The 113,030-nt window shown below is 31.9% G+C and overlaps 1 protein-coding gene across 1 annotated transcript; it reads left to right on the top strand.

Annotated features, from left to right (window-relative positions):
- The first annotated feature begins 1,039 nt into the window (after positions 1–1,039).
- LOC100870834 (U-scoloptoxin(05)-Sm1a) lies at positions 1,040–102,788 on the top strand. The gene is made up of 4 exons (XM_003695927.4): positions 1,040–1,629; positions 60,780–60,910; positions 92,592–92,649; positions 97,052–102,788. Exons 1-4 carry the CDS (start codon positions 1,569–1,571, stop codon positions 97,177–97,179), a joined length of 378 nt encoding a protein of 125 aa, XP_003695975.1. The 5' UTR covers positions 1,040–1,568; the 3' UTR covers positions 97,180–102,788.
- The last annotated feature ends 10,242 nt before the right edge of the window (positions 102,789–113,030 follow it).

Raw genomic sequence — 113,030 nt, 5'->3', positions numbered from 1 at the left:
AAAATGTTCAGAGTCAGAGATCGTGTCGCGCGATTGTAATTTTAATTAAAATTTAAGAACGTGAAAGATTTGAATGTTTTAGAATTTTTAAAATAGAAAAATTTAATAATAGTGGATGAATTAAATTTAATAAAATTTAGGATTTTTAATTATTTTTACGAAAATAATGATAATAACGATGACTATGCATGGAAAAATATTTAAACTTATATAAATTATGCGGTGTAATTGAAATTTTGATTAAAATTCGAACAAAATAAGATTTGCAAATTTATATTTTTACGTGTAATGATACTAGATTTTTTATTACAACTAATATACTATATTATGTATGTAAATTATTAATTTATTCTGCTTTTGTTTCGAATTAAAATATCGCGATAAATATAATTTATACATCTAATAAATAATTTTTAATAATCTTTAGTAACGACCAAAATAAATTATTCGAATCTAAATAAAAAATTCTTGTAAATAAAGAATCATTTATTTACAAACTTCATATCGTATTATATATATATATATTTAAACATTTAATACTTTTACAATAGACATGGATAATGTAGAATATTATATAATGGCATAAATTAATATATATCAGAATACAGCATTGTAAAATAACAATCATAGTTTAAAATTCTTTTACGATAATACGCATATAGGGAACATGGTGTGATATCCTATACAGATTGTTTCAAAAACTTATTATTACTAGAATTGATCGTTCCGAGGTGTACTCGTGTATAATTAAAAAATTTTTCTTGCAGCGAGCTTGCGTTTCACGTCGAAGTGAAACTCTTCCCCGAAAGATCAAAAATACGCAAAATGGTGGATCAACCAGGAGCTGGCTTCGAGGAAGGGCATCGAAGGGGAACAGGCCGAATTTCGTAGCGAGCGTACGCCAAGCTACGAACTGTACACACACACATGTACTTTGGAAAATCGGGGGGGCACACAGGTACGGGAAGATAAGCGCGCGCGACGACGCGGCGTGACGCGGCGCGGCGCGTCGCCACTGCTGCAGCGTAACGTAGAAAGTCAGTTGGACGGCGGCGCCGCACCAGTCGTACGCGTAGGGACGCGCCTTTTCGTGGTCCAGCGATCAAATATCGGCCGCTCGTGATTTCGTGCGCCCCTTTAGTGCCTCCCTTCGAACTCGAACTCGAACGTTGGAGGAATTCGATTAATTTTAAATCTCGTAGACGAGAGAAATCGAATGAGATAATTTGAGAAAAAGAGCGGAAGACGAGGAAAGATAAAAGAGGACTTTGAAAGAGAGAGAGAGAGAGAGAGTGGAGGATCGTCGCGTCTCGATCTTCTCGATCGTGATATCTCTTCTTTATTGTGAGGAGGGAGGATAATCGTAATCGTGATCGAGGACGAATCGAGGATAGAAGGAAGGTTGGGAAAGGGACGGAAGTCGGTGGATCAAGTGCCTTTTTCTTTCTGTTTCGCGGGGATACCGTTGGTCCCGCCCCTCTGGGCGGCTCCTGGCATCCGGAAGTATCCTCGGCCCGAATACTGACGGACCTGTCCTCGCAGTACGAGCTCCCATCGCCGCAACCAGGATGTTTTTGTCCTCGAGAGCTTTCCCGCCGATTCTCTTCGCGGCGCTCTTCCTCTGCATCGGTGAGTGGATTACGTCGTTCGACCCGTAACTCGTGAAATCGGAAGTCGCGTTATCTGAGAAACGAAATTGAGTGAAATTTATATGGTGAAATATACGGTTCGGTTAATTTACGTGTGATACATTTTATATTGTATTTTAATTTTTTTTTCTAACAGAGAATTTTTTTTTTTCTTTTCTTCGTCGACAGATATTTCGAAACTTTTATTTGCCTCAATTTCACGACGATAACACGATTTTTTCTCGAGAATAATCGAGGAGATTTATGGAGAAAGGAATTCGGTGAACTGGATAAATTGCTTTGGAAGTTTTTTAATTCTAGTTAAGTATGATAAAGTGTTATAATTTATCGAAAAATGGGTAGAAATCTCCTTCTCTGTTGAAAAAAAAAAAAAAAGCTTATAAATTACGAATATTTTGTAGCATTCTTATCGACGTATTCGTACATTTATGCATTAGTACAAGTTGAAAAGTTATTTTCTATCTTTTGTATTTATTATTTTATAAAATATCGGATTTTTAAAAAAGGAAGAAAATGCGTTAACATTATAATTTTCAATATTATTCTCTTCAAATTTTAAGGAGCATTTCAACGATAGAAAAATCATGAACATTCATTAATAATTGAAAATGAATGGAAGAAGTTATATAAGATTAAATAATGAAACTTATATTCTACGTTTAAAAACTTGATTTAAAATGATCTTCGGAGACAACAGATTTTCCGATAATGCACTTTTGAAGATTCATTTTATTGTATGAAGTTGTATATAGTTTTACTTGTACTGAAATAATAAACGTAAAAATACGTGAGCAAAAATGTTAATATTTGTAATTTCTTTTTTTTTCAATTTCATATCAAAATTGAGCTTTCTTTATAGAAGAAAGAAATCTTTAAAATCTTCTTCTTCTCGACATCAAATCGTCGTATATATATAAAATACGTATATTATATCATATAGTATTTTAACATATTCAAAATACATTCAAATTTCCAATTTATCCAATTCACCGATCTTTGTTTCGTCCACACAATTTGTTTGCAATATAATAAATAAAATATAACGTTGGACGAGTATTTTATGTTGCACGTGAATCAAGTGAAAGAATCATCATGTACTGTGCGCGTATATTCCGCGCGAAAGAGGGTTAATTCTGTAAGTACAGTGTGAAAGTTTTGCTACAAGTATCTTTCATTTCAGATCGATAATTTACAAATTTTAATTTGAAAATAAATATTTTATATTTTTCATATGCGCAGGGAAAGTATTTAAACATTATCTTACAACTTTTAATGAAAATTTGTAGGGTATGTACAGTTTATACACGGAGTAATTTTTGCCGATGAAAAATTTCTTTGAAAAGATGAAATCAACTTTCAAAGTTTCAGCACCCTTTCATGTTTTAAATACAATTTTGTGTGGCGATTTTTTTTTTTTTTACGACAGAGCGATGGAAATTCCGTAATCTAAAATTTTGCTCTATTTCTATTCGCTGTTACAAAATTATGTTTAAAAAAACGAAAAACGTACTGAAACGAACTTCGATTTCACCTCTCTTAAAGTGATATTTTCGGTGTGAGGAAAAATTTACTTCGTATACAATCCATCATTCTATACATTCGTAAATTTATTCATTAAGATTTCATTCAAAAAATAAAAATACTTCCACGAATGTTTCATGACAGTTACGTATATAAATACACGTTTCTTCCATTTAATCCCAACGTATAATAATCGAAAATTAAGAAAATTGTTACATGTATCTGTTGATAGAGTGTAAAATATAAAAAGGAAAAATTTATTGTTAAATATCAAATGTGATATTCGAAGAACTTCTCGGCAATAATTCGATATCAGGGCTGTTCGAAATAATTAGAGGATCGACCTCACGAGGAGAATGACCAATATTTTGATACCCACTTCCGACATGGAAAGTAAATAATGGTTGGGAACCGCGTGCGTTAAATATGCACTCCTTTCATCCCCCCTGTTTGCTTGTCTTTCGAAATCTTGCGGAATCTCGTTAATTATTTCAACTAACGTCATTATCATTATCATCAAGCCTCTGCTTAAAACTGTACTTAAGGTTTTACGGAAAAAGAAAAAATTGTCATCTTGAATATTCGCGAAACCGTGGAGATGGAACGAAGATTCTTCTCGAATGAAAATAAATTCGTAAGTAAATCCACTTGCAAATAAAATTGGTAGAAATTGTACCACGTATCTTTTTACTTATGGAATAAGTTTCATTCGAGAACCTCTTAATCAGAGGTTTCAGAGGTTTCGATATATTCAAGATGGTGATCCTTGTTAGATGAGTTTTTGTTTAAATTTTCGTTCGATCATTTTAGAAAAGCTTAATGGAAAAATGTTATAGGATAGGAGAAAGTAAGAGAGGTTTGGTATTTTTATACAAATTGTAAGAAGCCAAAGAAAAATTCTCGAAAAGTTTTCCTCTTTCATTTTTGTATATTCGTTTTAATAATAATATTTAAAAAAATTAAAGTATTTTTTGGTTGGTTAAGATATATATATTCTCAAATTTCTTTGTTCGAATTTCCAGAGTTCAAATTTTCAACATTTTTAATTCTCAAATTTTCAATTTTTTCAGCTTTCGAACTTAATTTATCCGTGAAAAGAGGATACTTTAGACAAAGATTATTCTATATTCTATATTCTATATTGTTGCAGGCAAACATTTTTGAACATATGCCAAATAATTTAAAATAAATTTTCTTGCAATAATGTTTTCTTGAAAAAATTGTTACAGAGGTGGTTACATTTGAAACTAGAGGAGAGGAGAAATTTTACATCTGACATAAAAGAGCAAAAATCAAATCCTCTTCTAGCTTTTTTCATTTCTAAAAAGTCAATAATAAAAATTTCGAAACTATATTTAAAGATTCAATTCATATAATCTCATTTATTTACGATAATTTAATCCACAACTCATCAAACATCACCCAATCAAGAACGTGATATATTTCTCTTCATGCCGATTGAATTTTTAAAATCCATCATGTTCCATTATTTATTTTTAGATTTAATTATAGAGTCGATTGTATTCGAAACTAAACAAAATTGCCTTCTATTTTTTATGTAGATTTTAATTTTAATACATACAAATTCTTCACACATTGTTTTATAAAAAAATTCATCAAATTTGAAAATTCTAATTCTAATTAGAAACAAATATTTAAATTAAAACTATATATATATACAATATAAACGATTGTAAAATTGATCGTAAGATTTAATCATACAGTTCGAAAGAAAAAAATAATTGTCTTAATTATAATTTTATTAATATTAGAAAACGAAAATGATTCTTGTCCATATTTCATATGGATAATTATAATACCAATTTCGTAGGCACGAGTCACAATAATCGCTCTCCCCCAAAAATTAATATTCAACGTTATTCGAAAATTCAAATATTCAATATCAATTCACCTATTCGCGCTAATTTAATCCATCATTCGTCAAACATCATCCGGTTATGTATCGACCGTCGATAACAATCGCCGAGAACGCGATATATTCCTCCCTATCCTTTATTAACTTTTCGAAATCCATCACACTCCATTAATTATTTCCATCGTTCTATCGCCGTCATTAAACGGCTCGATTATCCACTTTCCACGAAATCTGGTCAATCCATTCCTCTCGCATTTTTCTCTCAACCATGTTCTTCTTTCTCGATCGAGAATCGACCGATACGATGCGATCGCGCTTGTTACCTACCGTGCAGGATAATTCGTCACGAGAGATGGTTCCAGGTGTCGCGACGAAACGCGTCGCATCTCGTTTCCTAATGAATGGCATTATTATTCCGTGGCGAAGTTTACGCTTTAATCGAGTTGGCCGCGCGGCGACTGAATAGGGGCGGGGTCTAACCGAATTTTCGGCTGTCCCACATTGCAAAATAGTGGCGGGGGGTGATCGGCGGGGGAGGGGTGAACCAGGAAGGAATTAGGCGAACGATCGAGCCTGGTATCTCGTCGAACAGACGTTTCTGGGTTGTGCAGGGTGGGAAAAAAGAAGAGGGGGTGAAAGTGAGTTACGTGTTTACTTTGCGAGATGAAAATTGAAATGGCACATTTTTGCGGTTTTTTTTTTTTTTTTTTGTAAATGGAAAAGTTGAAGTTTTGTGAAAATATCAATATAACTGCTAACTAGGTTATTTAACTTGTTTCGATTACGCGTAGAATTTGCGTCGAATGAAATAATTCATTCAGTTTTACTTAATAACATCTTTATTCTTTTTTTTGCGAATATTAATAGCATTTCTTTAAAAAAAATATAGTCGAAAGTATCGACAAAATCATCTTTAGTGATTTGAATGAAATAGTTTCTATAGTTATAAGATTTGGTCAGAACAATATCATGATTACTTACATGCTCTTATAGCAATTAAACTAGTCAAAGTTTTTTTCTAAAAATTGTTCCTACGATTTGTATTTCGATCTAATATTATTAATAAATTATTCGTTTCTAACAACTAAAATATTATGCTTTAGACAATTTATTCTAAAGTATGATTCTTTGAACGAAATGATCTTCACGCAAAAAATAATCAATCTTCGATTTTAAATCATTTCTTCCATTCCATACGCGCATTTATCTATTAAATTTATCTTATAAAATTTTCTTCACATTAGTTTAAACAAATCGTTTAGAGTCGAATAAAATATTTGATGTTAAAAAATTTAATAATTATGTTGACACAATTTAAGGGAGCGATTTTCATAGTGGTATCGTTAAATTTGTGAAGAGAGATTATATTATATATGGTGTTGGTTCGAGATGCTATGATGAAACACCACTTTTGGTACTTTATGTTCGAGCATAAGAGTAAAGGTTCCTCGTTGATTGTTGTTGCGGTTATTAACAATAGTTACAACCTCTCTTAAGAGGGTTATAACTCTGTGACTATTAAGAGGGTAGAATTTGATAACTACAAGGATAGAATTTGTTATTTAGTAATGGATTTTCATTCTAGTAAATTAAATTCAAAGTAGTGAAAGAAAAAAAGGAAAATAAATTCCTCGCTTGTTTCAAAAGAAAATTCGCATTTTTACGAGTATTTATATATTTAATGCTCCAATTTCTTTTCGTTAAGAAATATAATTTTGACTTTTGAATTCAAAGATTAACAAGAAAAATTGGAGCAAAAATATGTATGAATATATTTTTCGTTAAAAATGATTGAAAAGTTCACTTTGCGTACTGCTTTCACAAAATGTTTGTATCATCAACGAAATCGAATTTAATTTCAAATTTCTATTCAACTACAATTGTTTATCGAATTAGGGTAATGAAAAATCACCAGACTTTCAAAAGTTCCATCATTTTGTTAAAAAACATCGAAAGATAATCGCATTAATTCGGGATATTTAAAAATTCTATTTATTATACCAAATAAAAATCAAAAATACCTTCAATAAAATAAATCATCAGAGATATCATCCTTTCTGCATCCATTAATTATCAATAATCTCGAATCATTGATCAGGGATTAATGGAACCTCTAGAAATAATTCATAAAATTACGTTACCAAATATATCGTAAATTTCATTCGTTATCGATTCGTAAAAATATTTCCATAAAATAAATTATCCAAAAATTCCACCAAACGTATTATTATTGTCTCATGACTAATTATAGAATATTCTAGCTAGCACATCGCTTTCATAATTTCACGGAACACTTACAACAAGTTCGTGGAACATCAATGTTTTCCAATAAAGTGAGCAACTAGGTTAAAAAAATCGAACCTAATTCCAAATTATTCGAACAACAAGTATCCCAATGATAATTTACGAAATTGTAGTACATAATATTTACGAATCCTATAATAATAAATTAATAAATAACTCCTCCTTTACCTTCATATTTTAATAATATTTACGATAACAAATTTAACATCGATAAAAATATTTTCTTCATCTCAGACAACAACAACAATTTACAAAATTACAGTGTTGGAATAATCAGAAATTCTATTCATTTAAATTCTGTTCGAATTATAAATATATTCCAACAATAATTTACAAATAATTACAATATAATATTTAGAAAAATTTAATTCAATATAACCATTTGATATATAAACGATAAAAATATCTCATCCACACACCGATAAAATAAATCATCCTAGATATCCACCCTTCTGCATCCATTACCAATAATCCTAAACCATCCCATCCACTTCACCAAACACACCGCTATCTCATATCCAGCCCTCGAATGCCAGATAGATTCTTGCCCTTTCAGCATTCCCCCGCGCGAAACGGCAGCCAGCACGCTCAGCATCCCCGCCCCCTTCCCCGGAAGTCGAGTGATCTGGCTGCGCGACACGGGGCGCAAGTGGTTTCCCTTTTTGTTCCAGACTTCTTCTGTGGACTGACCCCTCACAATGCGACGCTTTAACGCCAACTCCGTTTCCCTTCCGACTCCGAGCCAATCAGGTAAATGGAAGTCTCGATGAAAGGCGAAAGGTTTTTTTTTTTTTCTTTTCTTCCACCCACGCACTTCCATTCCGCGGATATCTGATAATAAGGACGCGAATATTGGAAATATTTGGGCGAATCTAATGATTAGTCATTTTCTTTCTCAAATTTTAATGCTTACCTTGAAGAAGGTAAAGGTAAAACGGCACCATTGTTTTCGAACAATTTTTTGATCGACGATCGGTTTCATTTGTACGAAAAATTTGTTTCTACCAACATTTTCGAGCATTTTCCACCACGTCAATCGTTCGCATAAATACGATGGATGGACAAATATTATCGCATCCACTCGTAAAGGTTGGGCGAAAATAAAGTATGAAACAATCATTTGGACGATCGAAATTGCAATTACGTTGTGTAGAATGAAGTTATGTGTTCAATCTTATACGAAGCCTTATATATCAATTTAAATTATTAAAAAGAAGAAACATCAAACTAATAATATATAATTGTAAGAAACTTCTTCATCAATGGAGTAAAATCAAGTGTTTGTTTTGTTGCAAAACAATGTTATTACTTTTTTTTTTTTTTTTTAACTTTTAAGCACATTTTCGAGCTCATTACCAGTGAGAATGGGGTTAATCGACAGGAGTTGATCCTACACCGCATGCCGACACTTTACCCAGGAATTTCTCTATTCAGAGGATAATAAAGCGATATGGGCCCGTAAATATAACCGGGTTGGTGGCGCATCCTCTCTTATCACTTTGTCACTCGTGTCAAGGTAGATTTTGGTGGAAAAGATGCGGCGATCTAAAGCGATCTTTTTATCGTTTCTACTGAACGATATGAATAACTTTTGTTCGATGGATGGGATTCTTTTCCGAGCTGTAGAATGCGTTTCTTCTTTGTGTTGATAGGAAGTGAATAGAATCTGGGACTATTCTTGTGTAGAAGTGGCTCGAAATCGAATATACATCAAGTATATACAGGAATTCTCGTTTTTCCTTTATTTTTTCCAAGTGATTCTGAATCTTTCGGGAAATTAAAAATTTCCAATATTATCAAGTAAGTAGGTGGAGTGTGTAGGTGTAGGAATTTACATTATAGTAATAAAAAATAATTATTTAATTTCATTATACAATTCGAAAGAAATGAAATTTATTTTTCGTCTGTCTCTTATTTGAGAATGAACAATTTTGGACGAAGAGATTTTTAGCAAAGTAAAAATATCATTTATCGTTTATCTTTATATTTATCAAAGGATAAACTGGTTTTATTGCCTGAAGATTCTTCAGATTCAAATTTAAGGAACGTATTGTCCTAAAATTATCATATAAAATAAAAATAATATTATCTCTTCCATTTCTTTCACTTAACTTTGTAAGTTAATAAAAATGTAAAATATACCAAAGTTTTTAGAGAAATGGTAATTGTATTTGTCTACATTTCCAAATTCTTTTTGCGTAATACTATGGTTTTTATTTTAATAAAATGGAGTGTCTTTATGGCTGGTAATTTGTTACCAAAAAAAAGAAAAAAAAAACATTGAAAGAAGGAGAAAAGCTGGACCAAAAGGAACACGAAGAACGTGTATGTCGAGGGTCTAGTATCTCACTGTGAAGATATTCTTAACGTTTTCATCATTGTACATATAAAACTGGAAAGAGGTCTAAATAACATTAAGTACTCTCAATTTAATCTTTTCTATGAAAGCTTTTATAGTATCAAAGGATTTCATGCAACGAGTTGTCTCGGAATCACAAAGGATTCTGATATCATGGAAAAATCATTAGAATTTTCATCCTTTTTCCTTTTCGTCAGATAAAAACAAACGAGATGATTCAAAGATTTCAATCTGACCAACAATTCGAGAATAATTTATCAAAGTATTAAGAATGATATCTCAAAATTCACTGACTAAATGAAGAACGTGTAAAAAATATTCTTTTTAATCATAAATTATAGTAAAATAAAAAACCAAACAACAAGAATATACTTATCGATCTAATAGAAATATACAAATTGATAACAAACTGCAATCACGAATTAAAAGATCTCGAAAGATTTTCGACTCATCCATAAATTACAATAAAATAAAATTCAAAGAATCATATCGTTATGGTCTTTCAAATATTGCTTGCACCTTTCTACTCCTACAGGTATATTTCATCAGATTACCGAGTATCTCACAAGATTGGATGGTACTTTTAAATTCCGGACTCAAAGATGTTATAACACGTATGACTACCCTGGGTATAATATTTTTAAATCTCTGTTACTATGCCAATCCTTGGAAAGGATGAAAACATGCATAGAATTGAGATAATACAGTGGGTCACGAAAATATTTGAACGATCAAATATAAAAATGTTTACGAAAAAAAAAAATATATAACGATTATATACATTTTAGAGTCAATTTATGAGAGGATCGTTAATTATTATGTAAATTGTGTATTTAAGTTGCAAACTTAAATTGTTTACAATATTATGAATAAGCCTCGATCGATATTTTTGCGTGCGATCAACTTTTTTGTTTGCTTTGTCGACCCTTCAAAACTATCGAATATAATAAAACGTTATAATAAAACGCGGTTATTTTTAATTGTGAAATGGATGAAATGGAGTCTTAAAATTTCAACGTTTCTCTTTTTATTTTTTTCTTAAATATAAATTTAAGAAAGGCAAAAATATAAATATAAAAGAAATATAAAAAATATAAAGGAAATTATAAAATATTTAGATTTCATTGTAATAAAATTGTTCTTGTTCTAATCTTTCCAGACAAAATCGTTACTTAAAATATAGAAGAATATAAATAGTATAATCTATTTATATTCTACGCATGCTTTACAAATTTTTATTAAATTCAGAATTTTTAGGTTAGGTTTCTTTTACTTGTAATGTTCAAATACTTTCACTTAAATGGAATAATAATTCTTCAATAATTTTAATGAAAGGATTCGAAAGAGAGGTGCAAAATGTTTTAAGAGAGAGTGTGATAGGGAAAATTTGGTTGTTTCTTAAAAATTTCTCCGAAAAGCGGAAGATCATCGATCTTATCCCGACCTAGTTCCTTTTGCTACAAATCTCCCGTTGCTCCTACTGTTGTTTCAATCCCTTTCTCGAACATGTGCACTCGACAATGTTACATTTCACGTGAAATAGAGAAGTTCCGAAAAAATCGTTTTTGCGACAGATGCTTCTATTTATTTCTCTTATTGTTCCATTATATTACACTATATTTAGTGAGTTTTTTGTAACGTTGCAATACATTTTAGAAATTAAATTATTTATGCTTAAGTTAGGTTAGGTTTAAATTCTTTAGATTCATATAATTCATACAGTAATCTTTCATAAATACAATATCTTAAATCGTCTATTTAGTTTGTTTTCTTTTTCGGAAATGTATTTGAAATCTGATACACGATTTGAGAAATTGAACATTTATTAAAGAGATGTCGAAAGGATATAAATAATAATGAGATTTATATAAGAAAAAATTTTTTGGATAAGTGAAAGGATTTAAATTAATTAATTACTAAAATTATATTTACGAATTATTATTAAAATTATTAAAATCCTTCAATGATAAAAAGACATTCATTCTTATTTCATTAAATATTAAGATGGAAAAGCGGACAAAAATATTTACTTCAACAAGACCTTTGAACTACTATATCGAAAAGTTTATTTGCAAAAATACTGTATCGTGCTTCAAAAAAAAAAAAAAAATTTATTCTCCCGGTTCTATCGGTTTGTATATCATCGGATCGTCGATAGAGCAATCGCATGATCTGAGCGGATGTTGATGCGTTCGTTCGCTCGTGTTTCCTGCGGTTTCCTGTTCCCCAATCCATTGTTTCGATCTCGTTGCTCGTGATAATCTGCGCCTATTATTTCGTTCGAATTCGTGGCTGTTATCAGCTGTCGTCGAGCGAAGAGACTTCGATTCGTAAATCTCTGTGTCGATCATCGATGCTTGTTTCTTCAGAAAAGTTTGGTGGCACGAAGTGGTCGTATCGTATCTTTAGAATTTGTCGTATGGAATATTATTATTTTTTGGATATTATTCCAAAAAAGGGGGGAGCGTATCGTTTATTAGTTTTGCGAAGAAATTTATTATCGTGAAAGGGTCGCGAAAAAGATTTCTTGTATTGCGCGAGGATCTGTTGTATCGGTGGGGTATTGGAATTTCTTTTTTTAGGATATTAGTTGGGAAAAAGTGGAGCGTATTATTTATTCCTCCTTTTTTCTTTTCACGAAATTATTGTATGGAAGACTTTTGCGAAGAAGTTTGTTACGTGAAAGGGTGGAAAAGGGCTTCTTATATACGAGGATCCGTTGTATGATCAAGGATATTGGAATATTATTTGAAAGGAAAGGAGAATGTGATTATTTTTCTTGAAAATTTTCATGCGAAAGAAATTTATTGTATGAAAGGATGGAAAATTTGAACTTTTTATATTGTAATAAGATATTCATTTATACCGGGAATTTTTTTCCTTAACATTTTGTGCGAGCAAAATTATTATATGAAGAGATGAAAAAATTTGGAGCTTCTTATTTAGAGCGTAATCATATAATAATTAATAATGCATTTTTAAACTTTTTCTTTTTATAAAAAGTATAGAAGAAATTTTCTTAAATAAACTTGACCAGATTGAGATTGAAACCAGATAAGAAATTGTTCCCAAAAATTCATTAAAAAAAAAAAAAGAAAAGAAAAAGTAATAATTATATAAAAGTTTCTCAACAACGATCAGGTCAATCGTTATAAGAATTTTGCGCGTTTTTCTCACTTCATCTCTGGGGATTGAATGCGTCATTCATCGTTTTAGGTGTATCGTTTTATTAGAGGATCGAGCAATCTTCATTTCCGTGGTGTAATAAAGCTACGGTATAGGAGAAGTTGAGGCCGTCGAGTGCGGTAAAGTTTCTCGAGTGCTCTAAGGCGTAGGCACGAAGAAAAGAAACTTGAAGCGTGAGCCATCCTGGCCCCAGTGTTCGTAGCCTTAATTTTTAATGGCGTGTGTTCAGTTTAATGGGGACGCGTGTGTGCGTTCATTTCACGTGACACGGACACTTCGTGAAAAGGACGAGGTGCATTGGAAGAAAGTTGGAAAAAATTATCAACGAAGAATTTTTCTTTATATATATATATTTGTAATTTTAGAATATATTTTATTATACATATTTTATGTTTTCGTGATCTGTATGACTTTTTTCACGTGTTAATATTAAGATCGAAACATGAAAACAGTGTTTTGTGCCATGTTTGATTTTCATGTATTAGATGGATTTTACGAAATTAAAGTTGAAACTTATTTCCAAGATTATTTAAAAAAAATTTATCTTAAAATCTTAAAGAGAAATTATAAGTAGAACTATAAATTGTTCATACTGCAAAATTAAATTAATTTAAGAAGATTTTTTTTGCGATGGACTATATAATTGGAATCGTTATTTTATACAATATCTTTATTTTATTTTAATATTCTTATCATCTTCCAACATTTTTTCGTGATCTACGATAATAAAAATAGGTGGTTAGACGCGAGGTAAGTTTAAAAAATTCGTACAAATTAACAGCCTCCATTTCGTTTAATTCGTCTTGAAATATTCATTTATTTCGATAATATAGCGAACAGTCTGAGACACCTATCTACCAAAGGTGGCCTAGCTAATGAATTCAACCGGTAGATCACGAAGAAAATCTCTTGCTACGGCTGTCCCGTTATCATACTACCCGTATCAAGATCTCCCCTTAAGGGGATTAGAAGATTCCAACCGTTTAATCCGGGCAAATCTGACGCACAGCTGTCCAACGATCCCGTTTCACGACGAATTTCCTTGTACCGTGTTCGTAATAAAGCTGGCCATTAACGGACATTCGTTCGAACCTATACGATAAAATTTGTATTGTCTTAATGAGATCGTTCTGAGTACTATTCTCGATCAATTTCTATTCAATTTCCTAATAATACGATCTTACGAGTGAGATTACGATCATTGTTGGAGCAATCTAAGGTTTGGTTTGATTGGTTGATTGAACTAGATCTAGTAACATATGACCAGGAGAGAGGAACTAGATGTTGAGTTATAGGGAATATTGTAGAGCAAGAGGAGAGCATTTAAGAGAGATAAATGGATTTGAAGATTCGAAAATAGAAAGGAAATTTAGTGAATTAAAATATTATGGATTTAATATTGTAAGATGTTGTGAATTTCGATATAAATGACGAAGAATCTATGATTAGTGGATCTAATAAAAAGAGTAGAATAAAAGAATAAAACATTTAAGAAGTTAAATGTATCGTTTAATTGAAAAAATAGTAACATATAAGTAACTAAATCTAGTAATATATAGCGGATAGAAAGAATTAAATGCAAAGTGGAAAAAATAAGGATGGAGATATCGAGGAAAAAAATCAAAGAATAAAAAAATCATGATTTATACATAGCATTAAATTCGGATATATGGTAATATATATGGATTTTAGTGGAATTTATGTGAAAGATGTTTTTTTTTTTTTTTTTCATTGAAGGGATGAAGACAGACAATTTTAAAATTGAATGTTTTCCTGAATATTTTAGAGAGGAAATTTAGAGTTATTATGTTATATTTAATATAAAATGAAATTAAACGTGGATTTTTGAAAAAAATCAATATTTTCAGTATAAAACTTTAAATTTAAATCTAAAATACCTCAGATATATTAATTTTAAATTTAAAAATATACGAAACTAAATTTATTAGAAAAGTTGGTTCAATTCCCAGTTCTAGAATAAGTTCACGTAGAAACCCTAAATTTAAAAATAGAAAGAAGTTGCTGTAGAAACACTTTATTCGAAAGAACTTAAATCTTCTGTAATAGCTTGAAGATGATATATTTCAATCACGATATATAAAGAAAGATATCTGTCAAAATTAAATAAGTTTTTAACTAAAGTTTTTCGTATGTTTATAAAAATTCTATAGTCAAAAAAAGAAAACAGAGATATAGAAATAATTAACACTATTATCCGCACAAAATTTCTTCGTATGAATTATCACAACTTTTTGCACACTCGATAGATAAATTCAGGACACAAGTCACAAGAGCAATTCGTGGAAACGTATTTATACCCCCACGGGTCTAATTTCTTCTTCGACCCGCACTTGTTAACCTCTCCAGTTATCTTGAAGGGTGAAGATAAAAGTTTTAAGAGGGCTATTTATACTTTGAAACTATTAGTCATATTGTTAATCACGTCGCATATTTATTTTTTGCAATTATAAATCGACAGATTTATTAGAGTTTGTTGTCAATTTATCATTATTAAAATTAAATTATATATTCTAAAAACTATATTCGTATCATTATTATAATGTACGAATGTTAAAACGAAAATAAAAATTTAAAAGTCTTTGACAAGCATTTGCCAAAGAAAAAAGATATTAAAGTCACACTATTTCAAATATCTAAAAATCTTCAAGGACCACCAGAATGAGAGATAGTGTATGATGGAAATAATGAGAATGATAAAAGTGATGGAACTCATATGTCAAAATGAACCAAATAAACACGCATACATGTATCGAGAAAACAAGCTAATTTCAATTCTAGGATGTCAAAAATATTGAATCTAGTTTTTAAATCTTTCGAGTTTAAGTTTGATCATGGTTGACCTATTCTACTTATTCAACCATGCTTTATTCTATCTGACTGATTATATTTGACTTGTGCTACTTACCAACCTACAACTCTATCATTGACTCATCCTCCTTGCTATAACTCATCTATTTCTCACTATCTATACTTACTTGATCGTAACTGACACAACAATTATTGTTTCACGCAAATTATTCGAGAGTTGATTCTGAATTGATAAGATCTATTTCTAGGCGATATTTGATTTTTCCTTTATTTTCCTTAAGATGTGAAAACGCTCGAGGAAGATTGAAATACGTGCAAAATCTCGAGGTCGAGAAAAAAATGGCGCGCTGAGAAAAATTTCGACGGATTAGCCTGGATCATCCAGACACCGTGTCCAAGCAAATCCTGACGAATCGAAGCTAGGACGAGACGTATTGCGGTGATTTACGCGGAGATACGGGAGCAGAGGAACGCACGAGGATGTCACGTGGCCGAGGCGGAAAACTAGGTCGCACTCGAGAGATCGAAACTTTCCTCCTCTTTCCGCGTGGCAAAGTTTTCGTGCCGTCGATACTTTTTCGTCCGGCCGAAACACGCCCATTTTTCTCGCTTTAATAAACGAAACTTTAATGGCCGCCTCCCCGAGAATAGGCGAACACTTTCGAACAAATCAAGATTTTTCGATTTAATTTTCGACTCTCTCTGAAGTCAGCCAATTCGATTGACTTAATTGGTACTGGTTTAAACTTTTCTTCTTGAATTGACAATTAAATCCACTGAGTTAATAATTTTTTAAATGTGGATGCGTTTTTTAACAATCCGCAGATATTTACACAGATTCTATTTAAATTCATTCGAACAACGAATACCGAAACTTTCCCGAAAGGAAAAAATCCTCCACCTTATCCGATTTACCCGAGATACGTTTCTCTCGCGACAAAGGCCGCATCCCTTCCCCCCGCGAGATTTCGTGAATCGAACGATCGACGGTTGTCTCTCCGTACGAAATCCGTAGGATCGTGAGATTTGGCGCACGTGCACGGACTTTTGATCTCTGGTTGAAATGCTTTTCCGCACCGCTGGCCGAGGATCGATCCCCGCCAACCAAACATACGAATTCCTCGAGTGGAACGAAGAAACTGCTGTCACTTTTACGAGACCGCCCTTTTACGAGGGCATAAATAGGAGAAATCTCGTCTCTAACGCTCTCCCCTTCACGCCTCCCTTTTATCACCGGAATTTGCCCGTATTCCACACGCGGCAACGTGTGCTAGAGGAGACACTTTGTTTTCTATATATCGTGTATGTACGTTTCTTGTACGATTCTTTCGATAAATGGCACGATGAGATTGCGCGCTGTTTACGTTCGAAGCAATATTGAGAATAGTGAATTAAAAGAGGATAGAGGGTAAATTCTAAAATAATGTTCGAGTATTTTTCGAGATTTTTTTTTTTAGTGAAAGAAACATATAACATTTATCATAAAAATTTTAAATTAGTACAAGGATTGATTGTTCAATTTCTTTAATATCTCTTAAATTTTTCTTAGTTAGTTAGTTTATTTATATAGATAATTTAATATATCTCGTTAAGCTGTTGCAAAAGTTTCTTCGATAATTTTATTATTGACAAAATTTTAATACAACTCGTAGGATTTCATCTGCTTGGAAAGCATCTTATTAACTCTCTACAAATATGATTAATCAAACGATCATCCTTCCCTCGATCCAAAGATTTTTAACCTCGTTATTCCCCTCATTGAAACATCGACCATCACCAGAATAACCGCACGATACGCGTGCAAATTCAGTGAATGGCCGAGGAAGATCTCGGAAGACTCGTCGAAATCCTGCTCCACCCGAAACCCAAGCGGCCTTTTTCAGCCCGAGGAAGCTTGAAAAGGTGTACCTCTCTCAATTTCGGCACAAGCGACGCCGTCCAATTACGTTTTCCTCGAGAAACGTTTCAACGAGAATCTTCGATCCTCCTCCCCCTCAAATCTCTTTGCACCCTCGCGAAACCTTCCGATCCGTCGTCTCTCCCCTCTTTTTCCCTTCCCCCTTTTTTTTCCAGCGATCATCTCGACGAATGGATTCACGGTTCGAAACGACGACGAGGAGCATTTTTAAAGCAGGCTCAATTTCACGCGAGCCTCCTCGTTTCTTTCGGCGGAGGAGGATGCGAACGATTTCAGGATGCGCGAATTCTTTCCTTCCTCGAGGATGGATGGATCGTAATTTCGCGGAGAGGAACGAGGAATGGGAGGAGTGTCAGGGGTGTTTGATGTTTTCCACCGACGAGCAATCCCTGTATGGAATGATTTTGCTTGATCCTCTTTTTTCTTTTTTGAAACGGACGAAGATTTAGAAGATTTATCGATATCCCTTTTAATTTTTAAACTTGGTATTAAGAAAGCAATTACAAGAAAAGCAATAATTTGTTAATTAATATATATCGTCTTGCAATATTAAGTAAATTAATCACAATTAAGTAAAATAAATTCGTTTCAATAATAGAATCTGATCAATTTTCGATAACTCGGCTCACTTGATAAATAATCGTCCAATCGACGTTTTGTATTTCTGATTCAGAACCTTCTAAGCTCTCCCTCCCCCCCTCCCTCCCCCACGAATACGTTAACACTCCCACCATTTCGAAAACGATATTACACGTTTTATCACGTCCGACAACGTGCCGTCCGCGATTCATTAACCGTGCATTAACCACGGGAATCGAAAATCGTCGAAACGAGATTGGGCCACGGAGCCAACAGATGGCGACAGATGGGATACTGCTCGTTATCTATGCGTTATCTCTGGCGTCGTTAAATGCTCGTTACATCACGAGGCGCGCGTGAAAATTAAACGTGGAAATTAGTTTCAACTTATTGAGTCACGTTCGACCCGCCACGAGAACAATCTTTTCGTCGATAATCGAATTTCATCTCTCGAAGAAAACATTACTGGTGGAAAACAGAAACTGGTGCCAGAAAGAGATGCTACGTGATTTAATGCCTCCCATCTGCAAGGTTAATTTATTCGCCCGATTCAATTCGATCAGATCTTCTGCCCGGGAGAGAAGAAATTTCGCAAACAAATTTATCATCGGCCACCAGGCTTCTTTCGCGAGGGATAGGCGGCCTCGTGGAACCTTTCCAAGTGTATCGAAGTGTCGTTTCAACTGTTGTTGGTCTCCTGCCATTAATTTACCTCGACCCGTGTTTACGCCTGTTTTTTTCTGGATTATTGTCTTTCTTTAGGAAGCAAGATGGAACGAGTTTCGAGTCGATGAGGATGCCTGACAATTTTTCACTCTCGTCGTATAAAAATAATTATCCAAGCAGAAAGAAATCTGCCGATTTTTCCATAATTCATTTAAGAATTTCAATAAAGCTTCGTGATACATATATATATATATTCCGCGCATAAATCAAACTTACGAAATTAATCCTCCCTTACATCCTTTATCAACCACTTGTCGATCATTTCTCTCGCATCAAACGAGCGTGAGCTCGTATCTTTGCGGCTGAATACACGAGACGAGGAATCGATCAATGAAATTCGATCGTAACACTGTTAACCTGGAAATTGGCGAATTTATTCCGAAAATATTCCTACGTTACGTGAGCTCGAACTTAAGAAAAGTTCTCGAGGTTGCCCCTCTGTTCTTTTCCATGATTGATCGCCGCGAGGGATCACGCAAAGGTGGTGCCCCTTCTGGGAGTATGTTAAACGCAGCCATGGTGGAGTGTGTCGAGATCATTTTCAGACAAGTGGAATAAACCACACGCTGGCCAGGCCGGTGTAGAATGGATCGATCATTTCCAGGCACAAGTAGAACAAGAAACCTGTTGCTAAACAAGTAGAGGCTGCACGCAGACGTGGCGATTGACAGACGTGACAATGCAATGATTGGAACAAGTTGGTTTATTATGATTGACGCATCATCATCGGTTCAACAAGTTTAATTAGTTATTATTGCTTAAATATTATTCAATAGTCACAAAAATGAAACGTGTTAATAATGAACAGGTTGGTTATTGATGGACAAATACGAGTTTAATAAGTTATTGTTAAATATTTAGAATAAAACAAGTTTGTCAAGGAGTCAGAAAAATGAAACGTGTTAATAGTGACCGGACGAGTGCAAGTTAAAATTGATCTACAACAAGTGGAACAGATGATTGGATCAAAACACAAAGTATAATAAATCATTGAAAAAATGACTAGACTTTTACATTGTCTCGAAATTACATTAGGAATGAAGGTTGAGGGAAAATTTCTCGACGAAATTTCGAGAGATTATATCGTCGTTATTTTTTCTTTTCCCCTGTCAACCGTGCTTCGAATCTTTCATCCCTTGTCGAAAAATGAAACGCGAAATAATGGCCGATATCGGATACGAGACGCTTCTTCTGATACGCCTCCTTCAATGAAGCTTTGTTAAAGTTTGTTTCTGATAACAATAGATTCGCCAATAATTATTATATATTTCTTCTTTCGCGAAGAATTCCAAGTTAAAATTATACCAAATTATACTACTTCATGTTACATCGATGGAATATAGAATTGTTGTAGATATTAGTGTTTGTACAAACGCTATATGAATATCTCAATTCTCATCATTCATAATTATCATCCAACATCGAAGAGAGAGAGAGAGAGAGAGAGAGAAATTTCCAAAGTCAACAACGATTTATTCCTCGATCTGATCTAATATCCTCTTTTGTTTCCCGCTTAAACATTCGAGGAGTATCTTTCCCCCGATTGGAATAACTTCATCGGATAACGAAGTTACTTGATACCATGGATCTTTCCTCGAAAATTATTCTGCAAAATTTACCTTCGCCTTTTAAAATTATCGTTCGTATTCGATCGAACCCCCGCTTTCTCGACCTTATTTCCTTCGTATTATACCCCGCTCGCGTGAGTCATGCGATCGTTTCAAGTCGACGGCCATCGTCGACGAGGAAATGGTGGCTGCTGATGGATTTTAACTCGGCGTCGATTAATAACGAATTGGTCGGTGCATGATGAACGTGACGGGGGATGAATATTTATGGCGCGAGAAATGGATCAATTAGAGAATCGGTTGAAATAATTTCTTTCTTTTTTGTTTTTGTTTCGTTTGGATCCATGAAAATGAAAATCTTTGAGCTGTTCAGTGAAAATTTAATTTTCGACTTGTTTTACTTATTCACGATATTCAAGATATATGTAGAAAGTTAAAAATTCTATTACTGTAAACGTTCAATCGTTCTGATCTGTTCTACTCGTTTTCTCTGCTCTGTTCGAAAAAAATATATTTACATTATGCAACGAATATATTTACTAAATAGACAAGTTTTGAAAACGTTTTAAAAATATAGACGAAGATTATCTAAAAATATGCAAATATTCACAAAAATATTTCTAGAGATAGAAAAACTGGTTCAAAGAAGAATTATAATTAAATGCTTAAAGGTGGATATTAAGCATTAATCTCAGTGCATCCACGCACCACGAACAAAATTTTATGAACAATTTTACTAACAATCGATGTGATAATTTAATTAACTCGACAACAATTAATATAACTTTGCATTGAACATTTCATTAATAACGATATTTTAAAAGTTTTCATCACGAAACTCCTTTTCCCTTTCTCGACTTTTCCACGCGAGAATCTCGAGCAGTTTCGATTTCTATGAATCGTCGATACACGAGAAGAAAAAATATAGCGTGAATATTCACATCGATTCTCCATCCTTCGAGAGAATGTGTTAGGAGGATCGAGAGAAAGAAAAAATAAAAAAAGAAATTTGGTCGGAGAGAGTCGATAGTATTTTTTTCTTTTTTTCTTTTTAAGCGAAGATTCATCCTGAAACGATGTTTTCTTCCACGATGTTTTTATTTTTCGAGTAGATGGCGCGAGCGAACGGGAGATAAGCGTTTAAAAGAGCGCCATTCGAGATAAGGGATTCTTTCACGGTATTCCTATTCCCCCTCGCATGGAAATTTCACGGATCCTTTTGTGCACTCGTCTCTCCTTTCGAAAAACAGGCGTTAAAAATCTTGAAATAACGCCGAGAGGCTACGAAGCTGTCTGACATGAACGAACCACTTGGAGGGAGAAGTTCGATTTTCCAAAGGAAAATTCTGATATCGCGAAAAAAAGGAGAATGATATACGAAATCGTGTTTTTAAAATTATTTCAAGAGACTTTTCTATTTCGATCTTTGAAATAAAAATGATTTCGAATTTCTTCCCTTCTCGAATATTTTCTCTACCATCTTTCGAAGAAAATTATACCCGCAAATTTTAAAATATTACGTTAAGAATTTTTAATGTTTTAAACATTTTATATCCCTTTCTATTTAAAAAAAAACACTTGACAAAAATTTAACAATTATCTTGTAAATTTTATTTTTTTTTCCCCAATAACCAAATAATTTCCTATTAAACATTTCGTATCGTAATTATTATATTATAGTTAAACGATAAGCCACGTAGTATAGATGAACCATATGCCAGTCAAGTGGAATATCATTAATCAAGTGGAATAGCTAATCCAAGAGAGACAAATGGAATAAGTTAATTATAATCGGACAAGTAAAATTGATTAATCATATCCAGACCAGGCTGGATCGTAATGAGACAAGTGGAATAAGTCTATTTTAATTAAATAGACAGAGCAGGACAGCTGTTTATCCAATATCGAGTAACCAATATTTAACGAACCAAATGATAAGAGTAGAATATATCCAGTTACGGTAGACAAGTGAAATAAGACAGTTATGTATACACGAGTGATATAAATCGGTCATGGTCAGACAATCGCTAAAATTTTTTCCCCTCGAAAAAATTCTTACGAAACTCGAAATGTAGGTCGACTTTCGTTTGACGTCATCACTATCGATACCTGTATATATTACATTAGCTCATCATATTTAGAGAGAGAGAAAACTAGCCTCGAAATAGCTTCTAATACGAGTACAATGGTCTCGTAATAAATTATTACACGTTCGCGTACACATGGTTCGTTGTTGAAGGATGCGTCATGGTCTGGCTATGGAAGATCGCTTCCTTTATAAATAGCGTCTGTAGAAATGTTCCAAGAAATTTTGACCATTAATTTTCCCCCAGTTGGCTATTGTGGCACGCGGGGAGGAAGGAGGGGAGAATATTAATAATATTTGCCATTTCTGAGAAGGATGAAGCGAGAGTGGATGGGAAGTGAGATAAATAGATACGTATTTAATTTAGTAATTGGAATTATTTACGAGGTAAAAATGTAGATATCGTAGATAGGATTTAGGAAGACATCCACCTCTTCGCCAGACTTCGACTTGAAAAATGGTTGACGGAAACAGACTCGTTTCCTGGAAATTTTGGGGTGAAATTTTAGCTGACTATATTTTAAAGAAATGTGTGTCAAAAAATTATTTATACAAAGAATTAAACTAAATATTTAATGATAAATCTTAATAAATTATATAATTTATTTAGATATTAATTTAAGTATTAAATGAGGATATATTATAGTTTATTTCAATATTTTACATATTTTGTATATAAAATTTAGATTATTAATTATTTCAATACCTAATAATTTAAATTAAATAATTTTTATCCATTTGTTGATATCACTTTTAAAATTCCTTATTAATTTCAATCACACCCTGAAACAATATAATAATATAACTCAGCCTTTCTTCTTTTTTTAATCTTCCATATTTCCAAAAAAAGAAAAAAAATACGAAGAACATCCCCCCATTTTCCACGTCCACGTCACATTACCTCGAGCCGCAAAATTCCATCCACGATACCTTTATTCCTTTACACGTTCACCCCTCCCATCCGTTTCTTTTCGGCGAGAAAGCGGTCATCGTGGTCCGATTCTAACGAAGGGCGCGGAACGGGAGGGTTGATTTCCAGTTGGCTCGCGTGGGTGAGCTTGCAAGCTCACATCATTAGAGTCTTTGTGCGCGAGAGGACGTTTTCAGCTCGTTTCACAGCCTCTCAAACTCCGGCCTCCGCGATTTCTTTTTTTTCCTTCTCGCGCCGCCATTGATACACACAGTCGGGGAAAATCATTAAGCGAAAACACCGGTTCTCGTCTTTTTTTTTTAATTTCTCCCCCCTCCCCCTTTTCCACATTTTCCACGATTGATTGGCACGATTGATTAACTCTTTGGATCTTGAGAATTTAATATCGTGCTTTCTTTTTTTTTTTTATGGAGAGAAATGGAAGAAATCTTTGCTGGATTACTTGGTAATTGGATTTTATAATAAAGGGATGCGATTTTTCATTTTATTATCCCTAGGAATGATACTTTCGTAGTTGATACTTATTATCTAGTTTTATATTTACTTGTTATATTTCTTTTTTTTTTTTTTTTTGGAAAGAGAAGATAACAAACGTTCAACTTTTATCTTTCGTATATGAATAAATTCTTTTATTTTTGCCGAACATTTATAGATGAGTGTATCGTGAAACTTTCACGAAGTGCACGATGCTTGTTCGATTAATTAAATGATCGTGTTATAGCAACCATTCTTCCACAAACATTGGTATTCCCCAATTCGAGTTTTCGCAATACTAATAAAAGGTATTTTTGCGGTTAAATATGCAAACTAAAGTTCCAGTTACGAAAGTTGTCCATTTGTATCACTCCTCCTTTCAGAAACGTAAATTACGAATAAATTCTAAGTTTTCACAATTGGGGAGGGGAAGAATATTATCTGCGAAACCTCAGTTAATAATTATAACGAAAGGTGGCTACAATTCAAATACCTTCTGGCAAAACTAACGTGGAATCGGGTTAAAGTTGGGTCAAGCTTCGACAGTAGAATAGAATCGCGTGGAATCAGACCGAGGGAAGTGGAATAGCTACACGATTCGTCGGCCGTAGAATAGTTCTTGATCAAATATTCAGTGTTGGAGGGTTATTTAGCCGACTGGCGACAGTGTATCGTCTGTGGTTAGATACGTGGATGGAAGGGAGCGAAATTGTTCGAACATCAATTTCGTTCCCTTACACTACTGTATTCAGAAGAGAGAAATTTTAACGCACGACTTATTTTCCTTTCCACCACAGAATCCATTAAAATTCCAATAATCGTAATAACTTCGCGTTTCCTTCAGATCACTCGCCTCTTCAATATTTAAATCTTTACATCTAAATTTCACGTTTTTTTTATAATACTCTTCTTATACATTCCTCGATATTCAAAACCTAAACTTTCACATTTCCTTGATTAATTATGTTCGAATGGAACACGATTCTTCAACTGGAAAACGGGAAAATTTCAAAAGGCCCCGTTTTAAACGACACTCTTATCCTTCATCAGATTCTGCCTAATACAACACACTTTTTTTTTTTCACCAACTTCGGTTTCCTGACCGTTCGATTGTCGTGATTTATTCCATTCCAAAGGCAAAGGGATCTGCAATTCAAAGGCTGGACCTCGGTTAGACGGGAGTGGAAGGCTTCATTAACGATTCCGTCGACTTCTTTTCTTCAGATCCTGGTCCGGTTGTTTTGTCAGGACGGAAATTAAACGGCCGAGCTCCTCTTTAATCCTCCCCCAACAATTTGGATTTCCTCTCGCGGACCATATCAGAGCCCGTAAATTATCGGGGCTAATCCTTCGATGAAAAAGTTTTCTGGACCAAGCGATCTTCGTCTTCTCGAAAAGTCATTTTTCTCTCCCCCTCATTTTTCCTCTATTGTTGCTATACTATTCTGTATTATATTATATTGCTATACTGTACTATAGTATAGTATAGTAGTATAGTCGAGTATATATAGCGATATTGATAATATTGAATTGTCAGTTTTATAAGTGAAATATCGAGATTTCAATTTTATAAATGTTTTTCATAAGGATTCAAATGAGACATTCAAATTCGTTTTTCTTAAAATCGTAATTTTATTGTTTATTGTGATGTACAATTTTTTTTTTCTGTAATAAAGTAATCGATTCAAATCTTGGAAGAAATATCTTGGAAGAAAATTTTAAATTTAAAAATTTTAATTTCTTAATAAAAGGTAAAAATCATAGTGTCTTATATATATGAAGCGACTCTTTTATCGTCGAGAAATTTCTTTGAAAAGGAGAATTTTTTTTTGAAGTGAAATTTTGAATATTTTGTTAATTTAAAATTTTCCTCTGTTCCGTATTAAAAAGTTATGTTTGAAAAAAAAAAAAGCTGAAACTTTCAGTGCTCATCACAACCATTATGATCCAGATAATTATAAAGTTTGATTAAAAATATAAAATTTGTTCAAAACAAAAAACAACTTTTTCATTTATGGTGCAATTTTTCCTTAATTTAATAATCAAATTTAAAGCTTCTTGTTTCATTATATGTTTTTCCATCGCAAGAAGAAACAAAATATCCTCGATTAACTCGATAATTCTTAATTTTCATTAACTTTCCGCCCGAAAATTCGTTCGAAAATAACTAAAAATTAAGGATCGAAGCGATTAAACTCTTAATTTCGTCTCAATCGCGAGTCTCGCTCGATAAAAAAAGCAGCAGGCGTCCCAATTCCCATCGAAAATGGCCACTTAAGCACTTCAACGCCCCTATTTGTTCCCGATCCATAAAACGAGCGAGTTTAGAAGACTGATTAATCAGTCTGAACGCCGAAAACAATGGAAATTTCGATAACTAATATAACTCGGTTGGGGATAAATCTTCCGGGGCCAGAAAAACTGGCGCCAGATCCTTTTCGCCAGATTCGAACCTTCTCAGCCGTGAAATGAGCGTAACTTAATGGACTACGGTCGAGAAAGTTGGTGGTTGCGTCTCTCTAATGATTACTTCCAGTTAACTCGAAAGTGTGAAGAGAAAAAGCGAAAGAGAGAGAGAGAGAGAGAGAGAGAGAGAGAGAGAGAGAGAGAAGAAAATTATTCAAGTTACCGAGACGACGATGCTGCTGACGAAATTAAAAATGGTGGAGAAGTTTGGGAACAACGTCTGCACTGCAGCTAATATTTTATGCGTTAATTGAATTGTTTTGCAAAGCTTGGAGATTTTCTGGAAAAGGTTTCGTTCAAGGTAATGGTGCGTTTTACAATTAGTATGATTTTTGGGTATTTGTTTTTGTTGAGAAAACTTTTTAATTGGGAAGATTATTTTTTGTAGTATTTTGTGTATAGCTACAAGTTTATAATTAATATATATTTGTTTATTTACTATATTTTACATTCATTGTTATTATTATTGAAAATTCCATTTGTACCGACTATTGGTACAATAATTATTGAAAAAACTTATTAAATCTATATCCAAAGATATCAGAAAATCAATAAATCAAATATAACATCGATATTAAATAAACAATCCATGATTTTTTAATGAATCCAAAATACAAAATAAATAATCCAATGATGAAATTATTATAATTATTATAAATAAATACAAATAAATACAAAAATAATCAACAAAAATTTTCACGTCCAAGATATTTATAAGAATCCATCCTGCCTAGATTTATCCTGTTTCGAGGCATGCATAGAGACACGACTTTTTCAGTATACCAAGAAAGAAAAAAGAATCGGCTATATCACGTATTCCATTTCTTAGAACGTGACAATGGCCGCAGGCATCCCTCGTCCATACGATTCCTTTCGTTTCGAGTCTTACGCGCTTTTGTCCTCTTTTCCATCCCTCCTTCCCTCCCTTCTTTCTCGAAGCATGGTCGTTAATTAACCTTATCCCCCTCCCTCCCTCGATATCCCTGCGAATTTTCGCATTCTCGTGATTGAATCGTCCCCGGAAAAAAATAATCAGCCTCAGGCCTAAGCTGCTGCGCATCCGTTTCGTTCAGTTTGCTTCTCTCGTCTTCGAGGACGATCCCTCTTAAGATGCATGTGTTGGAAAGAATGCTGACTCAGATGAATCGAGATTCCTTTTTTTTTTTTAAATAATCGATTCGTAACTAATATTTTTGGAAAAGATTTTATTCGAATTATTCGAATTATTGAAACATAGGATAATTTGCAAATATTTGCAAATTTTAATATTTTCAATGATTCTTTCCTTATCTTATCTTGGAAAAATATCTAAAAATGATATTTTAATAAACGTCCATGTTTTGAAAATTATATAATTTTTTTAATATACAGAAGTATTTGTTAATCTTATGTTAATCTCTAAAAGTTAGTATAAATATATATGGAGCATTATGGATTAGATAATTTTTTTAGTAGAATATTACTTCAAGGAGATAAAATCAAACGTTTAAAATTTATTAAATATTTTCTATTAAATATTTTTGAATATAACTTTATAGTGATGGAGCAAAATCTTGTTATTATACTCTTCATATATGTTTTTAATAAAATCAGAATGTTTGGTTGAGATTTTCTTGTGACATAGAAAATATTTTTGCGCATATCATGTGTGAAAAGTATATTATATTTTCCAATTTTCAATTTATTATTTATAAATATGTGACATAGCATAAAAATACCTTTCATTTGTCAATTCTGACAACAATTTCACTATTTAATCGTTACAAACGTTGAAAAGAAAGAATATGGGAAAAATTCGTGTTCACGATTCCGGGAATGAAATTTAATTCCAGAATCGATCACAATTTCGAATCCATTCCACGTGCAAGATACGCCCCCCTTATATACGCGAACAAACGAAGTTTTTAATTGTAATTCGAAAACGACTGGAGGAAAGGGACGAGGCACGCCAGAAAAGCAATTAATTACAATGATTGCATTGGCGTACGAAAACGGCGAAACGAAAAGAAACTAAAACCTCATCTTCCTTCCTCAAACAATTTCACACAGGAAGGAAACGTGCTCGTTGACGATGAAAAAAAAAAATAAATAAAAATTCATCCTCGCCCTTCGAATTAACGAAAATCCGTGAAACATTGAAAAAACGAGGATGCGGATCAAACGACACGTGAAATACGGCCATTTTTCGTGGAATATTTCTCTTTCTCTCCCTCTCTCGTAAATATCCGTGGCCAACGACAAACGCGCCTGATAAAATTCATTCCCTGGAGGAAAAGCGATATTATCGATCGAGCTATCGCTCCTGATTCCTGGTATAGCAATTGTTATTTTTACAGATTTTGAAATGAAATATCGAATAGAATTGTATCGATGCAAATTATCACGTGTGGCTATTATCATTATCGATGTATACATATGTGATGTGAGATTAAAGATTTCAATAAGGAACAATCAATTATGAAAAGAAAGTGATCAATTTAACAAATTATTTTGTGATTTTAAGAAAGGTTAGGAATTTTAGAAATTTTCAATTTCAGAGATTAGTTGAGAAATTTAAGAATATTTATATTTTATTCTATGCATATTATATGTATATTTTATATTTTAACGTATGATAATTTTTAATTTAATAAACTCTATTTCCTCAATATTTTTATCGAACCTTACAAATCATCTCGTATTTATTGTTAAAAAAAATATATTTTATATATATAATTATAGGAAATTCTATCTCCATCTCGCTTCTTTCCACGCAAACTTTAATAGTCTCGATAATTTAATAACTAAGCATCAACCAGTATTTCCTATTTCTTTTTGGCCTTTAAAATCAACCCTTAAAAAATTCATTTTTATCCATATTTTTATAAAATCCAACAAGTTCGAAAAATATAAAAAGAATGCTTCTTATAACGTTTTAAACATTTCGACAAGATCGATACTCGATTCGTTCGATTTCCTTCTCCTCGAATTTTCAGTAACAGGAAGAGGTGTTATTACGTTCCTCGAGATCCAGTCTCTTTGGGAGAGGGGTCGGTCGCATTGTTAAGCAAACTACCGGCACTCGAGCAGCGTGTATTACGTGCTCAAACGCTCGTGGAAAAAGTGTGTAAACCCTTTCGAGAAATGGAGCAACGAGCTGAGACAGAGGTTAGAGGGCGTTAAGATCCGTGTCGCCTCTTACCCCCACGGCCCTCTGGCGTTCTCCTCCTGAAAACGAGTGAGTTCTCCTCGTTCTACTTAACCTTTCGCTTCGACGTTACACGATCCTTTCGATTGTTATCCTGGATCACTCGATCGATTTTGATTGAAATTGATGGAGAAATTTTTGTGATGATCCATAACGAAAGGCTTTGATCCGAATAGAATTTTGAGAGGTTACGTGGTGATCAGTGATTTTTGTTATATAACAAAAATTTTTATAACAATATGCAATGATTTATAGGAAATTTTTGATGATTAGGTAAGTTAGCTAATTAATTACAGATTGGAAATAATTAAGAAATTGAATGAGTAGAGGTTAGCTCATCTTCTTGCAATGGAATTTTCATAATGATATATAATTTCTTTTAATTGATACATGATGAGTAGAAAATTGATCTTTAATTTATTAATTATTAGCAGCATATATAAACATTATAAAATATGTAATTACACATAAAATTTAAATAATTATTGAATAAATTTGAAAAAGAAGATAACAAATACTCGAATCTGAAGTTTATTATCAATTTCGTGTCATTCATAGTTTAATCCAATTTCCTGGACAACAAAGAGGCAGAGACCGAGTCAATCGTTCTTCCAATGGAGGAGGCTGGCCGAGTTCCCAGCTCTGTGCCCACTAATCCCATTCGTCCATTGCAAGTTGGCCCTTTTGTCCGGTGAAAATTAGCGAAGTTACACCGGCCGAATGGCGGAGATAAAGTTTATCCACATGGTTCGCGGGCGAACTCCGAGGCCCATCAAAATTTCACGAATCCCCGGACAAAGCGTTCCTTTTCCCACGGTTTTACAGCCCTATAAAATTTCACCCTTCCGCCATTTTATACGCCATTTCTCGTGACCTCGAGTGATCCTCCATTTGAATGAAAAGAGAGACACGTTATGGTCGATATCAATTCGATGAGACATCAAAAAAAAAAAAAAAAAAAAAAGAAATGGATGGTTTTATAGTCGAGAGATTGTCCTTTTGTTTACACGTGATATATTAGTTCCCCTTAAAATTGCGTTTACACGTATTTTTCTCCTTTAATTTATAATTTCTGACAGCATATCATAAAATTTAATAGTCGAAGTTAAGAATAAAAGTTATTTCGATAAGTTACCGTTCAAAAACATTGAATAATAAGAAATAATCGCGGCTAAAGATTATATGAAGATCTATACTATAATAACTACGAGTAAATATAATTATTTGAAACGATTCAAAAAAATTTTTAACTAGTTACTCTTCAATTAATTAATATTCAACTCTAGCAGCAGCAAACGGAAGAGAAAGAAAAATATTGCCAATCTTTGCACGGCCACCCTATAAAAATTCCAAAAATCGATCTTTTGGATTTTTCTCCCGAAGACAGGATATCAGGAACCATCCCTTTCTTCATCCACGAGGAGAATGTCAAAAGAGCCGACAGTGGTGACCCAGCTGCTCGTAATTATCGGGGCAAAACGCTCAGGGTCGCGATTCGCGCGTTTTTGTTTCGCGCGCCGCCGGAAATACACGTAAAAGCGGGACGCCGGTGGATTAGCCGAAAAGGAAAAGGACACGTGGTGGACGGAGAAAAGCTGGAATTGGGCTTTTGAAGAGTCTTGCGAGAGCCAGCCAGTTTTGCTCTTGACACTCGGCTGAAATATTAGAGTGCGAGCATGTCCGATTCAGATTAGCGCTGGCCCGTCCGACTTCCGCGCTCCGTGAATTTCTACTTGTGAACCCCGGTTCCCCGAGGGACAGGGGTCTACATACCTTCCTCTCTTTGGACTTTTGAAACTTGACGATTCTTTTTTCCTTTCCCTTGTACTTTTTTTTTTTTTTTTTTTTAAAGGAATTTTTTTATAAATGAAATTCTTTCGTCGAGACGAATGTCTTCTATTCTCGGTCGGTTTTTTTTTTGGTGGATCGAAAGAAGTGCGAGGTTGACGAAGAGATTTTTATTATTTTTTTTTTAGAATCTTGATGAATTGAAATCTTTTTCTTATTATTTTTTTTTTTTGGAAGAACCATCGCGTTATAAAATTTTTCTTTCGAAGTCTATGTAATTTTAATCTAGAATTCTTGTATCGAAATTTATCTTTTATCTATCTACGTAATTGTTTGATGAGCTGAATATTGAATATTGAATATTGAATATATCACGTTGAAAAGAATATAGATTCGATAAAGCAATTTTTATTAAAGTTTCTCGTAGTTTTATTAGAATGGAAATCTTTTTTTCTTTTTTGTTAAAATTGTTGAAGTCTGTTTTTATGATTTTTTTTTTTTTTTTTTAGAGAGGATTAAATTGGATATTAAAAAGGATGTAGATTCGATTTCTTCTAATTTTTTAAAATTCTAGAATTTCTTTTAAATTTACAAGAATCGAAATTTTCTTTCTCTATTTTCTTTTTCTTCTTTTTCTTTCTTTTCTTTTACGAGTTTGATTTTCTTTATTTTTATAAAAATTCTCAAAATTCCTCTTTTAGGAATTTTACAATTTTTCTTTTTTTCTTAAACTTTTCAAAGAATTGAATTTAATTAGTATTCTTCTGTTCAAATTTTTCTTATATTTTTCTTTAATGAGCATCGAAAAAAATAAGAATTTTTATTATATAATCTCCCTTAATTTTATGGGGATTGAACTTAGATTGGAGTTTTATGAAATTCGAAGAAAAAAATTAGAAGATTGTTCTTTCATCGTAAATCAGAGGGGCGATAAAAATGGTTTTCCGGTTTTGACAATTCCTTCGCTCCTGCTCGATGAAGAATTAGAGGATGATGTGAAAAGTCTGTCGAATTTCGCCATGTCCTCCATTTTTTAATCGAGTCCATCGATCGACGTTCACGCTCCAAAAAATTATTCGGTCATGAGTCAAGAGACAAACGTTACAGGAAGGATTTCCTTCAAGATTGATCAATCTTTCTCTGATGGTGTAAAAGAGATCGATGGATTTTGATTGAACGTTCTTTTCCATGCGTTGCAAGTTAAGAAAAGAAAAAAATAAAGGAAAATTAATTATACAGATTATAATTAACGTTTGGAAATTATTAAATTGGTGTATAAGAAATTTAAAATAATATGAATTGTTATTTGTACGTGAATTTAATAATAGAATAATAATTTCAGGAAAAAAAAATGTTTTCATCGATATAAAATAAATATTCTAGATAATACTGGTTTCTAAAAGAAACATTAGTTAAATAATAATTTTATATTGGAAAAATAAACTACTTAATATGGTCAGACGTAATAAAAGATCATTGTTTCTCAACGAATAAAAATAAAATTAAGTAGTATAATTTCAGTAAAAACAGGGAATCAATGCACAAATAAATAAAATAATATTATAGTTTTTAAATATTTCTTAATTCCAACAATAAACAAATCGAACAATAATTTGTAATCAAAAGATATTTTTACATACACGAGAATTAATTACTTAATAAATGTGAATAAAATTATTTTATTTATAGTAATATTATAATTTCAGTGGAAACAAAAGATGATTGACCGAACGACGATAATAAAGAATCGCCACGATATAAGATAACACTTCTAGTGAAATATTTCTCAATTCCTGATCAAAACGACAATTTGTAACCAAAAGAGAATAATATTTTTCCATCGTGTCCGAGTTCAATATTCCGCAGGGAAGTTTCAGGCGCCGTGGAGAATATTTAAAGCCCTCTTGTTTCTGCATGGAAAACAATGGGGCGCAGCTAACAGAGCGAGAGACAGTAGAGGGTAACGTGACTTCTTTTCTTATCTCTTCTTTCGTCTCTTTTGTGCTCGTTGTCCGGAATAAGGACAGCCAGATTAGACGGGGTACAAGTACTAGTGGAGTAGGCTGGCTATAAGTCAGACATTAGGTTAAAAACTGATACTTTTTCTTTTAGGCGCACGATAGATCGTTTCGATTAATCCTTTTCTTAATTTCTTAGAATATTTAATAATTCTTTTTTCATTCTTACATCATTCTGAATTATAATATTTTAAATATTAACAACAATTCTTCCTACGATTATTGTAAATTTCATGATAATATTTGGACTTAAGTCTTATTATCAGTCATTGATAATTAATGCGTGATATGCTTTTAGAGATAAATTTGATAATCAATGTTTTAATAGATGTTATATTAAAATTGTATAAATTATTATTTTTACCTATTATATGAAGATTTGAAACAAATTTTCTATTTTATAGAAATATTGAAATTCTTAAGTTTTTAATTACAAGAAATGCTTTCAAGCAATTTCAAATATTCTACTCTATTAAGCACAGATAATGTGAAAATTATTTTAACTGTGTGTTAAATTCTTGCTTCCGACGTTCTCAGAGCATTAAGATACTAGCAGAATCAACGTGGATTGGTACAATTCTCTAGGTTCTGCTTATGAAATTTTGAAGCAGTTCTGAGACTGACAACTAACGTTTCCCAACGTTGAACACATCTTCTAATTAAATTTAATGTAACAAAATAGGAATATTTCTGGAAATGTAATTTCTTTTTTTTTTATTCGTCTCTTATTTGATAATCAATTTCCTTTCATCATTCTAAATCGAGTAATACTATTAATAATACTATTAATAAGAATTTTAAATAAGAAACTTGTTTTATATTATTAGCTATTGTTATTTCAATGAAAAATTTTCTCTTGAAATGAGGGTGGATATTATTATTTTATTTTCAGAAAAAAAGTATTGAAAACATTTAATTTTCAAAGAAAAAAATTTTCCTTATCAGTGGTTCAACAAGTTAAATTATCCTAAGGTTCCAATTTACCAATGAAAATCGTATTTTCGTAGTCCAATATTCGAGCATGGATGACAGGGTTGCTCATCGATTCGAGATGTTTAACGTTCAAAGAGTCCTATTGAAGTTTCACAAAGCTCATACTTGACAACTTCTGTAGTGTGTCTGTGACACGAATCGAGAACATCAATTGCAATACTTTGATTCGAGTTAGTTGATCGAGTAGAATTTCTATCTTCCACCCCAATTTTTGGCCATTTATCGATTTACGATGATTTACGATGACTTTATCAGACTCCACTTCGTTGAGTTAATCTGACAAAAATTGTGTCTGATTGCACGTCGAGTATCACTACTATATTTCCACGAAAAGAATCCAGAAAAATATTTATTTATTTCTTGAGTTCTTGATTTCTTATTTACAATTTTTCAATTTTTATGATATATTCAAAATTTCATGTATTTTTTTATCTTTCAAGTTAAAAAGATTCTAACTTCTCTCTTTAGGAGATTTTAATTAAGATTAATTTAACAAGTTCAAAGAAAAGGAAATATAATTTTAGACAAGTCAGAAATATATTGATGAAAAGAAAATTTAATTATTATTATTTTGATAAGACATTACAAATGAATGGATAAAATTCTAATAAAATTCAACGTTTTCTTACATAACTATTATAATCACAGAATTGTCCAAAATCTCCAAAATCCAATTCTAAAAAGAACACACATCAGCCACTATATTAATATAATTAAAACAACGCACCCTGTATTAAATTAAGATTGAAAAATGCAAAAATTGCAGATTTCCATAATATACAAAAGAAAAGAAAAAAAAAAATAAAGAAATATCGCAAGAAGAGTGCATCGACACGAGGATTGTCCCTCGACAACAAACGTTTGGACAGTCATCAGGACAATATTGCTTCCGCGCGACAATGGAAGAAGCCATTGACATTCTTGGCCCCATTGTTTCTAGGCGAACAAGTGGCCGTGTATATCTGGCTGTCTCGCTAGAAGTTACTTACCAGGTAGAATAGATCACCAGAGGGGGAGAGAAAGTGAGAAGAGGAGAGGAGAGAAAGAGAGAGAGAGAGAGACAGGTAGACGTCTAGCACGTTTTCATTGTCGCTACCTAGGGGAACAATGGTGAATGCTTGTCACCGAGGACTGTGGCTGTTGCATCCCTGGGTAACGACGACCGTGTCGCAGGGAAACGAATGCCCCAATGCCCCTCGTCCAAGCAACTTGTAAACGAGTGATTACGCGTGTTCTTGTCGCGATGATATATCTAATGCTATTGTCTGATGACCGGACACTTGATTGTCTCATGTTTATGGTTCAGGTTGATGATGGTCTGTCAGGAGTTTGGAGAGGACTTAAAGATGGTATCGTGGCTGAGTGAATGGGAAATTTGTGGCGGGAAATAGGATTGGTGGATGGCTGATATATTCTATTGCATCTTTATACTCTATCTTTTCATATGTGTATACCAAAATTTAATATTTTCTTCTAATCTCACTTTTCAATTTTTCTAATAATACAATTCTAAACATATAACTGTTGATATCAAATGTATCAAATGTATTTTTTGAAGAAAAACTTCAAGTTCTATCCTAAATAAAAAAATACGATCCGAAAAAGATCGAGAGACGATGGAACCACGTTCTTTTTACAATTCAATATGGCGACATCTCTCGGAAGTAGACTAATTGCACCGGATTTTCGAGAAAAGTAAAACGTAGCCTCTTGCGCGCCTTTTTCGCCTCGATCCATCAGTTACGTCGCATCCTCAGCGGCGTTATTCTTGTCTCAGGGACGTGACCAGTTTTCTCGAGACCCCGTCCATCCGGTAAGAGGCTGAAGAACGATGGTGTCTGTCAGCTCTCGAGGAACGATGGTAAATAAATTCCTGTCCAAATTAATTACTTTGCTCGCAATAACGTCTGACAACGATACGATTGGTGTAAATCCTCGTTCTGAACGTGGTTATTGATTTTTCCTTTTATTTTTATCCCACGGTGTGAAATTTTTTCTTTTTTCGGAATTGACAGGTATTCGTCATGGTTGAAGTTTGATTGCTGCGCTCTCGCATCAATGGAAGGATTTTTTTTTTGTGACTTTTATCGAGCAACGGGAGATCGATGGTCGTGGAAGTGGCAGTTTTATAACTTGTTTAGAGTTTTGATAAAACAGCAACAATTTCTTTCTCTTCTTTTATTTTCTTTCGTTGTACATCCGTTAACTCATTAATCTTTTTCTCATTGAATGAAATCCGCTTGTTTTTTCTTCGGCCATTAATGTTCCATTGATTCGAATTTTAAATTCATATATAATTTTTTTGAACAGTGACATTACACGAATATAAAACTTCTCTTCAACTGTTCAAATGTTAATCAATATGTTTTATTAATATCGAGCATTTTAATTTGTTTTCTTCCTAAAAATTTTTCGATTTCGACAAGAAATAACGAAGAAAAAATATTCTCACTTTTTCCATTAAGAATCAAAGTTACCCTTCACAGGTTTTCACTAAGGAAGAAAGAGAGAAATAAAAATATCGTATTTAAAAAACTCCATTCCCATTCGAGGAATTATTTGATTAAAAAAAATTTATTTGATTAAAAAAATAAACGAATAAAAGAAAATAGAAAATAGAACGAATGAAGAAAAGTTAATCAATAAGAGACAAAGTATCCTGTTTGCAAAAATTCCTTTTTTTAAAGAAAAAAGGAATTTTAATCCTGAAATGACTACCGTATTTTCCACAGCCAAATGCCCAACCCATTTATCCCATCGCGCAAAAAGGAAAACGTGGCTAAAACGAGAGTTCAAAACAATCAATATCTCATCAATAACCGAACCGAACCATTCGTTTCAAAATATTAAAAACCCACGATAAAACGATTTCAAAAAAAAAAAAAAAAACATAACCTCCTCCATGCCATTTTCAATTGTCCTTCTCCAACCAATAATGATTAATCGGGAGGAGATTAATATAAATTGTCCTTTGTTAATTACATTCACGAATAAAAGAATGGATGGAGGACTTCCATGGTGGTGGTTCCACAGAGACCGTCATCATTGCACTTTGCGGATTGCCAGCAGAGATCATCCAGGCAAAAAAGGAAAAGCAGACGGTCTGTCAACTCTTCCAGTCATTTTTCATTAACTCGGGTGGGGATCGCCACCTCCACGGAGAGGAGACGCTGTCTCTGAGAGGGTTTTTTTTTTCAAATTTTTTTATCGAGACTGTTTTCACCGTCGGAGTCGAGATTCTGGAAAATGGAGAGGAATCGCTTCAAATGTGTTTCATAATGATCCTCGTTCCGCGTCAGGATCTGGAAAAGTGGGTTTTTTATTCGCGAGGAGATTTTTGAAATTTATTTTGAGGGAGGGAAGCGTTTTTAAAGAGTTTTTAATTCTTAGAATTTTTTTTGTTTTTGTATTTGTTTTTGTTTTTGCCGAGTTTGGGCGCAATGGAAAATGGTTAGTGGAGAAATTTTTTTTTTTAAGTTTGTTGCGAGCAAGGAAATTGGGAATGCTCTTCATAATACGAGGTGAAAGTTCGTAATTTGTTAAATTGTTCAGTCCGATTTTTGATTTTGATTATTAAAAATCGATACTGAAAGATTTTTTTCAATATTTGCGGGCAAATTAGTGGCCCGTGAAAGTGATAGATGAACAGCATCTGAGAAAATATAATTTCGTGGAATCCAATTTTTAATTTTTGATTTTGATTTTGACGAAGCCAAAATATTCTTCTATTACATTTGCATGATTTATATTTTCGATTCCATGGTAAACTATTTCATAAACAACTCAATTTTCTTTCGTCCTAAAGCGAGACAGCAATAGAATACTAAAATCAAAAAATTTTATAATTTTGCTTATTTTGCAGAGATTGAAGGAAAAATTTGATCAATTGTTTAGATTGAAAGATTAAAATCGTTTTAACTATATTGTATATTAATACATATATTTGAATCATTTCAATATTAAAATATTTATAATACATTTTAAATTCAAAATTTGACAAAAATATCAAAATAAATCTTAAAAATTTTAAAATTGCAATTACATTTTGTAAGTATAAATTTATATACACACATGTCGAATTTAATTTCACGATTAATTTACAATAAATCAGATATGGATTATAATTGGTATTGAAACTTAATCATATCCAGTTAACATCAATTATCAAGACGCGCAGTGATTAAACGGGACAGGGCATCATGTCCAAAGACAAATTGCACCTGTCGAGTTCATTTTTCAATCGTCAGTATTCCGGCTGAACGTTCCTGATTCGATACGAAACAGGATTCATCAGTGGAGGGAAATGCAATTAGCATCGTTCAAGTCCAAATTTTGCGAAGAATCCACAAGATATTCAATCTTGAAGCTTATCTTTCCACGCTCATATCGTGGCTCGTTTATCACGGTAATATCTAATTGATCATCTAATCAAGCGAAAAAGCAATCTCTATCAACACTGCTCATTTATCATAGGTCACAATCTCTGATTAACCTTTTGCTCTTGGGTGATGCCGTTGTGTAAATTTATGCTTGCAATTTAGACGAGATGAAATCTAATTTTGTTGCTAATCTTGATTTGACGCGTTGGTTTAATAATGTACGAGATTGAACACCTTTTATTTGAGATAAACAAATTAAGATAAGATTAAGACAATTAAAAAAATAAAATATTTCACAAATTATAAATTATAAAGAAAGAATGAAATTTATTCAACTTACTTTAACTAAAAGATATTTCAAAATATTTAAATTCCAATATATTAGTAAGATTATTATGAGCAATGTTTTTTCGGATATAGTAATTCCAATTCAATGGATGAAAGATCGTTAGAAGTCGTGGAATCTTGCTATTTAAAACGCCTTTTCATTTAGAAAACTTAATTTTTAATCACTCACTTTACAACTCTATTAATACTCTATTAAAATTAGGAAAAGTTTAAATTGCTACAGTTCCGAAGATAATGATACTTAACCAATCAATGAAGGATCATTAGAAGCGTGGAATATTGCTCTTTGAAACGCTTTTTCATTTGCTTCGATACGACTTCCGGTTCTCGAGATATCGCCGTGTAAAGAAAACTTAATTTTTAAACCCTCACTTTATAACTCTATTAATACTCTATTAAAATTAGGAAAAGTTTAAATTGCTACAGTTCCGAAGATAATGATATTTAACCAATCAATGAAGGATCATTAGAAGCGTGGAATCTTGCTCTTTAAAACGCCTTTTCATTTACTTCGATACGACTTCCGGTTCCCAAGATATCGTCGCGTAAAGAAAAGAGGGATTTTTAATCGTTTCTCATCTCCGTCCTTGTCATTTACTCGGACCTCTCGCTCGCATTTCGTCTCACCGACTTATTTTAAACTCCAAACAAGCGACAGACGCGATTCCTAGAAATCTCGTACACATTTCTAGGAAAAAATATAGGTCACTAGGTTGCCCATCGTTGGCCTATTTACAATTTTCATCATTATCTTAAGCTGTATATGGGTTCTTTGAGTCATTGTACATCTCGGCAATCGATCGAGATATACGGGATGAAACAAAAACTGATTTCGATGGCATAGTTTTCTCTATTTTTTAAACGAGTTTCGATGAAAAAATTTTTACACGTGAAGAGTGTCGATAAGAGCATAATTTAATTTTACATAATAACGTAACATTAATTGAACATTCCAACTATTCATCCATGATTTTTCCAAATACTTTACGAAATGTAGCATCATATTATAAAATTGGTATTATATCATTATTTTACCGATCGTCTCTGATCAAAATGACCGCGTTTAGAAAAAGAAGAGCACGTAGATAGAAAGCTACAAAGCTACATAGTTATCGAAGCAAATATTCACGCGTGTCTCTGTTGATCTCGAACCTCTAACTGACACAGTTCACCAGAAGATTAATCGGTCCCGGGGAGGCTTAACGAGGAGTCAAACTTTGAAGCTTTTGCACGTCGATCCAAAAGAAGATGGCGGCAAGGGAGGCTTGGAGAGGCCTGCGGCTGCAGCAGAGATTAAATCGTACCCACGGTAAAGAGCTAATCTGTCCGTCTCTCTGCCCTTTTCTCGTGCGACCCCCTGCGGCTCGTCCTCTTTCCAACGTTTTCCAACCCTCCTCTTCTTTTTCCTCCCCCCTCCCTTTTTTTTTATACCCATCACCTTTTTCTCTCTCTCCTTCTTCGCGGCGGTCCTCGTCCCTCCAAAGGATTTCGTCGATTCGCGGAAATGGAAACGTCCAGAATGGACGTCCAACCTCGTCTCTTTCCCCTCCCCCCTCTCTCCCCCCTCCTTCCCTTCGTTTTTTTTAGAGGGCAGGCGTTGTAACACAAGGGTGAAATGGAAATGGTCGGTAATAAAAGGACGTGGTACAGGATAGGATACCTCCTTCGTTTGGCTACTGATCAAACGGTCCGATTTTAAATTTTTCTTCTTCTCCTTTTCTTCTTTGTCCCTCCTTTGGTACGGTTTTTCTTTTCTTTTTTTTTTTTTCTTCATTCGATGGATATCCAGCGGTTTTTGCAGATTGAATGGGAAGATGGATTTCAATCGTCTCGTTTCCCTTGATCTTTTTTTTCAAGGGATTGGATTGTTTCAGTGGGTTGCTTTGATTTCGATTCAATTCAATTCTTGTACTCGTGCGTGGAATTTTTAAATTTTTGTTCGGGGATCGATTTGTGAGCCATGTGTGAGCCATTTCGATGGTAGTTTCTTTTGTCTTTTTTTTGAAATTTAAACGTCATGTTGTAGATTTTTGCGAATCAATACAGAAATTTGAAAATTGTTTTCATGAAAAAAATTTGTGTATATTGTGCGACATGTTGTGATTTATTCGAAATTATTTAAACAAATTATTATCGCATCAAAATATGTATATATATATATATATATTTTCATATTAATGTTTCAATATAATTAATTACAATTTATATTCACGTTAATAATTTTATGCACTTTTTGCTTTATTTAATTAAGAATAATTTATTTATCCGATGAATCGTATAAAATTTTCAATATTTCAGAAAATTGCGTGAATTATTAGTGAATAATCTTGGAAAATAACTTTTTCTTTTTCTTCAATGTTAATAATAATTTTACACAGTCATCCAATTACATTAACATTTTTTTTTAGAATAATTAATTCTGATTCTTAATACTGGATTTTTTTAGCAATTAAAAATTATTTCGTCTATTTCGTTCTCTCAAAAGTAACAATTTTTCATTATTTTCATTCTCGAATTATATAGATTAGAATCTATATGATAAAATTTGTAAAAATTTCGAGATTAATTTCAATTTCAAAAAAATCTTTCAGAATTAAAAAAAAATTCTTAAATTAAAATAATTTAGATGGCAATTTTCATTCATTCGTTCCAAACTTTCGCAGTCTGACGAACAAATCCAACTGAAGGGAAGCTTTAATCAATGAGAATTTGCCCATCCAGAAAGACATTCAACATCGTCTAGGATTACTCTTTCACCTTCTCCACTTCGTTAATTAATTAACTCCTCCCCCAGCTTGGATTCCAATCGACGATTTCCAACTGTATCACGCGTGTCCTTCCATCATCGTATGTTATATTTATCTTTCTCTCGTTGCAGTTTTCTTTGCTCGCAAAGATGAAATGTCAATATTTCATCCCCACGAAAAGACTCGTAACACGTAAGAATTTCTTCAACCCCCAACTCTGAGAGCAAGTGTCAAGAATTTCATTATTTCCACTGGCTGTTGTATTACGACAAGAGAGTTTGTTTTCTCGTGGAATTATTAAAATGTGTTGGAAAAGTTTACGAATGTTTTAGGGGTGATAATTTTGTTTCAAAGATTTTCTATTTTATCCTGTATTTTTAGAATAATAGAGATTTTTCTTTAGAGAAAATGTTTTTTTTTCTATCTCAATGTAGTCTCTTTTATTTTCGTTTCAGGGTAACGAACATTTTAATTATTCATGAATTTTGCTTTATTCTTGCTTTAGATTAATGGATTTCTTTTTTTAAAAAGATTTGTATTTGTAATAATTTTTGAATTTTCAGAACAGTGGATGCTCTTTTTTTAGTTAATGTCTTTATTTTTACAAAATTGAACAATGCGAAATCTATTTTACAATTTAGAAATTTTCTGGTATTTTATCAGTCATTTTTTTGACAATTTGAAAATTTCAAATGAAATTTTATTTTGGTGAACACTTATTCACGAATTTTATTACATTTCATCGTATTGTTATCCTTTGTTATTATTTGCTTCAATGGATTCTTTTTAACAATTTTTTAATCTCGATTTATCTTATATACGTTCTTTAACACTCGTTTATAACTTGGAAATTTTTTGATTTAATTCTTCTATTATCAAACTTTTCTTTATAATAGTGTCTACTTAATGTAACCGTCGAATGAATACGTGCATTCATGAAACAGAAGTTCTCTCGAAAATAAAACGAAATTCCACTCCTCGTTCTTCTACTTACCCGTATGCAAAGGAATCTCTGCTAAGCACCCCATGACGAGAACAAATTGCCTCCCGTAAACTCCAACCCAGATTCACAACGCCTGTATAGACAAGGGAGGTCCATTTGCATTCTAAGGATCACTTGCTTTATCCTTCGAATTGTCAACGTTTCGTTTAAATTAACAAACTATAGGCAATAATTTTACTCTCGTTTAATTGTTATTGTGTCCGCGAATAATAAAGTGTCATACATGTAGTATCGCAATTGTAAAAAATAATAAGAACAAAGAAGTAGTAAGAATCGATTTTTTCGATAAATAAAAATTATAATAGCGAAACAATAGTTTCGATATTGTAATATATAATTTTTCGATACAAAAATCTTAAATCTTTGAAATTGATGTGTTCGATTAAATGGAACTATATAGACAATACGAAAGAAAAAAGTTTAACAATTCACAAAATTGATTAATTTGAAAAAAAAAAAGAAAAGATCCTTGAAAAATTAAAAATTCATCAACGAGCACGCTTAATGAAACGAACTATTCGAAATTTTTCGATTGATTTATTTTTCCTTTCGTCGTACAATCTCCTCTCCCCGACCAAACCTATCCTCGAAGGGAAGAAAAACGATTTCTTCTCTCGATTCAAGACTCTCCAGTTGGAATCAAACCGCCGCATGGCACGTGAGCCGAAACTCGAAGATCTCGCGTAATCAAGTCTCACAGCGCTCGTCGCCGGACCACCGGATTTATTAGATTCATTCTATCCAATAGCAAATTTAAATTGCTCCTCCATGCACCAATTTTTCTACTCACCTCCAGATCCTTTAGATCGTTTTAGCCGTGAATATCGAATTAAAATTGAAATTCTACGAAAAATTACATACTTTTTACCAAATTTAAAGCCTCCCACGTATTACAATTATTCCAGACAATTTTAACTTTGACACGAGCAACTCTTTTATTCCTCCCAACGATACGATTAAATGATTCACTAACTCAATGTATCTTTACAAACATACAACACGCTTTTACCCTTCCCTCGATCCACATTCGAAATCTCCAAAACCGAACCCCTTTCTCTTCCCCCCCCCCCTCCCCCCAAATCCTGGAACGAACCCTTTCGAAACGAAACTTTCCCAACACGAAAATCCCAAACTTCGTCCCAACTCCAACCCCTCGCCCGGCTCTCGATTAGGCCGATGAAAAATAACCAGCAACCCTCCTCGCTCCTCGTTGGCGGAGACAAAAACGTCGTCGTGGTTCGGGCGCGGGGGCGGCGACACGGGGAGAAAGAGAGGAGAGGAGAGGAGTTGGCCGAGCGAGGGGAGGATTTCGAGGCCTCGGCTGGGTTGGGCAAACTGACCCAGATAGGGTGAATAGTGAATGCACCCTCCCTGCGCGGCAGCCCCCGCTTTGCGGAAAATATCTCCTCCCCGCCAGAGAGTGTGCCACCAGCCCCTCCACCAGCCGAGTGGACAATGCGATTTCGAAATATGAATCGGTGCGCGGGGGGAGGGAGGGATGGCCAACCTGTGTTTACAACGCTGTGCTTCGAGGGAAGGGGAGGGGGAAAGTTTCTCTTATTTTATCCTCCTCCTCCTCCTCCTTTTTTTTTTTTTTTTTTTTTTTTCGCGTTCTCGTTGTAATTCTTCGCGGCTGAGATTTTTGTTTCTCTCTTTTTTTTCCCCCCTACCACCGAGATGATCGAACGAAACTATCTTGGGGACGAAGAAACCTCTTCGTTTTCATCATATATCGTTATTGATCGCATTTGGATCGCGCGTGGCGTTTTTGTTATTATTTTGTTTTAATAATATCGATTTCGTTTCTTCTCTCTTTTTTTTCTTTCTTTTTCAAGCTTTGGAAATGTATTTGGAATCGGGGGAATTTCTGATTTCTGTATTTTATGTAATGGATAATATATGATTGTTGTTACTTACTGTATTATTATTCATTCGTTTGTTCAGAGTTTTTTTTTTTTTTTGGTGAAATTTTTAAGTTTTAGTGCAATTATTATCTTGGGGACGAAGAAAAGGAAGGAACGTAATATTATTAATAAAAAAAAATCCGATGAAAGTCTTCTTTTTGTCCTCCATTCACCCAAAGACGAAAAAAAAAAAAAAAAGAAAAAAGAAGGAATTCGAACGAGGAGATTACCCAGAGTTCCAACATCCACTTTAATACCTTTCCATATAACTTTCGCTCAAAGGAACACTCCTGCAAAACTCCAGCCATCGTCTGCTTTTTCCAAACTTCATCTCGACCGTTTGTGTTTTCTCCCGCAAACGATAAGCTTTCGTTAACGACGACGAAATTTTGCGGAATTTCCAGCAGTTCGATCGACGAAGGGCATGGAAAAGGTGGAAGCTCGCGGAGAAGGACGATATTTTACGAATTCATTGAACGGAGAAATTGGATTTATCTTTACGAATAACGAGGAAGAAGGAAACGAGAAGTTTTAATTATTTCATGGATATCGACACTTCCTCTGATCGCAGCCACGTTTAATTCTCTTGATATTTTTTCAAGAAAGAGAAATTGTGTTGTGAAATACGTTCGTTTTTCAAGATTCAATCATTGTCTGGTGAATCAAATTTAACAACTCGATTTGAGACTTGTTTCGCGAGACGGAATTGTTATTCGAATTTTATCTTTGTTTTATTCTATTCATGGTAGATTCTTTTTCTATTTTTTGATCAAATTTGTATTTTCTTCCTCTTCTTTTGCGATTGGAGAGAAGGAATTCGAAATCTATATACATAATAATGGCTACAACAAATAGTTACTATTGCATTTATTATTATAATTAGATTCATGTAGTTGTACTTTTATGTAATTATAGAAACTACGATATAAAAGTGATGAATAAAATTGTGTGTACATATATATTTCTTACAGTCGCTGTATGTATGAAAATTATAGTTCAATTATGTAATATTTTAAAGAAAGAAAGCTGCGTGTACCAATTAATTTAACATTAAAACTGCATTTTTTAATAATTATTATAACGAGAGAATAATTAAATGAATTATTTCAAGAAATATGTTCCTTTTTTTACACGAATTTTTGAAAATCAGTTCTTTAATGCAACAAACATTGTAAATAGCGAAAGGAATAAAAATAGGAGCGATTTTAATAGAGGAAATTTGTTTCAAGTTGGCTATGGTTATAGTTTGGTAAATTGTGAACATACTTTACTCTTGGAAAAGAGGACGATCGCAAGCAATTTAAAATTCAATGAATGGAATTGAATTAAGTGGAGTTGCTTAAAATGCTCAAAGAAACGAGTCTTTGGAACAATTTTTGCAACGGAGGAAAGCTTAAAAATGTTATTTAATAATCGAAGCAAACTTATTATACTCCAAACTCGATTTTAATCTCAACTTTCTGCATAAACTCTTTCCCCAACGTATCTCCACTTTACTTGTTGTACTCATAGACAATTTATTTATTTGTCTATGCAATTTGAAAAAAAATTCGTACATCTTTATTTTGTTCCAATTGTTATATATAATCTTATATAATTATTATTCTATTATATTACCACCAAATACTTACTATATAAGATTACAACGTTATATATATTCAATGATGGACAAATTCAATAGTTGAGGCTAATCGATCAAACTTATTTCAATAATTACTTTATTCGAAATTTTTAATTAGTTACTTTTCCAACTTGGCTATATTCCCATCTTTTCGATTTATTAAATTTTCATTTATATCTCTCTGCTTATCATTGATCACAATTACTGTCGAATTCCAGAAACAAAGCAAAACACAAAGGAAACCTGTGCAAATTTTTAAATTATTCCACAGCTGATATTCCACCATGATTTTTCCAAAGCATCCACTCCACGGTGGAGAAGAAGCTTCATCTTCGAGAGTTAATTTCAGTTAGCCACCGAGAAGGAGGAGGAGTTTACGTTTATTCAAATTACTCCCGCTGAAACACACCGTGGCTCACTCATCCCCATCGAAACGAATTGTTATTTTGTTAAGCTGGATAAGGTGGGGAAGGGGAGGGAGGGAGCTCGATTATTTCGACTCGATGGATTTCAATGTTTGTGCTTTCCCGCCCAGCTTAACGAGATTATTAACATCCGGTTTCTCCGCGCGGAGGACGCGGAGAATTCCTCGCGAAATTTGGCGAATCTCCGAGTTTAACAGTTTGCTGCTTTTGGACAGTCTGCCCGTCTTGTTAGCTTAGATTAGGTGGCGCTCGGTGTTAAGGTAAACGTGATTTTTGATTCACGTTTATCATTTTGGGTTGCCACCAGGAGGGGGGAGGGGAGAGAAATTTGTTTGGGTTGGACAAAAGTTTGGTGAAATTGGATTGTGCAATTAGAAAAGTTTGGACTTGTTTCGAGGTATTGTTTCGATTTGTGGAGGACTATCTTTAATTATTCGGGTTGATCTTTGATGGTTTGTAATTTTTATTCAATGTTACTTATATATATATCCAATAGATATATTTTATAAAGTATTCGCTTTATTCTGATATTTTTCATTCTATACGCTATTTTCCTTTTCATATTTATTTCATTTCTTATGTTCACTTCATTGCACATCTATTTCCGCATAAGATATCCCAATAATTCTTGATCTCTATTACATTATAGATTAGATTGAAACTTTTTCCACAAATTTTTATCACTCACAAGAAGAAAAATTCTCAGGACAGATAACCACATCCTACCCCAATTTCCTGTATTGCCACTTTCATTTACATCCTCCACCCTACAATCGTCGAATTTCCATCATCTCCAAATGTATCAACGTCCTTTTGCTCGTAGAATCCAGAGTGGACGGATTCCATTCTTAGATACCTTCGTTCTCTCTCTCTCTCTCTACGTTGCAACGCATAGCATCGCGTCATAGCAATGGCCACTATGCATGGATGCTATGTGACCCCACGAGGGGGGGGGATGCGCTCGCGTGCAATGCACCATCCTCCCCCCTCCTGGAATTTCTCCCTGTAATTTGAAGAAATAATAATATTGTCGGTGGATTGGAAGAGCCGAAAGTGTTTCTGGATTCGTTGGTATTAATTTAGAAAGGAGAGACAGTTGCAATTACGTTCGTAATGAAGATATGGTATTTATAATCTGTCAGATGGTTTGTGGTGTCAAAAAGATTTGATTTATCTGTATAAATATAAAATTATACTGATCTCGTATGTTATTTCAAATATTCTAGCGATGTATTCTAATGATTATCTTCGGATAAAACAGCTATAATAATGCTGTGTTAATTAAAATATTCGAATTGTTTACGAAGAATATGTGAAATATCTCTTTCAGATGGATATTATTCCCAGAAACGTAGAAAACTTCGATACGTTCAGAGCAGTAGCAGTTTAATGAACGTAATAAATGTCTTTGAAGTTGTTCCAAAAGGATATGAGAGATACAATATATGCTGGAGGTACTTTGATGAAAGTAATAAGTGTCCTTGGATTTTCTCATCAAGAAGAAGAGAGCGTGTATAAAATAATTCAGCGTGTAATTCGAAATATAAAATTGTTATTAAACTTGTTAAAAGTAATATATCCCATTATTACTTACCACACAAAAATTTATCGATAAAAAGAGATTTCACTTCGAATTTTATTCCAAAAATCTGACGTTTCGATTTATTATCAATTGTTGTGCTTTATGAACTATTCTCGTTGACTGGTATAGCAATAAATATCGCAGTTGGGACGGATATTGCACGTTCCAGGCGGCTTGCAGTGGCAGTAGGTAAGGAATGGATGTGGTCAGACAGCGACCAACGAAGAACAGGGCTGGCGGATGGGCCACGGTCCAAGCGTGGCAGTGGGTACAGTCCATTCATGGTCAGACGGCGATTTTCGTGGCTAGGCCTATCTGTTGTTAGGCAACTGATAAGTGGAGGGTCTGAGATTAGATAAGGGGAGATGCATGGTTGTGCATTCGTGGCATAATATTAGGGTCAGCTTTTGGTATACTGAATTGCACATTTGAATTGTTAATACACGTTTTGACGATTAATAAGATCTCAGAAATTTTCAAATTCAATAATATTATAATAATTTTTAAAATCAGTGACTTTAATTGCAACAATTCTCCAAAAGAATCAATTTTACATTTATTTCATAGAATCTCTGTAAAATTAAACCTTGTATTAATCAATATTAATTTGCAAATATAATTTCTAGTAACATCTTGGTCGTATTATTTTACTCGATAATCAAATACACGATCTTTCTGAGAAACTTGGAATTGAAGGTTGAAAAGAGACCGCCAAAAGGGAATAGCACATCAGACGTCACTTTCATGCACGACTTGCAAAGTCAAGCTTCCCATTTCCATGTAGAAATAGAACAGTGTCAAGAGTCGTCCATTCCTCCTTCCATTTCTTTCTTTCATCCTCCCAAAGATGTTCAAACGAGATACAACAAGGGACTGTATAGGCGCTGTTCGATGCGCCACGTCGTGGCTAAAGATAGACAATTAGCCGGCTAAGCATTAGAGCACTCGTTCCACGAGGATGCTCAAGTCGGAATGCGGCTCGTGAATGAAGAAGAGCAGCGAAATAACACAAGTCTGTCCACAGGCAGACGTCCGTGACTAATCTGGATCTGGGGCCATACTAGCCCTCGCCTCAGGGATTGCTAACCACTTTGCAGCCCTTCGTTCCCCTTAACATTTGGTATTCGTCCACGGGCATTTAATATCGTGTCAAGGATTGAATTTTGAGACGATCGAGTGGTTTTTTCGAGAAGATTTCACGTATTAGATTGGACGTGACATTCAAGATTTGTAGGAAAATTGATAAACGGTCTTTGGAATGATAGGTTTGATGCGGTTTGCGTTAGTTTGTTAACATAAAAAGCGTTTTCGAGGATTTCGTGAAGATGTGACCTTACATTTGCTTGATTACATCCTTTTGAAAAGTTTGGAGAAGTTTGATAATCTTTTAGGACAGGTTTGATTTGGTTTGTGCAAAGAAAAATTATTTGGACTTTTTGTGGAAACGTAAAATTGTATCACTTTAACTTTGTATTGTAGAAAAATTGATAGTGATTCTTAGAATAGGTTTGATATCGTTTGTGTTGATTTGTTTGGAAATGATTTTTGAAGTATAGAAAAGTAGCGAATGCTGAGTAGATGATAAGTTTGATTTGTAGTAATTTGAATCATTGGATCTCTTAGAATGGGTTTGATTAGGTTTGCGTTAGTTCGTACAACTGCAAATAAGTTTTGTGAAAATATGAAGTAGAAAAATTGATAGTGATTTTTGAAATAGTTCAAAGGTTCTTTTGATAGATAATAAATAGATGATAAATACTTGATGATAAATTTTAAGTACTAATCTTAGATTTGTCGATTCGTTTTGTAAAATAATTATGATTACAAATTTCTTCAATTTGGGGATAAATTAATTAGGTTTAAAATTTATTAAGTTTCTAAGGATGAAAGATAGAGATAGAGAACTTTTGCACGTTCAATTATGTGAAAGTTCTAATGATTTTCTCTCCTCACTCTTAAGGATTATTCTTCTTCTTTCTAGAAAAGGTTCATTTATCCGAGTGTTTAATTAACCAAGCTTCAGTGGAGCCAGTTTATCATTCAAGAAAGGTGATGTTCGTCGAACTACTTGAGCATCCGGTCTGCCTTTCAATGTTGAAACTTTTAATTGTAATCGTCGTTAGATCGATCAATTTTCGAACAAGTTAACGGATTACACAAACTAGGATGCGATAAAACTCGAATCAAAGACTTTGGCTTTCTGTCTTTTCTAAGAGAATCTTTAATGAAGAGTTTCCTTTACGTCTTATTCTTTCGTTAACCTTTGCGATAGAATAATTAAGATGGAAGATAATCGTTCGAAAACTTATTCCGATAGTAAATTCTCAAAGATAACTTTATACTACTTTACTTTACTTATAATAACTTTTATAACGTTTCTAACAAAAAAAAAAAATACTTTCATGGCTTTTTATTCGAATTTAAGTAACTTTCTAGTAACTTTTAATTTCTAGTAACTTCCATTGAAACCATTGAAACCTCCTCGATATAAGTTCGTTAACGATTCGTTTGAAGAATAATTAAACGTAAGAGGGAAGAAAATCGTTAATTTGATAAAGAGAAGAGAAGAAGAAGAAGAAGAAAACGTAAGATTTGTTCAATTTTTCTGCAATCTTATAAAAGAATTGTTCGTTTCATGAGTTATTATTTGTCTTAAAAGAAAAAGTCTTTTAAAATATACAATTTTTTTTTTTTTTTACTCGCATATTTAATTATTTCTCTCAGACAGATTATTAAGAAACTTTTATCCAGACGGGTGTCAAGGCGTATAAGAACCGTATTTTTTTCTTGGCCAACTTCGAAGAATGTTTTGTTCCAAGGCAATTAAGACGACAAGACTACCTGAAACTTATCGAAGGATGAGAAGAAGTTTTGATAGACTTCTAAATGAACTATATTTCGCTATTACCTATTAGTTAATAGTTTTTAAACGTTTCAATTTCTCCTTTTTGAGAATTAAATTCGAACTATTATTATTGGTTATAAATTTTCGAAAATTGCCGAATTCGATGTTTATTTGAAATAAAATAATAAATTTTACTCGACACAAGTTTATATCGTTTTTTACTATTTTTACTATTATTATTATTATCATTCGATCGAACAATGAAATTGCTTCGAAAAATTATTTTCTTCCTATAAAAACTTTAAAAACGCGCATCGTGTTTAATATTTTACGATAATGAAATACTTAAATGTTGGAAATGTAAAAATCTCGTTATTACTCCTCTTACCGCGCCATGATGAAATTGACTTTTCAAGAGATTTTTCTTTTCTCTCTCACCCCCAATCTTATTAAAATATTTATTATTACATCTGAATAAATTTTAACTCATATTAATATTTTTCCAACTAATTAAACCAATTTGCTCAAGCCCCATAACATTGTCTTCCTACATTATTCATTAATTAGTCTCGAGCTCAAGGTATTGGCTCAAGATACACGTCGTGTCACGTTAAAATGATCATCGAACGATTTATCGTTCAACTTATCGTTATATATCTACGTTGCATTGCTTAACAGAGCTTATTATCAAATGTTATACCGAGAATCAGATCAATGTACAAGTACTTAACAAGACAAGTACTTAACAAGTTGCAATATTGATTTACAATGAAAGATCGAAGCATTGGCCGATAAGATTTCGAGAAAAACTCGAAAAAATTCGAAATGGGACGCGACCCCTTTTCTAGGGGAGGACGAATTTGCAAGCCGATCTTCCGCTATATCTCTGACCGGCCGACGAGTAATGGGTTTCCTACGTTTACGAGTTCGCATAAGTTTCTCTATTTCCCCTCCTCGTCCCGCCTAGCAGGTCGAGAAAGTTATTCAGCCGGCCGAGACATTCGCCCAGACTTATTTCGAAGTTTCGGGAACCTTCCCTTCTTTCGAATTCGCGAATTTTTGGCGGACGAAGGAGAGAAAGAGGTCGCTTTATAGTTGGCGAAAGATTGCGGAGAGATTTTCCTCGGTTCAGGGGATTTTACGCGGAAATTGGCGAGAAACTGTGAAATTTGAAAATGTAATATTGAGATATCGTTGAATATTGTTGAAACAGGGGATTGTATATGGAGATTTGGAAATAATTTTCATTCATTCTTGGGAAGAGGCGATACGAAAGTTGTTGAAATAAGAATTTAGACGATTTGTTGGAAATTTGAGAATAACACGTTGATTTTTTACACAGAAAAATACGTAAAAGTTTGTTGAAATATATTTATTGCACAGAGATGTGAATTAGAGAAAATGATTTTTAATTGATCTTTAGAGAAGAACAATATTTAAAACTATTGAAATAACGAAATAATTTGTTAGAAAATTGTACAAAAGTGTGAAACCTGTGTGGAAAGAAAATGTGTTATCTTTGAAATATTTTGTCTTGAACAAAATTTAATATTCAAATTAACAATTTCTCGTTAAAAAGAAAGTTTCTGAATTATTTTTTAATTAATTAATTGTTGCACAAGACATTTATTTCAAATTTCACTTCACGTTATCTCCTCATTACAAAAGAACACCAAAAAAAAAAAAAAAAAAAAGAAAAAAACAGCGAGAACTAATTTCCAATTAAAATTTTAATCGAATGCAAATAAAAAACCGAGTCAGCCTTAGAATTATATAACTCAAACTATCCGTTCCCAACCATCCGGTGGTTAACCAAATTCAGAAAACTTTCCCGACCGAGAGAAACTTCCTCCTTGCCGGATCTTCGCACACGAATTTGGAAAACAAGATGCGAAATCTTCAAAGGGGGATCTCGCCGATATCTCGCCTTTCGAATCCTCGCCTTGGACTCCTCGAGGGTTTCCAACGACGATATCTCTTCATTAGAACGGCAGCTTGACAGCTTTGCGCCAGGAATTCCCTCACGAGAAGCCTGAAGAATTTCGGTAACCGCGAATTCCTGCCCGCAGAATCCGAGTTACAGCTGGCTGGAACGCTGCTGCGTTTTCGAAGCAAGCGGTTCAATGGAGAGGAGGAGGGGCGAGGAGGAGATATATATATATATATAACTCGAGGCATCCACTTCGAGACGAGTTTCGACACTGTGGAATTTCCTCTTCCGCTTCGTTCGATCGCCAATCCCAGGCGATTCTTGGAAAGAGAGAAATAACTGTGTAAACAGGGGTGTCAGGGTGCTTTGACTATCAAATTTGACGAGCAAAATTTGGTATTCCGTATCTAAAGATTACTATTCCATTTTATTCCCTATTTTTGTGTGAAGCTTGTAATTTCTCTTTTAATCCCTTGTGTGAGAAATTGAATACATTAGATGAGTAGTATATGTATATATAACAAGTAGTATATTGAATAGAATAGGAAAATTGGTTTACAAAAGATAAATGGAATAAGACAGTCGTGTACGATTTTTTCCCTACTTTTACGTTACAATACGAGCAATTTTTTCCTCCTTTAAATTTACTTTTCTGAACTTTTATGCGTCCATTTGTATTCCATCCACAATCGTGCAAGATATTGTGCTGTGCTTGGAAATGTAAAAGAAAAATTGGAGGGAGGAAAAAAATCTATCTGTTGGACATTTGGGTCGGGGACAATTTTGCAAGAGGCAAAAACTTCCAGTCGTTTCGCTGTCACGTTTGCCTTCTCTCAAGTATTTCAGCGACGTAAGCTGCTTGTCGTCTAAGTTGGCAACCTCAAATTACTCGCAAACTGTTTCTTCCCACGAGCAAAACTTGGGAAAGTTGTATTTCAATAGGAGGATCAATTTTATCATATCGAATATAAATTATTTAATAATCCATAAAATTGTCGGGTTTCACACGAACAAAATAATAATTCAAAAGTTCGTATCGAGGGTATATCTTTATTGTTATTATTATTGTATGATTAGTTCTTAAGTAAACAAGGATAGACAATGTCCAAAGGAGGAAACTTTGCTTTTGAGAGTTACCAAATCCTGTATCAGATGTATCGGTTTCCAAGTCCGAGAACTGTTCGAAACTAGTTTCCACCTCGCCCTTTGGAGACATCTAGATTTATGACGTGGAATCTGTTTAGAGTAAACGAAAATTTGGGTCGGTGAAAGATTCGTTCCAGATACTTGGACAATTATTATTTATAATATAATGTAAATGTACATTAATTTTCTTCTCGTATAACGAATAAATTTTATTTCAAGTAAATAAGTTAATTACAAAAAATAAATTAATCATTTTTAAACACGAATATGTTAGATTAAATATATATATATCGTAATATTAAAAATCATAAAATATAAAATAATTTGTAAATTATCGTATATTCTTGCAAAATGGCCGACTTTAAAAGCATTGAAAAATGGAAGAAAATTAAATTAATGGAAGAGGCAACTCTTAAATAATAATTATTGCAATGTTAATTTCAAATTTGAAACTAGTGAACTGGAATATCGTACTTCATATGGTCATCTAAAATTAAAAAAAAAAACAATTTATTCCGTTAAATGAACAAATAATTTTCCAATCGTTGTTTCATTCATTTGAAAATTCATTTCCTTCGCAACAAAACCTGATACTTCGTCAAATCGGCCATGTTTGTTGCCCCCGATAAAAATGAAAATTCTCCCTGTTTGTTTCGAAAAATATTGCTTGTAAATTTCCAACAGACGCACCACTATATCTTGTTCCTCCTCTCTGCCGTTTGATTTATCTCCCTCCCTCTCAATTCTCTTTCTTTTTTTCTCTCTCTCTCTCTCTCTCTTCCTTTTTTTCCTTTTTTACCCTTGGTTTGTTTTCGCGCGCATTTTTAACGATAACCTCGATGAAGCGGCGTTCTCGTTCATTTCCTGTCACCGTAAATTCTTGCACCTCTGATACCACTCACCCCCTCCCAACCATGCCATTATTTGTTTCCACGAAGCGTACGTCATTGTGTCATATTTTCCATGAGGATTTCTGTGTCTGGAACGACACCGATGTCGAATCGGTTTCGTTTCCTCGACTTTGATATCTCATTGGATTTATATTTTGATCTATATGGAGAGACGAGTTGAGTTTGTAGAATTTGATCTCACGAAGATTTTAATTAGTTAAATGGAACATTAATTGTTATTCTTTCTTATTGTTTTATTGATACAAGATGTTTGAAATTTTAGAAAATTCGTTCGATCATTTCGAAAATCATTGATATAATTTTCGTATAATTGAGACTCGGTCAAATTTAACTTAATTATATACGAAATTTCGCATTTTATTGTATGGACACGATTACGAGTGATTACTTTCTATTATTGCACCGGTCTTGCGCGTTCGATTTAAGTTTAAACGATTTACGGGCGCCGTAAACGTCATCTATATCACTGCGACTTCCATTATTGCAACATCATCGAACAAGTAGAGATACGTGGATTTAAATTAAATGGATTATTTAGAAAATATACATTTGATTACAGGCAACGTGTTTCGAAAGATTTCTATATTTAAGATACATATATATGGCGTGCATTTTAATTGTTACATCACATATAAAAATAAAGGTGAGATTTTTATATGTATAGATTGATTAGTTGAAAATAAGCATAAATAAAATAAATTTTTTATATATCATGTTTAAATTTCTTTATATTTGTTAAACACTCATACAATTATTTCAAACACTGTTTCTATTTTTTAATTACATTTAAATTCTCAGAAAATAACAGATTAATCAATTATATTTCTAATCATTTGGAACAAAATTATTTTACAAGTGTTATTGTATATTATTCTCTGTTGATGAAATTACACAGCATTTCTATTTTGCTCAATAAATTGGGAAACAGATGAATTTAATGATTAAAATTAAATTTTTCATCGGTTAAGTGGTATAAGTCAATATTTCGATAGATTTCAATATTTAATAATTTTATACATATTTTATGTGTTTAAACATTTTTCGTAATCTATAAAAAAAAACCACAAGAAACAATAATAGCTTTAAACCAATGAATTTACGCGATCAAAACAGTTTATTTTGTTAACTGCGAGTAGTACAGGTCAATAACTAGTCAGGCGTGAAATTCGAGAAATCGATACTAAAGCCTAATCGATATCGTAACTTCATCAAAGGATTCAAGTAGCCAATAGCATAATTGTGCAGAATCTGGTAATCAGTACTTTGTTCGAATTTCCATGCAAGTAGTTTGAAACAATAGTTAGTCGGCCCTTCCTCGAAACATACCTGCAATTATAACTGCAGATTTCACTCGTTAATAATTTAATTGCCATTTATGCTGTACAACTTTTGCTGAACGATTTCTATTATTCTTCCTTATATTTTGTTTATGGAACGTTTATAACATCCATTGAATTTTGGAGAAAATTTTGGAAAATATTTTTTCTCTGAGTTTTAAAAAACAATTGAATTATTTGAAATTTTTTTCTTACTCATTTAAGATAAAAGATGGAAGTTTGAATCCAGATTTTCTTAAGAATTTTGTTTAACTCTCTTTAAAATCTTTAAATGAATAGATTCATATTTTTAAATTTCACAATGCTATATCTAATTATTAATGCAAAAGTAAAATTTATATAGATAAATACAAATATTTTAATTCTACAATGACAATTTACTGTTTGGAAATAAAATATAACACATAATAAAAAATTAAAAATTTTGTCTTAAAAATTTCTACATTTACAAAATACTTATTTTAAAAAAACTATTTAAAAAAAAAAGTCTAAAATTCATTTAGATTCATTCACTATATTTTTAATAACCATTAATATTTCAAACTTAATCTATTTACACAATCTAGAATAAAACACGATAAAAACGCATAAGAAGAAGACAAAAATCCAAAGGATAAAAGTGGAGTGACTAGAAATAGTAAAAGAAAAAAAATAAAAAATAAAAAACAGATTTTTTCCAGTATTCTCAGGAAGCTATTGTGTATACAAAAAATCACGAGAGAAAGAGAGCCGTGAAATCGGAATCTCTGGTCCGTTTTCGCGTCTGCAATGTTTTCCAATTTCCAATAAAATATTTTTCCTCGTCCACACCGGTGTATCCTTCTGCTCGGCTTTCTATATAAGAGCCAACTTTTCCAATTTCCCGCGAATCGCCGGCTATTCGGAATTCGATGTACACACAAGCATCTACTCCTCCACTGGAATTCGGGTGAAACGAATATATGGCGGAAGACAAATCGTTGCTGGCTTCCCTCTTTAAGTAAGTCTCTCGTATATAAATGGTGGAAGTGAAATTTTTCTTTTTACGATGATATTTTATATTTATAGTGAGATTTTAATTAGAATTTGGATTTTTTTGAATCGAATTTTCGAGGTGATGAAATTTGAAGGGAAAGAATTTATTGTTTTGACTCTGTGAGTTTTTAATTTTTAGATATTTTTTATGATCGTTTTGTTTGGAAAAAAACGATCTTCGTTCCTCCATTTTAATATTACAAAACTATAATTTAATATCGTAGAATATTATATATTTTTAATTTTTATACTAATACATGTATAATATCAATCTTTTAATTTTTATTCTTAATCGATTTGTTGATCAATGAAACATTTTTGTATTAATATAATACAATATATAATGTTAATCTCCTAATTTAAAATAACTTTTTATTTTTCTATCCAATCTTGAATATTCTTTATCGTTTTTTAATCCAATCCAGAATTTATTAAATGTCAAAATCACGTATTTCCTTTTGTCCAAAGTGAAATTGCGTTACAAGTTTAATTCGACCATCACCAACGCTTTTAACTTAACCGGAAGTTCCGAAGATTGCCGCCTACACCTTCGCTTCAATTCGACGATTTTAATTCTGACTTCGTCGCGAACTCCTGCCCTCTGTGGAAAATGAACACACTAATTACCACGAAACCGGCACAGTCTAGTAAATTATTTCACTAGGGACCTGAACGACGCTTGAACATATTAAGTTTGTGCATTTAACTTTTAAGCATTATCTTCTTCTGAATACCAAAGATTCTGCTCCAGTAAGTCGGGTTTCTCTCTTTAAATATCTTTTATCTACATAACAATCCTAATAACTTAAATAATCACTTTCATAATTAAAATTCTTTTCAATTATTTTTTTCAAACGAATTGAAAAATTCTTAATGTATTTTTAATAATTTAATAATTATGTTAATATTTCGTATTAAATACTAATGTTCCTGAAATCTTCAAGAAAGTAGTAAATATACTTATCTCTTTCTTTAAGAAAAAATTGATTATTGAAAAATGATCTTGCGTTCCAAATGCTCTTAAAACAAAATGAAAACACTATGCTCATGAAATCGAAAAAAAAAAAAAAAAATTTTAAAAATGTACTTGATTACACTAAAAATTGCATAATTTATAAACTACGTTCAATCACAATTAATATCAACATTATAATTAACAATTGTCGTACGAAAATTATCCGTGTTTAATTTAATGAAACTTTTTTCTCTAATTAAACATAAAAAATTAATATAATTTAACTTGCTACATTATCTCAATCTCACATTATTTTCAATTAAGATAGAATTACGTGGAACGGAAACTTTTGGCAATCATTATTATAGTCAGGTATAGCCTCTTTTAGGTTAGAATCGAGAGAAACTCTCCACGAATACGTTTCCGGAAGTTTCGAAGGAAACGATAGAAACTTTCGAAATCCGCTTCCTCGGTTTATATTGTTTCACGGTTGTGTATCGTGTTCCTTTGGACCAGGATAAGAACGCCTTTCCGGTGTGGAATTTCCGCCGTGTCGAACCCGTGTCGAGGTTATTCGAAAATTTGTATGGAGAGTAATTTTTAACGAGCTTTAAATTATTCTTGTGGGAAATATGTCTTCTCTTTTTTGTTTCTTGTAACTATTTATTATGTTTATTCTTTGTATATTTATTTGTTTAAATTTTTAAAAGTTTTTTTTTTAGGTTATGTTCTCTTGAATATTTATTTCTTTTATTACCTTTTTCATAATCTTGTATTTGCTTTGATTTAGATTTTTAAGAGTAAGTTTATATTGTATTCTTGAAATTTGTTGTTGAATGTTTCAGATTATTATTGTTTTTTTTATATATAAGTTTTGTATTTTAATTATTCAAAGATGTCAGTTTAAATTCCACTGCAATTTAACTTCTTTCTATCTTTTCTTTTAAATTTCAACATTTCAAATCCAATGATTTTTCAAAAATTCCATCCCTTATTTTTATAATAAATTCGTAATAAAAAATTTTCAAGAATCAATGTAAAATTTCTTCTTTTTTTTTTTTTACAGATTTTCGAAAAATTTCGACGAATCGATGCAAAGATTTTTTCCCACAACTCTATTTACGGTAAAATTTCTCTCATCAATAAACCAAAAATTTCGGATCGATGTTGTTTGCAAAGGTTTCTCTTTTCTCCCTTCTTTTTTTTTTTTTACTCGAATTTACCGATTTGCATAGCGTTGAAATTCTGTTGGAAGTGTCGCTGCCTCTCGGCGTTTCAAAGTTCAAAGCCGAGGCATCTTGGAAAGTTGGCGGTCCCCCCTCCCTTCGACTTCAAAGCGGAAACGAGTCGGTAATTTCTACTTTGGCAAGCAATTTTCCGTGGGCTAAATTACCTGGCCGTTTAAAGGTGCGATACACTCGATTTATCTCTGATCGAGCCGAGATTTCGCTTCGTTTATTGCTTTGACTCTCTTTGTCGTTTATGGTAATTAAAAGATTGCTCGTTGATACATATTATTTTACTTTTTAATGATTATCTATCTATGATTACCGGAATTGATATTGTTATTTTAATTTCGATTTCGATTCCGAGATGTATGATGTATAATTTATTGAATTTTTCAATAAATTCATTTATTGATTTATAAATTAATTTATAAAATTTGTATGATTTGATAAATTAATTTTGCGATTGAATAAGTAGAGAAAAGATTATGTAGAAAATATTATAAATTTATATTCTGAATTAAATATATTATACAGTAGTTTTTTTTTTTTATCGAAATTATCACTTTTAACGAATTAATCATATTTCATTGAATTTATAATTTCTAACAAATTATTTTCCACTAAATTCTGTTACTAAATACAGAGATTAAGATTTAGATATTTAGATCACGTTGTGTATTTCTTTTTGTTTTTTTTTTTTTGAAGATAATTTATATTATCTCGACAATAAATCTTTCATCCATTTTTCAATTTACATTGTAATTATCCCTTATAATATATTCATAATTTTCACCACAACAAAATGATGATTTATCTTCCTATCGGCGGGGCGATTCGATCCGATTCTCCTCCTCCTGAATTTTTCATCAGAGATTTTATTTAGCATCGTTAATTTTTTATTCCATTGTTTGATCACACATTGACCCATATCTCGTGTTGTTCCAGGACTGGCACACGGTATCAGATGTTACAAATGCGGGCAGTACAACGAGGGAGTCGGCAGCATCACGCCGTGCATCAATTACACCGCTCACATGCATCTGAAGGAATGTCCACCCTCGGCCGAATGGTGCATCGTAAGTAAACACATATATTTTACGTTTTGCCAAAATGATGCAACATTTGATAATACGCGAAATTATGTAAAAATTCAATTCGGTTGAATCGATGCATTACGTAGCTTGGAAACAATATTTCCTTGATATATATATTTTGAGATATAATTTAATTCTTACAAATAATATATGTAGGTTACTTCTGCATCCTCACTGACAAATTATTACAATTATCCAAATTGACGAGTAATTGCGTTATGAAGAATGGATTTAATAATATAATACAGTAATATAATAGGGAATATGTGATGGAAAATTTGAGTGATCATCACGAGTGAAATTACTTGATAAACTATAATAATCTAATGGATTAATAACTACTAATTACAACTTTAATATTGATCCTACTCCGCTATTTAATATTCGTGAAAAAAAAGTTTGAAATTAAAAAAATATACAAATAATAAGACAAAAATAAGAATAAATAATATCTCCATATTTATAAGAGAAGAAGTTCAAGTATAATCCCATAAATATCCAACGAACGAGAAATAGAATAATAAATCCAATACAATTTTCAAAAATATTTGCAAAGTTTTGCAAATACACCGTTCGAATCACCGTTCCAATCCCGTTCGTTCAAATTGCACAAATTTATTCTCCCTTTCGCAACAATCTGTTCGTCCCCAAGGAAAAAAAAAAAAAAAAAAGAGGAGCGCAAACCATTTGAATCGATTGAATCCAACCGGAAGTGGCATCAGATCGAAGCATCCGGTTGGCGAGGCTAACTTGCTGGCTAACAATCTGCTTGCTAAAACCAACATCCATCCAAATAATGCAATAATGATTTTGGAAGGGTGTCAAACGATCCAACGGCGCCGCCACTTCGACCAAGCCCCCCTTTTTTCCATTCCCTCCCCTCCCCCTCCCCCTTTTTTCCTTCCTTTGGATTCCAGTGTTTCCAGTTCGACGAGCTTCAGGATCGAAAGGTTTTGAAGGAACAAGGCGACTTGTTCTTTATTCCATTCGTGTTTCAGGGAGCACGTTTGATGGCTCCTCCTCCCTCCTCTTCCTATCGCGGTGAAGTATCGTTTTCAGGATTTTGTCCGCGTTTCCACAGCCTCGACACTCGAGTGAAGGAGAATACTCTCGCGTGCTATTCGGGTATCAGATATTGCTTGAGAGATTCCTCCAAACTTTTGGATAGCCGTTCGGAGCAAATTTGTGTGTTGTGCATTACAGTGGAGATCGATCTCGTACGATTTTTAGTTCTTTCACGATTGTTGATTCTAATTTCCTTAAAAGTAATAATTGTAAAACATAATTAAAATAATTGGATACATATGAAAAAAGTGGGAGGGAAGGAAGAATGATTTTAAATTTAAGAATGTTCTCGCGAATTGGAAATACGAAAACTGAAATATTAAAATATATTATAAGTTCAAATTTTCGAATGGAAAATAAAATTTTGGCGAATCCAATTTTCAAAATTTCCCCACTTCATTTTATAATCTTTATTTAAAGAATTTTATAATAGATACTTCATCTTGATTTCTTGATCGATCTCGTACGATTTTTAGTTCTTTCTAGATTGTTGATTCTAATTTCTTTAAAAGTAATAATTGTAAAAAATAATTAAAATAATTGGATACATATGAAAAAAGTAGGAGAAGGGAAAGAATGATTTTAAATTTAAGAATGTTCTCGCGAATTGAAAACTAAAACATTAAAATATATTACGTTCAAATTTTCGAATCATAAAATTTTGGCGAATCAAATTTTCAAAATTTCCCCACTTTATTTTATAACAGATATTTCATCCTGATTTCTTCCAAATGATAGGAACCACATAGAAATTAAATATCATTAATAACAAATGCATTGAACATCATGAAATTTACCCGAACATTCTCAAACTCTCAAAAGATACGAGAGTATCAAGCCCAAGATAGGTTCAATATCTTCTCCCAAAATTTCGGGAAACTCTCCAAAACTTTCTCAACCTCGTTCCCCCTTTCCCAAACTCGATCCTTTCGGAAAAATTTCGGTGAAACTCCAACATCCAATTAGCCGGATGTTGAGCGGTCGGAAATGTAAATCGGGAAGTCGACATCTCTTCCTTTCTCACTTTTCTCACTTTTCGATTTCGATTGGAAAAATCGAGGGTGGAAAATGTTGGATCGAGGTGGTGCTTCCGGTTTGGCTGATAATCGATTCCCTCGATCAAACGAGATCCGGGAGCGGGATGCTTGAAACTGTGTGTACACCTCCTCTCGTTCGAGGGATGAATGAAAATGGCGGATAAGTGGCTGCGTAGAATGGATTTGAGGCGCGAAAGGGGCGAAGAGAGGTGACAAATTGAAAATTGAGTTGTTCAGAAGATGGTAGACGATGATGGATATTTCTTTCTGGTGTATTTTATGGAAGAGGATGGAGTCGAATGATGGATCGATTGGGGGAAATTTTTTTTTGGGAGGAGGGGGATATTCATGCATGCACGTAAAATTTGTAACTTGAGAGCGTTGGTGGATAAAATTGTGTACAGAATGCGTGCAATTCAATTGAATTTTTCTCGTTATTTCTCATTTTTGTATTTTTCATAACAATATATATATATATTTTCTTTTTTGCGATTATTGTATATGAAAAAATTTATTATTTTTCAAATTCCTCGGTCGAGAAACTGCACGATATCTTCCCCCCCCCCCCAGGAGAAAAATTCTTCCAAAGGGGGGATTACTTAATGAACGAGATATTAGAGTTATTGAGATTTTTTAAAGAATTTTATTTTGAAATCGAAACTAGGTGGAATTAGAAGTAAGAGGCTCGAAGAAACTTTCAATAAACTGGGGGAGGGGAGGGAGTATTGTTTGACGGAAACTGGAGCAGTGTGCAAAGTCTCGGATCGTGATCGTTTAATTGCGGATAATCGTCGTTGTTTCCAAGTCGCGGTTCTGTTTCGTGTTTTTCCCATGGAATGGAGTGTCTCGAGACTTCGTGCAAAGTGCAGCAAGAACTTTTGTTTCGTGGGACTTTCCCCTCTTTTTTACGATATTGGAGATCATTTCAACCTTCTTCTTCTTCCAGCAGAAAATTATAACTCTCGAAGGGAAATTATATTGTCGAGTGTTTGGCATTTATCCATTTGCTTTTACTTTTTTTTTTCAAATGCTTTTATTAGTTAATGTAATTTGTGTAATGTATTTCTAAAAACAAATAAAATTTGGGTTAGGTTTTCAAAAGTGAAACAATAATAATTCTAGAACAAAATTAATTATTGGGTTATTTAAATTACATTTAAAGGAGTTCAATGTAAAACATTTATTAATACTTTTTTTTTTTTAATATTAATTGTGTTTATTCGTGAAAAACTGGATGTGAATATTGTTATATATTGTTTTTAAATTAACTTTTTTAAACGAGTCTTGATAATAAGATCTAGGAGAGAGGAATTCTTAAATATAATATAAAGAATTATTGATATTTCTTTTTACCATAATTTTTATAATTTATATTATTTTAATATCATTGTTTCATCACCATTATTAATCAATATAATTTCTAATCAGATTTCCTTTTAATAAGAACAATTCGAAGTAATTTTAATTTCTTTTCACATGTAATATTCTCAATTATTGAAGCTTCATTTTTCTTTTTTCTTATTTGCATTTTCTCTTTTCCCATTCGAATTATTATATTTACATACATAATATTATATTTTATCCCTTTTTATAAGTTGATGTTAATTACCTTTGAATTTACAATATTGCGTAAAGGAGATAGAAAATTGTAAAAAACATTCTCACCGTGTCAAATAATTTTTCCCTCAAAATCCACTGCAATCTTCAAAGATTTCTAATCACGGCCAATAATCATTCTACTCGTCTCATTCAATTCCAAAATTTTAATCGAAACAAACTATTTTCAAAAAATTATCCAAATCAAGGAAAGAGAAAGATCATGCTCATTCGATTAATTTCAATTTCACGGCAGTCGAGGAAACAGTTAATTAACCATAATTTCTCGGCACAATTAAAACAAATGGCAAACGATCTACTCGCCTTAGATAGCAAAGGCTTTGAATTTTCAACTCGGATCGGTTTGCCTGGAACCTGGATATTGATAACGTGAGAAAATAGTGATCCCTATATTCGCCCCATTTCTCGCTCCTGCGAGCTTTCTATTATTCCATTTCGGTTTACCAAACGAGCTTTCGCCCCCTCCTCCCCCTCCTATCATCCCACGGAGACCGGCCACAGGAGGGGAAGGATTTCGGGGCGAGAGAACGAGGAGGGGTGGGCTTCGAAGCCTGGGCAATTCGGTTAACCGGACAAAAGGTTGGGAAAATACTAGTAGAGGTTCGATCGTGATGTTGATTAGATGAACGAAGAATTGTATAAGTTTTAGTTTTTGACGAAATTGCTTTTTTCCCTAATCTTTCGTTTTATTTTTTAGGATAAATTTGTTTTTTTAAGCTTCTTTTTTAATCACGAGAATGAAAGTGGATGGTAAGAATAGTTTAAGTTTGAGTGATTTTGGAATTGTGGAATTTTTGTATAAATTGGAAAGATGATAGATTATACGTTTATTATTTCAAAATTCAATAAATTTCAAAATTATTTTTCAAAATTTGAAAATTAGGATCTTTCATTAAGGATTCGTTTTTACTTCGAAAGCTTGGAACATTCCAAATTTTCCGAAACTTTTTCAAATTTTATTTCACAATTCCAAAATTGGAATATTTATATTTTAAAATTACTTTTCGATTAAAAAGATTCTCAAAATTGAAATCTTCCATATTAATTCGCAAATTCTACGATCCAAAATCCAATCCACAATTTCGCTAAAATAACAACTAAATAATGGGCTAGCGATGGATCTAAACGTACCACGAGTAGGCTCGATCGAAAAACAAGATTCGAATTCTTAATAAATATCAAAAAACAAGATATTTTCAAGTAACACGGCAGGTACGAAGAAACAAAATCCTGAATTGCACTGTCCAATCCTCCAATACCCATCCAATGGAAATTCCTATTGATTCGATCCACCCAATACGACAATTAATCGATGCACAATCGAATCTCGTAATCTGTTTATCGTACTCCCGCACGTGTCCCCTCATCCTATCCTTGCGACGTAGAACTTCGAGGATAGGATCCTAGGTGAATTAACACATGGGTCATCCAGCTTGTATCCGCTCCTCGACTCCAATTCTCACTCGCACTCGCTTCCGGCTAGATCAGCGTATCCGTGACTGCATTATCATACCTGCTGTCCCTACTAATGGACCACCGTCGGCTATTCTGACGTGCCCTTCAAATTATGCTGCGACACGAACGTGCGTTCGTCGCTTGTTAATTAACATCTCGCCGCACTGTCCATTGTGAATGAATTCTAAGATGGAGGAGGATGGAATCGGAGGAGGGCGTTATAAATTAGATTTTAACACTTTCAGAACGCCGTTTTTGTTGTTTTTCAATCGTTGGACTGGCTATTGTTTCTCGATTTGAATTGATTGGTGAAGGATTGGATAGGGATGAGGATAGTTGAGTATATGATTTTTATATAATCGACCAGTGATGGGTTTAAGTGTATCGCGAGCAGGCTTGAACATTGGTGAACAGGATTCGAGTTTTTTAAAAAAAGAAAAATGGAGAGAATAATAGTGTAATATAATATATAATTCGAAACAAAATTTAATCACGACTGGTTCATCTCAAGAACAAATTTTCTATATTTTCCCACGAAATATACAAGGAAAATGAAAATTGATAGCAACAATTTCTACGAGAAGATCGAATTTTAGCTTGATTATAATTACTAAAAAAATTCATTGGAACGAGAAACATTGGAATTAATAATTTAACGAGATGCAGAGAGAAAAGGATTGAATCGAACGAAAAAAATTGACAGCAATAATTTCCACGATGAGAAGTACGAATTCTGCCATTCGTAAAAATTTCATCGGCCAACTGTTCCCGGAATGAAGCCACTACTTGTGTCGACAATGTTGTCGGAATCGATCTCAATTGAGATCTGCTCTCCCGTAACCAATATGTGTGCCCCATAAATATTCCAAATGGTCAGACTCGATTGAATCACGGCCGAAACTGGAATCTGGCATGAAATATTTCAAGATCCATCCCCAGTTCCTTGCGAAATCTTGTTCGATGGAATTGTTCCGTTGAATAGTGAAGGGTTGGAGGGGAAGAGAAAAAATGGAGAAATCTCGTTCGATCTTATATTTTGTTTTGAATTATTAATTAGAAGTAACGTTCAAGAAATTTACTTTTGTACGAATAATTTAACAAAATCTTTTCAAACATATACTTGAAAATCTAAATATATATATATATAACGTCAAAATTAAAATAATTAAAAGCATATTTCAATTCGAATATTTCTTAATCATTTTATTTTACATAATCCATAAAATTATTAAAGAATTCACAAAAAGATAATACTAGAAAGTTGAAATAACTTTTCAATTTACAACATTTTTAATTAATAATAACTCATTAGAATAATAAAAATATCTTTATAGTAACAAGAACAGAATATCTTTTCGAAATCATCTACCCTTTCGATCACATCTCTTTTTCTCCCTTTCGGCCGAAACTCGTATCCTCGCATCTGCATAGAGATCGAATCACGCGATACGTTTGTCATTTCCGTCGAAGCTTGCTATTCTTTGAAACACATCCATGGAATGGCTTGGAGGGTTGACTTCCGGCTATCGAGGAACGAGGTCTTCGTTGTCGATCGGCCAGCTGCCATAGTACTTCGGTATTCCAACGTCTACAGGAATTTCTGGAATGAATTATCCAGGTCTATGGAGCCTGGAATCTTGTCCCCCTATTTCACTTAACCTCGCCTCTCCTCGTGATCACGTATAGGCCTCTCTGGCTTTCGAAGATTAGGGCTGGATTTATCCGAGAACACCTGAAATAATTTTGGGGAGAAGTCAGAATCATTTGTGAATTAATTCAATAATTAATTAATGTAAATGTAATATTCTTGAGATAATTTGAAGAACCATATTTTTATCCGAAACAGATTAATCCCAAGCTTCGTTAACAGCTTCGATAATTTTTCCAATCGTAGGACGAAATCGGGGTGAAAAAAGGGTAGTAGAAACGAGGAATAAAGTCGACGTAAACAGGAGGAAAGCATTGGAGGAATAATATATTTTTAATTACCATTTCCATCCCGAACGAAATAATTACCCTTTTCGGGGGCAGAGAGACATTTCAGTTAAACCGCGATTCATCAGCCAAAAAAAAAAAAAAAAAAAGGAAACGCCCTTTATGGCTGTACGATAACGCGATAGAAATAACGGTTTCCGCTCGACTTCCGCCCACGATGAGCACGTAGCCCCCGGGGACTTGGAACGGATCGGATAAAGAGCGAATTTCTTTCTTTCATTTTGAATCCATAGTTGTTAAATTGTTGTTGTTGAATTCTGTTTTCGAGGGATGTTGGAAAATTCGTCCAACTATCAATATACGGTCGAGAAAGAAGAAAAATTTAAACGGTCACCTCTGTCGTTAATTATCTTGCGTATCGTGGAAAATTATTTCTCTGAATGAAAACCGTTTGATAAATTATATTCCCTCGAAGGATGGATGTTAAAGCGGAGGAAGGAATTGGGGGCCAATGAAGCGTCAGTTGGGGATAGTTTTAATTCACAGCAGGGAAGAGATTGTAGAGGGGGCGTGTAATAGCACGCGTTCGATTACTAATCCGTCCGCACGAGCGGCTTCTTCTTCCCTTCCTCTTGGAAAAGGAGGAAATCAAAGCCAAAAACTTCGTTAACGCATCGAGTGGTTTAATGGTATTGGCGTTGGATTGGTGAAAATAAATCAGCTCGATCTGCGTCGATTTCTTGCGTCTCGTTCATTTTTTCGCGTAAATATCGATGTACAAAGTATTATTCGAGTGTTAAAATATTAAAAATATTGATATAGTTTTCAATAATTGTGAACAGTTATATTGTTATGTTATAAAATGAAAATTTTTAATATCTGAAATATCTTTTCAACTTGAATTTTCGATTCATAAATGAAAATTGTTATCTACATCTTGCATAATAAAATATTTCGAATCACTCCTTAAGAAAGAAAGAAAAAAATAATTATCCGAAATTAAACAAATAACAACGCAATCGTGTTTTCTGAAATGGAGTCGTTTTATATTTTATAGGATGGTATCGTTGAAACATCTTCAGCAACGTAGCAATTTGTCACAAAAATCCTGTGAATTATTCGAACATCTCCAAGAATATTTCGAGCATCAATTAAACCCGTTTAAAACTGGTGACGAGTTATGGAGTGGTTTAACGGGTTTCACGGGTCACCGGTGACCCAAGACGGCCATTAGAGGCGAACCTTTTATTAGAATTATAAATAAACTCGGTGAAAAAAAAAAAAAAATGAAATTTGATAACGTATCGATTTTCTTTTAATCGATACTTTAATCCAAGTGAAACGGATTAAATTTAATAATGTTTTTATTAAATAAATTTTTAATAAAAAAAAAAAAATAAAAAAAAAAAACGTGAGATAAATTTAAGAATTTAATATCGAAATATTAAATTCTATTTGCTCGTTATTATATCGATGTAAATTGAAACGAGAAGAGGTATCTCTTGTTCTCGTGCAAAATATTTATCTAAATTATAATATAATAAATGGTAAAAATATACATTTGTAATTGAAAATACAGAGATAAATTACGATTTATTAACAATTTCATTATCGATATTTTTATATCATTACTCTAACCTTAATTAAAAAATTAAAAGTAATTATATCATTCGGATTTTATAGAAAATCCATATCCATTGTCGTAATCTACAGTATATCAGAATATGAGAGTATATTTTATTACTTTGATGATATTTTTTCCTTCCATCGATATTTTATCTAAAAAATGAAATAAAGTTGAAATGGGTATTTGTTTCAAAGGATAACGTCGATCATGTTGTTGTGTTAAAAATTAATGGACGGGCAGGGAGGTAACAACAATTGGAATTTCGACACTGATTCAACGTGATCTAATTCTCGATGCGACGATCGTATGAGTAACCGTAGCCTGGATTCACGTGTCGCAGACACTGACCAGCTTTTATCCGGTCGAACAACGTGGAGGGACACGATATATCACGTAACCGAGGATCGATAGCAACGTTCTCGACGGTAACGATGAAAAGCATCACACGTCATCCGCTTTTTACCTAGTTCGTCCTCGATGGTGATGAAATGAAAAACGAGGGTAAATAGTGTTACGATGAAATGCGGCGATCTGCTGGTGCACTTATTACTCGTAAACAACCATCGAAAATTGACAATTTGATTCTAAACGGGTTATCGATATAATTTTCGATTTATTATTTTCATTCGCTATCAATTATCGTGTTTTTTTTATTTAAAACAAAAATTATTAGAATTGAAAAAAAAAAAAAGTAGTGAAACGTTTCAGTGGAAAATTCTATGTATAGGTGAAGGTTTTTTTATAGTTTCGATTTTCAAATTAAACGTGAGTTAATAGATTTGATTAACATCTTTTAATTTTTAAAAATAAATCAGATAAAATAAATGAAAGAAGTTTGTGGGTAGTCGAGAAAATAAAGTAAAAGGATGTAATCAAAGATTAAAAGTTTGTATATATATATATTTTTTAAATGAAAGAACGAATATCGTGGGTGTTAAATGGCATAGTTGGTAAAAGGCATGCCTTTATTTTAATAATAATCCTAAAGGGCACGAATCCCACAAAGGAAAATATGATTTTTTTCTCCTTTTTAACATCGTTAAATATTGTAGAAACTTGTATTTCGGAAGGAAGTAAGAAAAATCGTTTATAAAAATGGTAGTTTCCAAGTAAGAAAATGTAAAAATATATTGGAAAAAAGTGTTGTTGTTATGCGATAGTTTAGGGAAAAATGGAAAACTTTTAAAAGGGGGGGAAAAAAAAGAAAAAAATATTCAGTAAAATATACCACAAAGTTTTAAAAAAAAAATTTCTATGGAAATATAAAGATATATTATAAAAAAATAACAAATTGAATTTAAAAAAGAATAGAATTAATTAAAAAAATATTCGCAATAAAGAAATATTAAAAGTAAGAGGAAAAGAATGATTCGAAACAAAAAATCCTTTCTGAAAGAAATTGTAAAAAAAATTGTAAAAAATTCTGAAAAATATCACGTAAAAAGAAAAAAAACAAATATATAAATATTGAAGAGAAAGAGAAAGAAAAAAAATAGATCTGACAACACAAAATACAAATATCAACAGAAATGTTACGAAAGGTGTAGAAAAATATGACGTATTTCCACGTTCAAACAAAATGCAAGGAAAGGCGAAAAAAAAAAAGAAACTTCGAAATAAAAAATATACGTCAAAAAGAAAATATCGAAAAATACTATAATTATACATCAAACGTGAACACTATGAAATACTATAAAATAGTAACTCGGAATACAATTCCATCTAGTAAATAAATCCTAATTAAAAGCCATGATCGATTCCAAAACGATACAATTTTCCTCGAATAAAAAATCGATTGTACTTTTCTCCTCTATCAAAATTTAAATCAGAACAAAGTTGATACTCAATTGAACTTTCGAAACGCGAAAAACGAAGATTAGAGAGTGGAATATTACTATTTATACACGCGAGATGGCACGAGGAGAACGTTTAATCAACGTGTTCGATTGCTTTCTTGGGCGGTACAGCTGCTCTGCGGTGGTACCGCAATCTCTGCCTATCCTAAATTAAACTAGCTGTTCAGGTCACCATCGTAGAAGCTCATGTATCATATTTACGAATATTCACGATACTTTTTATACAATACTACTTTTTATAATGCTACATTGTTATATAAATTTATATAAAGTTATCAACAAATTAATAAAAACAGAAAAATGAATAACAATAGCTATATATTGAAAATAATAATCATATTGCACATATAATAATTGTACATCTTAAAAAATATTTTTAAAAATTAAAAAAAGGTATCTTCAAATTATTCAAAAATTTTTAAATAATGGGTTTGTCTTATTTTGTATGCACTCGTTAAACATTTATTTAATCAACAGTAAATTGAACAATACCTTTTCAGAAGTTATATTCCGCGACAATGACTTATAGTCGGCTTGAAAATCGGAGAGGAAACCGACTACCGTTTCCATTTGAGAAACGTTGGAGTTCTGATGCTTCAGAAATTGCCATTCCGGCAACGAATCGAGTAAATAAATAACAAAAAGAATGTGTGTGTGGAAGAAGGGGACAAGATGCGCGTGCTGGAAGGTTCTTTCTGCTTCGTGAAGCTTGTTTTTGCTCGTGGGTGGTGCTTCTTGATTAATGTTTCCGTTGGACTCGGTGGAATCCCGATAATATTTATGAGAAGATGATTTTATTACGAATATTCTTATACTTACGTATAGTATTTTTTTTATGATTGAAAGAAATGAAAAAATTTTTCGAATTTTTCAAATTTTGTTGTGTGTTTTTTTTTTTTTTAAATTTAATCAATGTTCAAAATTGCATAATTTTCCACAAAAGTTTTTGCAAATAATAAACAAGAAAATTGGAAAGAGGGAAAAACCAAAGTAATTAAGGTTTAATCTTTTTGTTTTCGTTCCATCAATTTTCACGTAATTTTGCCAAAGTTAGTTAGAATTTCAAAGTTTGGCAATTTCATTATTTCGTTCAGACGATCAGTATAATATTTTCGTGAAGAATTATAGTAATTATAAGACGAATTGAATTGTATAAAATGCAGGAAAAGGATTAAACTTGAATCATGTTACTTCTATTTCTAATATATTCTCACTTTTCCTTTTTAATCAATACAATTATTTGTTAAAATACATCATCTATCATCAATTTTTTAGATATCAAATATTGTGAGAAATAATTTTCAATAAGAGAAAATGGATTCAATATTTTTTGAATTCTTCAAATATCAAATAAATTTAAACATCCAGTTTCTTCCTTTATCTACATTTTTCCATTTTATCCAAACTTGATCTCGAAACTAAATTCGTGTAACGAATTATTTTCACCTTTGCATTCTTTCTGTCATCGATACCTGTTTTCATCTATTATGATGCATCTTTTTATTTTTTTTTACCTAACCACTTTGTTAAGTATCCTTAACTCCCTCATACATCCAAAAGATTAAAGTTTTACTAGCTCGTTTTTCCATCAACTTATAACGATGTTTGAAAAACATCGTAGCCAACATGGCGGAAAGGTCAACGAGGTTCGCATCGATATTTCAATGCCCCTCCACGTTCCTTATTCCACCCTGCTTTAAAGAATTAATCTTTCCACCTGGAGAGCAAGAAAATAAGAAGGAGTAGGGTTCCTTGATTCTTCGCACGTTCCATGCGGATGGCCCATCCTGAAGGTTAAAACATCGCCATAATCAGGTGGAAATCGATATTTAAGATCTGTAGAACAGAAACGTGTTCAAATATTTAATGTAACTTTGAAATTCCACTTCTCGCTCCCACTTCCGCCTTTCGTGTTTCCATTCCCATTCCGATCCAATTCTGTATTTTTTGCAAGTTTATTTCTTTCTCTATAATGTTGGAAATTTTTGAAATTTTGTACTCTTGCAATTTTCCTTTTTTACTTTATGGCGAGAAGGTTGGTAAAACTTGGTATTGCTCTAATTCTCTTTCTTTCTTTATTTTTGTTTTTTTTAACGATACGATAACGTTGCCTCTTGCATTTTCTTCTTTTTTGTTTGGGATATGAGGATTGTTAAAATTTTATACTCTTGCAATTTTCTTTTTTTTAGGTTATGAAGCTTATTATGAATTTTGTGTTCTTGGAATTTTTCTTTTTGGTTTATGGATGTAAGATTTTTTTATACGTGGAAGTGATAAGAGATTTTAGTAAAATGGGGAATTATATTGGAAATTTAAATTGGAGATTTGAATTGGAAAACAGAGGATTACTTTTTAAAAAGGAACAAGAGAATACATAGGAAAATACATAGGAAGAAAACGGAAAACATATCTGTTGAATGAATTATTCATATAAAATTCTTCACAAGTGGATGACATATCATACATTCGAATTGAAAATTAAGGAAAAAGTAAAAATTATTATATTATTCACTCATTTCCATTTTTGAGTATTAGAAAAATAGAATAATAATAATAATAATAATATATTATTTAGAAACCAGAAATAATGAGATCTATTTTGATATTTCACGAAAAATTAGAATAAAATTAAAAACACGCTTCTCCTTATATGTAAAATTAGTAAAACGAATATTTAAAAATTTAATTCGTTTATTCAAATTTTAATTATCCACACAAAAATCGAAGAAAACTCTATGCAAATAAAAAAGAAAAATTTCAAGGAATCAAGCAAAATCCACAGAATATTTTATGCAATCGCGGGTTAAATGCATATACACGTTCAGAAGAATGACAATAAATTTTATACGACTTTGTGAAATCGCCGATGCAACCGTTCACAATTCAATCCTGCTTCTTTCATCGTTTCATCCGCGGAAACGAAGAAAAATGTTGTAATTTCTCGTTGATTAAAGAGTCGAGTGAAGCATCACGTGTGATTGGAACCAATGGTAATTTTAGACCGATCCACGAGAATTTTATTCGACTCTGAATTGGGTTTCAATGGTGTAATTTAAGGGTATTGTTGAGATTTTTTCTTTTTCTTTGCTTTCTCTTCGACGAATTCTTCTTTCTTTAATTTTTTTTTTTTTTTTTTTTTTTTTTTACCAGAAACGGGAAGGAAAAGAATGATTGCGAAATATTGTGTGTTCCAGAGCGAGAAATTGAGAAATTGAGTTATAGTTGAGAGAATATGGATTTACGAAGAGATGTTAAGTTGAATGGATCTATGATAAAGGAATTGGGTTCATATTATTATGCTATACTTTTTTGTTATATTTTATTATTTAATTCTTCTTTGAATTCTTTTCATCGTTTATTTATTAAATATGATACTATTGACAAAATTAACAATTTCAAGGCTATTTTTTCACAGTGATTAATTCAAAGTACTAAAAATTAAAATTTTTCACAAAAGAAAAAATTAAAACTATCAAATTTGTTGAAATAATCAAAGTGTCATTCTTTGTTTTTGTAATTATTAAAGGAATGCAGACACTTTTATTTTTGCTTGAATTATGAAACAGATCTCTATTTAAGTTTCATTTTTCTAATTGTATTCATAAAAATGTTAATTTGCATAAACATTCTCATTTTTCTTATTCATACTGTTTCATATTTCTTATTCTTCCTTCAAATTTTCAAGTAAGAAAAAAAAAAAAAGTCTTTTAACAATTTATCAAACAGGATGAAATAATTTTTGTCATTAATGGTAAAATTAAATATTTTCATTTCAAATGATTTTTTTCAACCTAATCTATCTTATCAAATATAAGAATTAAAAAACTTTTTTTTTAATTTTAATCCAATCCATGAAAAAATAAAAAATAATTATTACCATCAGAATAGAATTAAACATTTGTATTCCAAGCGATCAAACAGCTCCTCCTTTTGATCCAAATTTCTATCTCTAACTAGAAGCTAATTTTGCGAGAAGCTTTTGAAAAGCGTCTGATTACGAGGGGAACCAGGTGGCGAACCGTAAAAAGGGAAAGCTTAGAAACTGTTTGTGGCCATTTTACAGAGAGGGAATCGTAAACTTCTCGCAGTTTCGACCGGAAGCTTATATAGTGTGAGTCGAACCCACGCTCGAAATGGCAGGCTGTGAAAAGCTTGCATGGCTTTCGTGAGAAAAGCCTCTACTTCACTTGTGAAGGCTCATGGAAGTGTGTATAAGCTGCCGTGATGTATCATTCATTTTTTTTTTTTTTCTACTGTTCAATTACAAAATTTCTGTTTCTATTAAGAAATATTTCTTAAATTGCTTAAATATAATTGGATTAGATTTTTTTCAAACTTTTAAATATCTTGTTTATAAACGTGATTATGATTTTTACCTTATATTTAAATATAATTCATATAAAATTTTATTAATATATCATTATCCAATAAATATATATTTTTATAATAAAAGATAAGAAGAGTTTGAAAATAAATTTGAACGATTATATCAATCAAGAATTATAAAATCTAAAAATAGCCCAAGAATATTTCCTTTTAATTTATTATGTTAATTTAAAGTACATTCAATTATACAAAACCATCAAAGAACTTAATCGAATTGGACAAGACATATTGGCTGAACGTAAATAATATCTGATTCATCACCCGGTGGATCAGAGTTCGAATCCCCATCAATCTGCCGAGTAATTTTTTTCTCGTTTTCATGGAAGAAAAATCTCGATACCAAGTTTTTCCAACCATTTATCTCACGTGACGTTAAAAATCCAATGAAACAAATACATGGATACAATTGAACATCGAATGACACTCAACAATATGTTACCAGACCAAAGAGGCAAAATAAATATGTATTTTCGAATCGATGACAAATCTCATTAATCATCTTTCCAATAGCTGGATATAACTCTTGGAAAAACGAGAAGAGAAAAGGAGAGAAAAATAAATGGAAAACTTTGGTGTGATGTGTGAAAAGTCGTGCGAAAAGTGGTTGGTTGATAGTTGATGTTGGAAAAGAGAGAGAGAGAGAAAGAGAGAACGAGAGAGAGAATGAGAGGAGAAATGGATGAAAAAAAAACGGTGTATCAAAGCGGCTCGCGATTTTCCGGTCGCGGGTCTTTCCACGTTCCATTTCCCGCGTTTTAATGCATAAAACATTTGGGCCGAGCGCGATACGCGTCGCCTCAACGCGATCCGTTTGGAAACGGTGGAAAACAAAGAGGGGAAACGCCGAGTATGCGAGAGAGGGAGGGAAAAGGACAGGGATATTCTCTTCCTCGAACCTTATCGTTCCGCTGGGACAATTTTCGCGTACTCTTCTCGTTTTCTCCAGCTTTGTTCCGCAGTTTCTCTTAGTTTTCAACGGATTTAACGAATGCTAACGAGCGAGTGTGCACCAAGGTGTACCGGCCATGGAATCACTTAGGTTTATTATTACTTTTTCAGTATCTTTTTCTCTGTTTTTAATGCAACAATTTTATTTATATTATTTTTTTATTATTTATTACAAGAATGTAAAGTTTGGACAATGAAGAAATATTTTATTATATTCTTGACTTTATAAGTTTTTGACTTTTCAGATCGAGTATCGAAAAATGATATTGTTATGTATGTGATTTTTAAAATTTTATTTAGCATAATTTAACACTGAAATTGACACAGTGATGCATCTTTCATGAATTAACTAATTAACAAATTATGTCGTTAAAAATAGCAATAATTCTATTTTATGGAATTTTCTGTAGAGTATAATGAGTATAACATATTGAACAATTTTATCAATTTTTAAATTTGAAATGTTCAAATTTCAGTTCTATTAGTCTTAATAAAAAAATATTCCTGAACAAAATTGTATTTAGAAGATAATGAAAATTTGAAATATATCCTGTTGATACCCTCGATAAAGCAGAAATTGTGAATTTATAACCTCTTGCAATCTCTTTTGATCTCCTTTCTACATGTAATAAGAAGAGCCGATTCAATGGAATACCTTTGGAAAATAAGGATAATCTTACTCCAATTTCAGTCGATTCTCTTTGATTTGCAAACATCGTGTCCTCGATAATAATATTTCAATCGATATCTCTCTTATCTGATTTGAAATTATTCGATTTCTGACTTGAAATTTTTTTTTTACAATTTATTTAATCCAATAATTATTAATAATTTCATTGCATGATTTTAATCCATAGTAGATTCATATATTTCCTCGTTCTTTTCATTTTATAATCTTTTTATAATTCATTTTCACTTATCAATGAAAACTTTTTTTATTTATCGAATTAGAATAAATATTATTTAAATTTGAAATCAATGAAAAATATCAACTTATTTTTATAGGAGAGATATATCTATTTCCATTATGATTTTTTCAGTTTTTATATTTGAATTGAATTTTTTTGAAAACTTTTCTTCTAAAATTTTACAAATTTGATGTATAAAATTTACTCTACGGATTTTGATAGCCTTTTTTTTCTTATCTTGCGATGAATTGTTAAAGATGAAATCTTAACTAGAAAAATATTAGTCTCGAATAATCATTCTATCATAATAATATCTTAGAAATATATTACTTCAATTGCGAAGAATTGATAATCCTCGACAAAATATTTTTTACACGACGTGGAATAAATTGGATATTCGACGAAGAATTTTTTTGACGTGGGATATATTAGAAAATAACACGTTTACTTGGAAATATATCATCGTCGTTGGACCACAACAAATTGATATTTCTTCTGGAAGGGACACGATATTCGAGATGCCAGATCCCTTTTTGCGTCTCGAATTTCTCTACAATATCGAAAAAACTCTTAAGTATTATATTTCGTAGCTTCTAAATTGTAGTGTACACTTGGGAATTAACACGACGAAAGAAGAGTTGATTTTTTTTTTCCAATTATTCTAGAATGAAAAATGATATTCGTAGGAATAAAATGGAGTTTTGTTTGTTTTTCCTTTCAATTTTTACAATTCAGTATTTGGAAATCTTTCCTAATTTATTATTAATTTATATCTTTGTTAATTTGAACTAATAATTGTATCACAAACAATTGCAAATGATCATTGAAAATTGTGTTTAAAATTTATACAGCCGGCCGTGTTATTTAATTACAATTCAATTCGAAAAGCAATTTTTCAAAAATGTCAAAAAAATTCGTGAATATTCTTCTTTGATTCTTATTTTCTTTATATTATTCTTTCCAATAACGCTTATTTAATTTTAAATTAAATTACATTACTTGCCTTTGCACGCTAACAATTCCAAATTTCACCAGTATTCGAGGCAATCGAATTATATTTTCAAAACTTTGGCAAATTCATTTTGCGCTCCTCATTTGCCATCGAAACGAGGCTCGATCGATCAGCCCCACTTGGACTCCACTTATTTTCGATGCTCGTCGATGCTCTACACGATAGAAACTCGATTATCCGAAGTTTGACCGACCTGATGATCGACTGTCCGGAGACCTAAGCGAGAATCCTTGTACCGGATAGATACAGAGATCGACTTCATTTAAAGCTTTCGGATCATCGAAAATTGTCTCTTATCGGCCTCCGTATAATCCGACTTATCCGACTTGGCTTCTCCCTAGTTTATACCCTACGCTATTCTCTATGAAAGTAAACGTGTATAAACACAAGGATGTTTATTGGAGAATTTCCTTCCAGGTCGTGGAAGTAGGTAACTATTAGAAAAGTGGTTGAAAGAAGTGATTTATGATTTATGCTTGTTAAAATTATTTTTATGAAGAATAAGAGTGTCTTTCTCTTACAAATTTTGCAGTTTAATTTTTTTTTTTTGTAAAAAAATATTACCAGTTGTATTACAAAATGTTGTAAAAGTAAAAATGGAATGAAGTTTAAAACTTCAGGAACATTCTTATATTGATTTTGGCAAAATTATTTGTCGAATTATAAAAATACTACTTTTAAAGGTAAATTATTAAAATATTTATTTAAATATCATTTAAATATCCTATCTTAATTATCAAATAACTTGATAAATTTCTTTTTTATGATCAAATTTTATAGTTGCATCAAAAAAATTTATAATCACATCACATCATCTTTTTTCGTCGGTATAATATTTTTCACTGAAAGAATTAATATATTCCACGTGTATAATATTAAACGAAAAATAAAAATGCAAATGGCCTATAAATCCAATTTGCAGGGAGTAGAATTTCATTTACGATTTACGTATGACAAGAGTCTCAAGAGAGAACGTTCCTTCATCGAGTTATAAAACTCTTTTATAACGAAATAATAAGAAAATATTCGATCGTAAAACGTTACGTTTTTACGCAACGCAACTGTCGAGAATAGAAATGCGAGAAGAAGTTCGAGCTCAAGAAGCGCCATCCTTCACGCATATTGGCCACTTCCGGCCGCGTTCCCAAGTCAAAAAGCGACCCGAAGAATCACTTTTACGACGACTTTCGCGTTAATGTTTCTCCTCGTTTCCCCCCCATTTGGTCCACACCTAAGCCTCGAATCACCGGTTGAGGCGGAGAGGAAATCTCTGCCAGTCGATTTCCTCGGGGAATTTCCCGTTTTACACGCGAAAAACCTGCTTTACGACCGCGAGAAATTTCAATCCGCTTCTCCCTCTATTCTTCACCGTCCACTTTCCTCGTGGAAAAATACTATTTAACTTGGAAAACTGTTCGAGAATGTGACTTCTTTTATATTTCCTATGAAACTCCCGATTCGAAAAGAGTTAAAGATATATTCGTGTATTTGTGCATTTCTCATAGTTTTAAATGTGAAAAAAAAAAAAAAAAATAAAAATATATATTACAAAAAAATCTTGAAAAATTACAATATTTTGAATCAAAAATGTGTGAGAAATATTATTTTATCCATTTTGCTCCACATATTATTTACACACGTGAAATGAATTAATATATTATTTCATATATTGTACTATTATTCTATGTTTAAATATACATATAGCATTTTTTCCCCCCAACTCTAATATTTCACTCTTTGCTCCACTTTTTGTTGCGCTTACTGGGTCAATTAAAGCGAACGAAAAAATTGTAAAAATTTGACTTCGAGAGATACAAGAGCGACGCTTCAAAGTGAAATGAGCTCGTTTACGAAGAGGAAACTTTTATGGTGAAACGATCCTACTAAATTAATAGAAACTGACAAAAATATAGGAAGAGAGGAAAAAAAAAAAAAAAAAAAATATGAAAAGAAAATAGTATTTCGTGCCGTTTTTTTCTTTTCTTTAAGAGTCATTGAAACATGCATTTTATTTTTTTCCATAAAAGTATTCCTTTGTTTACGAACCAGCCTCAACTCGTCATCAGTTTCAACAAAGTTTTACGGCAAAACTTTGAACGCCAGTTTTAAATATTTAATTTTAAATACTTTCATCTTTCCCCCCCGCATAATAAAAAAAAATAAATCAAAAACAATTTATACCAAGCTATTTATATAAAATCATCCCTTTGTTTATCCACCAGGCTCAACTTATTGTCAGTTCGAACAAAGTTTGCAAATAATTATAGATCGAAATATATTCAATATATTTAAAATATTTAAAACATGGTAAATATAAATATATACGAATAATTTGAATATAAATTTTAAATAATTTCTATTCTGTGTAATAAGAATTTATTCATTAAATCAATTTTAACCTATTATCAGTTTTTCAAATAATATATCTTAATATTTTTAATATTCAAAATACAATCGATATAAATCATATGAAGTATCATCGAATCATTTGAGTACAAAATTTAAATATTCTCACATTTAATAGATCAAACGCAGAAAAATGAACAAGAAACGAAGATTCGATTCTCGATTCAGGATATTTGTGTTTCCCTGATTTTCCACAATTGCGTTTTCAATAGACGTTGTTCGGATTCGTGTCGATGCCAGGATTTCCTCTCGATGCAGCACACGTTGTAACTAGCAAACATCCACAACGCAATCGTATCAACATACATGTCGAGCCATTTCTACGATTAAGGGTTGGAGAAGCAACCCCTGTTGACGCTTCGAAATTTCGAATTCGATTAAAGTTTATCTTGTGGGCGATTCTTTTTTTATTTATTCAAAGGATTTCGTTTTATTTTGTATATTCATTTTGAAAATTTTCAAAAAATTATCCAGTACTCGAAATTTTATTTTTTAAAATTTTTATTCGAGGGTGAGAATATATTCATCAAATGTAATTTTCAATTTTGGTGAGATTATTTTTCTTAATTTATTATTCTTTTTTTTTTTTTCAATTTCTGATATTCGAATAAAAATTTGTTGAGACGTAGATCGTAATATTGGATTGATTTTTTTTAATCATTTTCTAATTTCAGTAATTCAAATTATAATTAGTTTTACAAATTATTAATAGACAAATAGAAACAATATTGTTTCAATTTTGAGAATGAAGATTTATTTATTTTTTTTTTTGAAAATTCAAAATTTTAAAAATCATTTCCATTTTCGATCAATTTTTATACTTTTTATTCTGACTTTGGTTAATTTCAAACAATTGGATCTTGGACGTAGTCGAGATAGATTTATGCACATGAAATTTGTCCGTCAAAGGATCAGATATATTCAATTATAAACGGTATCAGATCAAAAGTATCTGTGTTAAGACTATTGACAGCCTGTTCTGCTACTGTCAATTATTAACTACTGACATGTACAACTATCGAACTACCGTAACTACTGTCAATCAGTGACGTTTAGTTACACGTTGATGGATCTCGTCGATATCTCGATCGCTCCTTCCGAATATCAAGAATCCCAATGAAATGCATTGACGTTTCATCAGAAATCAATTTTATAACAGGATAATAAAAGAAAAAATTAAATAATAATAAGATTGCAAATTTACGGTTCAAATTGTATAAAGAATCTTTAGAATTTTTCCTTTCTGTTTTTTGCTGTTTCAAAAAAAAAAAACAAGACAAAATAATGATCAGAAAATTTTTTGAATTTATTCTCTTTTTATATTGCACAAGGATTATTAATAGTTTTAAGATCTATTAAACTTGATGAAAAATAACCAGAGAATTCAATTATAATCTTATCTGTAATTTTAATCAAACGTAGTATTCACTACCTGAAACGGTTTCCATTAAAACCAATGTTTGCGAAATTATCGACATCTGCATTAACCTACCTATCCATTTGAAAATTAATTAATCTCTCAATGATTTCTATAATCCTTTGCGTACACCGCAAATTAAATAATCTGACTTTAAATTCCATTATACTAACGTAAACGAGGCAGTTACCACATTCGAAGCCATATTAGCCTCTATAGCGGTTGAATGCACGCGTCTAATATAGTTAAAAGATGAATGCTAATATGTACGAGCTAACTTGGCTTTAAGCACAACGTATCCGCTTACCACCCCAAACGATCCAGGTTCGAATCTCCACTTTTTATCGTGATCTAATTTTCTTCCATTTTTCATATTTTCTATATCATTGCACTTTGGAAACATTCATTTTCATTGTTAAAAGAATTTTCCAGATGTTTTTTCCCCATCGTATTTATTCTTCGTGTTTCATCTTATAAAATTTCTTATAGGAAATTTTCAATAAAGGAAAAATTTATATATGTATTTATAATACATATATATATATATATATATATATATATATATATATATATATCATATACAATTCTGAAGAAAGTTTTTCTTAATGAAATTCTTAAAGAATTCTAAAAGAATTCTTTCGTAAGGAGAAAAAATTTAAAAGATATGTAAAGGAAAAACTTTATATGTTGTTTGATTCTCAAGAAGGGGGATACATCATGTCAGAATTTATATATATAAATGTATGACGTTGCAACGTTGTATGCATACCATTCTAAAAGTTCTATGAAATTTCAAAGGAAATTCTTGAACGGAAAAGACAAAAGAACAAAAGGAAAATAAAAAAGAAAAATGTGTGGTTTGTTTCAAGATGATAATACAAGTCAAAATATTACACGTGTTTATGTAAAGCTTCATAAGCCAAGAAAGGATCTAATAATCAGTATTTATAGTGTTAAATGCCACGTGTAAAATGGCAGAATGATGAATCGTATTTCCGTTAAACACGAATATTTGCCAGCGTTATCTCTCGTTGCAAACAAGAGTCGATACAAGCCACGGAACGAGATATTCGTGCGTGTTCGGAGCTTTACTCCCTGGATTACGCCTCGATCCACGGGAAGTTAAACAGTTCTGGAGTAGTTCGCCTAAATGGGGCCGATAAATGCATGCGTGCATGTGCAAGCATGCAGGATGTGGTACTGAATTTAAATTGTCCTCGCCTGGCTTTGTTAGATATACATGTGTGAGAAAAGAGGTTTAACTTCGAGGATATGTTACATATATATATATATATATATATGAACTTTTTTGAATTAAAGTTTACGGAGAAAATTTAGATCAACATATGCGATTTATTTCACGGATAATCAAAATAATTTCCATTGCTTTGGAACAAATTGAGAATAATGTTTATTCAAGAACGAACTAAAGATAGATATTACGTTTCGATCTTTCACAATATCCTTTTTATTTTCATTTTTCAATTTTTTCTTCGAATAAAACTCGACTGAGGTGGCTTTCTTCTGAATTTCCATCGAAACAATTTCTATATCGATTCTTGAAAACGATGAAACTTCATTTTTGTGTAAAGACCAAGTGGCAACAATTCCTCTCTTATTTCCAGATCTATTCGAATCTTGAAAAAATTCTCTTCTCACAATAATTTGCAGATGAGAAATCGTCTGTGCTTAAATTGCTTAAAATCGTTTGAAGATCGACGTATCGTTTCTCTTGCCAAGGAACTCGAGTCGTAGGCATTTCAATCTCGAAATCCGTATCACCAAGCTTCCCGATCCGAATCCGATGACTGGGGCCATCGATAAAACCTAATCCCTCTTCTGACGTTTACTTTGCGTGCCAGATAAAATTGTGTCTCCTTCCACACCCACCCCCCGCTCGATCAGGCCGCTTGTTCGCTTCGTGATTGACGTCTTTTGCGAGCGTGTTTCCGCTTCACGCCCACTGTTCCCCGTCTTTGTGCTCTCTGAGAGGCAAAAGGGAAACATACTCCTACGAGCCATCTGACGTGTGTATGGAATGTCAATATCCTGGTTGCTGAAGGGTTGCTTTTGTTAGGTTTTTTATTGTTAGATTTCAGAGGATGAGATTATTTCTCTGATAAGGAGTGGAAAAGTAGCTTTGAAGAAGATTTTTCATGCTTGGTTATCTTTTTGTTTGAGTATTGTTAGGATTTGATGATTATTAATTCAGTTGGGATGGAATAATGTATGCATCGAAGGATAAAAAATTAAAATTAATTATTTTCGATGGTTAATGCTTATTTTCAACCGAACGAAAAAATAAATAAACATTTCGTTTAGAATTCGAGCATGTCTATAATTTAGGTATTAATTTTTCAAATATTTCCATAAAAATATCGTTAATTTTAAAATTTTATAAGACAATAAATCATAGATGCAAACGAGACAATAAGTTGCTTAATAATTTTATCATTCATTATCGTATATAAAAATTTCGTTATCGTTCACCATTATTATATTAAATTTTACCATTCGTGTAAAAAATGTAATTTTGAAGAAACAAATGATACACCAGTTTTCCATTGAAAGACTCTTCCTTTGGGAGAATTTATCTGACCACAGTTCAAGACGACACGAGCCAAGGAACCGGTAATTGTCTCGTAACTGGGAAAATAAATTCCTCGGGGCAGGTGTTGCCATTCCGCTAATTGTTCAGTTACGAGCTCTATTTTCCCAGCGTCATACGGTTAAAACGTTTGGCCAGACCTCAGTCTGGGAAAATATCACCAACTCCGTTACATTGTTTCAAATGATTATCTTTATTCGTCGTGTATCGTTGATTTCAACCATCGAATGAAATATCTACCTGCATCTGCTAGAAACGTGGGTTTTTTCGTACAAAAAATTTGAAAAGAAAAAAATTACATCGTTGAAAAAATTGTTAAATAAAATTAAAAAAAATTAATTAAAAAAGAAATGTAATTAGCTATGAATGAAATAAAGTGTTGGTCAGGGAAGGACGCCATTGATTTATACAACAAGTATAGGTCAGTCAATGATCAGACAAAAAAAAAATATTTGACTTTCTGACTTATCCGATTCATCAATTATCTATACTATTTGTCCAACTTGCTTATTAAAATGAAATATATACGTCTCCATTATTTATTTTCTCTGACATTTATTTAGTCCAAACATCATCATCAATAAATTTTCTTAATAAATGCAGTAATCATAAAAAATAAACTTTTAAAGAAAAAATTTCTTAAAAAAAAAAAAAAGAAGACAGATTCAAACTATAACACATCCTTATAACATATTCTTGAACTAACCCAAACATCCACCAATAACTCATCCAATCATAAATCCTTCATCGACCTATTTTCTGCTATAAATATCGAGAAGAAAGACTCAGCGATCTTTCCACTCGACTTTGTTTCGAGGTTTGCCGTTTGATATCGCGTTTCACCGATAGGCAGCGGCCAATTTCCGGTCCAAGGCGAGCTGTCCGCCCCTTAAGCGTCCTGCAAGGACTTAAGACACTGCTAACAGCGCCAGGAAAGGCGATAAGGAAGATTCTCCCTGTCAGTTATCGATACCTCGCATCTGGAATTCCGGATTCGAATCCATCCTTCTTCTCTCTTCCCCCTCCCTTCTCCACGCTGTATTTTCCAGGCTTTATTACGGGAAATTGGAGTAATCTCGTTCGAATTAGAAATAATCGATCGAAGGACATCGATCGACAAATGGAACCGAGGGTAAATTATCCGTGGAACATTTGTGTGGAAATTTCTCTATTAAATTCCATCACGTGGAATGAGAGACGTTTGTATCGTTTGAATAGTTCTTTATTATTTTTTTTTTTTTTTTTTTTGGTTTTGATGATAGGAGAATGTATATATGGAGGGCATTTGGAAAGAATTTTTTTTTACAGAAAAATATGTGGAAATGTAATGGAAATAAAGAAGAATATTCTAATAAACTCTGTGCAATTTCATGTATATTTATCATGTAACTTTAGAAGATATTTTTATATATTGAATTGGGATATTTGGAAAAAATAAAAAAATCTTCTCTTAAAAAATAAGAAGATCGTAATCAAATAAAAGAAAAATTTTTCAATTTGGAGAATTCAAATATTATTATTTTCGACAATTTGTGAAACAACACGAAAGAATTTCCATTCGTCTATGATTTTATCCCATCAAATCTGAATATTCAATCTCGTCGAATTTCCAAATAGTGCTTCTCTTCTCTCTTTGAACGGATGGGAAGGATGGATCAATTTGCATCGATTTTAAATCTTCGAATCAAATGAAGCTTCCTATCTGATCGATCGTTGATAAGTTAAAAAGGCTCGAATGGATCCAGATGGATTTTCTTAACCGGCGAAAACGAGCGATTATGTTCCTCGAAACAAACAGCGAGGCAATCTTTCTCGTAGCCAGCTGCTCGAGGTTTTAATCTGCTTAACTCTCGAGTTCCACTGGATGAAGATAAAAGATGAAATAATAAGGATAAAAAATAAAATGGAACAGAAGAAGATAGAATAGAAAGATTACAGAAAATACGTGAGACAATCTTGCAAAAGAAATTTATTTGTGGATTAAAAAAAAAAAAAATTTGTACAATTATTTTGATAGTAAGTAGATAATTTTTAATTAATCCCTCGAATAATTAAAATTTCATCCCAGAAGGTAAGAATTTTAATGTATTAAAAAAATGTAAATTAAAAAAATTTGCGAAAAATCCGATTAGAATAATTAATTAAGAAAAAAACATTTTATTATTAAAATTTAAATTTCTCAAGAGATTAAAGAGACATAGAACGTGAAATTTACACAAGAAATTTGTCTTCTTTTTTTTTTTCCTTTTATTTTCGATCGATCGAAACGTCATATTTTCGAAACAGTTTTCGAGATTGGATCTCAAGGAGCGAAATTTGAATTTATATTGAAGTGAGAACGTCCTGTGATCTCTCCTACTTAATTCCGTGGTGTTCTGTGCCCGTTGTGTTTACATATACATTGAATGCATATTCATGTTGGCGACATTCGTTGACAAAAATACGAACGACTTGAAATATTAGGTTGAAATTCACTCGTCGCGAATTAATCCTTAGAAGGGGATGGATAATGGATAAAAAGTTGAAGAGTGGGATAGTTACAATTGTTCTTATTTGGGTTAATAAAATATCTATTTTTTTTTAATGGAAAATTTTATTGGCAAAAAAAAAAAATTGGTCGAAAGTGTAAGCAATTTTAAATTTAATGGAAAAGGTAACAAACTTTAGGAAAGTAGCGTGTCGCCATTTTGGGAATATTAATATTGATTGAATTCAAAATTATTATTTGCTTGACAAATTGGACATACTGTACGTAAGTCGAAATAATTTTAAACAGGAAAGGAAACGAAACCTGTCAAGACAAATAATTAAATACGTATAATCAGACATTACTTGACAACTATTGATCAACTATATTAGCCAGAATTGTAGAGCTATCATTGATTGGACAAGTAATATAGATTAATTAATAGTCAGACAAGTAGAAAAAACACATATATGAAAGTCTTATGCTGCTTGTCTGACAAGTGAATTGCCTCTACTACTCGTTGCTCTCATTATCATTTACTTATATCACTTGTTGTATTATGACTCGCTTATACACCTCACTGTTCATTTTCCTTAGCTATTTATTTAATCAAAAGATTTGTGTGATAATTCTTCACTCGTTCACGAATTTCTTAATCACAAGCCGAATTTCCAGCGACGAAACAATAGGATGAAGCCGAATTTGCATCGAAATCAACTTCTGAGGCGTACAGTTTAATTCCAAATGGAACAGAACGAGAGAAAGAGAGAGAGAGAGAGAGAGAAATGTATTTGAAGCTCCACGTTCATTTGTCTTCATTATCCTCTCATTATGACGAGGCTAGGGCCACTTTTCACGCATGCAACGACTCCGTTTCAAAATGGTTTCTGGTTTGGGTCAAAATGGAGAATCTTAATCCGGGTAGATCAGATGCGGGGAATTAGAGTGTAGAATCGAGGCATTTGGCGAGAAGCCTGGTTTATTTGACGAGCCTGTGCCAAGAAATTCTTTGAACCAAAGAACCGGCCTTTCCCTTTGAGGCTCTCTATCAAAGGGATTAAACCCTTTTACGCGTTGGTGTATAAAAAGCTGTTTTACAGAGAATTCGACGCCATTTCACCCCTCGATGTATGATTTGTGATACGTGACTCTACTAACTTTTCAATTGTAATTATAGAGTCGATCAAGGTGATAATCAATGAATTATCCGTCTCGTAAAATTTGTTAAAATTTGTTTCTATGAAAACTATGAATGAAAAAATGTTTTTGTTATTGCGATATCAAGTAAAAGGTCTTTTTCTATGTGTTTTGGAGTGAAACGAGACGTTGACGTATCGACGTTTACGAGTTTATGGATGGAAACAAGTGTTGCCTCTCGTTTCGCTTCGAATATATCCGGTATTAACTCGATAGGAATTTTTGACAAGGGTAAAAAAAAAAAAAAAAAAGGTAGGCTTGTGCGCGTTAATTGGAATTGGCGAGTATCGTTTGATTCATTGAAAATGCATAAATGAATAAATAACGAGGAAAATGTGTAATTAAGTGGTGTTAATTAAGTATAATAATAAATGGATGTAGAAGTTTTTAAGATGAAATTAATTTTAAGTGAAATTTGTATCCAAAATAATACGTTTCGTTTCAGAATTATTTCTTCTAATTGATTAATTAATAAAACTAACGATACTTTCCAAATGAATCCATAATTCATCCCTAAATCTTAATTAAAATCGTAATATATCTCGTCGATATATTATAAAAAAAAATGTATAAATTATTTTTTTAAAATAAATCGTGCAAATAAAATCTAAAAATAAACAGTTCGTTGTAACATCGCCAGATAAGTGGAATAAATCATGTACAATTGACAAGTAGAAAAGGAAAGTAGTATAAATCAACCGTCGGCCAGCCTTAAAAGTCCACCCAAAAGCAGATACCCAAGAAATGGAATACGCAAATTTATAGACGCAAAGAGGAATAAAGAAAGAGCATTTAACACGTACTGGAAGAGCAGTGGAGACGTCCTCGGGGCGTTATAATCATTGAGTATCGATCACTGGCCGCCTATGACGCAGTGTCTGCTTCGAGGAACTTCGAATTCGTCCAATCAGAGGGGACGACCGTTTGTGATGACCTCGTCCTTTCTAATCACCCCTTTGTGAACTGATTTCATAGTATTCTCGACAGAAACGTCGAGATTTGGCGAGAAGAAATGGAGAAAAGTAGAGGGAACAGACTCGTTCTCGAGTTTAAAATACTTGTCAGATATTTTTTAATGTTTTTCACTTGGTAACAATGTAGTCGCGTCGAGGAACAGCAACGAGACGGATTCGAGATTCCTCAAAGCGGGAGGATCGAGCACTTAACGAGGTATTTGTTTTGCGTTATTGCAGGCCACTATCCCAGAATCGCATGAACGCGCGGCGGTTTGCGATAAACACGATTGATCTTCGTGGCACTCCTCCTCGCGACGTTTAAACAATATTTGACGATAAATATTGCACCTCGTTGGCCATATGAAATAACAACAATTTCCACGTCCAACAACGGGAAAATGAATTTTGAGATATGATACAGAGGGCATACGATCGATTTGATCATCGTTATAGCAGTATGATTATATTTCGTGATATTATTTATTTACTTGTTCCACTTATTTGATCGTTATTGGTGGGTTTGATCCACTTGTTCATCTGTGACTGATACTCTATTTCGATCATTATTTTGGAACTGTTTTAATTATCTTATTGTGACTCATTTTTTTTTTTTGTTATTAGCAGTTTATTGCCTGATGTTATTTGTTTCATCACAACTATATATTTTCTAGTTGTATTCTTGATCACGAATATATCTAATTCTAGATACATGGTTCGTTTGTTCTATTTAAATATATTTGGCATATCTGATCCATGCTATCTGTTTCATTACAGCTATATATTTTCCCCTTGTATTCTGATCATGAATATATTTAGAATATATCTAGATCATGGTTTATTCTAGCTAAATATGTTTAATCCATCTGATCCATGCTGTTTGTTTCATTACAGCTATATATTTTCCACTTGTACTCTGTATTCTGATCATGAATATATCTAATTCTAGATATATGGTTTGTTTATTCTATTTAAATATGTTTGGCTTATCTCTTTGATCATTATTGGATTAATTTAATTGATTGTGAATGAATTTGGTTTTTATGGAATAATTATTGAATTAGCTGAAATGCTGTATTTTAATAATTAAAATTGAGATTGTTTTGAATTATTTCAAGAAAGTCTATACAATTTCTATCATATTTTTAATGACAGTAAAATATTTCACAATGCCATAAAGAATGGTCACTAGATCATATAATCAGATTTAATTAATAGTTTAATCTGAATTTATTTTTTTCAAGAAATCAAATCATTGAAGAATTTGACTCTAAAAAACATTACTGTTTATCAACATTTTCTGCACGAAAATCAAATCACTATTTTGCCTAGAAACTTTCATATCTCGACTTTTTGATCATTCTAACGCGCATCTCACGTGTTGATCAATCATTTAGATGCATGCATTATTTTTCCAATAATATGCACAATATTGTGCAAGAGTCTCATTTCATTTGCATTTATCGATCTTAATGAACTCATATCTTGAAGGAACTCCGTGATGAAATTATGGAGTTAATGTAATTATTTATTATTACACAGCAAATGTTTATTACACACAAAAAGAAAAAATAAATAATAGGATTGAAGTATCATTAAATGTCTGATCTTTCAACATAAAATTTTCATTTTCTTTTGATTGTGATTTACTGTTGGATGCGATCCAAACATGCTATTATTAGCTTTCAATCTTGATAATGTTCTACTTTCCTCCTTTTTTCTATTTTTTCTTATATTCTATTAAAAAAAAAAAAAAAAAAAAAGAGGAGAGATACGAATGCTAAAAGTTTTTTTTTAATAAATTTATTCGATATTTTGAAAAATTTAAATTTCAAAAAATAGATTTTAATGATACATTCATCTTATATTTCTTAAAATAATTAATCCGCATTTTGAAGAATTAATAATACCGATGAATAAACGGTGGAACATGAAAGTAATAAGAATCATTTTCCTTTAATAATGAATTTACATATTTAATTGCACATTTTCTCTGCACAGAATTTCACAACGAAATCTTTGACAATGAAAAATTAATTACTGATCGTAATTTAAATTTATAATATTATCGCAATTTGTATTTGAATCCATTTCAATTTTGCGGATTTATTTAACAAAACAGAATTAATCCAAGCTACGTAATTCCACGTCCAATTTTCTAAAACTTTCTTACACTTTTTATTTGCGCGCATAAAAATCTTTTAATTTAATTTTTTCTAAGATTTTCTTTCTCACTTCTGATTGATATAATAAATAAAAAAGACTTGTAATTATTAACTGATATTTTATTAACAAAAGTAACAATGGATTAAAGAATAATATTTATTATTTATTACTGTGGATATTTATATATTTATGGAAAATTTAAATATGCAAAATATATTTCATCTAAAATTTATTGCTAATAGATGGAATAAATAAGCAAATTCTTTAATCGTGTTCATAAAAATATTAATTTTAAATAAACATTCGTAGTTCTTTTATTATTTATATATTATTGTAAATTGTGTATAATTCTTGTTGATCATTATATGCGATTATTATCAGAGAAGATTAATTCAAAAAATTATATTTATTTTTTCAAATTTGTTTTTAAAAAACATCATAGACATAAATTTTAGACATCAATTCCGTCCAAATAATTGCAATTATTAGGATTATCCTAAGTTACTTCAAATAAGATATTATTGTGTTTGTTATAAATTAATTTGTAGAAGAAACTTTTAAAAGATGATTTGAAAAGACAACTTCTCTTTTATTCTTTTCCAGAAATATGTCAGCGAAGGGTCGATAGTTCGAGACTGCGTGCCAACGTGTGTGGAAAAGGGTGAGTACCTCGAATTTTCCATTTTCACGTACGTTCAAAACCCACCTACAATCCTTACTTACAAATTTACAAAAAAAAAAAAAAAAAAAAAAGGAAAAAAAAATTTCTGTCATATTTCATCTTTTTTCGCTTCCATCTATGCTATTTCTCTAAAAGTATTTCATCCATCACTGGAAATGCAGAAAACATGTTACAAAACATCCACAAAATACGAATGTTCTGTCGAACGAACAATTTGAAATATGTCTTCAATTTTCGCGCATGGGAATTGTCAATTTAAAATTTCTCCCGATTATTCCGCGAAAAATTCTGCACTGCGTCAAATCATCAAAGATGCACGCGTTAACGCGCATTTATTTAAATAATAAATTTATCCAAACGCCTCTAAAACTTCATTCAAATCAATCAAAAACGTTTCTTTTTCTTTAAATTTTTAAATTTTGCTCGTAAAACTCGACAATATTACAGATATAAAAATATATAATGTATCATCGAACAAGATAAGATGACATTAAAATACATTTTTATCTTCAACAGAATGAATAAATACTTAAACGTACATATATATATATATTTATATTCTTGCCCACGTCATGAATACGAACGAATTTAAAGGGTTTAAATAAACAAATAAAGGCAATATTGACGGATAGTTGAGGGGGAGGGGAAAAACGATTCCCAATTGATCAACGAACGAAATGCAAAATGCAAGGGGATACGATATCCTCGACGTAACTAAAGCAATTAATCTCCCCGTATTATATAAATATTATTCCTCGAAACGCCAATGAAAATTATTCCCTCGAGGGTGGTGTCAGAACAATTTCATTCTCTATTATTGTTATTGTTATTTCACGATCGCGTCGGCGTGCTCCCTCCTGTTTGATAACGCGATACAGCTGTTTTCGTAATTCCCGAGCTTTACGCCCCAATAATTTCCCCACTGTGGGTGGCTGCGTCGAGGGATATTGGGGGTGGTGGATCGGAAGAGGAAATTAAACGGTAACTAAGCTGGAAGATCGGGGTGGATAAGAAGTAAAAATAACAATTTTCGTTTTTTTTTTTTTATCTATTTAATTCGAAATTTTCTCACCCGACGATGAAGAAATGATTGGTTTATTCTACTATCGCTTATTGTCGCGTGGCCTTAGCTTTGAGATAATAACGAAATGAATTTTCAGATACGGTAAAGCGTGATATTGCGATCGGCTACTTGTGTGGCTAATCATTTATGATTGACTTATTCTACTCGATCATCACCATTTATTGGTTTATTCTACTTATCCTATCCTATCCTTTCCTTACTTGATCATCGTGGAACTGTATCATCTTATTTTATCATTTATGGCTTATTGTCTGACTATATTAGCCAGGTTACACTACTTACATTATAATTGCATTAAATCATTTATCCAATTATGATTACACTTCTATTATTTGGCTGGTCATTATCGATCGACTTGTATTACTTTTTTGATCACTCACTGAATCGAATTGCAACATTAAAAAAAAAAAACAGCAAGAAAGAAAATTTGTAAGACAAACTTACTGAGCACACTTTACTGTTGGATTAAAAAAAAAAAAAAAAGGAGGAAGAAAAGCATCGAATCGATTATCGACGACAAGTGTCCTTCGATTCTGAATTTCCTAATTAAATCAGGTGTCGGGCAAACTTCGCAGGAAAGAAAGAAGTTAAAGAGACCAGAAAATAAAGAAAAAGTGAAGGGGAAAAAGGAAAAGAAATAACGTGTCAGACGCGCGTAACGCGATTAGGGATAGACGAGACGCTTTCGAAGTGAAAATCCAATTCGAAACTTTTGTGATCCCCTCGACAGGTAATAGAGCGTACGTATCGTTCAACCCTACTGGAAATCCTGTTCCCACCGAATCTTGCGACCTATTTCCCTCCCTGAAAATTTTGTTCTCTGCTCAGATCTGCTTTATTCACGCCCCTCTTCGATATATTTTTATCTCGTATACTTTGTTTTTTTTTTTTTCTAATATTTTTATACCTCTTCTTCTACCTCCCTTAAATACGTTTCTTATTTTTAACGTTGGAAAATATTTTTCCTCGAAATTCCAAGATCGTCAATGATATTTAGTATCATAAATTAGGATCAATAGAATCATATTTGGTTTGGTTTACATTCATTCTTCGTGTCGAGCTCATTTTCCAAGTATCTTAAGCCTGTTCCTTCCTTCCTTTGCATCGAGTTTCGACTCGGTGTATAAACGAGACTGGATTTTTCACCCTCAACCAGATCGATCCTTCGACGACACGATTATTGCGCCATCGATGTCTCGTCTTTTCTCGGATAGAAAAATCGCTTGGACGAGTGGCAAGTTGTTTGGAAGGGGTTGTGGAAGAAGGATTTTTGGGAAGATAAATTTTCTAGATGTGGCACATTTTCTTGTGCTCTGTTTTTTGTAAGAGGCATTTTTTGGAAAGATAATATTGCAAAAGTGAATATATATATATATTTATTTATATTTATAATATTCTTTTCGAAGCTTGCAATAACAAAGAATCTTTTTTCTTTTTTCATTTTTCTGGATTATCAAAAATAGTTTTTTTTTAAATATTTGTCGAGATTTCCTCAAGATTTCTTTTTAAAAAAACTTCGAAATTTTCACAATCCTCCTATAAACTTTTTTTGTAAAATCTCGTTTTTCTAAATTTAAGAAAATTTCGAGCCAATATAGATAGAGAAACAAATGTACAAAATACACCTTTAAATTTTCATTGTATCACACTTCATCTTAAACATCATTTCATTCTGAGAAAATTTTCCTTCGATTATTGTAAAAAACTTTTATCCAAATGTCATCATCAATTCTAAATATACAAATAATAATAAAAAAATTAATTTAAAACAAAATATACAGTGATACGAATCAATATATATAGACAAGAATCACATCCTCAATTTTTATATCACAGCTCCAACGATCTCATTCTAATTCGAATTTTCGAAATTTTCCTGCTTCTGTGAAAAACTTTCGATCGTCGGAAGCGATCCAGATGTCACCACAGTCGCCACCAAATTCATCGTTCATTCGTTAAAGTTGCAACAAGCAGCGAAACGATAACTTCTCTGGCTTTTTTTTTTTTTTTTTTTATACTTTAGAATAACAGCGAACCCCCATTCAGGCTCACGAGACGAGTTTTCACGAATTTTTACGATTGGCGACCATCTCGCCAAATGTCCCTAGATTTTTATCCTTGTTTACGAGCTTTCGAAACGGCTGCCGGAAACAGTTCTCGAAGAGAGGAAATAAAGAATTCACCGGATAGACAGAGAACCGCCGCGACTTTTTAAACCTTCTTTCTTTTCTGCGCCCATTCTCATTTCTCCCTCCTCGTCTCTCTCTCTTTCTGGTGAAATTGGTATTCGCCGACCTTTCCTCCGGGATTCGATTAAACGGATCCCCTTTTGTCAATGAACTTTCCTCCCCTTAACGAGGTCTTTTACCTCTCCTTTTGTTTCGAAAACTTCTTCTCCTTCCCTATGGCCTACTTTTAATAAGTTTCCCATTTCGCTTGTTTCACTCAACGAGATAGGAGGAGATTGGATTGTGCATTAACGGTTAATTGGTTTGTTTCCCAACCGTTCTTTCTCCAGTTATGAAATCGCATTTTCATTTTTATACAATTGCGTTTGTTCGAGGTGAGAAAATCATTTGCATGATGCGGACGAGGGAAAAAAATTTTTAATTGAATCACGTTTATTAAATGTTTATTAAATTAGGATGTAATTCGAATGAATATTTAAGTATTATTTGGATATTGCAAGACAACGTGTATGAAAATGTACAGAAATTTGTATGGTTCAAAAATATAGGTATGTAAGCAGTAAGTAGAAGAAAATTATCCTTTTAACATAAAATTGGAAAATTTATTCAAAGCTCTCGAAAATTTCGCATGCCACTTCCTTATTTATTATATTCCCCCTAATACAAAGTCGAGGTTCAAAAATTCGATTTTGAATACAATTTAATAGGAGATGACACGTGAAATTTTTCAGTTTTGTATTGGGAGAATATAATATAAAAAAAAATGACACATGGATTTTTTGAAATTTAATGTACTATCGATGTACCGCATCACCTAATCATTTTTTAATCACTTTACTTAACTTACCAATTATGAAACTCGATATCTTTTCAAGATGATATACTTTTATTTACCTCTTCAAAAATCATATTTTCAAAAATATGCACGAAATATATATGTACATCACATAAGAATACAAAAATATATACATACATAGTCCCTTTAATAAATGAGACGAAAATACCTCTGTTCTAAATCTCTCCTTTGTAACGAAACAATCAAGTAGTAGAGAGTCAGTGAAATGGGAGAATTTTAAATTAAAATGTCCGTTCGATCGTTCTGTTGCAGAGGCCTGGAGCACGATGACGTATTGTTGCCAGCAGGACGGCTGCAACTCGGCCCCATCGTTCGTGTCCAGCAACAGCCTCGCGATGGTCGCGATCACGATGGTGCTCCTCCTTGTGCTTCGTGGCTAATACGTCGTTTCCAGCGACCAGGTGACCGCGAATGGAAGCTACGGGATCCCTTCGACATCACCGCGCTAACCATCGATTATTGTCCTGGCCTTTATCTTGCTGACTGGACGTTGACCAGTCGATAGTTGTCGAGCAACGATCGATCGAATATCTGTGAAATCTCCACCCTTCCATCGATTTTCCATTCCATTCTCTTTTTTGCTTTCGTTCGAAAAATTATCCGATTTCTATATTTTCTTTCCCATCTCTCTATCTTGCTTTGCTATCGATATTTATATTATTTTTCTTTTTCCGGGTTGAATGAAGAAGCCATTTGTGATTCTTAAGGGAAAGTTTAATCGGTGATTCAAGTTTCTTAATCTGACTTTCAGCTTCTGGGGAATTTTATTCGACTTAATTTTTGCGTAAAGAAATTCTGTTCTATACACGAAAGTTCGTTAAGTTTTTTTCCTCGTCTTCTCTTGTTAAATGTAAAACATTTGAGGAAATTAGGAACGTCGGTTGAAAGAGAGTTCCTGGTAAAATTCAATCTTTGTTCTTCGAGAGATAAAGACACCTATTCTTTTTCTCGATTGAAAGGTTGGATAATTTAAATTTTGTACAGATACAATTATCTATTAACTTCTAATTTTTTTTTTTTATCTAAAGAAAACAGTTTTTCTACGTTCATCAATCTTTAGAGATTTAGTTTGAACAGTCTCATGATTCCACTGAGAGACTTTCTTATGGATTCTTTTTATGATATTTCATACATTCGAAGAAGAAGATCGAATTCTTTTCACAGTTGAATTTCCATCGGTCAGCCTCCTTTTATTCGAAGCTGACACCCGCCTCTTGGGCGACCCTCGAATTCGATTTATTCGAGAACTGGTTCGCCGATTCTTCCACCCTTTTTCTTCGCTTCATACCACCATGAGTGCTCGATCTAACAAGAGCTGGAAAAGGGGGATTCTCGATGACACGTTCTCCAGTCACGCTTCGAGCAGGGACGAAATGGAATTCTTCGAGGCTTGGAAAATGTTATTTCGATGATTCGTTCGTATTACTTTCCCCACATAATCTTTTATCATTAATTTCTTATCCGATTTAATAATCGAAGAAATTTCTCACGCAATCCTGAAAATTATAGTATTTTGAATTATTATTTTTTATAATAATGATTAATTGAAAATTATAGTTAAGTATAAATTTGCTAAAATATTGCATTAATACGAGATAAGTAATTTTGCCATAATTTTTCGTTATTGAATTTGAAAAGATTGAAATTTATTTATTCGACGATACCATTAGATTATCTGTCTACTCGCCATATACTTTATTTCTTTTTGCTTCTCTTTGGTTTTGCTTCAGGAAACCTCTCAGCTTCATTCACGATGATCGATTTTCGATTCCTTCATCCTCCTTAGGATTCTATCGGTTTCCCATTTAGTTCTTCCACTTTTTCCCAAGTTTACTCTCCTCTATTTTCCCTCCATGACAACACTTGCCACATTTTCCACTGGATCTCTCTTCAAAATATCTCAAAACTTGTCCCTGTAATATTCAAAACACAAAAAAAAAAAAAAACGTGTATTATAATTCGTCTAATAATATATTTTCGAAAAGAATCGAAGAAAAATACGAAATATAAAATGAGAGAGAGAGAGAGAGAGAGAGAGAGAGAGAGAGAGAGAGAGAAAGAGAAACAGACAACCATCGATTCATCGTCAATTCCGATCGAGCAAGAATTGGCCACCGCGATCGCGAGAAAAAAAAATTGGACCACAAAAAACCCGTGATAGCGGGGACGAGATAAAAGCGGAAGTAAAGCGCGCGAAGAGAAAAGGATTCCTCGATGGTTCGATCATTCGTGGTCAATCCGATTCATATTTCTATAGATCGTAAGATTCGTTCACGAAGGAGAAAAGAGGAGGAGGGGGAGGGGGCAAAAAAAAAGAGAAAAAAGAATAAGGTAGTAATTTGGAAGAAATGGTAAAAGAGAAAAAAAAAAAAAAAAGAAAAAAAAAAGAAATGGAAGAGGAAAAAATGAAACCCGCGTGGATATATAAATATATATACATATATATATATATATTATGTAACCTACATACAGACAACAGTTTAATGAGGAACAGTGAGGATAATAATGATAACGTTATTATTATTATGATTACTATTATTACTATTATTATTATTGATTATTATTATTATGAATTATTATTATTACTATATTGCTACTAATTACTACTATTACCATTAACTATTACCATTACTAAAAGATTAACGAAACACTAAACTGGAAGTATTACACCGATTATACATAAATTTAATTATACATATGTATATATATATATATATATATATATATATTTATATATATAAAGGGATATATATATATATATATAAAATATATATATATAAATACATATATATATATTATAAATATATACATAGTAGCGATAAAAGATCGATAGGCGTCGAAATCGAATGGAGAGTTTGTCGATTATTATTACTACCGTATTGTAACCGCTTGAAGTAGCCTTAATAATTGTAATTAACGAACGCACGCGTGAGATATTAAAAGAAAAAAAAAAAACTGCGTATATTTTATTGGTTGGTGTGAGGAGACTGCGTATTACCTCGTTTTAATCTTGTTTTCTAAATATTTATTTTTTCCTTCCACTTCTTTTTCAATGATTAAAAGTTTTGAAAGAAGTCGTCAAGCAGAATTATAAACGCATCTTAGAAAAGAAGAATTTTATTAAATAACAATTTTTCTCTTGCACGGTTTCCTATTGCCGCTCGTATTGGTCAATTAAATATCATTCGTCTTAGTCAATTACCACGAGTCGAATTGCTACTAGAGATAAATTTAAATTTTAATCGAACAATTACTTGACTTTTTAATCGAAACAAATAATTTTCCCAACTTTCTTCCAACTTTTTCCCAACGGAATGGAAAACAAGAATTAAATATTTATTATAAACTTAACTTTTAACATTTTCGATATAGAGATCAGATGATCGAGATCAAAACGAGAACATTCGTTCTCTCCTCAGGTTAACCAACATCTGAAATTCCTAAATTGTAGAATGATTCATCCTAGTCGGTAAGCGAGTCACAAATAGTAGAGATGATAATCTACTTTATCTGTTTCACGAATGAAAGCAATGAAAATAAAAAAATGAAAAAAAAAAAAAAAATATCACGAAGGTAGCATACAGAAATTATTAGCGATTATATACCTGTTCTTCTGAGATTAGGCGAAGAGATGATTTATCTAAAATGAAAATTAGCTCGAGTCTAGCGATAAATGATACTTGATAACACTTAACCTGTTTCCCGTCACGGATGTCAACCGATCGATTAACGTCGTTGTTATTGTTGGACGAATGTTTCGAGGTAGAAATTATTCCAAATTCGAATAATTTTTCAATTTTTTTGAAAAATAATAATGGAAATCGAATCGAACGTGGATTTTCGATGCAACGTTGTTAATTCGAGACGGAGAGGTTAGGTTTTGATTACGTACTGCCATTACGTATTTGAATGGAAATCGATGAATTGACAAATTTAATATAAACGTTCTGTAATACAGTAGAGAAAATATATGTGAAAAATTTATAATACAATGTAATTTTAAAATTTTTCTTCTATGATAAGAGCTTATATGATAAAAATATATATATATATATATACATATAATAGTGTTCGTGAAATATATATTTGATGAAAACATCTACAATAGTATTTCCAATATTTAATGACACTAGCGTGAAAATTTGTCAAGTGATCGTATTCAATATTGGAAATTTGTCACATCACAGGAACCGTATGTTGGTACAAATATTTGAAATTTGTCACGATGTTACGATCGAAATGTCACAATGTTCGCCATGATAAAATTCAGCCACATGACAGCAAATAAATTAACCTTTGCATTTTACTAGTCATCTTACAATTTCTTCTACATAACTGTTCTTGTATCTAATATAATAAAAGAGGGGGAGGGAAGAAAAAAATCCCAAATTGAACAACGACACGAATCTATTTATATTAACACTTTCATTATTGAATCAAATAGAAATAAGTTGTTTAAGATTCCAAATCTTCACGAATGATCTATGAGTTCTAATCTATAAATCTATTCTAATCTAATAAATCGAGGTTTTATCAATTTAATCAAGTAGAAAAGATGTTTCATCAAAGATCCATGAAGAATCGAATTCGATATTCCACACCACGAACATTATATAATCCTGTTTTAAATTGAAAAAAAAATTTAAAAGCTACAATTGTTGCGGATCATCAATTCAAACTTCGCTTACACTTTATCCATGTATTTTTATAACACAAAGTGACAAAGGTGGCGCTTGTGTCCACGTGGATCCGTAATCATTGTGGCTCGATCTACCTTCCAAGTTTTCATAATCTCGATCCTCGATCGTTCGTACATACATATACGATTTAAATTGCAAAAAAAAAAAAAAAAAATCAAAAATAACAAAAATATAAATTTTAAAGCAATTCTACCTCGAATCATTCCGTATATCAATAGTATATAAATAAAAGAAAGATAAAAAAAAAAAAAAAAGAACGAAGTGGATCATTGAATATCGAAGTTTTATCAGGACGCACACAAGTAAAAAAGAGCGAAAAAAAAACCATGACTTTCAGATGATGTATTAACGAGTTATATATTAACGATACTATAATTCTAGGCGACTTCCTTAGCGTGTAAGATTTTATTATAACCAACAAGGGACGCTCGATAATAAATCCGACATCGTTCCAAGCTCCTAAATAAACGGATGAAGGTTATCAACAAAAAAAAAAAAACAGAATAAACGAAAAAAAGGAAAAAAGAAAAAGGATAAAAAGAAAAGCTTCCACATCGATCGAATAAAGATCGATGAGTGGATACATGATTTCCGTGCGAGAAAAGTGTTTAGGAAGTGCGAGTATAGATGGCGTTTCAACGTACAGCGTAACATTTTACATTTGCTTCGAGCACTATTTCAATAGATACATTATTAAAGAGGTTCGTGAGAGAAAGTTAAAAAAAAAAAAAAAAAAAAAAAAAACGTCTAAACGAGAAAATTGTCTATTTTTTTTTCTTCCTGCATTGATTTGTAATGAGATAACGATGAATGTGAAAGTTTGGGTGAATCTTACGCATGTATGATGATATAATCTGTACGAAGAACTTTATCATTTAAATTTTATTTTTAATTTTTCTTATTGATTTGATAGGATAATAAGAAGTGATTTTTTTCATTTTCTATTGAATTATTATTTTTTTGTCTATAAATTGAGAATATATTTGAAATAATTTATGCAATAGAAACATTTCAGAGTTAGTTTTGGTTAGGTTAAATTTTGGATGAAGTTATATAAGATATTTTGATGTCGTCATTAACAATGAATGTCATCAAAACAAAATCTCACATTATATCAGATACAACGACGAGTTAACATATGAAAATTTTTGATTAATCGAAAAATTAATTTAAAAAATTATACGATCATATTTCTAAGATTCTAATTCTAAATAATAAAATCTCTTCTATTGTCATGTAAGTTCGTTAAAAGGTTTTCGAAAAAGAAAGAAAAAAAAAAACGAAAAGAACGATTAACGAATCTGTTTCTGAATGAGAATGAACGAATGTACGAATGAATAGGCGATGAAAAAGGAAAAAGTCTGGTAAAACGTTCGAATGAATTTCCGTTCAAGACAATTTAAGAGTGAGACAGAGAAGGAACGAAGAAAGATGTGCATCCTGTGAAACTTCGAAATCGTTGAGACGTCGAGTTGTCGTCGAGTGGGCCTTTTTAAAGTTCTTTTCGAGCCTCCGAGCCCTTGACGACTGAGTGTTCGCCGCTTTTAAACCTTCCGACATTTCACTCTTAACATTCGTCGTGAATGATAAAAACTATTTTCTTTTGTTAAGTGTAATCAACTTTATTTACAAAAAATTAATGGAAAAGAATTTAAAAAAAAAAAAAAAGAGAAATGGATAAAAATGGATAAAAATTTGAAGAGAGTAAAACTTTTCGAAGAAAAAAAAAATTACGAAAGGAAAATATGAAAAAAATTATAGATTCAAGGAGAATGTTGAAAGGAAAAAGAATATGAAAAAGATGAGAAAATTTATGAAAATAAATATGGAAATGATATTGAAGAGTTATAGGAGATATTAAATAAGTAAGAATAAATAAATCTTGAGCAAAGATGAAAATAATAATAAATTCGAAAAGGAAAAATGAAAATGATGTTAATGGAAGGGAGAATGTGAAAAAATTGGAACATTTATGAAAATAAATATCGATAAGAGGAAATATGAAAGCCAGCGGATTTATAGAAATTAAAAGTAAATAACGTATAAAAGATGCTACAAAAAAGAAAAAAATAGATTAAATAGAAAAAAATAAAAATTGCAGATTCATAGGTATTTCATGATTTCCCAACGGTGCTCGATATATCTTCTGATGGCATACGATGCGAGACGATTTAATTGCATCGACTATTGTGCGGAAGTGGAATTTCGGGATTGAAATGGAGGGGATGGCTCGTTTCCGGTCGAATTCGACGGCTTGATCGACGATGGCGAAGGATTTTGTTGATTTTAATGGTGGACGAAGGAGCGAGAGAGAAAGTGGTATGCAATGAACACACGTGGAAATGAGAAAAAAGAAGTAGAATTTAAAACGTAAAGAAATAGAATAGGTAATAATATTGAAATATAATATTATATATGTAAATTTGATAAAAAAATTTTTCAGCGAATATTATTTGCAGTGAAAAAAAAGGAAAAAAAAAAAAAGAAAAGAAGAAGAAAGAAATATTGATAAATTTCTTCTAAGAATTGGATACAAATCAAAGAAATAATTGGTCCTTTTCAGAATTATTGAATATATTCTCCATTAATATAATATTAGATAAAAAGAAATTAAGATTAAAAATCGAGATAAGGTGTTTGAAATTTTGACAAGACGTCTCGAGAGGTCTTCTTCCTTTTCTTCTTTTTCTCGTGTTGCAACACGGTTTTTATTCGAAACAGTCGATTGTGCATTCCATCCTTTCATTTTCATCTTCCTTTTCTTTGTTTCTTTATTTATGAATCGAGCGTTGAAGGAGAAATAGAGAGAAGGATGGAATTCACCTCTTTTCAAAAACAAAGAGAGAAAGAAAAAGGATAAAAAATACTTGGGATTCGGTTCCTATCCTCCTCCTATTTAATTTTTCGAATGGAAAAATTATGATTCTTCGGAGGAATTGAAACTATATTTCTAAAATATATTTATCTGTCGTGTTTTTTTATTAGAAAACGAAGGGATAGAATTTATGGCGAAGAGTGGAAGAAAAATTATATTTCAGTTCTCTATTAGATCGAGAGAGAAAAAAAAGTTTTCAGATAAAAAGTTAAAGGATGGACAAAGTGGTCGGGAATGTAATTATTTCGTTTTCTTTTTCATGTACAAGTTTCGCGAGATTTTATTCCGTAGTTCCAATCGAAAAATCGGAGAAAACATTAAGGAAATAATTGGGAAAGTAATTACTCTGAATCGTCTTTTATTAGCAACTTTTTCCATTCTACTTTCTACGAGATTTTGTTTTAAACATTTGTTGAGAGATCGATTTCAAAGACAGATTTCCAAGGACAGGTAGGAAAAGGGTCTAATTCTTTATTTTTAATTTTCTTTTCATTAATTACTTTTCAATTGCAACTTTTTTTTTTATTTCTCAAAAGAATTTCATTTCCTATTTTTGATTGACAAATTATACGTTCAACAACTTTTCTTTATTTTTCATTGCTTCATTCTTTTTTCTACTTTTACTCATCTTTCATTATCCTACGTTATTTTTTCTTATTCTCATTTCTCTTTTTCTTCTCAAATTCTCTTTTATAATTGTATTTAATTTTTCGTTCCTTGCAAAATTTTATTTCCCACTTTTTATCAAATCGACGAAAGGAATCGAATCGAATAAAAGAACGAAGTAGGAGAATAATTGGAGAAGTAATTTTTCTAAATCTTCCTTTACCTGGCCATTATTTTTCTTTCCATTGTCCATTTTCTTTCTCAAAAACTTTCTCAAAAACTCGTCCATCCCCATTGAGAAATCGTACAAATAAATCGTAGCGAAACTTAATCCATAATTTACCAGAGGTGGAGATAAGCTATTCGTTATTAATGTGATGAAGTAGAATCGACCGAGTATAGTCAGACATCGGAGGAACAAAGCGGCTTGAAACTACTTAGCGAGAAAGGAAACCTCGTTCTTGCGGTCCATTCATCTTTCTCTTTACCTTTTTCCAACTCTGATTACCGTTTCTTCAACGATCCCATCCCTTTCTTGCTCTTGAGAGCAAAAATTCTTCACCTTTTGTCCCCATTCCCCACCCCTCGATTTTACCGATCAACTCTTTTCATCGTCTTTCATCGACGACATCCTCTTCTTTTCTTTCTTTCTTTCTTCTCGATAAATTTGTTTTCTTTTTTTATGCATAAGAAATTATGAAATAATAAACTGGGCTCTTTTCTTTTGGTCGAAGAGAACGATTGAAGATATAAAAGTGGAGATGAACGATAACGAGATAAAAACGAGATCATATTATATTTTATGGTATTATATTTAAAATATTATGTGATCGATCGTAATTTGTGAGGATATTAAACGAAAAAATATTAAAGAAAATGACAAGAAAAAAAGGTTGATATAGTGATGAATTTAATTAAAAAGAAAGAAAAAAAGAAACCTGAATAAGAAATTATTAAAAAAATTTTCAAAGAAAAGAAATTTTTAAGTTATTCGACGAGATGAAAAAAAATTTGAATAATAGTAAAAAGTTATTTAAAAAATCTTCAAAGAAAAGAAATCTTAAAAATACTCGACAAGATGGCGAGGAAAAAAAAAAGAAACCCCCCTTGAATAACAGCGAGAAATATATTTAAGAAAATTTCAATGAAAAGAAATCTTAAAAGTATTCGAGAGAGATTTATAATTTATTTCCATATTGTCGTCGATTAGTTTTCTAGATATATTCCGTTGAATAACAAAGGAAGGAGGGGGGAGAGGGGCGACCGGAAGTGGGGCATAAATCGCTGGCAGAATTCGTTTTCGCGTGGAGGCACGATCAATCAGAGTCTCGACGCCTGTTTCGTTTCTTGAAAAATACGATTTACGTAGCTCGTAAATAATCGTACACCTCGTCGACGTGACGAGAACTTATGGGACTCGTGTCACTCGAATTGTACGATCGAGTACAACGAACGATCGTATAATTAAGATTTGAGAATCGTTCGACATCCTCGATAGAATTGAATTTCTTCGATCGTTGAGATTTAGATGGTTGGAATAGAACGAGTTGAAGAAAGAGAGAAAGAGATAGAGAAGGAACGAGTGTCCTTGAGAATCTTAGAAAATTTTCTGAATGTATTACATCTCGTCGAGAAAGAATATGGTGATTTTTTTTTTATGAATTTTTGGCTAATTTAAATGTTGAAAAATTATAATTTCGTTTTTCTAAACGTAAAAAATATTTTTATAAAGGGAGAAACTATTTTCGTTGGAAAATAGAAATACACGTAGAAAAGAATACGAAGGATTTTAAATTTTATAAATATTCCTGGAATTATTACGAGAATTATTCATAATTAAAAATTAAGGTATAGATTAGATGCGATTAAAAGATAAAAATCTTTATTTTAATATGTAGATTCACTTCTTTAATCAATATTAAAAGAATCAAGCAATTAATTCACATGTATACTTTCAAAAAACAAAAGATTGCTTCGATATCTCATTGTAAAATTCTTAAAAAGAAACCAAAACTAAATATCATCGATTCATTAATTAATGAAAAACATTAAAGTACTCACATGGAACGAACGATACATGACTTTCAAACACGTACGTAACACCCACAAACCATCCTACTCTTTATTGTTCCTACAATCGTTGATCCTCGTTACATCCACCCCTAATGTACCATATTCAACATATCGTCACGATCGCCGTTCCCCCAATTTCCAATGGAAATACCTTGATCGAGGTCAGCTGCCTGTTCCCAGATCTCGACACAAGAAACGAGGCAGAAGATCGACCGACCATCCCTCTGCGAACCGTGTTCCCGCGGTTGAGATTTCTGCCAGGTATCAGACCGCATCGAGGTCCGATTAAATTTGTAGGGGCGTTCAACCGCGAACGGAGAAACGTGTAACTCCATTTTCGAAAGACAGTGGAGGGAATCATCATCGTTCTTAGTTCATTAAGTATTGAAAGAAAGTTGGCGTGGATTCTTGGTGATGTCGAAGCGAGAGATGGGATTTTGAGGTTAGGAGAGGGAATAAAAAGTGTGTAAATTCTGTGATTCGTATTTCATGATGAAGTAATGTATGTCTATTTTTATTTTGGGGAGACAGACAGAGAGGAATCATTGGTTTTGAATTATTATAGAGATTGGATTTTAGGAGGTTAGAAATGATGAATGAACAAAAGGGCAAAATGCAAAATTGAATATAGATGATTTGTATTTTGTATAAAATAATGTGTAATTAATTATATAAGTTAGTTCATAGTTTAAGAAGTTGATTGAAGGAAGTTGATGTCGATTGGTTAGTTCTATGATGAAGTTGAAGAAAATTGAGGTTAGGAAAAGAAATGATGAATGAATATATATTATTAATTAAATTATGATATAAATAATGATATAAAAATCTTTTTTTTCATTATATATTTTATATTTTTATATTCTTTTTAATTTCAATATTGTGTTATGGCACAAATTAAATTGTAATTAGTTTAACATTGAATCAACTTATATTGGATAACTTAGAATAATAATAAAACAGCACAGTTCGTTTTTTTATTACACTTATATCATTATGATTTTCAATAAATCATTCGTGATTTATATGAATGAATTTTCGTTTCTCTATTTATAGATTATCTTGAATCGATTCTAAACATCAAGATAAAAATATATAATCTTATACAGATATACATATATTTATGCAAGACATGAAAAATTTAATTTTCCATTAAATGTGAAGTGAGATGTATATACGTAGAGAGACTCAATTAAAAGCAGGCAGACAGGCGAGAAAATATGAATCTTTTCTTAGAAACAAACTTTTATTTTTCATTATGATGAAAAAAATTTTGTTCTTGGTTCTTTTGTATTTCAATATAAGAGGTAAAAGTGAGTGTAATCCTTGACTTTCAACGAGCGACATCTTGCGTTATCGTGCAACAGGTCTCCATTGTATTATAAATCTTCTTGTTTTATTACAGCAATTTCTTTCGCTTTAAATGAATCGATGATAATAATTGATGATGGGAGAAAATTTTATTAAATTTTTTTAATTATTCTTAAATTTTATTAATCAATTATTATTTAATTTTATTCAATAAATTATTTAATATTTATAAAACATAGCTGTGCATAGAGATTGGAAGAATTTATAATTTTATTTCGTTTCTGATGATTGAATGATAGAGAATGAAAATTATAATATGAATATTTTCGTGTTTAAAATTTTAAAAATAGGAACAACTGGATGAAGATGAAACACAGTTTGTGAGAATTCGACAGTGTGTTACGTTATTTATTTTAGAATTTGTACGCTCTGTTGTCACAAATGATTTCACAGAGCGTACCGATTCTTTAATAAGTGTCGTCAACAATTATCAACCCTTGAGGATCATCCAGGGCTACGAAGCTTGAACGAATACAAAGTAAGAAAACAGCTTTGGTGAAAATATTTGTAATTTGTAGAAACATGAAATAATAAAAGAAAGAGATATAAAAATAAATATAAAAAAATATATTGTCGAATTTTTTATTCCTTTCTGCTCTCGATAGTTCAAAAGTTTTTGCATTTAGAAATTTTATAGTTAAAAAATTCGAAAATTAAATATTCAAAGTATAGAATTAAGGGTTTAATAATCTATTAATTTCAAAGTTCAATGTTTAATCATTCATGTTCGATAATCTAAGTTTCAAAGTCATTAATCAAAATTCTAAAGTCCAAAATGCATTGCATAAAAATTTAAAATTCAAAGTCTAATAATTTAAAATATTTATAATTCATTAATCAAATATCTATCATTTAAAAAATTCCAAATTTAGAGTAATAATATTTAAAATTTAAAATTTAAGACTTACAATTCAGAGATTCAAATTTCAAAAATAATTTGAAATAGTTTAATGACCAAAGTTCATTGATATTAATAAGATTCAGATTTACCTGAAATAAAAAAAATTCAATATTTAAAATTTAAAAATTCAAAGATTCAAATCTTAAAAATAATTTCCAGATTCAAAATTCTAAAAATCAAATAATACTACCAATGCAAGGATATAACAATTTTAACCTTTGCTATTTTTTTTCACCATCAATTTCCAAACTTCATCCTCCATCTTCTCTTTTCCTCTCGACTCCACTCGTAGCTCGTTAGCTCGAAAGGGGAATAATTTCATTAGTGTCGTCTCAAAATTGGAAAAGCGTGTCCCTTCAATAATTACAATATCGTCTCCTTTCAGCAACTAGTCTTATGTCACTTATAATGATTTCAATGACAAATTTGGTCACCAATTGATGTGTAATAAATGTATCAATGACACATCAAGATTTCTTCCAGTAATCGAGTTAAAATAAATTTTTAACATGCTAAAATATATATATATATATAGAATTTTTGAAAAAAATTGTGCAAAAAAAACTGTGTAGAGACTGTGAAGAAAAATTCATATTTCTGAAAATTGAATGATTGAAAATTATTGAAATTATTTTTGGAAATCATAAATCGATTGTAAATTATTTTTCAATTTTTAATAAAATTTACAGAATTTTTCAAACTAAGAAAAAAAGAATTTATGAGGATTGAAGAATATTGACATTCTTGATTAATAAACTATTTGAGAAAAATTATTTTGCAATTTTTAGATTTGATAATTTATCATAATTTATCAAAAAATAATGTTCAAAAGAATCTTATTCAAAAAACATTCGTATACATTATCTTCTTCCACTACTTTCTATTTCTCATCCGATTTATCCTTATCATTAATTCTTTTTCCAATTAAATTAAAAGAGGAATAAAATATTTTATAAGTACTTAATTAACGAGCAATTCTCATTCATTACTTTAATCTTGAATTACACCTTTTGTCATATAAATTCCTAATATCCTATTATACAATCTTCAGATAACAATATATAAATTAGACTTTGATATTAAATAAAACGAGATGTAAAATTAAATGAAATATGAAAAGTGCAAAGAAAAAAATATATATAAATATTTATTCCAAATTTTCTACAATTTTTTTTTTTTTAATAAAACAATCCCCCAGTATTCTCTACTGTATCCACAAAAACTATCAAAGATATCTTCGTCAAAAATCTCAAAGAACACCATTTGATCGCTCTTCCAACACAGGAGGAAATATTTTCTCGAGAACCAGTTTCCAGTGAAAGAGCACCAATCCCAGGAGGCCCATTTCGACTCCTGATAATTATCCACGGACAATGTATCCGACGATTGGAATCCATCTTGGACCGAGATTACCAACCTATTTTGATCTGCTCGCGTGTCGGGGCGATTGGGCACCGCCTTTGTCGTGTCGAGATATCATCCCCTTTTGTAATTCTATATTCTTCGAGCCCTCCTCTATCTTTTTCTAGAAGATGATCTTAATTATTGACGAATTAAAGGGGAAAAATGGTGATTTAGATTTTAAATTTTACTTTGCTTCGAGGAAAAAATTCCATTTTCGTTTCGTTTGTATTTAAATTTTTGGTAATTAGAATTTAGAAAAATTTAATTCCTCTATCGTCATACACGATCCAATCCATGATTATGAATTTTTCTTTTGCTTTATAAAATTTTATTTTGTTAAAATGTAGAAACGTGAACATTTGATAGAATAGAACAGAAGGCAAATAGTTTAAGAATAGAATAAATCAATTAATCATGTCAATTTGTATTCAATAATCCATATCCATCCAGTTCTATTATATTGCGTAATTAGTAAGTAAAGTTAGGAGAGGCGAACTCTGATATAGAACTGTCGCCATTATAATTCATCCTTAATCCAAGCTTGATTCAGGTCTCAATGATGTTATATAAGACGTGGAATTAAGAAAATCGATTCGAAGGATCAAACTTGGTCAAGTTTGAATCGAGTCAAGGGTTGAATTATAGAGAATTATACATATAGGGAACAACGAAAATCGATTTCTATTATTCTGGGTTTATGTAGAACTTTGATGAACCTGTTTCATATTCCGATCGATGCACGATTAAATTCTATTATTTCTATAAGGTATGGTTCATTAAGGGATATAATTTACATTACAATAATTTATGAACTTGAAGAGAACTTGTATTAAAATTGAAATAAAGACGAATTTGTAATAGTGATTATTATTATTTTAATTTTTCAAATTTATTCAATCTTGAATAAATTTGATATTCATCATTTAATTTATAAGATGGCAACGCTTATTTGAGTTTCTTAATTTTAGAATATTGATTTGTTGCCGATGGCCAATATCGTGGAAAGTACATATTATAATAAAATTTATAAAAATAGGAAATTTAAATATATCTTTATATGATCTTATAATATAATGTTTAATACTATATTTAATATTCGATACCAAGTAAAGTAATATTTCACAAAAGTTGTGGAATAAAATATGGATTAAGAAAAACATTGCAAATTAAGAATTTAATCATTTCCATTACAATATCTAAATATTAAATTTTATAAAATTATCCGTTTAAACTGTGATTGTTACTTGTTTTAAAAAATTTTTCATGAAAGATTTATTAATTTATTTGGGATGATTTAAGAATAATTGAGGTTAATAACAAGTAAATGGTAGAAGGATTTTTCTGTTAATCTAGAAATAAAATATTAATACAAGAATCAATCAAAAATAGTATATACATAAAAGAAAGAAAATGTTTTTTGTAATATACATTTTAAGAAAATAATCGATTGTCAATCATTTTCCTCTCAATCTTAGAAATTTTCAACTACACTGGATATTAATGTCTTTTATCCTCATTTATATTAAAAAAAAAAGTATACTTTAATAAAATAATAAATTGTAATCGTTTTTGATTTCCTTCTATTTTTATAAATTTTTTTAAAAACTGTACTCAAAAATGATAGAAGAAAAAAAAAAGAAAAAGGACAGGTCATCGAAGAATTCTAAAATATCTACAATAAACTAAGAACACAAAAAAGCAATAACATCATTTATTGCTCGTACCAAGATATTCATCTCGATTCGAAATCGAGATGAATCAACTACAAAGGTGAACACACTATTTACGGCACTTAATTCAGCGCCATTTTCTTCCGCCGTTTAATCCATCCCCTAACACGGTACGATTTCACAACCTTTTGTATCTCAATGTTCTCGTTTTTAAACTAAAAATCTATCTATCTTTTTTCTAGGAAAAAAAGAAAAAAACAAGCTTTATTTAACTCACTGTGCCTATTTAACTCTTCGGTCTAAACATTTCAACGGTGGAGTGGAAGGACACAGAAGAAGCAACGTTTTTTTTTTCTCTTTAATTTTCCACTTCTGGAACACGACGCACGAGTCCTCTCGAGCATTCTACGAAAAAAAAAAAAAAAAAAAAAAAAGAGAAAGAGAAAGAGAGGAAAAAAGAGGGAAATTAGACAGAAAGAGGAGAAACCAACGACACGTATCTTCTCAACGAACCTCGTTAATGACTCGTATCCAAAGAGTCATCCAGTTGTTTTGAAATTTGAGGAAGAAACATTGTCCCATGTTAGGGGTTAGATGGACTCATTTCGTTCAGTGACTCTTCCTTTATTTGATC

This window comes from Apis florea, unplaced genomic scaffold (genome assembly GCF_048593485.1).
Source record: "Apis florea isolate Af1SG1 unplaced genomic scaffold, ASM4859348v1 contig_2272_pilon, whole genome shotgun sequence".
In the NCBI taxonomy this organism is placed as follows: Eukaryota; Metazoa; Arthropoda; class Insecta; order Hymenoptera; family Apidae; genus Apis; species Apis florea.
Note: the sequence above shows the minus strand (reverse complement) of the source record. Positions and strands in the feature narration are given on the sequence as shown.

Excerpts from the sequence above, each read along its gene's own strand:
- LOC100870834 (XM_003695927.4), top strand. The coding sequence starts at position 1,569 with ATGTTTTTGTCCTCGAGAGCTTTCCCGCCGATTCTCTTCGCGGCGCTC. Across the intron at positions 1,630-60,779 it reads GGCGCTCTTCCTCTGCATCG|GACTGGCACACGGTATCAGA; the intron begins GTGAGTGGATTA and ends GTGTTGTTCCAG. Across the intron at positions 92,650-97,051 it reads GCCAACGTGTGTGGAAAAGG|AGGCCTGGAGCACGATGACG; the intron begins GTGAGTACCTCG and ends GTTCTGTTGCAG.